We start from the raw sequence: 140,201 nt of genomic DNA, 5'->3' as shown, positions 1-140,201 counted from the left end.
CACTCATTGTGATACGAGTGACATTGGCCCCATCCCCGATCCCCGTATCACACAAAGCAAATCAGAGCAGGGTCGTGCTGCCCTCAGGTTGCAAAAACTTGCCTATTCTAAGTCTCTCGTCATAAGATGGCTACTTAGGCTGCATATCTATCCTTCCCTGTTAACGGTGTTCCAGAACGTCCGTGGTTAACTGTAACTATGTAGGCTTTAAGACATTTTGTTTGTTAAGTATGGATCCAGAGACGTTATCATAAAGTGGTATGACGTCACTGCTGCTAACCCTTAAAATAGCCTACTCCATGATGCCATTGAGCCTGAATGAAAATGCCGGCATCCAGAGATGGGACAAACATCTGGATGTACACAACTATCAGTTATGACTTATAGATACAAATTGTACCTGAGATGAACGCGGAAGGGTTTTGATGTTGATCGAGCGAAACTAAATGATCTCGAGCTGACTGTGAGCGACCGTCCACTGGTTCAGTCAACAGTGGAAAACTACCCCAGCGGAAAACTACTTGCCAGCCAATTTCGCTTCAAGACGAACTTTTCAGAAAGAAACCACCACTTCTTGACAATCAACTGTCACTCTTCATCAATCAGTCAAACAATAAAGCAGTTTTACCTGTCAAATACCCAAAGATGATGTAAAAACCCGGGGAAAGCGGACCAACCGTTGATATCCAATGCCCGATCCGGTCTCGCTCAGCTGACGAAAGGCGATGTCACATGACTGCATAAAAGAATATGTCAGATCATGTGACCTTCACTTGTGGCCAGGACTAACGGCCAATACAATCGCGTTAGACGAGGTGGAGATAAACTCAACTCTGTTAGATTAGTGGTTTGTAAATCTTTCAAGTGACCATTAAAAATCTGTAAAGACACAAATTTATCGCATCGAAGTACGTATTAGAAATTCCTAACCTAGCTGTTCATTCTGAGAGACAGGCGTACCGTATATATCATATGCCGGTACTGTGGGAAAACTCACATGTAAAAGACGGCCAGAGAGCTACTTTTGGGCAGGATTTGTGCAGGGCAGGGCTGCAAGAGCCACTTTTGAATCAGTGCCATAATGTATACCATAATTTTTTTCTAGAGCGGAGCATAAAAAATGGTACATTTTTTTTATCTCAAACGTAGTCAGCAGGATTGTTCCAAAACTGATCAGTTTTTATTTGAAAGCGGTTAATTAAAAAAAAAATACCGTCATGTTATTTCAAAAATGGTTCCTACAGTCCTCTGTAGACTTAATATTTTCTAATAATTTTTTACCACACATAAACATGTAAGAGGCATTAGATATCCCCGTGGCATGGTTTTCAACTGAACATATGAACAATAGCTTGCGGTTCCAGGGTAATGGAAGTGATCGAGTGAGTGGTTGCAGGAGGTGTTATGCCTCTTGTGCTGTCATTATCCCTGGTTCGACTCTCCTATTCCCCCCCCCCCCCCCCCCCCCATCCAAAACCTCTCACCCCAAAGACCAGCACAACGAAAGAATGACAGAAAAGGCAAGGTACAGGTCAAGGCTGATAAAGTGATTGACGCTCGAATAGGCGTGGCTTATACGTAGGCGTACAACGATTTAGTTCGTAAATTATTTGTTTTTGTTGGCGTTTCATAACCTATATGAACTGTGACTTGTTAATTACCTGGTAAGCCCACTTGCTTTCTTCATCACTCACGTACTCACTGCCCCCACCCTCAGTTACACATACACCCCACACATGCGCTCATCTCAAAGTTAGCCTCCGTCTGAAATGTCTGGAAAAGTTTAAGTATTGTAAATTTTATAAGTAGATATATAATTGGAGCTCTTCACAAACAATTACAGCTGACGGAACTCTGTAACGTGCCTCCTACGTTTGCCTTAGCATCCATCTCACACGAATATGCCAAGATGTGTCGGAGAAAGCCGTCAGACATTTCGGGATTGCCCAGGTCCTTTCGTTGTAAAAATAAGTAAATACAAATCAAAGCATGAATTATTTAAATAAATAATAATAATTGGAGTGCTATCTGTATAGTCTAAGTGGTTTTCTGCTGTTACTAACCATGGTACAACTATTTCTTGAATACCTGGCTTCATAGGTCTGCGTGTATATGGCACATTGCCTTTGTGTCGAGTGATTTATACATATCTTGAGGGCAGTTGACTATTACTTCTTCAGGTTGTTCACTTTTTAAAAATAAATCCGTTGCAGATTTGAAACAAAAACTACACTTGAAATGAGAATTGGTCATTTATGACGTGACGTCCACTTTTGAAATAAAAATCAGTTACTGACAACTTTCAATTTTTTTCTTACTTACGTGATATTGACTTTTTTCACAACTTGTAATTTTTGTTTTCAGAAGTGGAACTTATTTCCAAAAAAAAAAAGGATTTGTTTTTTAATTTATTTATTTAATTAATTGGTGTATTACGCCGTACTCAATAATATTTCACTTATACGACAGCAGCCAGCATCATGGTGGGAGGAAACCGGACAGAGCCCGGCGGAAACCTGCGACTATCCGCATAGTTCCTGGAAGACCGATTTGTTTTTTAAAATTTAAGAGTAGGCAGCAGGATATGTTTTCAAAAGTGGTCATTTTTTTTATAAAAGGTGGAACGTGTTTCATAACTAATCAAGTTTTATTTCCAAAGATGGTGTTTATTTCAAAACTGACATTTTATTTCAAAAAATGGTTCATATAAGATCCTGTATCTATATTGATCTTCACTAGTAGGGTAAATTGTTTTGTTGTTTGCTTCGGCTGACAGGTCGCTTTCAACGTTATGATAATCTTGGACTCTAGAGTTATTTCCCTTGAAATGCATCGAATGAATCAAAAACCACAAGTCTGTCTCCATAATGATCCGTAATCATTTTTTTGTTTCATCCTACATATGCTGAGGCGGAAATATGGATTTTGTCCCTATATCAGATGACAATTACATATTCACCTCTTTTTATAGTTGACCGCAGTCAATAACGTATCTAAATATAAATTATATATTATAGACACACTTAAAATTTAAGACCTTACACAAGAATTTTCAGTGGCTGTTACAATGTTACAGCTAACTGTCATATTGTGTATCGCGATGCACGTGATCTGTCAAAAAGGGTAAAGGACCTGGTGTGGTAAGGCAGGGAATCGGTCCCAGTGCGAGTCCCTGTGCCCCTCAAATAGCAAAGCTGACTATAGCTCTGTGTGACAACTCCTGACACACTCGTAAGGATACTGCTTTTTCAGTTCTGTTTTACTCTACTCTTCCTGTTATATGGCAAGCATGCATGCGACTTGTAAAACTTCAAACATGCACTGAAGCGATGCAAAGGTAGTAAAATCTAAAAATTGTTGGTATATTAGCATTCTCATGGTAGAATCGCTGCTGGATTGTTAAATCGGCAATCGAACTTCCGTGGACTGGAAGACTAAACAATGCTAATTAATCACAACGAATAGCGCTCTATAATATTCTACACTGTACACTGTTCGCACGTGTACATTTGCTGCAAACATACTACAGTACATATACAAACCAACCTTTGGTTGCCTATTCCAAAAGACCATGCAACTGCAGGTCTCTGGACAGTTGATCATGGCGCACATGTGCCCCTCATTTAGTTAAAAATTGTGATGTATTAATTTTAGTTGCGATAAATGCAAACAGTTGCATGAAGAAATCTGCTGTTGTGCTGGATAGGCATCCAGTCCTGCATTAAATCTACGTTTTATCCGAATTGCCAGGTCAAGTGTATGAATTCTTTAACTGTGGACGGCAATATGAGTTTGCCTTTCATTTTGTTTTTCATGTCCAACTTTCAACGATAGCAATTTTTGGACGCACTTAAATATCACACTGTGTTTTATTTGTTTGAAGACAAGTGGTCTTCAGCAAACGCCTTCAATCACTCGACCACGACTGCTCCCGGGACTTGTACATGTACATTTAGCCCCCCCCCCCCCCCCCCTCCAGTTCCCCCGCCACTATACACAGTAGGCCATGCTGACTGGCCGCCGTCGTATAAGTGAAATATTCTTGAATTCGGCGTTTAAAACCAATGAAATAAATATATAAATAAATATGCCGTAGGCCATATACAGGACTATACATGTATATTTGCGCGAGTTGGTGTCTGTATAGTAATATTTTAATACATATGCATAAACCATAAATTGTACAGTTGAATGGGATGATGTATACGAGGCGTGCACAGAAGATGCCGGTTCAGTCCCGGTCTTGGGCATGTGGAGGTTCGTAGATTATCCCCTCTATATTCCTACTCGTAAGGACATGTGGACAATAAGCGTTCGTTGGCGCTTGTGCGACCGTTTGCATTATCTCTCGTTTGTTGCAGACTTCTACTAGTATATAGGCCTATGGAATGCGTACCTGTGTCATACTGGGACATTCGTCAGTAACTTGCCAAAGGGCGGTGGTTTAGCCTCGACACACTAGTTTCTTCCAACCTTCAATGTACAAGTAAAAACTCTTGAGCAGACCTTTGCATTTGGTTGAGCTATAATCAAATAAGTAAATAAATATACGTGTAACTGGATATATATATATATATATATATATATATATATATATATATATATATATATATATATATATATATATATATATATATATATATATATATATATATATATATATATATATATATATAGGGGTTTCAGGGGACATAACTGTTCCCAGCAAGCGATCGGGTGGTTAAGCGCCTTTATGAACGTATACAACTTGAATACATATATACGCGTATATATCATAGCCATCATCATATATGTCAGGTAACTGGCAAGTTTCGTCCTAAATCTTCCTGGTTTCCTCTTCCCTATAGTCAATATATATATTGCGTCTTTCCTTGCAAATAAGATCCCCACGTATGAATGAAAAGTCACCGGTATCGAAGCCTTTTTATGTCAAAGCTCCAAGAACAGGTCATAAGATATTTTGTGATGTGGTCAGCCTCAGACTCAAAGTTCAGTTTTACACAGACTACTTGAAATTATATAACGAACTATATAATGAAACTGGCAAGTCGTCTGTATATATCCAGCTGTCTGTAAAATCAGTTACTCTCCACGCCCGTTGTCTGCAATGAGTTCTTGTTGCCGAAACTCAGCTTATGGAGTTTAACATAATAAATTAGAAAAAAGTATTGTAACTGCATTTTCTTTGCAATGATATAGACATTCAACATATCGATGTGCAGCGCTTGTGTTGTTACGTGTTTTTGGTAGCGACTATGACTGATTATATATATATATATATAGTCCGTTATATATATATATATATATATATATATATATATATATATATATATATATATATATATATATATATATATATATGCTACTGCATATGTGTAAATCCATATAAATGCGTTCTCTCAGAAGCGAATGTCGTCTTTGCATTAAATGCAACGTTTTGGGAACAAGAAAACACATCACATGCTACTTAAGTTACACAGTCGTAAGAGTATAGTTTTCTCACCAAAAATTGTGCCTTACAAGTATGGAACTGTATATGTATTTTGAGGTAAAACTGTCACTTCATGATACACCAGGTCATACAGCAACCTGCGGATGGTCGTGGGTTTCCCCCGGGCTTTCCTCCCACCATAATGCTGGCCGCCGTCGTATAAGTGAAATATTCTTGAGTATGGCGTAAAACACCAACCAAATAAATAAATAAATAAATCCTGTTACACCATGCAAGTGTCCAGATAACGTCCTTCAACCCGCTGGGTCGGGTTACACCTAAGACCTTAAAAGAGAAAGTAAGAGCGTCTAGCATGAAGTGGGTAGTGCAACGACTGGTTGACCCGTATCAGTATAATGGCTCGGACGGGGCGGCTTACTTGCCTTCGGTGAGTCGTCTCAGTGAAGCAGCACAAAAGAAAAGAACGGTGGAAATCCGTCCTGCAACAAGGAGGAGACTCACTCCTTCAACCTACATGGGTTTCATCTAAACTCAAACGCTAGATCTTATCAAGGAGCATCTCCTGTCAGATACGTTGAAAAGCTGCTTCCAGTTTCTTGTGGATTTTGTACAAATCCGGACTTTCAGAATTTCTGAACAAATCGGACTTATGACTGGAAGGATGAGGGGCAGAGTAACGTATGCACAACGTATGCGGTGGAATGAATGAATGAATGATTTTGACTTAACATAACATATATCTTATTACACAATAATGTACAGCCATATCGTGCAGTGAACATGTTAAACCTCGTCTTCAGCGAACGTTACACTGCGCAAACATCCATGGGGACGTTGTCGATTGGTTGTTGTCACCAGTGCGATCAGAGAAATCTACAAATTCCTTGCTCATGACTGTTCTTGAACCCGCACCCTGTGTATAATAGCGATTGAAAGGCAAGCGCTGTCACCACTTGGCCACATCTTGCAGCCCGCTCTCCTACTTACAAATACACCTATTTTGAACCATCAAAAGCAAGTGCATATATATTTCACACAGGTGCAGTTTTTGTTGTTACATTATAAACTCAACAGCCACCCAAAAAATATAGTGGTATGGTTTTTATGCACTTATTATAATATGTTTGTTATGTGCGTGTCCAAGTCACGGTGACTCCTAGAAAATCCCAATCAAGACGATATATTCAAATAAACATACTCAAGTCCCCCGAAAAACAATTCTTCTATTTTTGTATTCACGATTTAATTTACGTCGCAAAGCAACAGTGAACTCTGCAGTTACGTTATTTTTTTAAGACAAAGAAACGCTTTCTTTGGATTACATAAAATGCCCTCGAGGCCACGGCCTAGTAAAGTCTGATTAAGTTATGTATGTACAGACAGCTTGGCATCTGCATGCATGTACGAAAATATGTGCTATGCCATAAGTATGATGTGGTTTGTTTATAATATCATAGTTTTACATATTTATTTATTTATCTGATTGGTGTTTAGTCTGTATCAACATTTCATTTGAATTTGATTTATATTTAGATTCGATTAGGGTTGAACGCCGTACTCAAGAATTCTACGCAACGGCGGTCAATAGCATGGATGGAGAAAACCATGTAAAAAGGGACGGAGTATTTCAAGGCCCATTGGCAAGTAACTGACAAATTTCCAAAATTTACAAATGTGTGTCCCATTGGTGGAACTCAAGAAAATTCCCAACAAACTTCGAGTAACACGTATACTTCGTAGTACCACTTGAGGGGACGCCGGGGAATAACGATGCTCCTCTTTCCGAGCATTACCTTTCAAGAATGGGCATCAAAGTGGTTGAAGAAAACTAGCCTATCTTACCAAGTACTTGACAAATCATTAGACACAATCTAAACCTTAAAAATGCAACGAGAGCTGGATTCGGTCGCGCAGTCTCATTTGACATGAGCCCGTGGTATCAACGAGTACGACGTCCTATATACCTAATAAGACGGTATGCGTGCAGTATGTATACGATGCATATGAAATGTGAAGGGCAGACACAACCATTAAATGTCACAGAATATGTAACATATTGAATCGATCACTTCTATAGCACGCCCATTATCTCATTTTCAGCATGGTCAATATTATAGTGGACACATATCCTAGGGCAAACCAACTACATGGATGATCAGACACAAACTGAATTGGTTCACGATGCATGGATGGGTGAATGGATAGATACTCTTCTTGAAAGTATGTTTTTTCCGGTAATTCCTTGATTTCCTGTGTCAGTGGCAAAAATGCAACATCCCAGAATTGTAGATCGGATCTAATCGTGACGTTACACGAAAACATGGTATAATATTCCGTCGGAATAAAAACCAATTATATGATAAAGTAGGCTGTATGTCTTTGAGTGAGTAAATTTGTTTAAAAATAATTATTGTTTGCGTCACAAACAAGAATATAATAGTTCACTTACAAAACGAGATGATCAAACATATGCACGGTGGAGCTAGGCTACGTGTGTGTAGGATATGAGAAGAAGCTCCTCATGAGAAGGACTAAACATTACGAAGAAAAGTTGCCACTGAGACAGCGAAAGACGAAATCGAACTTGCGGCCTATTGGACAATGGACATTCGTCTCTGGCGCTGTATGACTGAGCATATCTTGCAGGGTTACCTACGTATGTATAGTATGCACAACAACATGCCAAAATATCACAAAATGATGAAATACGATTTTTGTTGCAGGTTGTAACTTATAACTTTTAATTTTACATAGCAAAAAGCTGAACATAGGAAAAAATAGCTTTCAGTCAGGTTAGACTAAGAAAAAAATAGCTTTCAATCAGGTTAGACTAAGAAAAAAAAGCTTTCAATCAGGTTAGACTAAGAAAAAATAACCTTCAATTTTGTTAGACTAAGAAAAAAATAGATTTCAATCAGGTTAGACTAAGAAAAAAAATAGCTTTCAATTATGTTAGACTAAGAAAAAATAGCTTTCAATTAGGATAGACCAAGAAAAAATAGCTTTCAGTTAGGTTAGACTAAGAAAAAAATAGCTTTCAATTATGTTAGACAAAGAAAAATAGCTTTCAATTAGGATAGACCAGGAAAAAATAGCTTTCAATTTTGTTAGACCAGGAAAAAAATAGATTTCAATCAGGTTAGACTAAAAAAAATAGCTTTCAATTATGTTAGACTAAGAAAAAATAGCTTTCATTTAGGATAGACCAAGAAAAAATAGCTTTCAGTTAGGTTAGACTACGAAAAAAATAGCTTTCAATTATGTTAGACTAAAAAAAATAGCTTTCAATTAGGATAGACCAAGAAAATATAGCTTTCAATTGAGATAGACTAAGAAAAAAATACCTTTCATTCAGGTTAGACTAAGAAATAGCTTTCTTTTTTTTTTTGTTTTTTTTTTTTCAGTTTGTGAAGGCTCAATTGAAATGTGCAAATAGTCGTAATTACGGATCACGGGTCTTGAATATAAATGAATGGTAATCATAACTGAACTGTTTCAGATTAGTCATATAAAACCCCACACTTTCAGGACCACTATTAGCATTGTGAATATTACCAACCAAACCAGGAAAACTGCTTGGTACACATTTATACCTATATATATATATATGACAAAACTACCAAATGACCCACGACCAACCCTCCCCTCTCCCCAATCCCAAAACAATGGTTCTGTTATGCATCACTCCTTTTCACAGATATTTCCCCGTTCATCTTATTAAATTGTACATCTACTATATATTGAAAACAAATTACGCTTCGAAGTGAAAGGGTATCGTACGCTGTGTCTATAATTACTTTGTCATGGTTACTTTCTATATATTACCAGCCCTTGTAGACAGTTTGTCAAGATCTTTTGACAGGCCTTTTCCGTCGCCCGGTCATTTACACAATGCGCTTTATACTAATACTAAAGAGCTAGCTAACTGGATTGCACTAGTTTGACATCTCCATCAACGATTCAGACGTCAGTGAGAATCAGGCTATATATATATAGATATAAATATGAAGAATTAACATCTTTTTATTGGTCATCGACCAATGCATGTACAGATGTAAAAATCGAGCAAGTTCTTCAGATGACAAAAATGGCACATTGTACTTTTTTTAAAGATAAACGAACCAAAATAACCAGGACAGAATTTTTGTTACATAGTTTCCTCTTTGATTGCACTGAACGACCAGTGTGTCGTTTTTATCAATGGCAGTTGTATCTGGTACGTTGGCATATAGCCGGGGGGAAACCAACTTATAGACCCTCAAGAAATTATTTGCCTCATTAAATTCAAGACCGGTATGTACGCCTCCAAGTGTTTAACTTGTGTTCAGGAGATCAAGAAGTAGACATCATTCTCTTGATTAAAATGAAATTGCTTTATCCATCATTATGCAAATCTATTTATGCTCAAGCAGACTGCACTGAGTTTACAAGTTTTTTGCTTATTGTCGATGAAATTACCTGAACATGTATATCCACCGAATTTACGTCACGATTACTTTCATACACTAAGCAGATGCATAATAGGTACGCAATATATATAGTCATTTAATTATATAATCATTCATTTGCTTGGTGCTTCACATCGTAGGACTATAGACCTATGACGCGACTGAGATGCCATACTTGTTTAGACAGGGATTTTATCGCACGGGCCATGAGTTTGAAAATTTGAACTGGATGTTATACCTAGTATATCGACTGTCCTCCATGCATCATTGAAACGTATAACTGTTTCATTTGCACGTGATTTCTTACATATTCTTTTGGACAACCTTCGGATGGTCGTGCGTTTCCCCCGCGTGCTCTGTTCGGTCCCCCCCCCCCCCCCTCCCATCCATCATAATGCTGACCGCCATCGTATACAGTATAAATGAATTATTGTTGAGTACAACGTGAAACACCAATCAAAGAAACAGATAAAATATTCTTTTGGAACTTGCGTTTTGGATCCTTTATGTAATGGTTTACGAGTAATATATAGATATCGGACGTTTAGATTCAAGAATATTTCGGAGTCGAGTTGGGGTTCGAAATTTAACTGATGTTTGATTTTAAACATGCGTCTGTTCTGTTTAATTGTGGATGTTTTCATCATCGCATCGAATGCCATTCAATATGGTAGCCGGATGAGGCCATCATCATACCATCGTACCATCGTTCCATCGCTCGGCGATGGTACAATGATGCGAAGCGATGGCACGATGGTACGAATCGACGACACGATAGTACGATCAAGGCCGTATTCAGCTTCCATAATTCACTGCTTCCTGGTTAAAACATATTCTCGCCACGAAAAGGGTGATGCTACGTGACGTTAAGCCATAATCATAGATTCACAATCATTTGTAACATTTATAGACTTATTTTCAGAACTAAGAAAACACTTTGATGTATTTATTTATGTGAGTGTGGTTTAACACCTTACTCGTTAAACTTTATGGCTAGAGAAAATCGGAGTGCCAGTAGTAAACCACCGGCTTTCGCATGGAGTATAAGAGCCACAGCCAAAGCTTGTAGAGTTAGATTCGAACCTCAAGAAATAAACCTTCGGACATAAGGGAACTATTCATCTCATCGCCAGTTCACTAAGTTATAGCTTTGACCTTTGAACAGTATTCAACTACAATAGAGTTTAGTGTAGGCTACATACCTAAACGGATGACTTACTGGTTTCACCAACACAGGTGTGAGACACGTATACTGCATGTTTAAATGCTTTTTCTAAGTCACGTTCTGTTGTACGATGTACACAAAACTGTTGTCGTCATTACCAATAACATGTTATTTCGGAGCTGAGGACGTCGGATTTTTGACCGTAATGAACGGCGCTTGTACGTCAGGTGTTCGTCTTGCCGACACTCCGCCATTATATCTTTGACTAGATTCATGACGTTTGTGGTAACCTTTAAGCATTTGTTCTCCAGTTTCAGCCTTTCTTATTCATTTCACCAATGACGCCACGGGCAACTTTCTTTCCGCGTATTTGTGAGGACACGACCTTTAAGTCTTTGTTCTCTAGTTGCAAAAGGGATTTGGGGAATGCAACTACGCTTATTGGATAAGAACGTGTATTTCAATCAAACTTCCTCAATTACCATTCAAGTTGCATTTAGAATAGACGTATCCATTGTTCATGCAAGTTTTGTTGCGTCATTATAATTACCTTATATGGAATCACAATTTACAACAAAGGCAACATGCATGAGAATACTTCAATATATGGCACGCCATTGTTTTCGTGAATTTAGGCAAACATGTCGCGGTGCAGCCCGTCGTCTGTCTATTCCACAATGGATTCAATGTGTACGACTTGATTCAGACGTTACTTCGTTACTTAATTTGCATTTACTGAGTCACATAGCCTGCGGTACTATTTGCCTGCAGTGGCAAACAACTGATATACCTTTGATCAATTAATAGCTGTACATATATAGAGGGTGATTTGTGTTGTGGCTGCCGTAGACCTACTGTCAAGCTATTAATACATTCTCAGGTACAACCCCGGCAAATGATTTCGAGCAACTTGCTCGCTATGTGACACCTCTTCATGGGTCGTGGAATCCGAACTATTCGTGTCATCTTTGAGGTGTCCAAAAAGAACTGTGACGACTGGTTAACACGGTGGCAAGTCATCTTAAGCTACATGCCGACTGAGAACCGTTTATGTAGTGCAGTCGAGTTGAGCACTCTTGTCCTTCTGCCAACTGACGCCTTCTTAACCTCGGTACGTCAACTGTCCTCTGTCTATTTACAGGCACGACTTTTTGTGGCTGAAACAATAAATATAGGTCTGTCCAGTTATATTCGGCTGCAATTAAGTGCTTTTACGTTTACGTGTCATTGCTTACAAGACATGTCCTCACAATTAACAAAATATATACTCAATGTTGCACAAGTTTTTACTTTGTAGGACTGTACAATGCCCTCAGACTATTGTGCTCATTTGAATCTAAACTTACACAAAGAAGCATAGCCACGAATATAATGTCTGGAATGAAAACTGATTTAGTGGAACGGTCAGGTATAAGATAATAAAAGTTCGACTGAATCCTACTGCTCTTGCAATGTCAACGAATCTTGAAAAATGAAAAGCTGGTATGGTTAAAGCGCTGACTTGCTGTAGGGCCAATGAGGTTTCGTGTTCCAATCCGACTCTTGTCGGACTATAATAAAACTTATAAAAATGCATATAACGAGTTCAAAATGTACGCGCGTTGTCTCAGTACTAAAACCGTGTCCTCCTCGCCTCGGGTTCAATCTGGCCCGTCACGTGACGCTTGTGAGACATTCGTCGTGTCTGGTGAGACATTGCATGTCCGTTTTATTGAGACATGTGCCGTGTTGGTTGGACATAGGTCGTGTTAGTGAGACATTGCATGTCCGTGTTGGCTAGACATACATGCCCATGTTGGCGAAATATTGATAATCTTGCATGATTATACATTACTATAACTGGAGATTCTTCTGCCATACGTAACAACAAGCGTAAATTCGCGACGCCTGCACTATCGTGCAAAAGGTAAATACCATTGTCCGACACACAGACAGAGCGACTTTTATATCTGTTTGTCCTCGCTAATCACGAAATGATCATTTGGCAATGAATATATAGTGTAAATACGGCTCATTGTGCTCTTCACAATCATGTAAAACGTCTGTGTATATATACAAAAAGATCATTAAGAATGTTTTATATATATGATATATGAGCCTATGTTTTCCATGACTAAATGCCAAACACACGATGTATATCAGAGTTTTTATACTGCTTTTATATTTATTTTTTAAACATAATCCTACCTTCATCGAAAGTGTCTTTTTCGGTAGAAAAAAGATAAACAAGTATAGAGATCATGAATTATGTGGACGCCACTCCATTTCCCCCTTTGAGGATTATGGAAGTGTGCTGAAAATTAGTCGTTATAACCTGCAATGTGAGGAGTATGGAAGTGTGCTGAAAATTAGTCGTTAAAACCTGCACCGTGAGGAGTATGGAAGTGTGCTGAAAATTAGTCGTTATAATCTGCAATGTGAGGAGTATGGAAGTGTGCTTAAAATTAGTCCTTAAAACCTGCACTGTGTGGAGTATGGAAGTGTGCTGAAAATTAGTCGTTAAAACCTGCACTGTGAGGACTATGGAAGCGTGCAGAAAAACTGTAGTCGTTAAAACCTGCATTGTGAAGGGTACGGAAGTGTTCGAAAAATTTACAGTCGTTAAAACCTTCACTGTGATGAGAATGGAAGCGTGCAGAAAAAACTGTAGTCGTTAAAACCTGCACTGTGAGGAGTATGGAATTGTGCTGAAAGTTAGTCGTTAAAACCTGCACTGTGAGAAGTATGGAAATGTGCTGAAAATTAGTCCTTAAAACCTGCACTGTGAGGAGTATGGAAGTGTGCTGAAAATTAAAGTCGTTAAAACCTGCAGTTTGAGGAGTATGGAAGTGTACTGAAAATTACAGTCGTTAAAGCCTGCAGAGTGAGGAGTATGGAAGCGTGCAGAAAAACTGTAGTCGTTAAAACCTGCACTGTGAGGAGTACGGAAGTGTGCGAAAAATTTACAGTCGTTAAAACCTGCACTGTGATGAGTGTGGAAGCGTGCAGAAAAAATGTAGTCGTTAAAACCTGCACTGTGAGGAGTATGGGAGTGTGCAGAAAAACTGTTGCTGAAGCCTGTACAGGCCAAAAAATAAAACAAAAGGGGAATCAAAATTTTAAAAAAGTGGTATAAGTCGTGTTGGTGTAACACTGTGCTGTGTACAAGAAGAAAATCTACACTTAAGTCATAATGATAATATATAACAGCTAAAAATAACAGTACTTATCAAAGCCGGCTATGAAAGTGAACATGTGTGCACTTAACGTTCCAGCCAAAAAAAAATCCCTGAAGATAATGCCCCCTGTTTTCAATGGACAGTTGTCTATAGTTGACTATATGACTAGTGGTCAGTTCTAAATTTGTTTAGCCGGTTATTCGTCTCCATTCCCCCGATTATCTGGTATGAATGGGCTAATTAAGGCATAGGTCTACATTTGTACAGTAATTATGGGGATAATGGCGTCCTACTCGCTAATGACACCATTCATGTCACACGGATGGTGTATGGAATAGAAGCGCCATGTCCGACATTCGTATACCATTCGTAGTCCGTAAAGGGCGTACCAAGTCGATAATCGCAAGACTGTTACGGCCATGTATCACTGATTACGAAACGCTCTTATGAAGGCATCTTTAGGAGAAGACTGGCATAAAACAAGTATGATTCGTTGTGGTTATTTGTTCATCTACACATGTACCGCATTGGTGAGAGGCACGTGGGTCAATGCCTTGCGCTGGTGTGCTAATATCTAGGGCACGGAGGCTACTCTTTGTGTATGTCATCCATGCATAATTATGTTCTAAATGAGGATGTAATGTATGTCTAACAAATTTCTTTGAATGTAAATCCCAGAGGAACACATTTGTTAGCTGAAAAGACCAAATTCTAGTGTAAATGTATTTATTTTATTATGTGTTACATACTCATTTATAACACTATTACATGAAGACTATGTATACAAAGAGGTGGTCCAACCATACAAAAATTATTTTCATGTGTCTTTTTAAAGAAAACTTGAAAAAAAGTGAAGTCCACATTTACAACTAACTTTTCGCACTTTTTCATTTGAACTTTTTGTAATTTTTATGTTTTCTTCACCTTGTAGAATTGCTTGAAGTTATGTGGTGAAATTATTATTAGCAACCCTCCTCACCAGCCTTCTGGAAAAGAAATGTTGCTCAAGTAATGAATAGTAACATATATACACTAATGAAAACCCTGGATTATAATAGTGTGAATGATATAGGCAAAGTACATCAAGTTTTTACAAACCGGGTCTTTATGACGCTATACACTAGCAATAAATTACATGTATATAAATAAGTGTACTGAAGAATAAAGGACTATTGTATTATATATTTTATCGATTTTTTTTTTATTTTGCGGTGTTCGATTCAAGATAACAGCTACACGGCAAAAGACGACGCGAAAACTCGCCATGCCCAAAGAGCTGTTGGAAAGTAGTTCGGACCTGTTTAAGGCCTACAGCGTGAATGGTCACGTTGATGGGCACGTGGATCAACAAGACTTCAGCCGACGATATATAACATCACCCGGTCCATCACATGGACATCGTCTTCACGTAGTTTAGTCCCATAGTACACTAAAAAACACTTAGTTGATCAGTCTATAAAGTTGAAGACAAATGTATCCTTGTGACGCTTTAGTGTGTTGGTTAACCCAGTCCCAAACACAGGTATTAATAGCTTTGGTTGATTGATTATGTTGTGATGCCGCCGGCGGGATATCGTCTGTCAGCCCGGTTCAGCAACATCCAAACTTTTCAAGGGGAAAGGTGGGGTGGGTGGAGCACAGGGATTTACCTGTTTGAACTGAAAAGTTTAAACTTGTGATATATCACAGGCGACTGGCAAAGTTTTACGTTGATTGTAAATTGAAAAATGCTATCCAAACAGTTTTATACCAAAGTTATCGTATAATCTGGAAGATCCTAGTGGCTACTGTATGTAATCAAAGCTTACATTATATTTTCATTTGACGTATTTTTCTTATACATACAAACATTATCGTTGTCAAAGTCTTTACTGAATATTGTGAATCTGTCGCAATAAGCTCACCAATACTTCGAAAGGGTTTTATTTATATTTCCTGTTTCTTTACAATGCCTTTCAGATGTACCGCGATTCAGGATGTTTGTGTCCAATTTAGTTGACACTTCACTGCCTGAAGCAATCGTATTTGAAGTCGTTTTCACGAAAACAAGGTAATATTCTTACGTACGGTGTAGAACACCAATCAAATGAACAAATAAATAATCAAAATAAAAACTAGGGCTAGCTTTAAGTTTCACTTTGCGGATCAACATATTATTCATTCTTTGAAAATCAAAACTACATATGTTCGAAATACGTATAGAGCCTAATTATACTATTTTGGTTTGCATTGATTGTCAAACTTTAAGCACTTGTCATTTCAAATAAGCATTTTTACATTTATTCACAATTAGAGATCCATATGTCTAAAGTACATGTGCATATGGACACTTATTTCGGTACATATATTTAAATATTCATTGTTGTGTGCATATACATGTATGTATGAAGGAAAATATAGGCCAAAGCAACTTCGATCTAACAGCGTGATATGTGAAGAAATGCTTTTACTCTGAAAATTTTGATTCACATATGTACGAAATTATTTTACACAAATATTTCGCACATTTGTGGACTTTATGAATAAATGTTTATGCAGACTGAAGCAGTTTAAAACGTAAATGCATGCTTGAGGTGACCATTACTCCGTGAAATTGCCCAGTGTTTTGTAATTTATTGTGTATCGTTCGTCGTCCTCGTTTATGGCCATGTACACAACAAATAATACAAGAAGCGGACGAAAGCATGTTTAGCACACAAATTCCTACAGGGGGAAATGCTGGGATCTGCCCGTCAATGTAGACGAGAGCTGTGTTGTAACAATAAGAATGAAAACGTCAAGGAGTCGTATCATGAAACAGCTGCTCCCCGTTATACAGCCAGCAGATAAAGATGTGTCCAAGTCGCATGTGTTTTCAGGTTCGGTTTCCTCCTGGTGATCGTCAAGAACTGTCTCAACTCGCCCGGTCAGGACAACAACGTCCTGCTAAGGTTCAGGACACTTCCTCTACACCTCCTCCCCTGCGTCACCTGTACACCCCCCGTCAACCCCTGTCACCCCTTACACCCCCCGCTCCCTCTACACCCCTATCAAGAACCTTATCCACACACATTATTAAGTTTTACTCATGCAGACTTTTTTTGCTTTTTATTGTTTTGCACGAAGAGGTACTGTATGCAGGGGGTGTCTTGAGCATAACTCCGGCTGCGTGGGAAGGGTTGGGTGGGGGGTGGGGTGGGGGTGATGACGGCAAGTCCGCACATCCCAGAACCCATTACCCATTTCAGAACGACGGGATTAGCCATGGGGCATAAACGATACACATTATTTCATATGTCTGACACACAGCATAATAACAATGTAACTGTCACGCGCCATGGGCAGTGTATGTAAACTGCATTGAGTAGTGCGAAAACTGGGGTAAATTTAACACCGCATGACATAAACAGTATTCGCGGTCCTAGCGCAATTTGCATATATGCATGTGGAAGATCCTCTTTTGCTGTGTTATACATGGAACACTGTAAATTGTGGCAACATAGCCACCTGGTATAATTAATGCTTTCAGTCAAATATACAGAACCGATTTAAAAAATACAAAAACAAAAACGGAAAGAAAAGGTATGAAAAATGCTTTGTCTGAAAAATGATTTAATTAAACGTTCCGATTTCTGTAACCTGAGCACTCTCATGTCTAACAGGGCTTCATAATGGAGTTTGAGCATTAAAACTGGTATAAATATCATTGTACATCTATTATTAAACTGCATACGATGTATGTATTTTGCCCTCAGATATCGTCATTTTCTCGATCTTTGTCCAGACTAATGTACAAAAAAAACATCATCTGTTTTATTGACAAAGTAATTGCCATTCCTAATTATACCCATACTATGCACGCATGATTTATTATGAACATCAAACACTTATAAACACACACCTGTGACACTATAAGGTGACATTTTGTCAGATAAATTACACTTACGTTCTTGTCCACATTTTGACATAATCACGTTTCTGTTATCCTATTATTTTTTCAGTCTGCACGTCCAGAAGGCCGCCTCGTTTTGGCGATCCATTGAATTAAGGCTCTTCCCGAATTAGCATAAATTTGATTGGTTGACCACTGGAACTTCATTAATATCCTTCGCTTATATCAATAAGCTTGATTGATTTTCATCTTCAGTTAACTTCCAAACTGCTTCGGTTAACAAGTCACTGCAAGCCAGGTACGTTGCAGCTTTTCAATTTCATTTTATATGTGAATGAACCTGGTTATGTGTTCAACGTGCTGATAATTGCCATATTGGTTGTTTCGTCTTAAATCACCAGTAAGTAATGTGCAATCGTTTTTCAAACACACAAATGTAGATCTCGCCAGGTACATGTTCATCTGTTTTCTATGCGATCTTGGACCTTATAATTGTATAGTATGTTCGTGTCTCTAGTTTTGTAACTTCGGCAACACTAACAAAAACGTGTATATATATATATATATATATATATATATATATATATATATATATATATATATATATATATATATATATATATATATATATATATATATATATGGAACGGTCACATGACCACACTTTTACCAGAATTTCATTCTATGCAACTGTAGAGTAATGCAGCTAAAGGTCATGATCAAATATATATATCTTTCCATGTAACAATGACTTCGATAAATTGGTTTCGTTCCTAACCGAATATTAAGGCATGGGCATAGTATCGATGTATATAAGTTCTGTCGCTTTTATAGTTAAGCAGTTTAGATAGCCACATGTACAGAATACGGCACATTTGAATACTTCTGGATATTGTGCTATTTGTAGATTTTTGTGCATTATTTATTTTTAGTCTTATCTAGATCTCTGCTTGCGTCCATATTTTACTACTTACTTATAGCCTACTTGAATGTATGAAAACTGAGGCCACTTAGTAAACAAATTACAGTTTTAGTGCAACAACGATACTGCTAGGTTTTGAATGCTCATTTCTGCATTATAAACGGTCAAAACTTCAGAAAAAAAAACGATCATTGTCAATTTATAATAATGTTTTGATTAGCCGTACAGATTGTTCCGCACCAATCCCGTAACATTCCGAAAACAGATCTATAAATATTCCCGCCCAGAAGTTTTGTACAAACATTAACAGAAAAGTTAATAGTATTCTGATCGCCAAAAAACACATTATACTTGATTTATTGCGTCATTTTTTCTCTTTAGTTTGCAAAAGAACTATACCAGGGTGTTCCGATTTTCTCCCTGACACATTTGATGCCTGTGAAACAAGTATATAAAGGCGAAACGTAATGATATCGTGTTATTTTTTGTCTAGTGAAAAACCAAGGGCTGTTTTGATTGTCTATGTATTTGCATGGGCAACGTATATATCGGGGTTGTTAGGGGATCTTGAAGATTAAAGAGCTACACTTATAACCCGCTCATTAGCTTCTAGTGTTGGCCTAATGGCGTCCCTGATTGGAAAAGATACAACCAATGAGCGACAAAGAAGCTATTGTCTGGCCTCATCGAATGAGTAATCAAAATAACGATAGACATTGCTAAAATACTCACTGCCTGACCGGATTACAACAGGTTCTGACACCGACCCAGAAAAAATATCATTCTTCTGTTTGGCTAAATTTAAAATATTTAATTTGCCCTATGGCTATCTATTACCCGAGGTAAATAAAGCCAGTGACTTTGTTTTCTACCGCAGAGCCTGTGAGCATATAAAGCCGTTGTTGGTCTGATTATTATCTCATTTTGATGACTCTACAATTACAGGAATCCAGGAATCCCGGAATCTCCATCATTTTCAAGTTTTCCAAGGGATTCATCTCTGTAGGGTTGTAAGCAAGGCATCTACCGTCTACTCCACCCAGCCTTATAAAAGTCTCTGTACGGACGTTCATCAGGTAAGACCATTTTCTTTGTAGAAATCAATTCTTTTTGGCCGTTTGGTTTCGGGAGTTTATTGACCTCGACATATGAAGTTTGAATGATAAACAATTTGTCAGTTATGAATTTAACAAAAATGGAAAATCACAAAACTGTTAAACAAATTGGCTTCCTGTTCAGTCGCAAAATTCGCGAAGAAACGAAAATAAATCTCTCGTCCAAGAAAATGGAAGGTGATACCACAAAGACAGCTTTGGCGTAAGTCAAATTTTGAAATGTGAATGAAACAATTTTAGTGTCCTGGCAAAGCATTAGGTATTATGTTACGTAATACATCAAACTTTGTTGTGAAGTTTTATCACTGAAATCAGTAAACAAAAAACCTTTCCTTGAACGGTTCCTGTGCAGGAAACTGACACAGGTTGTTCAGTTTCTGAGAACAGTGGAAGACCTAACCACAAATAATGTTGGCGCAGGTAATACATGTTTATGGTGTGAAATGTTAGGTATTTTAGACACGTATTCAGGTTTAGCTTGGGTTATAAACCCTGCTGTGTTTCCCCACCGGAAGCCCACTTTATTTGCTGCCATAGAAATTGTTCTCCCCTAGTGTCCGCATGTTTTGAATTAGATAAAGTTTTGTTTGAAGAATAGTACTCAGGTTGGCTTTGACATGATACTCACCGAATAATGCCCCAAAACCGCGGTTGGTTTTCAGCACAACACACCCCCTACTGGGAAAACTGGGGGTGGGGGTGGGGGTGGGGATGGAGGCATAGGGGCGGGGTTTGACACCAGCTGTGGATTAACGTGAAAATTTGCCCGTCTGTGTAAGATAAGCTCTGATTGGCTGACTGGTTATTTGATCTATAACTCGTCTCGGTATTTTAATCGTGTCCACAATGAGTTCATGTTAGTACAACAGAGTGAAGCAGACTTGACCGGTTTTAGCACAAATTCTACAACATCCCCAGTTCAAGTGAAATTATTATTTGACGTGTGCGAGTGTTCGGCGATTGCCTGGAAAACAGCACGGTAAGTTTAGTAGATTTTATCAGGGTGATGTGCAATGCAAGCTATGATGTGCATTTAGGCAGCGATGAGGGATGATGCTGTGATTAAGGGAAATTAAGCCAGATTGTCGGGATGTATTTTTAGTCGTAAGACGATGTTTCATAAATAGCACATTTTATGCACAAATACGATAACAGAAAAGACACATCCATTGAGTGTGGCGTTTATTTTACTTGAAGTGAATGCTTGAAGCATGCCTAAAACTTATAAAATTTATCCTTGTTCACGAGATGACTGCGGACTGTTGTTCCAAGACATGCGGTCATACTCTTGTTTTGGAATTCCTTCAGTGACCACACTATTCCCATTCCCGAAATCTTCATGTTGTCAAATGCTCGAGAAAATGTCCTTTCTTGATGTGTCCACTGCTAACCGTTTACACGAAATTCCACATTTTTTTTAGGAAATGAAATCGATCGTTGCCTTATTAATTTTAATGAATAGGTAAAACTTCTTAAACACAAGAAAGTTTTCTATGTGTATCTGTTGCCGTATTGCGGACGCCGTGTTTTGGAACGCGGCAGATCTCCAGTCCCATAACAGCCTTGAAAAATGTCTCCGGGGCTATGCAATGTACGTATATCACTGTATTTAGCACATTTAAATTCTACCGACACCTGCGGTTCTCGTGCATTATCAATGTCACTTGCACCACTACTGATGTAAACAATGCGGAAATTGACACTGGATAAAATAGCTTGTTTTCCCTTTGCATGCATAAAATCCGCCCAGAACTCGTATGATATTCTTTTGTTAACGGCTCTTTTGTTTGTCTAAATGGCAGGCGTGTTGTGTTACCCCAAATGAAAAATGAGCCACAATATATGCGAGGGATTTATATAATTACTTCAATGATGGAAATCTCGTCTGTGTCATTGCTATATTAAATGCGCATTATAAATTGATAGCTGCACCGATGCATATCAGCGGCGCGTTATTGTCACGAAGTATTTATATTTGTTCATAACTACATCGTAAGCTAGCAAAGAAATATTTAGTGCATTGGGGGCTGTATAAGTTGTAAAGGAGGTAAATCGCCCCTCTGGCTTAAACCGAATCAGGGATAAATGTCGAGCAAGGACATACGTTGAAAAACAAACTTTACACAAGTGAAAATTGAAATTCTGTTTTTACAGTTCTTTAAAAATTCCTTAATAAAATTCGAAGCTATGAGGAACGCATATCCTCTTCATTAACATAAATTACTTACCGATTTCATAATTCTTTAATCGAGTTACATTCAGAACGATATTTCCTGTCAGATGGAATATCTTGGTTTATCATACCTACCACTAGTTCTAATCTGTTACGGTACACAAACAGTAAATAAATAAATAAATAAATAAATAGGCAAATTTATATCCAATCAATACTCAGCACCCACAATCATCGGTAGGATTATTGAAACTTTCAGAAAATTTCTGAAAATATGACACATTAATAAGCTAATAACTGTGATAATAAAACCAAAGGTAACTCACCAAAACATTTCATCCAGGCTCGTTTCCATTTAAACAAAGGTTAAAAGGTGAGCGGCTCAGGCGGAGTGGTAAAGGTTCTTGCATTTGAGTCCAGAACACACGAGGTGCGGTTCAAAAGACGACATGGACAGGGGATTTTACATCGTCCCGTTCTCGCTGTTCATGGGTCATTGGTGGTGATAATCGATCAAAGATACTCGTGTGGCCGATTACACAGTTTAACGATCATTAAAGACCACTTGTCTTCCACAAATATGATGGGAATATCTCTACATCACATGGGAGAAAGTTCGTCAATAACTTGCCAAGATCGGCGATTTACCCACAGGGCCCTCCTATTTCCTTCTCCCATAATCCTATCTGTCATGGTGAAAGTTAAAAATTCTTGAATATGACGTTTACATTGATCAAATAAAAGATGATCCATGCCAAGGTTTAACAATTAAAGAGAACTATCTGGGGCGAAAACACGAAGCAAGTTGAGCTACTGAAGGCGGTTATCATGCTGTGATCACAAAAGCAACTGGACGTTATCAAGGACACAGTCCTTTGAGTCTCCATGCGTTAGAATGCCATTCAGGTCTCGTCTACAGGGTTCGTCTAGATCAGACCATCTTACGGCTAGAACCACTTTGTTCATTATTGTTCACACCACACACGTGAGTTACATTCACCCGTTCCTAACGGTCGTGCAAACTCTTCGATACCCGTTTATTAAATTTCAGCGATACTTGATTTTTTTCATTGATAGAATGGTCGGTAACTCTGGTTCATGTTTATAGTTTCAGACGACTATCACAATCAGACCAAGATGACTCTAACCGAGAAGCCCCTTCCTCTGAACCGACATCTCTATAGCCTTGAGGAGTTTAATAAGTATTACCCGGACAAACACGAAGAAAAGGTTGCATTTTCCAAAAAATGCGCCTCCCAGATCTACTGCTCTCGCCGTAGAGTTTGGAAAGGTGTGACCACTGTGTTACCAGTGACGGAGTTCTTGAGAAAATACAAGTGGAAGAAGTGGATCGCCAAAGACATTCTTGCCGGCATCACAGCAGGTATAATGCACATCCCGCAAGGACTGAGCTATGGATACCTAGCTGCATTGCAACCGGTATACGGACTCTACACCGCCTTCTTCTCAACTATTTTTTACGTCTTATTTGGAACTAGTCAGTACCTAAGCTTTGGGGTAGACGCCGTCACCAGCATACTCGCTGGTGGTATCATCCAAATGGAGCTGGAGAAGTTGCCGCTGTCCGTAGAGTTTTCCCAGAACGTTACCGAAAACGGAACGTCGTTGTTGTCAGAAAATGTGGTGGGACTGGAGCACAAGGCGTCCATAGCCACGGCTGCTAGCCTGACGGTAGGACTGATACTCATCCTCATGAGCATCCTTCGGCTCGGATTTATCACCTTGTACTTATCTGATTCCTTCATCAGTGGATTCACAACGGGAGCCGCGGTCCACATCGCCACAAGTCAAATCCCCAAAATGCTGGGCATCAAGGTAGGCTTTGTGGACGGTGTTGGGAAGGTTGTACGGACTTACATTATCCTTTTCCAGAAACTCGCCAGCACCAACATAGCTGAGTTAGTTGTATCTCTGGTGTGCGTGGCCGTCCTGTTTATAGTAAAGACATTCATAAACGAGAGGTATGCTTCCAAATTGAAGATCCCCCTCCCCATTGACCTGATCGTCGTCATTCTCGGCACTGTGGCTTCTCATTTCGGAAAATTCCATGATAATTACGATGTAAACATAGTGAAGGAGATCCCTGCAGGAATACCTGCACCAACCATGCCTGGACTCGACAAGATCACTCCTGTCACCTTCTTCATCGAGTGCTTCATCATAGCCGTTCTAGTATTTGCCGTCTCCATCAGTATGGCTAAGCTGTGTGCCAAGAAACACGGCACAGAAGTAGATGACAACCAGGAATTGATGGCTTACGGAATGTCAAACGCTCTCAGCAGTTTTTTCCACTGCTTTCCTTCCTGTTGCGGGTCTCCACGCACGATGCTTCTCAGCACCATGGGGTCCAAATCCACACTCAGTGGAGTGTCGGCCGCTGCTCTCATTTTACTTGTCCTCATGGTGATTGGTAAGCTGTTCTATGCACTTCCGGTCTGCGTGCTGGCAGCCATGATTGTCGTTGCCATGAAGAAACTATTCCTTCAGGTCAAAGATCTGAAACTCTACTGGCAAGTTAACGTATTCGATTTTGTGATTTGGATCGCCACTTTTTTGTCAGTGGTTTTGCTTGACATCGACATCGGCCTTGGAGTGGGAGTCGTGGTGTCCGCATTCACAGTTCTTTTCCAGAGTCAGACGGCGGGTGGACTGGCGTTGGGCAAGGCCAACTCAGAAGACGTGGCTGCCAGCTTGAAGAAAGACAACATTCATCCAATTCCCGGAGTGAGAGTCTTCAAGTTTCAAACATCCTTCTATTTCGCGAATGCTGAAATTTTGCGCAAAAGTCTTTATAAATGTACAGTAAATCCCAAAGTCCTTGCCAAGGAAATGGCTAAAGCCATGAAGAAAAACAGAGAGCCAAAGGCCCAAGCCAGCAAACTAAGTCTACCCAAGAAGAGCATGCTGACTAATTCTCTTGCTCAACCACACGGCTTGTCCTACACAGTACAAACTGATGACAGAACTGGTTACCTGGACGTTGGCAAGGTAAACGGAGGCTATCTGGACATGGAGCACGTAAACAATGGGTACCCGGACATTGAACCCATGGGCAGTTGTCTTAGTACCCTGGAGAACGGTGTCCCTGAATTAGGAGGTGACCACATTGTGTTCCAGAGAGACATTGATCGGATTCGCCACATAGTCCTCGACTGCTCTGCTGTCTCGTACATTGACATCGCCGGGATCAAGATGATGAAGCAGATTATAGAGGACTTTAAGTCAGCAAAGATAACGGTGCTATTAGCTGGATGCTCCACCAATATGATCAAAGCCTTGGAGGCTGCGGGGTTTTTCGAAACTGTGGAGAAATCGGTGTGTTTTTATGAAGTGACGGATGCCGTTCAGACTGCAATTATTGACAGGTGTGAGGCTGTGCAGTCCACGGTCACAAAACTTTAACCACTTTGAAACCCACTGAAATATCTGATGCCGTGTCCTCTGGGAAAAGTGGACAGGGACTGCTGAAAACACATTTCCGAAGAAGACACCGTTTTAGCTAGGTATATAAAACTTTTAGCTAAACTTTGAAGCCCTTTACATACATCGTGCGAGCGTTATTGCTCAGTTTTAAACAGTGTTTCGTTATTATGTTTTGCATTCCAACGTATCACGACCTCATTAAACTCAATCTTGCTGCCCAACGTATCATATCAGAAATGCTGCTGGATCGTAGAGATGCTGTTTTAACCTTATAAGAAAACCAACTGCAATCGTAGTGCTAAACAAACTAAATGAATGTAGTCAGATTATGTATTGTAAAGATACCTTTAGACAGAGTGACGTTTTCTACAGCGGTATTTCGCGGGGGTATTTAACCATATGAATACAACTGGCTTAGAAACATTAATGATATAATATGTGTATATATATATATTGAATATGGTTCATCCCTGTGTATTTGTCAGACTATGCAGAAAAACGTTCGTAGATATCTTTCACCAACATTTTGATAGTTGAACAGGAGTTTCTGTCTGTATATGGCCAAGCATTGAGTTTAAACAATTTATGATGTCACCTGAGTGTACTCTAGTTTTGCTTGTGCCCCTAAAGGACTCATCTTGGTAACAGCACGGCCATCTTTTCTGAATAATTTTTCATTCTGTAATTCAAAACAGTGTTTCAGCGAGCCGAAACAGTTTCGAAAGCGTAATAGATGGTATAGCAAATGCCATTATATACAGCTTTTAAACTGTTTTTTTAGCATAGGAGCCATTACCTTGTTGTCTACAAGGCTCTTGATTTTTTACTTGGTTTGTTGACTCCAACGCCGATGGAATATTTTTTGTTATTATGATTGCAAATGTAAATAAAATGATATTTTAATTACTGTGCTTATGTCCTCAGCCTTTATTGTTTTTATCGTGTTTGATTTATTATATGCACTCATTTGTCGAATGAAAATATAAGTTCCATAAGGCTTGTGCCATATACAAAATATATGCGGCGCAGTGACTCCGGAGTCCTTCACCAATGCTGTTGGTGTGAGCAAGTTCAGCTCACCCTGGCTTCCTCTCCGGTCGTAGGTGGAAAGGTCTCCCAGCAACCTGTGGATGGTCACGGGTTTCCCCAGGGCCCTTCCCGATTTCCTCCCATCATAATTCTGGCCTTTGTCGTATAAGTGAAATATTCTTGAGTGTACTTCATAAAACATGCACCAGTAAAATAAATAAATGTAAAGGTAAATCTCGCTTCACGGTTTGAATTTGAGGTCTTAAGAAAGATGGAGCAAGCCAAAAAGCATTTGATTAAGCAACAGTAGTTTATGCAACGATTGCTGTTTTGATTGTCATACACGGTACTGTTTGCTCACGGAATTCAAGATTGTGAATTTCACAAGATCTACAGACGGTCATAATTTAACCCAGATATCCCGTTTAGAGGAACTTTAAACACTATCCCCAAACATCCAAGCTTCCTAAGGAAGGTGTCACGGAGCTTTGTTGACTGTGTTTTCCTCAGTCTGTCTCAGACTTTTCCGAGGTCAAAAATACAGCTTTACGTCATTTCTCTCGATTAAGTAAGTAAGCCTGTTTGAGTGTGTGGGGTTCAAGGTCAGTTTCGCCATTATTTCATTCATTTCACAAGTGCGTATCCTGGGAGTAGATGGCTGTCTATCAACCGACACATCTATGCGCTGTCTCACTGCAAAGCCACAGCGATGCCATCAGATACGACACCCCAACCATGTTATGAAATCCAGAGGAATTTAGTGGGTGGTACAGTTGTCATGAATGCCTTCATTTACAGAGCTGGTGAAGTCACTGGTAGAGTTACGCCCCCTCTACCACACACGTCGCGTATATGTATCACGCTACAGAAATGTGTACATCCACGCTTGACATGTTATACGGGAAAAACAAGGTTACAGCTAGTCTTAATTCCGCTCAAATACACAAAGTCTATAAAAGAAATGTTTTTCTTTATATTACAGCTTGTTTGGAGTTTATTTTGATTTTTTATGAGCATCATTTCTAATATAGTTACGGATGAGCATTGCATAAATTCATTGAAGTTTTGCGTTGTATGCCCAGGAACATTTCGTTATCGACACCATACAATATGAACAAAGCCTAACTTATTGAATTCATTCAGTTCAAGTCAATTTTATTATATTAAACAACACTTTTAATAATAGCCGCAGTCGTATGAGTGAATTATTCCTGAGTACGGTGTAAAACACCAATCAAATAAATAAATAAACTCAAACATAAGTGGGTCAAAAAAAAAAAAAAGTAAAAATCACCCATAGTGTGTCAGATTTGATGACTTCGGTTATTCGTTTCCTTGCGATGTGACGTCAGTAATCTATGCAATTTGAATCGCACCGTCTTGTATGTGTTTGATTGATGCATTCGAATTTAACACCGGATATCCAACGAGATATAGGCGCACTATTTGTCTAGGGTTTCTTAGTGAATTTGTAAAGTTCTACAACATGCTTAAACAAATATGGCTGTTAGATTAAAACATATCTACCTGCATACGATATTTATTTCTTTATTTGATTGGTGTTTTACGCCGTACGCAAGAATATTTCGCTTATACGACGGCGGTCGGCATTATGGTGGGTGGAAACCGGAAACCCATGACCATCAGGAGGTTGCTGTCAGACGTTCCCAAGTACGACTGGAGAGGAGGCCAGCACGAGCTGGACTTGAGCTCACAGCGACCACATTGGTGAGAGGCTCCTGGGTCATTACGCTGCGCTAGCGCGCTAACCATCTGAGCCACAGAGGCTCCCCATGCATACGATAACTTGTGACAGTTAATTCCTCCATGCCAACAAAACGAATGAAAAAATGTTTCAAGATGACTATATATTTAGGATCGCGAGCCTATCGCTACCTGGATCTGACACCGGAAGCAAATTGCCAGTCACCAAAATCACTGAACCGGGCGGCAATACATAATCACTGTTCACTTTCCTAAACTCAGATGAAGCTATACTACCGTCATCTAGATACTATAAGACTGCTGATTAAACAGATACATGTCCATTAACACAAATAAGAAATATTCCTTTATTACCAAGGACGCCATTTCTGTATCCTGTCATTAATTGTTCATATAACCGGCTAATATTCCTTCATATTCTAAGGACGTATAAACGTCCTGTTCATTAAATCTGTAGGAAGCGAGGAAAACTGATAATTTTGAAACTATGTGAAGAAGTATCTGTGAGTTGTAATCAGGGATCGTTAAAATGACTTTCGTGTTAAACTCCACGTAGCAATGAAATCTATTCTATACCTATGGAAACCCATTGTGGCGGAGATACTTGGTTTTGCAATGGAGCATTGTATCATAAATTTGTGTGAACTGCTATGGTAACCTATTTGATGGTAATGATTTTTGGATAAGCCCCTTCTAAACCCTCCTTCCGCCTTCCTGTTGAATTTCTTCATCATTCTGAAATGCCCTAGCCCGAGCCAGTACTACGGCGGACAAACACATTGTTATAACTTGGCAACACCCGGGTTTTCATACCTGTTCAAATATTTCTGGCATTTCTCCACCAATAATTTAATAAGAACTATATGAAACAGTGACTTCGTATAAAACATGCGTTATGGTTTATTTAATTACACCGTGCACTTGTGCAATGTGCATGTTAAAGATTAATGATTTCTGTGATGGGTTGAGTTTTTGGTTGGAAGAATCCAGAAAAAAACGGTGGTGAAATGTGCAGCCATTCCTTTAGTGAAGGTCTATAACCATATTAGGGGAGGTGAGCTGACGTGAAGGTGAGGCAGTGTCGTACGCCTAACCAACCATTTGTGTGTTCTTAACATCACATTTGTGCCACACGCACAGCGCTTTTTGACGTCACGCCTTAAATTTAATTACAAATGTAGAGAAAAAAAACTCAACTCGTGGTCTACAAGAAAAGAGAATCGTATTCTTCATTTCTATTTATGACTACTTGATGATGCTCCCAAAGCCAGGACAGAATGTAGACCCATTTGTTTTCTTTTTTCGCTTTATTTTGGGTGTGTGTGTGTGGGTGGGTGGGTGGGTGGGGGGCGGGTATAATCACGCCTTCCTTGGGCCGCGGTCAACATCAGGAAACAGACCAACTACTGGTATTGTGTGTGTGAACATGGGATGAGTGTCATTTCTGGTGTATCCGACATGAACTTACAAATATATTTTTACATATTTCTGGAGACACCAAAAATGATACCCCCATCCATGCTCTCACACAGTATCAATAGTCGGTATGTTCAGACCAAGGAAGACATGATTATTCCCCCAGTTAAGCATACAACAGGCTACCAATCCTTTTTCTGTTGTTTTGTACACACACATATATTACATATATTATTTACTTGTTAAAGTATCCAATATATGTATATATATCCAATATATATATATATATATATATATATATATATATATATATATATATATATATATATATATATATATATATATAGACATTTTTTCAACTGGTACGCAACTGCATGAAATCTTAATCATGCATCAGCAAACAAAGGGAGACAAGTCTAAGACGTTTACAAAGACATGTCGTATCCACTCCGACGTGTAAAATGTGACCTTCGGCGAGAAAGTGGACACTAATTACACTAATATGGGGGACACAGGAATGAACAGACCTTCCAGGATGAAAGAGATTACCCTCTGTCCACAGGGAATTGCAACTTTGAAGTGAAAAATATTCCCCTGAATTTCGTGCTTTATGAAGACAGCAAAAAAACGAACACTATTTATACATATAAACGTTTGTTCATCGATCCCTTACGACAAAAACAAAACGCAACTCGCTAAATACAAATTTGCCTGACGCAACCTGTCATTTGTCAGTGTCTTAAGATGTAAACAACTTTTTGTTTCCGACGTTTCAGTTGTTAGACAAAAAATCATTCTGTGCATGGCCAATATTGATGTATAACAGAGAACTTAAAGCTTTCTTTCAACTACAGCAAACGTACCATTAACAATTCATTTACTGCCGTCACCAAGTATTTATTTATTTCTTTGATTGGTGATTTACGCCGTACTCAAGAATATTTCACTTATGAAGGCGGCCAGCATTATGGTGGGAAGAAACCAAACAGAGTCCGAGTGAACCGTCACCAAGTAGGGGTTTTTAATTTTAAATGAGCATTATATATATCCAGAATTAAACTTTGCCTATGCCTGCCATTACTTAGAGATCAAGCCTCTAATTATACATGGAATTACACATGGAGCTTCAAGAGGGCGTTATATGTACTTCCATGTACTAATTTTATGGATAGAGTTATAATATTATCAGTTTTTAACGCCATGTTCAGGAAATTTTCAGGTAGGCGATGTTTGTCAGGTTAAAGGGCCGAGGAAACCTGAGTGCCCGGAGTATTCACCGCCCTTCGCCAGGTAACCCGATAAGCCGTCTGACTTACGACCACAGCTGCATTTCAGTTTGCGACATTAATGGTAAGCTACGCTCTGAACAACTTTTGTCATTAGATTCTTTAAACTTTTGTTTAAACCCAGGGGGCTGTTTCTCAACGGAGTCATAACGTTACGCCAGTCTAATCACCATGACGTCGCATACTGACGGCATACGTCGCCTTGGCATTATTTGCGACCGGCGTAACGTTACGAACCCTTTGAGAAACAGCCCCCAGATGCTCAAACTAGACTGAAATTGTATAACAACAGCACAGAATCACCTTGTGAAACGGTATCCTGGGCAAGCAAGTTCAATTCCCTACTCGCGATGTAAGGATATCGGGCAGTCAGTTGTATTGGGTTTGATTACTTGCATGGCGAGGAAATCAAATGTGTAAACTAGTGACAAACAACGAAAGCTTGCATATACAATAAACATGAGAGAGAAATGCGCTACGTGGGTGGTTGACCGAGGGATATGGCCGTGGTGATTAGGCCAATTTTATATACAGCTGGCCAAGTGGATGTGTTAATCTGTGAACGATCTGACGTGGTCTGACATGACCGACTATATAATATATAGTGGATATAGATTTATTTCATTTTTCATGCTAAATAAACACGGTAGTGGTAAAGTTTTAGTTACTGTTTTGGTCACGTGATTGAGGATATGTCAATTGAAAGAAAAATCTGCTTTTCATAGTGGACACCTGAGAAGCTGACCAACAAAAAACAAACGCAACAACTTAAACTTTATCACTACATTCCAAATATACTTCATTTATTGAGGTCAGCTAGGGAAGCTGGAAAAGGGCATCTTGCCTCGCACCTCGCTGGGCATGATCTGCGACCAGAGGATAGTAGGCCTACCATTCGCCCGCGATTTTCAACGTCCATGCATGTGTCGTGCCGATGTCCTGATCCGGCTTCCACGGTCAACTGCTTATGCATGAGATCAAATTTATTGGCCGAGAAACAGAAACTGCGAAAAATCACAGCACTATACCACAGGTATTTCAGACAACTTCCTGACAGATAAAACAGGATACGTGAAACCTGGACATTGTAACTACTGTGTGTCAGACTAAAGAAATGTCGTATGTAATATTTATGGATCTGTCCTTTAAATATTACGCATAGCATAAAAGATATTTCCCAGATGACCAACCTGATCCCAATCACAGATGAAACAGTAAGCTCATTGAGACTAGCTACTACAAGCTATGTATATCAGCCACACTTGTTGTACAAACAATTCTTATTCGAATAGGCTACCAATATCTTTGAAGCAATATACAGGGAGGATTATGGAACACACACAAATGGATTTCTGCCAGGGCCCACCCGCTGTGCGTGAAAGTTGTTCTCATCTATATTTTATTTCCATAAAATTCAATATCATCTATACACTGACAGAACAAATGTTTAACATTTAAACATTTCTTTGCAACAGATAATAAACGTGCTTAATGTTTTTATTGTAACAGGTTTAATACCTAAACACTTAAACATGTTTATCCAACAGCTGATAATAAGACCACATTAAAATGTTGATCATATACATTGAAAACTTTAAATCACTCCGTTTAAGAAATAAACCCATTCAATTTAGTACATAAATTATTGCATTTATACTATAAATGTGAGTATTTATAAAGCACTGCATGTATTTATAAAATAAATCAATACATTTATGAAACATACGCGTCTATTTAAGAAATAAACACGCCTTGGACATGTTAAAAGTAAGCATTCATTATTGTGTGTGCACGTGTTACAGTTCAAAATAGTTTATGAATTTCCTAAAATGTACAAAACGGATGAAATTATAGATTTTTGAAACTCTGTTGCAGAGATATATTTAAATATTGAACATTTAATTTTTCAGTGTACCGATATATCTATACATGGAATCAATAGGCGCTTATGGAATAAAAGCATTTTTGAAACTGCTGTCGTCAGTTTTATTCAAGTATATTTGTATTTGCTGCTCGTATTGCTCGAGAAAGTATAATCAATCTATTTAACACACACATGCAGCAAGGGCTCATATCGGGCTATTGCCAACTTTTCATATATAAAACGATTAGTAATTTGTAGATTGACTTAATTATAAGCTGAGACTGCGACAATGTAGAAAATATACATTTAGATATCTATTTTGCATATACATTATGATGTACAACAATAATCATGTGTCTGTCTAGAGCGGATGTGCAAATCTGCACATTTTTTGACATATGTCACATATGGATATTCTTAAATCTGACCACAACGTCTATAGTTTCGGCCCCATTTCAAGGACTATTCCCACAAGGGCACATCCCACTGTGCTTAGAAGATAGTCATCCCACCGAGTTTAGAAGGCAGTTATCCCACCGTGCTTAGAAGATAGTCATCCCACCATACTTAGAAGATAGTCATCCCACCATACTTAGAAGATAGTCATCCCACCATACTTAGAAGATAGTCATCCCTCCATACTTAGAAGATAGTCTTCCCACCGAGTTTAGAAGGCAGTCATCCCACCGTGTTTAGAAGATAGTCTTCCCACCGTGCTTAGAAGATAGTCATCCCACCATACTTAGAAGATAGCCATCCTACCGTGCTTAGAAGATAGTCATCCCACCATACTTAGAAGATAGTCATCCCACCATACTTAGAAGATAGTCATCCCAAGGTGCTTAGAAGATAGTCATCCCACGATACTTAGAAGATAGTCATCATCCCACCATACTTAGAAGATAGTCATCCCACCATACTTAGAAGATAGTCTTCCCACCGAGTTTAGAAGATAGTCTTCCCACCGTGTTTTGAAGGTAGTCCTCAGCTTTCTCAGCTTTCACTTTAATTCCTGGTTAATAATTGTGTCAATATGCCGAGGACCAAACGCGCAGAATGTACAAAGAGCAGAAAATGATGGAAGCATATGACCGATTAAGTTGTCCGTTCAGTTCGGTATAGGTAAGGCAGCGAAGCCATGCAGCATCCAAAAATGTTTACACGGCCAAACAAGTCCCATATGAAAATATAAATGTAAGTCTTTAGCTGTTTGTATTTTGCCATTATCATTTATTTATTGTTAGTTTAAAATTTCATTAAAGAACATTTCTTAATAATATCGTGTTTCTGGAATCAATGAAACCTGTTGACTGGCTTCTCCTCGCAAATAACAGGACTTCTTACTATATTCTTTCTTAATCTTTCTTGGTTGTGTTGAACATTGTTATGAAAATTGGTCTTTCGAATGTATGGACGTGGAACATCGTGAATGGCGACTGGTGTACGAAATCTGTCACGAAGCCTTGACTGCGGCCAGGCCAACAAGCAATTCGCACTGGATATCCCGTCAAACTTCTAGCACCAACACGTGCATCAAAATTCATACTACAAGGTGGTTTGTTTTATACCAGACAGTTGTGTCACACTCAGACATAACGTCAAAATTAAATACATTCGGTAAATATTTATCATTCAACTGTAGCCTGCATCAAATTCATTTTTAGCATGCAGATCTTGCCATGCACCTGGCATTTAGTTGCAACACCACTCTGTACGAGTTTCTGTGGCTTTCCCTGTGGCGAGTTGAACTATATATTCTGAGGGAGTGTGTGAAAAGACGGCTGTAGGCGACATACCTCACCCTCAGATTGCACTTGAAGGACAAACTTCATTTTCGTGTCAGTGCTGTGGGACTAGGGTTGTACTCCGGAGGCCAAATACATAAATGTGAACATAATGCCAGCTACTAAAATTTAATTAATTAAATTTAATTTCACAAAAATGTTTTCGGATGTGTTTTAAAAATGTTCAACAAATTCTACAAAACTTATCAACAATAATTGATCCTCAGTACTTAACCATTCATTTGGTCATGTCATTTTGCCATGTTAGCCATTAAGCTCTCCTCTACAATCGGTAGGATTGTTAAACAATGTCGTATAGTTCCAATATAATGTGTGCTTGACCGGACGTGAAACTTTGACTAAAAAACAGAAACGGCACACATCTGCTCAAGAGTTTCAGCTCTGCTCCGTTTTGAAACACCAAAAGTTTCTTTCAGTTTGGCAGTTTGTCGAGGCGAACTTCGTGGGCACGTAGAGGTAGACTCTCTTTTACCTATCCTGAGAATCGTCGACTTGCATTGGTCCGTCCGTCTTCGTCTCCGTCCACATGGGTCTCCGCCTCCGTGGGTCTCAGTATTAGCTAGCTTTATAGGCCTACAGACATCGATGAAGTGTACCAAATGTAGCTGGGCATTCTCGTTTAGAACAGATTCTTTGCTATCGATATTGGGAAGACATTTCCTTAATAAACCTTGTTGCGCGAAGGAAAAACCTAAGCAACGAAATGCTCTCATTCCCAGGCGATGCATGGCTGATGTGGTTTTATTGTCAGCCTTCTGTCCAACTTGTAGGCATTGTGACAAGTGCAGCAGTTCTCATTGTATGACTGTCCAAGTGGACCACAATGTTTCCATTTAACACTTTAAAAAACCTCAAAATACCATTTATTGTACGGGCCGTGTCTGTCTATTTACCATGAGATTTATTTATTTGTTTCATTGGTGTTTTACACCGTACTCAAGAATAATGCCTTTATACCACGGCGGCCAGAATTATGGTAGTGGGAGGAGGGGATTCGAGCAGAGCCCGGGGGAAACCCACGACTATCCGCAGGATTCTGGCAGGCCTTCCCATGCAAGTAGAGGAAGCCTGTCTGAGCTGGACAGTGAACACACTAGTCCAAATGCGCGCCATACTGGTGAAAGATAAGTGGTTTTGAACGAAGATTAGACTTTACAAACGATCACACAAGCGTCGCCAACCGCTTGTTGTCACCAATTAAAACCTAATATGCAATAAAAATGGAGGAATGTACAAATTCCCTGCCAAAACCAAGGCCGGTTATTAACCCGCACCTCGCATGTCCTACTATCTAAAAAGTACTGTGTACTACTGGTACATAGTATTGTGGCCAAAATGCACATCCACATGATTCTGAGTACGAAGAGTACACAAATTCTGTAATTCAGGTAACACATCCACAGTGACTTGTGTTTACATGTGTGTAAAGCTGATACACGTCATTCAGGATGTGCAAATTTATACACAGTCGTTTTTAGAGAATAGGAATTGAAAGGCAAGCACCTTTTAATATGCACTACTTTTTAATTACTTATTTATTTGATGAATGTTTAGGCCGTTGTCGAGAATATTCAACTTATAAAACGGCGACAAGCGATATGGAGGGAGGAAAATGAACAGAGGCCGTAGCAAACCCGCAATCATCCACAGGTTGGCAGGTCTTTCCACGTATGGACAGAGAGGAAGCCAGCATTAGCTGGACTTGAACTCACATCGATCCGCAAAGGGTGAGAGACTCTTGCGTCATTGGTCTGCACTAGCAGTAACACTACCACTATAGGCCACAAGGACCAGTTTAACCACAAGACCACAGAGTTCCCACAATACGTTTGAGGTGGTGTCTAACAGATGGTGCAGAATTGTGTTTGTCAGGTAGGCCTGTTTACCTGACCAAGCGATGATGTTCCCATCAGGCGCAACCGGCTTTTACGACGCCAATAAACCCGATTAGCTTACCCGTCATTCTTATATGTGAAATGTATAGTGCAAATCAAAATAAATCAAATAAATATGAGATTTCCATGAACTACTTTTGGTAGCTATGTTGGCGTTCATGCTTAACATTAATCCAATGTAGTTGGTTTAATTGGTAGCGTCTGAAAGTTCAACGTGACATGTGGTAGACCCTATATAAACTGCCTTCGAAGTGACGGCGACTCTAACATTTTATTTAGTTACCTTAATTCCCCACATACGGAATCCTTATGACGTCAGAAACTTCACATTTTAATTTCGACTAGCATGACTCACAGGCAAGCTTAATCTTGCAGGAAAATGGGCCGCTTCTTTTAATTTCATCTTAGCTCACGTTCTACTTTTCTTTTAATGGAAGGCGAATCAAATATATCCAATCTGCCTATAGCCTCTACGGGGGCCGCGGGGTTTAGCATGCCAGCACAGCGCAATGACCCAGAAGCCTCACATCAATGCGTCACTGTAAGTTCGTCCAGCTAAAAGCTGGCTTCCTCTCCGACCGTAAGTGGGAAGGTCTGTCAGCAACCTGAATTTCACCCAACATAATGCTGGCCGCCGTCGTAAAAGTAAAATATTCTTAAGCACCAATCAAATAAATATTTATTAATAATAAAATAAATAAATAAATAATTATTTTAAATAAACGAATAAAGCCTTTACCGGTTTATGGGCTGGAAATTTCCTACCGCCAAAAAAAAAAAAAACGGGTGGCAAATAAGATCAATTGATGGCAACCTCTGTGCAACTACCCAAACCATAAGGTGTACATCAGTCGGGCACTGGATACTAGGCGCAGCAGTTAAAACTGTTTTTTTTTTCTTCAAATCAGATTACGATATGGATTACAAGGCTTTTGTATTTTATTTCACAAGCCCGTCTTCTATGATAGCGCATGGATTAATGTCTATTTATGATTTCTGTTTTGTCCCAATTTGCGTGTTTTCCTATCCAATAAACTATCAATCCAACGATCTGTCAATGAATCGATATTTATTTATTTATTTATCGGATGTTGTTTTTCACGCCATACTCTAGCAGTGCTTTCCACGTACAACTGGACATGAACTCACAGTGGTCGCACTGATGATGGGCTACTGAGTCTTTGTGCTGCCATAGTATGAGCCAAGCAATCGGCCACGGAGACCCCAATCAGTGTATGATCATTTTCCGTGTTTCCATCTAATCAGCTGCGATATGATACATATGTAGCTGAAACGAGAGCGTTTATGTGATCTAAGGCGTTCTCGCTAGAGAACACAAATCGTTGTCAAATGAAGTCGCGTGCTCGAATCTAGCTGCTACTCACAATGCATCTGCTCGACCCAAGCCCATGAACACGTGTATGCTCTATCACCGCAACACTCGATGAGCCCACTCACAGAAAAGCGGGAATGGAGCATGCGCTGAGGGGAGTTTGGCCACGGTTGTTGTTACACCAGACAGCTACCTGGCAAACTGATGGACATTTCATTCAGGTGCTATTTGTTTCTGTTCCATTAGACCGTCTAAATGAAACTATGTCATATTTGCATAAAACAACCGTCGAAGAAAAAAAAAATCTCATGGGACAAACTTCTATCTGAGTCTGTTCTTGTCATGTGTAGGTAATTTTATCCTAATCCCTGATTTAAAGTGATGTTTGGCAGAAAGCGAAACGAAAGATTAACACATTGTGCTTTAGTCTGATTAATGGATTCCCTAGCCTTTTGCTAGGTAAGGCATTTTATGTGTGTTTCGTTGTGTAATCGATATTTACAGTTGTAGTAACATAAAGCAGTCCCGGCAACAACTTTGTGTAAAACAGCTGATCGAGAGGATTATCTCCCTTCCACGGATTTCCGGCGCAGGCGCGCTAATAGTTTCGTGTGTTACGTCGCCATGTTGTCCCGACAGGTACTTACATTTCCTACCAAACTTGTTTGATTTGCCCAAAACCTTCAAGATCTAACGCCGTATTATATATTTTCAGAACATGACGGAAGATTCGCAGCGACGTACCCTGTAAGTATACCCCCGGCTGACGAGAAAACTTCACTTGGACTGACTTCGTTGACCGGTATCGTGTCGATTTTGTTTCACTTCCTGTCTGTTGACTGTTGTAGTTGGCTAAGATCTGTAGAACTTGGACATAATGGTATTGTGTTTGTGTCATGATCTAGGTACGTGGGGAACCTCGATCCAGTCGTCACAGAGGATCTTGTTTTAACCTTGTTCGGTAAACTAGGAGCGTGCAAAGGATGCAAAATCATCCATGAGGTAAGTGATATACTTCCAGTGTTGACCACCCCATGTGGACTGAGCACAGTGCAAACGCACTAAGAAGCACACAACCTAAGATGCTGTATATATGGTTGCAAACAATGGTGGCTGCTCAAAGAGGTTAGCAATTTACTGAATGTTTAAAGTTGTCTTAGTACAGAGAATAAGCTGTTCAGGTTGAATCACCACATGTGTTTGCTACATGATTTCACACTGGTACCAAGACAATGACAGTGCCCCCATACCAGGCCAAGCCTGTGTAGTGGCAAAGGTCATAATAAGGCCTACTGCATACTATATTGTTAGACATTGGACTCGCGTGGAAAACACTTGTGCTTGATCAAGGGCTGAAGTGGTTTCGTTGTGTTAGTTCATTCAACCATATGGTCAGTGATTAACAAAAAGTTATACTACATGATATTTATTAATGCAAGCACTGATTACTGCACTCCAAGTTAGTGTTTGTGTAATGGAGAATGTTTCAAACATTGAATAGTGACAGCAAACTGATGTTTTATTTGGGTGCTGACAAAGACTTGTCTACATGTGCCAAATTCCAGCAATATAGCTGCATATTTTGACCGGAAACCCTAAACACTGACAATTCCTGTTTTGTGTGTGTTTGTATGACATCACCATGCTATTAGTCTACCTTGTTTTGTTTATGAGTTTTATTCTTCACAATACAATTGTTTTCTATTTAAATCTCCTCTTGAGTATCATCGTCCAGGTGTGCAGCACCCTCGTGGTTCCTGAGCAAATGGTGACATGCAGATGTTATTGTTGTAGAGCCCTTTAACCAAGCTAGTGCATTGTTTTGTGTACATGTGCAACCTTGCAAATCCCTATGTCTTCACACAGTTGTACACATATCAGTGTTGGTAAAAGTCAAATATAAGGGCAAGACGTAATGCTGTTAAGCCACTGTAGCAGGGGCCAAATGGTTTTTGATTTTTCTCCTCACATGTGATTGGTAATGATTTTTGCTACCTGTCTTTCCCAGTTTTTTCCTGCACCACAAATTTATTGTGTGATTGTTTGGTTTAAATGCCTTGTGATAATCGCAATCATCACTTAGATTCAACCTGTCACAAGTGACTTTTACTTGTCTGCAACATATGGGCATTTTGCACCCTGTGTAGACATCGCAAATGTGATAGCAAATAGTTGAAGGAATTTTAATTCAACTGTCATCCAAACAGTTGTATTTTTGATATTTTGTTCAGCTATTGCTGGCAGCATACACACTTTGAGTCAGCGTTAAGAAGCTAATAGGAATGTCTTATAGTAATGAAGATGGGGCCAGTGTGTTGTGTCTTCATGGCTATAGCTTGCAGAGCTAACCTGAATATTAATAATGAAAATTTTCGTTATTGTAAATGGGACTGACTTTTCAAAAGGACAGGTTTGGTCGAACTGAAGCACTATTTTGTGTGACTGTCTTTTCACATTTTCAGTCATGTCAACATTGAAATAGTCAGGTTTAATTTCTAAAACTTTAATCAAAATCTTGACATGTCCCTCTCTCTACAAAATTTCATTTTGAAAGTAGCTTATAATTTCAGCATGTCTTAAGGCATATTGTGACCATTCTCACTGAACATGATTTCAGAAAGTGATTTACCAGAATCTCTCGGATAACCAGATTTGTCCCTCAGCTTGTTTAATCTTTTTACTGTATTGTGGCATTTATATTAAAAAATTATGTTTACTTTAGAGCAGCAACACCCCATAAGCTGATTTACAGGTCTTATTTTACGCTTTCTGGTTCAGCAGATTTCAATGTCAATTTATTTATCTATTATGGTCTTCATCCAGGTTACAGTTGCCATTTCTCATTGAGAGTTTCAACAGGGGGTATAACTAACATACATACATTTAGCCCTGTTATAAATGTTAAGGACAGTATGCTTATTTGTAATTTCCCATGAACTTGATTGAAAGGAATGTGACTTGAACTTTTGAATTGCTAAAAAAATACGTCGTTAAATTTTGTGATGTTCAGATTTTGTTGGCAAATGTTAATAGGCAGTAGGTATGCATTTCTGAATTGCATTATTTCTATAAATAATGAGTTTAAATTCTATGTTATTTTAGCATTATATAGAAGCTTACTTGTAAAGATAATTTTTGTGCTTGCTTTTTAGAGCAACTGATCATCTTTAAAGAATCTTCAAGGTGAAAAGTGTAAGAAAGGTCAATGGTGTGCAGCGTAAGCTTCTTAAAATCGTTTGAAAATAACTGGCACAGACCGTAATGATGAGAAGGTTATGTTGCATCTTGTGCTAAAAAATAGTAAACCCTTCGCCATAATATACAGAGATATTACATGTGAGGAAGGTAAATTTTAACTGATATGTTGCCATTTGCACTCCTTCATATCACTCAGTGCATCGATTGATTTTTAGCCAGTGACATCATTGTGCTACATGGGTATAACCTGAGAGGCTTTACTAGAGGTATAAGAAGTGACCTACATGTATGAATATATCGCTTTGACTTGAGTAGGTTGTATGCATGTGAAAGTGAAACTTTATTTCACAGGTTAGTGAGTAAGGGTCAAATGCAGACTAATTTTTATTACCTTGCTTGTACAAAGTACAAGCATAGCTTATGTCATATCCTGAGCATTGACGTTGGCGCCCTATAACAAGCAAAGCAATGTTGAACTAAAAGTTAGGGGTTGTATCTTAAAAAGTACAAATGGTAATGGGATCAAGTTTTGGACACATGTAGAGCACAATAACAGGAGGGGAATATTCCATTGTTGATTGGGTGTGGACATATTAAATACTGTAAATGACTGAATTCCTGATTTGGCATATCTTGTATTAGAATCAATGTTAAATAAAATGTTATGTGGCAGGGTGGCTCTCTCAAAAAGTTTGGCATGTATTGAGATCACAGTGTCCACATATATAGAGTACAGTAGTACGAGGGGGATATTCCATCGTTGATTCCGTGTGCACATATTGAATGCCATAAATTATTTAATTCCTGGCTTAGTGTATTGTGTATTAAAATCGGTGTTTAGCAAAATGTTAGTGGTGATATCTAAAAAATTATTGAGCCCAGGGTTTGCACAAATGTAGAGCTCAGTAACATGAGGGGGATATTTCATCGTTGATATGGTGTGTGCATATTAAATACCGTAAATTACCAAATTCCGTACTTAGTGTATTGTGTTTTAGAAGCAATGTTAGGAGTGGTATCTCAAGAAGTACTGCCTGTATTGACATGAAGTTTGGCATTCATATAAAGTACAGTGACACGGGGAAATGCTCCATCGCTGATGCTCTGTGTGTATACTAATTACAATAAGTTACCCTATTCACGATTTCAATACTTTATGTTTTGAACTGAAGTTTTTCATTTATGTGCTTCCTACAGGTGAGCTCTTTGGTAGCGTTGCTACCAAATCTAAGTTATACCCATGACATATGCCCAAAAGCTGCCAAAGGTTGAAGCGGGCCAAGTTTTGACATGATTAAAATTATAAATTGTGAAATGTTTAATTTGTTTGATTGATGGCGAAAGTGTGTGATTTGATATTTGTAATCCCTTGTTGGAAAGTTGCATGCGTACCTGTGGCCTAATGATTCTACATTTTCATGCATTACCTCTAAGTGAACAGTAATGATTCACTCCTTCAGGAAAGGGTTATATTGTAGCCAGTTGATTTATAGCAATTAAATTCAAATGAATGCAGTTTCTCATTAACAGTTTTGAGTAATTATTTGTTTAGAATAAGCTCACATCCACGTACTGATTGTGGGATCCTAGTAAGAAACAAGCAGCTAACTTTAGTTTAAATATTCAGGTGATATTTTCTCATTCTCAGTTTGATTTGATTGATCAGCTGAAGCTTATGTATATTCACAGTACATGACCTGTGTTGTGTGCAGATAATTAACATAAATATGATAGGCAGCACTTTATATGTGCTTGTACATTGTTACAGTATCTATTTGCCCTGTCTAAAAAGTCTGTGACAAAATTACGTGCCTCAACAAATGGTGTACTATCCCAGTACATGTAGGCTTCAGAAGGAAAAGCGTGTCAACATGGCACATGTAGAGACCCTTTGCTGGCCAGACTAGCTACATGTACGAGGCCAGGTGTTGCAATCTGGCTCAGCTGGCTCAGTACTAAGTGGCCTTGTGTGAAGAGGTTTATCAGATTCCTTGTAATCACACTGTGAGCTTATGTAAAGTTGAAAGCAAGTGATAGGGGTATTTTTACTGTACTGATTTATCCTTGCCATTATTGTAACAATGTCTAGGATTCTGAGATGGAAATATTGAAAGATCACTCGCTTATGTCCATACATGTACTATTAGGCAATCTTGCAGGGTGCACACAGTCCTTGAAACTTCTTGAAAAATACAATTTTATTTTCAAGTACTTGAAACACAAATACTCCTGGAAACTCCTTGAAAATCTGTGTTTGTCTCGAACTTAAATATTGTCTGCTGACCGCCGAATCTGTATATTGGGAGCTCACTGATAATTCTCTTGTAATCAGGGCTTCAGCTGGCACTCGCCATTGTCGCAAATTTAGAACAATTTTTGAAATGGCGATAAAATTATAAAAAATGCAAATGTTTTTGTGGACAAATTTATTTCCTTAAGAAAAAAAAAAAACGAACGTTATACAAAATCTACCATAAGAGTTTTCTGGGGGTTTTATGAAAATAATCCACTTACTTTCATTTCAAACGGCCACAGCTCAGCGAAACAACAACAACACAGTTGTATGGCGATAACTTGATAGAAATCTACAAAGGAGGTTCAGCATTGTTGCAAGTTGACATATATTAACGCTTGAAATCATTTTTGTTAAATAACAAATAAGAATCATGGCATTTTGGGGGATGTCTTTCATTGCCAAATGTGAAAAAAAAGGGAAAAAAAAGTAATCAAGGGAAATAAATTAAGGTAGAGTTACGTTAAGTTACATAAATGTGTACGCAGTCTGGTTTTCTCCTGTCAGACTGTGTTACTCCAATGTACTGATCGTAATGTTGCATTTAAATTATCAGAATTTACAAATTAATTTTGTAACAGATTTTTCTCATAGAGGATATTACAGTTTACTAGGATCGTACAAAGAGGTTGAAAAAAGGATTGATTTTTCTCTTCAAAAAACAAAAACATGCTGCCAAGCATTGGTCCATTATTTTGAGGGCAGTTGTTCAAAATGTAACATTTGATAAACTCCAGATATAGCTGGAAGAAACCAAACTGATTCTAGCAGCTACACCAAGGCAGATAAAAACAAATTACAGAAGGAGACTTACAAGAGTCATGGCCCTAAGGAAGTATGGCTAAAGAAAAATAGTATTTACCACGAAATCTGATGAGTGGCTAAAGTGATTAGCTAAAAAAATACTGACCCAGAGGAAGCCCTGCATAATGATATATGGTGTAATTTTTTTTACTGAGGCAAGGCCGGACCAAAGAATGTGTCGCATTACAGTGGTGAAGGGCAGATATTTCTTGCAAGAACAAGCGTACTGTTCAATGTACATACATGTAAATTAAAGCATCTATAATTCAGACTTAAAATATAGTCTATAATTTGCACCAAGGTATGTTTAAAGTAGCCTTGAAAATGACAAAAAACTCCTGGAAAACTCCTTGAAATTCATTTTCATATACTTGTACGAACCCTGTCTTGGTAGCTTAATGTTCTCATTCGGATTATTTTTTTTCACACTTTCCTCTTTTTTTTTCTTTCACTAACCAAATGCATTGGGCTACAACAATTCCAGCCATCATTCAGGGTGAAACTGATCTGTACTGAAACACAAGTAAAACATGGGGTGTGAACGCTTTGTGGAACTTTCACATGAAAGTGTGTGCAGTTCTAGTTAGGCTGATTATTTACTCTAGACCAAATGTGTACACCGGTATATGCATTGATAAAGGATCCCATCAAGTTTAAAAGCATACGTTTTTGTTTATTGCGGTTCAAAGTGAGCTACAGGTAAAACTTGCAAATTAGAGAGAAAAGAAAGCTCCTGTAAGCTATCATTTTTAACCAATCAAGTGCAGATTATTTCTGTAATCTGAGAACGCGCCTGTTTCCTCTGAAGTCACACTAACCCAGTTTTATCTGTTAACCATGTGTGTGTAGGGTATGAATGATGCAACATCATATTTATGGTTTCTCTATAAACATGGCATATCCCATGGCCTTCCCAAGAGACTACTTCTAGAGTTATCCAGTACATCAGAAAAAAAATGACCATGGCATTAAAGTCTGTTGCCACACCTCTTCCACAATAACCTCTAAAGTGATTTACGTTTGTTTGATTGAGATTCAGCATGGCTTTCAGCATGTTTATGGTCATATCATAACCGCGTCTCCCTTTACCAGACTGGAGCCCAGTGCAGACGTATTTATAATGCTGCCTCACTGGAATGCCATGTTGAAGACATACCGTATAGAATGAGCCCCTGTTTTGCATACATGTAGAGCACCATAACACTATGGGTGTGTTTCATTGTTGATGCCATGTGCAGATGTTAATTATCGTAAATTGTCAAACCGATGGCTGAATCTTAAGATCATGGTGTGAAGCCAGTATAAACTGTCTATGGTTCTGAGGCAGTGGTGCTACCATTTCAATCACATAACAAGGGTCCAAGGGCCACCTAGATGCCAGAAGTTCTGTTTTGTCTTTCAAAATGCTAATTTTTCACCAATTTTCAGCATTTGCACAATTTTATTACACAAGTGCATAATAACTGATTGACCAATATGTTTAAAATGAGGAAAGATATTGCAGATTTGTGACACTGTGTCAAGCTTGACCAAGGCTGCAGGATTTAACATGGAAACCCTGTTTCCACTGTCAACCATTCATCATTGATTCTGTATCCCATGAAGTGTTCAGCTACACTGTGCCAAATGTCCAAGCATCATGTTGCAAGATAAGACTCAAAAACAGGATGAGAGGAAGTGACCAAAATGTCTTGATGAGGCTAATGACAAAATTAATCATTCAATTTTTTGCAAATTAATCTTAAACAACAATTATTCAACCTCCAGTGAAAATGTGAATGCTGTGAACCTTCAACCTTTTTGATCTCTGTTGCACATTTTAAGCGGGATTTATGGGTTCAGTCATTATGAAAATGATGTAAACATGATTCATTTGTGTCACTAAAGATGCAGGCTTCATAAACCTGTGCAAATGAAGTTCTCTTATAATGTTTAAATACATTGGTATCAGAAGCGGTTGAAAAAGTTGAAGAATTAGTTTAGATACTATTGCACAATTCTAAAAATTATTTTGCTCCATGAAAGTGTAAATTAGTGTTTTATATTGAGAGTTATGAGCAACACAAGATGGGTTTTGTTTATTAACTCCTCGCCCAGTGACCCGCCTGGTTAGATTATTGAGGCTGTTGTTTTTGTAGTATGACCAATAAGGTCATGGTAGTTAAGGGCAAACTTAGTTAAGTGAACTTCATCAAACCGGCACCAGATTACTATCTGCATGGGTGAACTTTCCCAAGTAAACATTACTCTTGGTATATGAATTAAAATGTGAACTGAACTTCATCTTACCATCCTTTTCCATATTTATGTTCATGTAGATTTATGCTTATTATTATTCCCTTTTGTACTTTCAACCATCCTCTAATCTCCCAAGTTAAAGGATTTACAATTCCATTTGAAATGTCGTACTTGTTTTTTCCATAATGCCTGCAATTTGGAGTTATCTCCCCCCACCACTTTTCAATGTTGACCATTGGTGTAAATTGTAAAATTCTCCAACTCGAAAAACTCTAACTTTATCCAGTCCACGATTGTGTTCTAGTGAATAAAGTGTACATTGTGTAAACTGTGGAGGAAAGAGCAGTACATTAAAAAGCTTGTTCGAACATGTGTATGCCCTAAGATTATGTAGATTTGAACTTAACACTAAATGTGTCTCTGCTTGCCACATGGTTAGAACCTTTCATTCAGAGCTGGACTCTTTGCACGGATCTCGTTGTTGATACCAGAAATGCTCTTCAATCTGTTTACAATAGCTGCGTCATCTGCGAAAGGTCAATGTCGTCGTGCACCCAGACAATTCATTAAGAGAATGGCACAGATTAAAGGATGTCAGAAATTTCCCTGACCGACAAATATTTTGAAGACATAATCTGCCCATACTTGTAGATACTGTTTTACATGTTTTCTTTGCTGGTGCATAGGATAAATAACTCTGGTCAAGTCATTGCTTATAATATAAGAGGCCCAATAGGACCCCAACCCCTTGAACTTACCCTTCCATATTAGAGGAGCAAGCAGTTGCTGTGGGTAGACAGGACCTGTGAAAGTGAATAATGGTGAGTTTCAAAGTTAAAACAATCGAGAACTTTGTCAGGAACAAGCCAAAGATGGGAGGTTTATTTCAGGCACTCAGGTTTCCTCTCTCCCTAAACTTGGCGCTTGTCATATGAGTGAAAAATTAAACTTTGAACACCAATCAGATGAAATTAGAATTTAAAACAGATCAAGGTTATGGCAATAGTAGCTGAGAACCTTTCTTTAAAACAAAAATATGTGCTTGTTTGTACCCTGTGAAAGAGTGGAGCAGTGAATTTGATTTTGTCATTGTCTTTCTTGAAGATGGATAAGTATGTATAGGAAAATCCTGTTCATTGCATGCAAGTGGCTTTATATTAAAACCATTTTGGTGATCTTCAAACTGTGTTTTAAAGACAGCAGGATGTATGCTGAACAAATTTTAGCCCTGTGGACTGATTTAGAAAGCCAGACCCTATAACCTTTTTTTCCCTTTCATACGAAATGTAAAATTGGTTGAACCAACTAATGAAATGTTGTGAACGTTCAGATAGCCTGGATGATTGGACTGCATCAAATGGTCACATTCTATTTATTTATTTGATTGGTGTTTTATGCCGTACTCAAGAATATTTCACTTATACGACGGCGGCCAGCATTATGGTGGGTGGAAACCGGGCAGAGCCCGGCGGAAACCCACGACCATCCGCAGGTTGCTGACAGACCTTCCCACGTACGCCCGGAGAGGAAGCCAGCATGAGCTGGACTTGAACTCACAGCAACTGCATTGGTGAGAGACTCCTGGGTCATTACACTGCGCTAGTGCGCTAGGTGACATTCTTCCTGAGATGTAAAACTTTGATGTTAACAAAGACATTATTTGCCAAGAAAATAGTTTTTACTGTTCCTCATGACCAATGACTTACATGCTTCTCTGACACCTCATAACTGATGTGGTGCGACAAGGGAGGCAATTCAGTGCCTACACTCTGTTCAAGATGTTGCTACCTGGGAGACTACTGGTCTTAGGCTTTGACCAGTGAGGCTGTGTTTTTGAATTGTGCTCCCATGGTCTTGGCCATGACTGTATATCAGATGTCTGTCAAAGTGTTATTTTTTCCTACATGATGAACACATGTACACATATTTAGGTTCAGCTGTAATGTTCTTCAGTGTAACGGCTTAAAACTTAGTATAAATAAGTTACTCGTGTAGGAAGTGTGGATATAATACACAGATAGAACTTCATATACCGATGAATCTGCCCAAGGCAGCTGTAGCAACATGTTACATTTGTAAACTCTCTTATTGGTCAATTTCTTGTTTTATTAATATTGCCTAACATAATTTAAATGTAATATTTTTGGCATTTAAGAAAGGAAGCATTTGGAAAGACTACTGTACACATAGATATAGTTTATCTATAAAAAAATTATTGACGCATAAATCACGCTTGAGCAAATCTGCATACCAGAAATCATAAAACATGCAATTGATTTCGATATATAGACAGTCAGTGTTACAGTGTGTAAACAACACGGACAAATCCTGCGTGACTCCGGATATGCCAGACTCGTAGGCAGTGCTACTGAAAAGGGGTCAAAGGTAGTCATACTTTTTGAAAACCTTGTTTTGAATATATTATCAGTGTTTATTGGGAGATTCTTGATTTCAAAACCCGGGAATGGAAAGGTAAGCCTTTGGTAGTAGGAGGACAATCACGATTGTAATGAAACAAAATGTGCATGTTGAGAGAGATACTTCATTTATATTATACGGGAGGTTGGTGACAGATATTTCTCAGTGAAATCAATTTGTATCTGAAATACATGTGTACAAATATTTGTTGCATAACGAGGGCACTGAATAGACAACCGTTTGCAAGATAATGCTGCTACGTGAATTCCATGTTACCCAAACAATCGTACGTTCGCCATTTCGAGGCCTGCAGTATACATTGTAGCATTTGTACATAGCTTGTGTGGCAGATAGTGTTTGCAATTTATAGGTTTGTAATAATCATCATCTGACTTGATACTTTCTTTGGTTTAATTGATGACTTCAATTATAAATGCACATGGGCTGGCCAGGAGACCTGTACGCGCTGTCAGTGACTTGACCCCCAGTGGGTCGGTTTAGAGACCATAAATCCCTAGTAGAGTAATGGAACAAGCGAGGGGCTAATCACCCACTTCTGTCATCTTGATGCTATCTCAGCCCATGCGAAAGTTTCCGACAGAAACCGACTGGTGAAACTTTGTCATTTACAGTACCATATATATAGTCCATATACGCCTTTGTTGTTACAGAGGTCAGAATTGTTGTTTTATTTCAAAGACAAGGTAAAGAGCCAAGATATAAAGTAAGATTCAGTGTGACTGGCTGAGAGTGTTTCTTAAACTCTGATTAGTAACGAGCCAGAATAGGCAGTGGCAGGCCCTTGATTTGAATTTAGTGAGATTGCTTTTATTGATTATCTAACTGAAAAATGTCCTGTACATTTTCCATGCGTGGTTTAAAGACGTTGGGAATTTTGTAATTTTTTCATGATTGTTACATTGCTAGTCAATGATTTACTATGTTCCTGCACATCACATGTTTGCGCTGCTTCAGGTAGTGTCAGTAATTTTCGACACAAGGTACTGTTGATTGGGAATGTATTTTTAAGCTGGAGAAAAGACTAAAATATTTACACAAAATACACAAAAAAAATCAATTTATTGGCAGAATTTTATTGTTTTAGTAGCTTAGGGATAACATCTAAATGATGGGTATAGTGACATGATGTCTAAAATTATTATTTGTCTAGAATCATTTCAGAAATGTGCAGCTTGCATCTCCAGCTGTAAACAATCCTTTTTCTGGAGATGTATCCTTGAAGGAATGTGCAGCAATAGTAGTCTCCCTTAGTATAATCAGTTATCCTAGATCAACCAGTTTACCACTTGGACGCCGTTTTATAGCCAGTTTTGAAGCTCAGCTTTTTTGGTCGAAAGTTGTGTTGTTATTTCCTGTTTCTGTTTGGATGATTGCTTTTTTATGTAGACAAAATTACTGTGCTGAATTTTAAACATTTTCTTCTATAAATAAAAAACTTCATCGCCTCTTGGCAGTTAAGTGAAGGAATTATTGGTAGACATGTTTTCATTCCAAAACCTTTCCTCTTGTTGGTTAGCATATGTCACACTCTGCAGTGATTATATGCACATATTCACATGTATGCTGTTTGTAATGTTTCACTCCGTGTTCAGATAAAAGTAAAGTAAACATTTCTCCCCAATCCTCAAATTAGACTTTGACGAACTCTGTACAAAGCTGAGTATGTTCCTTGTTAATGTCTCATGATACTGTTTTGAACATAGATTGGTAAGCTTCACGTATTCTCAAAACACACATAAACTTTATAGACTTCATGATAAACAATAAATGTCAAATAAACATGCATTAATATTTTCTTGCCTTTTATTGATTCCTGTCATTGTCTTGAATTTAGCAAGTTTGAGTAGGACGAAAGCCCACTGCTGCTTATCCTTGGGGTTTCATAAACCATGTATGCACGTCATAAACTCCCTTCCATTGTACATCACAGTGTGAATAGCCCATTCTGCATTTGTATTCATTGATTGTATTGAGTTTATGGTCTAAACAGAAAAAGGGATTTCTCTTGACATCTTACTTGCTTGTATTTGGAGAATGTCGTCTGTACTGATCAGTTCATTTTTCTTTTAGAAGAAATCACTGCTGCAGACATCAAGGCAACTGTTTTCTTGTCACATGCCGTTGCTTGCCAGCGACCATTGCTGTTCCCTTGCTATGGTTTATCATCAGATGATCTTGTTTTTGTTGTAAAGGGCTGCTATAACCTTGTCTCTGATTCTGCCATTACTCAAAGCAGTGTTCAGCCCATGAAATTTTGAGCGGCATGTTCCAGATGGAGCCTTGTTATCATGAATGAGAGGACAAATGATCTAAAGACCTATGTTAAAGACTTATGTTACTATGTACAATAAACATCAAATTATTAAATAAATAAATAAATAAAGAAAAAAAATAAATGGAAAAAACTTTTTCCATAAATTTAAGTACATGTAGTATGATGTTCTCAATTTTTAATTCATCTACTAAAAAAAAAATTTCAGGTAAATTTTTCTTTTTTTGCTTTTCGTATATCATCTTGAGTGCAATAAAGGATTTAGCTGGGTGATTTATATGTGCCTCACACCTTTAGCAATATGGCACTCAAATGTGGTGCTTAATTTTCAAATTGATCCTCCAAATGTTGATTTATTTATTTATTTATCTGTTTGATTGTTTTATGCCATACTCAAGAATATTTCACTTATACAAGGGCGGACAGCATATGGTTCCAAATGTTGATCCTACTTAGTCCATGTACTGATTGCTATAACCATTTATTTCTAGTTTATGATTGCAGTATCTGCTTTATTTTAATTTGTTAATCATTCATCATGATTCTGAAGATTACTCTGTGCATCCGATTTGGCATCTCTTTTTGTGTCTGACAAATAAGGACTTGTTGCCTACCTTATATGTATTCACATGTTTGAAGTGCAACCATTTGTAACCCTTGTCAAAAAACATGTTTTTGTGTTTCTTGGTGGAAATATATTTAGCAAGTGTATGTGTTCTGAGATAAATGATTATTGTTTCTCTGTCATGGGTTATTGTTGTCCTGTCAGAAATTGCAGTTTCTATGACATAGGCTAACATTTCATTTAGTGAAGTGGTGTTTGTTTTGCTGGAACTTGCTTGGTTGTAAGAAGTTATTGTCAGTTGGTTATGAACCTGTTGTTCTTAACTGCTTTCTTTAAATAGCGTTTCCTGTTGTCAGTATTGCTGTGACTGGCCTTCCTGATTTTCTAATTGTTAATATCTTCCATCTCGTGATTAGTGTTTCTTTGCTAATGCATAATGTCTCAGAGATTTCCCAAGGTATTGTTTGTGCTGAATAATCCCTGCAGTCAGCACTGGCCATGAATTCTGATGGAATTGTTCTAGGTGCTAAAAAGAGCTAGTTTTAGATTGTTAAAATGAAAATCGCTGAATTGCAGCATTTTTACTTGTTGTTGTCGACATCCAGTCTTAAAGGCCAATTCTTTAGCAGTGGTAATAGTGCTGTCCAATCATGTTGACTAATATGAGCCTTCTGGTACACAGAATTCGTCCAGTCAGGAAGTGCGGTTGAATGGTTGGGTTAACGGGATTCGTCTCATCAGGTACTTTTATTCCAGCCAGGTGCTTAATGGACCACCATAATGCACATTTGCATGCATCTAATTGCTGCTGAGAACAAACAGATTTCCATAGTCCACATGTATATACATTCAGCAAAACACATGTGCTAGGAAACAAGCCAACAAGCCATTGACAAACATTAACTTTCTATGCAATGTTTAATGAAGCCATGAGTGATGGAAGGATAATTCATTGTCACACAGCACACGCAACCCGTGCTCCACCAAATCTTATCCATTAGCGATTAAACACACAGGTTCCACCAGCTACGATTGTTTGTGCTGGGTTTTTGCTGAACACATACGGTCTACCTTGTTGGGCTGTGTGCTGGTTATGGGATGTTTCCACGGGAAGGTGGGTGTGTGCAGGAACATGAGGAAAGGGTAGAGGGATGGTGGCTATGCAGAGGCATGTATTACAGGGAAATATTGACGTGTTTGAAAGCCTTGGCAGAGGGTCTCATTTAAATATGGTGATAGATTATTGATGGCCTAATGAGGCATTGAGAGAGAGGGCTGACACAAGTGGAAGAATTGACTGCTGTTGTATCAGAGGCTTAATTGATTGTAGAGATGGAGCCTCTCTCTCAGACCTGCTCCAATTGAGATTTATTCTTAACACTTCATCTCTTGTTTCACTTCAAATGTCTTGGTTAAAAGCCCTGTAAGAAAGGTGAACTGGCAGAGTAAAGAGTGTGTGCTGGTGCTTGTGTCTGGGGTCCAGTGCCTCCCCCCTCACTGGCCTGTCTGTATTATCAGCAATCAAAGTGAGTTACTTGTGCTGTTCTGCCCCTTTCTTTTACATAAAATCAATGGAGCTTAATGCTTCTCTTCTACCCCCCTTTCCCGCATCTAAGGATTGGTATCACGATGCAAAAAGTGTTGGATTGATTAATTTTCTCTGCTGTAACAGGCTTTCTGCCATGTTATAATAGTGAAATGAAATGAATTCGTGTCATGTTCCTTGTGGTTCGGGAGAGAAGGGTCTGCTTCTCTCTGGGAGAGTTTAGGATTGGAAGGGCTGGATAAACCAGGCTTGTCTAGGCCTCCAACAACTCATTCCTACAGATCTGCAGCTCAAGGCAGAAAGCCAGTCTTCTGTCTGAAGCCTAGTTGACAAGGGCTCTCAGTTGTCTCTAACCATCAGGCTGCTAATCCCCAAGGCTAACTTGTGGTCATCCCAAACCTTGTGGGGTCATAAGTCATTTGACCAGGGCGCTGGTCTGTGACTTATATGTTACATTCCTCTGGCTGCTTCTCAACCTTCCTGAACTCAGATAAACCGTTTCTTGGTAGCCTAAAACATTTGGTGTTTTCTGGCTTGTCTTATGACTGTCAGATAATGAGGTGTTTATTGATGTTTGGTAATCGTGACACCATCACTACTATCATGGCTAAAACTATCAAAGCGTACAGACTTGTCCAATATTTATCACATTTCTATCCCCTTTGCCAGTAATGCTGGGTCAAGGGTCTGTCCATCACAAACGCTTGCACATAATTTCTGGCAATAGGTAGCATGAAGTGCTTGGATCATTGGGATATTGGGGCAATCAAACAAGTAGGCAATCAAGCGATCATAATATCACTTGACTGAGCACCCATTATATGTATACAAGGGCTAAATACAGACAAAAGCACACAATTGAAGGCAGTGAGGTTGAGTCCATGAAGGTTGCCTGTGTGTATTATATTACGATGTAATAAATCTGTATAAATACATGTGCAGGATTTCTACAGAAAACAATAGTACTCAAATACCTTTACACGGCTAATCATAAATAAATACTCAAATACCTTTGTAAAGCACACGTGGGACTCTTGCTGGCTGAGTGGTATAATGGCTTCTGATGGACATCTTATCTACCAATTCTTGGCAAATTAGTTGCCGCAAAAATTGTGCACCTGACAGAGTGCATTTTTAAGAGTCTTTAAAATACATGTATTACTTGTGTAGCTGAAACTTATTCTAGTAGGACGTCATCGTACATTTCAAAAAACCACAACACACTTTTCTGAAATGAATAAAACTCTGGGAATTAGGCCAAATCAGTAGCTTATTCATGGACAGTGCTTTTGGTAGAAATACAGGTCATGTGTTTGAATCTCGGTTTTTACCAGACTTTTATTGTCTTCACCCATGTACCAAACTCAGTTATATACATGAAATAGTTATAAGTAAGGCCAATAATGAGTTGCATATAAATCGTGTGACTGGATTATATGCATTGAAAGCAAATGGGCTGAAATATAAGTGATTTTGACTGTAATATACTTACATGGAATGTAAGATAGTATCTCAAATCTGGCTGAAATGCGTGTCCTGTAGTTAAAGTGAAGCTTTACACCAGGTGTCGGTTTCATATGCACACAGCTGGGAGGCGACTTATTTGACTAATTAGCAAATCATAAATACCTATGCAGCATTATGGCCAATTATTTAGCTCAGTTTCATGTACTTGACTGTGTTGCAAAGGTCAGTTTGTTAGATATCTTGTGGTTCAATTCAGGAATTGGGTCAGGTTTTTAAAAGTCTTAAATTGTGGTATGTCCTGGCTTGACCCTCTACATGTAAAGATGATAAACCTGTCATCAGTATGGTTGGAGTTTGCTTGTAGTCTGCTTGGAGTCATGTCTGGTGTTCTAGACAGAAAATTCCATCAGTCCATCTGATAGCATGTCCTGATGGAGGGTTGGTTAATGTACATCCACTTACCAAGCCATGCTCTTCATTTGAAGAGCAAAACTATATACATGTACATTTAAGGGTAACTGTTAAAATGTAACTGTATATTTACTTTGGACAAACACATTTGATTCTAACAAAACTTAATAATCTCAAAGACTTTGCTTACTCTTGTGCTTTAATCTTTTCGCATATAAAAGAGCAACTTTCAGTGCAATTTATGCACATTTTCGTTGATTTTGAAGACTTCAACTACATTGGTTTGATTGGCCAATTTCAGGACTTCACAAAAAGTATAATTGTATCAATCTACACAAACTAAGGCTTGAATAAACACACTGGGAGCATGCGAGAAGGTTGAAGAATTACAGTAATACAAATTTTTCTATCGTTGGAAGTTCCTGTCATGTTGGGAATACATTTGTATATTAATTATAGTTTATAACAACACTAATGTCTGATCATGTGCAGATTACTCACCATTGTATCAGTTTTGTGAAGATGATGGCAGTGAGCAGCATGTGTAGCCTTAGTTTTGCCTTGGCAAATAGAGAATATTGTGCCTTAGTTAGGCAATGTTCGAGCTTAGCCTAAGGCTTTGATCTGCTTGCACTTCATTGACTTCAATATGGAAGCAGATTATGACTTCTGGTGAATTTGATAGGCGTCCGTGTCCAAAAGGATTCTGTGGAGTTATTAATAAACAGGACCACATATTTGTAGAACCATAAATATGTCCCTTCTTACATGAAGCTACAGCGTCACAACCAACCTCACCCCCCCCCCCCCCCCCGAAAAAAAAGAAAATTAGTATATAAATAATAAAATAAAATAAAGGGAATGTAACATTTATTTATACGTATAAATGTATTTTAATTTATTTATATAATTGGTGTTTTATGCTATACTCCAGAACATTCACTCATATAACGGCGACCAGCATTAAGGTGGAAGGAAACTGCTCAGGGAAACGCACGACCGTCCGCATACTGCTGTCAAACCTTCCTGTGTATGTCTGGAGATGAGTCAAACGGGATAAATATATGATATAAACTTCATCTTTATAGACATGTGATGACACACTACGCTTTGTTTTCTTTTTTTCAGCCTAAAAGTGATCCATACTGCTTCATAGAATTTGCCGACTCCAGTTCAGCAGCTGCAGCCCTTCAGACAATGCATGGCAGGATATTATTTGGGAAGGTAAGTCTGGGAGCTGCCTAGAGTGATGTATGTGTAATTCATTCTTTTTCATTGTGTTACCTTGGTGCACCCCCCTGAGAGGATGTGTGTGTGTTTTTTTTTGGTTTTTTTTCTTTTTTTTTTTTGGTTCTTTTCTCCTGTTGTTTGTCTCCTGTTGTATCTGTCCTCCATCGATTTCTGTTCTTGTTGCTTGTCATCAAGGATAACAATATTTTCTGTTCTTGTTGCTTGTCATCTAGGATAACAATATTTTCTGTTCTTGTTTCTTGTCATCTAGGATAACAATATTTTCTGTTCCTGTTGCTTGTCACTTAGGATATCAGTATTTTCTGTTTATCTCAAATTTACTTGTTGTACATTCACTGTGAAAGCTTTACAGCCGGTTTTCCCCCGTAAACCGGATGACAGAATTAAGAAAGAAATAGATGTAACATGTACATGGCGAATACTGGGGTATGTGAATGGTAATGGTACCATTTTTAAAGAGATCATTCCAAACTGTTTCAGCGTAATGGCGTGTAATTTACATAGCCAAGATGCATTCAGCTTCATTAACAGATTTCCTACATGTACTTCAAGGCTGTTGAATACCCGGTGATTTGGACAAGCTCTATTCTTGTGCAGCGCTCGAGCTAAATTTAACATTTGTCTTGGACAGCAGATTTTTAGATCCCTCCAGTCTTGCTTGGTAGCAAAAACTGGTAAAAAGCCTCTTTTTGCCAGTTTCGGCTCTGTAGTATTTGTTAAAGACCAGACCAGTGCATTATCTACACATAAGTCATGAATGGGAAAGCAGCATGTCTGTAGTGTGCCAAAGCTCAGTGGGTACTACTGGCCCTCTGGTTTTATCCATTCCATTGTATACATGTATGTGTAGGTTAGAAATTTTTCAGTATGGAGTTGAACAAGATGAATAAATAAATCAGTATTTTGGTAATGTCTTTACTGAATGTGTTGAACTGAACTAAATGAATTGCTGTGGGTTAAAAGAAATGCCCAAGCATGCAGAAAATTCAGATTATGTAACACCAAATTGTGTGCCACCCACAAACTTGGCCACATTTGTTAAATGCTATTTAGTAGGTATATATGCATCAAAAAAACGAAAATGTTCTTTTATGTTTTCTCTGTGAAGTTGGATGTGCATCCCACGGTTGTTGGTGAGGAAAATTGAAATCACATATGCTCATTGTTCCATGACTGATATTTCATCCATATTTTGGGCAGCTGGTGTATGTACAAGTGAATATTTCATATACTGCATGTAGGTGTTCATAATGGTTTGAAAACATTACGCAGCTGCTGCTTTGAAACCCATGGGCTTCATCTAGTTATGTACGGCAAAAGACCCGGGCAGATTTGCTACAACGTAATAGAGTTTATTCACCATTGTTGACAGTGTCCATACCTTGTAACCAGGACGCATTTAGTAAATCTGGCGTTAACAGGTTCTACATGTGTTGTTGTCTGATGTTAATACATGTACATCAAGACATGTGATTTCCCCTTGACAGAGAAGTCCACACGTACTTTATTGAACCAGAGATGTTATTAATTTGAGTTGTGTGTTTTATTGATATGCTGTTCTACTCAAGTGATTAGTTTTTCTGTTGTAGTTCTTTGTTATTTGTGCGTATCAGTGTTAGTTGATAAGTATCAGGCTTTGGTCGGATTCAATATTGGGATTGCAGCCAGGGGTGGAGATTGGCCTTGGGGTATTCAGTAAATATTGCTGTGTCTGTAGGTCTGTGAAAAGCTTGGCTGTTCTCGCCACCTCCCCTCAGGATCTCCTCATACAATTTTCTTTGTAAATTGGCATGGCCCTGCGGGTGTGATATTTCAGTGGTTAGGGTGTACTTGAGCACATCAGAATTCTCTGCGTTTGAATATCAGTGCAATATTGATGACAAATCCTCTTGCTTTCTGATAAATCCATTGATGTGAGAACTGACAGGCTTTTTTACTGTAGGGTCTTTGTGAGGTTTCTACTGTGAAGCTTCATATAAGTGGACAGATTAAACCACATGCTGTTTAGAGATTACACTGGATTGCTGTGAGCTATTTGCCAGTTTTCCTCGCTGCTCTTTCATATTTAATTCGTTTGTTTATTGCTATTGAGGCGCTGCATGGATTAACACTGCGGAGATCTGCGGGAGATCAAAATTCGCCATACATCAGTGATTGCAGTAGTTGATCATACACATGCATACATGTATGTATGAGCTGACTTTGACGCCAGTCCTTCATGCCCTTGTAATTTGCAACAAATAAGCAGACTGAATAACACAGGGATATAGTTGCTTTTGTCTATTCATTCACATGTTTGTTTATGTCACTGTTACCTGATGCACCTACCTCTGTCTTGAGGTGATAAATGTAGTTTCATTTTCTGAGGGGTGGGGGGTGGGGTGGGTTGGGGTTGGGGATAGAATGTTGTGTGGGATGAATTCTCATTTTCATCTTTTACACCCAACAGGGAAATATATTAAAAACTATCCATCTGAAGATAGAGTTTTATTGCTTTTTGAATAATGGCTTTTCTTTAGATCAGATTGGAAGACTTAAATATTTATAACTGTTCAATGTTTTGCACAATATAATGGAAAATGCCTATAGAGCAAGTCATTTGGTCTTGCAAAACTTTGAGTTTTAAGCAGATGATAAAAGTCATTGTTTATCATTCAGTTAAGTTAACCAATACATGTGGTTAGAGGTGTGTGTGTTGATTAAATCTACTTGCTTATTAGTCTCATATAATACCTATTGCTTTGGAAAATACTATCATATTTTGGTCTTGTGGTTGAAAGGAGTTAATATTGTTGTTGTAATAGAAATCAATCAAAATAGTGAAAGTCAGAGTTACCTAGTTTTCAGACTCTTTTAATTTCAGAAGTGAACATTTTAGTTCCAGACTGAAGACAGACTGACATTATGTTCTGTGATGTAGCAGGATATGATGTTAGATGTTATGGATATATACATGTATGTTATAGATGTTGTGGTACCATTTGGTTCTAATTTTAGTATCCCATACCAAGTCTATCCTGTAGAGTTATCCCCCTTTTTGTGTAACACTCTAGCTGCAGTAGCCTTGTGTATACATTACATCTACATGTACACATTCTTATACATTTAATATGTTCTTATAGGCCTCCTTGTTGTGTGTGCCCGAATTGCTGGAATGGTTGGTGCCACGTACATGCTACGTGTTGGCATATGTTCATGTAAATCGGGGCATATCTGTGGAATTGTCCATGTGACTCGGCAGGTCTACCTCTTGAGTGTTTGCGTATGCGTGTGGTGTGGGGACATAGAGGGGATGAGTTGCCTGTGCGCATGGAGCTGGCTGCAGGTACTGCCTGAGTAGACATCCACCAGTGATAGCTTCTCAATGAGAGGCCTGGCAATTACCACTGCTAATTTACAGATTGTAAACCCCCCTGGCTAGAGATTGACCTTCAGCCTCTGGGGAATGCTGATCTTTTACCAGCAGCGTTTATTGAGGAAATTGAACAGTAGATAACCACTATACGCACTGAATTCTGCCTCTGTTGGCTGTCTGTGGAGTGGTCTCTACTTTCCCCGTAATGTCTATCTTGTCTTTACCTTCCCTGTACCTCCTCTCTTCACTGGTTTATACACCAGCTGCGTGAAGACCAACAGCATCCACGCGTAATATCTATTAAGGGTTCACCAGTAATCATAAGCACTTGGCAAATTTATCGGCTCATTTATAATTAAATTTTTATGTGTTGATAAAGTTATGGACGCCATGGAGGTTTGTTTCCGGTGTTCAGTTCCCAATAAAAGAGGCAACGGAGATATAAATGCATTTTTACTTAGATAAGCACTCCTTATTATCGATAGCATATAGTATCATTTTGCCTTCAAGGCTTCTTGCTAAGTGCATCAGTTTTGGTGTGAGCATGAAGAGTAAAACACATACACAAGCGTGTAGGGCTGTTGATGGAGCTCTTGGTGCAAAACTAGGTGATACACTTATTGAAAGAAGTTTACCCTACCTTGGACATGTGCATGTATGTTCGATGTGACAGATGGCTTATGCGGGTCATGAAGCTAATTTACATTCGTGAAGGGACCCATACTTACATCCCCTCTGGCACTGTGTCCTCTTCCCTCTTTGTCCACTAATGAATCAACTTGTTCTTGCCATGTAGCCCCTACCAGCATCTTTGACTGACACCCTATTCATTATGGTCAGGAAACATACATGTAGATTGTCCTTGGCCTTATGAACACACCAAAGCTGTAGAGCAAAAATTGCACTAGTAGTGTAGGTATTTCCTTATCTTTATTGTGTATAACGGTTATGGTTGTAGTAGTATTCCAGAACATGTTAACATTATTCAGTGAAGTATAAAAAATTGTGGAGTTTGTCAATGTATAAATCTCTTCACAATGATTCACTACATGCATGATGAGATACAGCCAAATAAATTCTATTCTAAGCAGAGATTGTAAACATGTCGAGACTCTTTTGTCCAGCTGACTAAACCTCTATGTCTTCCATAATACCACTTTCTCCAGCTTTAAAGTTTTCAGAAGTTGAAACATGCCATGTTGGAATTTGCATTGTAGTATTTGTGCCATTTGAGTTTGGATTTGAGTGACGTATTAAAGTCATTACTATGTATAGGGCACAAATAATCTTTTTCCCTATTTTCTCAACCTCTTCGCATTTGAAAGAGCATCTTTGAGCACCATTTATGCACATTTTTAACTTGTTTTGTTAGAAGTATAATTTGATTATTCTACATAGAATAGTGCCCTCAGAGTATGCTTAAACATTGTGCAAACATGCGAAAAGGTTGACGAATTACAGTAGGTCCTAGTAAAAATAAGCACATGTATGTGTCCAGAATCACTAATGTAGTATAATAATGGTCAAATTTTGTTTTGTAAGTTTATCTGCACTCTTTCATTGAATTAGATACATGGTGGCACATTTTGTTTTCTGAAATAAGATGACTTTGGGAGACATTTATCTTACAAGATGTAAAAAGAAGTCAGGAAAGTGCTGTGTACATGTCATGGGTTTAACTTTGCACATAACATCCTTTCAGTCATTAGATCATAATTGTTACGAATTTTGCTTGCATAATCAGAAAATCGTATTTTTGGATTCCTTGCCTCTTACCTTTCTTGTGCATAGATGTAACAGGTTGTAGTGGCATTCACTACGATCATGAACATCATCTGTTTGGATTAATGGGTTGTTTCTCAGGGGGAATTTTTTTGACAGGAAATAGAAAAGTAGTAAAAATGAACCTACACATGAATAAAACTATAACATTGGCCTATTTAAATAAGATGTCATAAATTGACGTTAAATTCATGTTGAGAATTTTTGTGCGTATGTATGCAGAATTCTGGGTAAGGAGAAAATTGTTTTGTTACCCTGAATTCCTCAACCTATTTGCATGTCAACAACATTCAGTGCAATTTATGCACATTTTTTAATTTGATTTTGGAGACAAAACTACATTGGTTGGATTGGCCAATTCCAGGACTTCTGAAAAACTATAATTTTGTGAGTGTACATGGAATAATACCTTCAAAATATGTTAAAGAAGAACAATAATGACTATTTTCCTACAGCAGTTTATTTTCCTCATTGTTCAATTTTGATGTATGTGATAAGCACTCTTATTCTAGTATCAGCATATGTAGTGTATAGATCAGAAAAGGTCGATTTGGTAACTGTGGATATGTTACCTGTACATCATCCATTTGTGGTATCATTTGTGGTATCATTTGTTTCTAATTGGAAACAACGTTCAGTGTTTGAAGTTGGTACATACAGTACTAATAGGCAGAATCAGCAAAATTGTTGTCTGGTGTATTGGCCTATACATTTGGTTCCTGGTTTACAAGCTGTAGGTTTGGTGTCTGGTTTATAAACCGTGTAAAGTTGGTTTGTATTAAACTATAGATGTGGGGACATGATAATAATACAGTGTACATGTGGGTTCACACATGGAAGTCAGGATTGTCCTCAGGGTACTGAGTATTTGACAGTGTTGGTTGGGCTTGTCCTAAGACCTCCATGGATTACGTGAACAGGGCTAGTAAAGGCACCTGTTAAGCCCATGTGGGCTAAAGCAGGACTCTATTTGGGTTTAGCCCCACATTAAAATGAAGGGTTAAGGTTTTGGCTGAAAGTGGACTGAAAGCCTGGAAATGGCTGTTGGGGTTGTGTGAGCAGACTGGCAGACCAAGGTAACTGCCCTCGTGAATGGACTAAGCTGGAAGCTGGTGGAGAATGCCAACATCAATCATGAATTCTATTACAAGTTCTATATCCTCTTAGTTACTGGATCATGCAGCCGGCCATATTCAGCAGAGGAAACTAGCGATTTAGCGCTTCATGGAATTGTGGGGAACTGCTGGTAATAGACCATTGATTTTGCCGAGTGAATCATCAATAATCACTTCACTGTTATTAATCAATTAATAAATTGATCGGTTGATTGATTACGACAGGTTCCCATTTGAGCCATAAAGATACAGCCCAAAATACCCCACTCCATCCAAAGGCAGGGTGCCGTGTCTGGTGCTCCTGAACAGGGCCTTGGAGAAGGTTGCCAACCTCGGGGCCGGAACAAGGCGTGCTGAATATGATTTGACTTGGCTCACTAACAGTTTCTGCCTTAATGAAAACTTGCGCTTTGAAAGTCCCTCGTTGTAAAGTTTGTTTTCTGGTGGTGTTGTAACGCAGTCTAATCCCAGGGATAGAGCGCCTGCAATATTGCTGGTGTGACGAGGCCATTAGCAGGCACTGAACACACTTATCAAATAGATGGCATGGGATTTAAGCAGATGATTGCTCTTAATGGATGAAATCCGCTTAGCTCTTGTATTGACACAAAGAATGAAGTTAATTGACAAGAGACATCCCAAGAAAAATAAACCCTTGTGTGATTTGAGAGAACGAGAAAATAGTGTAATTAGAATAAGGGGAAGAGTTTCCAGGAGCGTTTGTCTTATGGATTGGTACATGTGTAACACTTGATTTTACTCATGTGGCCAGGCAACAATTACATATAACTGCTCTATGTTGTGAATCCTTGATGGGTTTTGCCATTGTGATTTAATATTTGAAACATTTATCAAAAGAAAAAAAACAAAACAAAAAAACAAAGTAATAACAGGTAAAAGTTTTATTGTGAAATGTCATAAAATCATGCAGGTCTGTGTGTTCAGGTAGGCCTGGCACTGATCCCCTTGCATTCTGTAATTGCAAAGCAAAGCCGGTCTTGGTCCAGCACTGATGGCCTAAAGCAGCTTTACAGAATGCACGGGGATTCCAAGTCTTTTAGGGCGTACTGAAACTGCTACAGCATTCAATGGTTTCAACAAGGCGCTACATGTACCTTTAACAGGCTTGTATATCCATTAATAGGACGCTGAACACGATCAGAGGTTTAACACACATGAGGGAATAACCCTACAAGTACTGGTCACTGAACATAGGCATGGTATAAGTGGACCAAAGCAGCACATGCTTATAATAGACTTGTTCTAGAGAGGTGATAGAAGTGTAGTCCTTAGACAATAATCCAAGGGTAGTGACCTGCTGTATGGTGTTAGCATGAGTGCTCTAGTGGAGATGCCCGTGGGGAGTTAGGTGTGAAACAAACTGGAGTACATTGTGTACACATGCTACTTCTAGTTTGATATGAGACTTCTGCATCATGTATGTGTGTGACTGAGAAGCTCACAATGCACCTCAATGGCCAACTAATGCTTTCCTCTTGGCTGTCCCAACGGGGTATTCACACAAGCCCGGAGTCCGAAGACTGTGATGTGACTAGCCAGAAGACTGGACCGGTCAGGCGGTGACCAAGTAGTGGCTTTGGCCCTAAGCTTTGGTATAGTCCGGGTCTGGCAATAGCTTTTCGAGGGCTTGGTAGCCTAAGCATGCAGGTTGAACTGGTGAGCTATGATTGTTAAGTTTGAGCTAAAGGTTGCGTTTTGGGACGATCAGGGAAAATCAGGCAGCTCATCCCCTCCTTGGAGCCTTTATTCCATTAGGTGATATGAATTTCTGATGTATCCATGGTCATCAACTCGTTTTCATAGTTTTCACGGCTCCCATGGGACTTGATGTCTCCATGACAACTAAAACAATATCGGTTTGGTGGCAGTGGAAACTATAGATACATATTGAAAGCTGATAGTGTGAGGAACTAATGCATTCAGGTCTGGAGTAGAGAAGTGCAGACAAACATTGGTGTGTCTATTTACCAACCAGTTATGGTTGCACATTGATAGAGGACATTTTTCTTCAGTTAAGCCAGCTAACAAAAGTTATTAATGAGTTTTGGGAAAAGGCCATTTCAGGGATGAACTGATAACCTGGAACACTGACCTAGTTTATGATGTCATGGACAGATCAAAAGAAAACAAAAAAAGTAACTAATGATTATGTTGTGTATCCGAAATGTGGTCTATGGCACATTGTATGTGTTTATTCATACTGTTCGTCGACAGTTTTGATCTACTCTTTTGTCCTTGGTTATCAGGTACCTGTAGTCTGATCCCTCGCATACAAAAACAAATGCTGTATACCATACACCATACTGCCATAGGATTTGTTAAAACTATTCAAGTGCCTGGAAAAAGTAGTTAGGGAAAAAAAAGAATATTAATAATAATAATAAAAATAAGTGATTTGGTTAAGAGAAATATTGATGGATAGGCTTGTCAAAATAAGTGGCTATTAGAGAACTGTGATGGTGGGTTTTAATGCCTCCTGCATTGAATGGAGTAGTGCTTCTCTGTCACATTAAGTGGCTAAGTTAATGGAGAATTCCTCAGCATCAAACGCTCAGTGTATAATACCAGGTGATACATGTTTGTCATTGTCAGTTCTGTAATACATGTACACAGAATGTGATAATGGCTGATCTGACAGACTGGGTTGGGCACATCTTTTGAAAAGTTAGTTCCTTTGTGGCAAGTGGATGACAATTAGGCAATATTGGGTGACACTTTTATAAGTTTGCTGAGTTCTGTACAACAGGAACATGTTGTAGAACAATGGCTGATTATGCTGCTTTACCGACATTTACCAGGTGATAGTTCACCAGTGTCTAGTGGACAACTAGCCAGTTATACCTGGTGATTCATGTTTGCTCTGGTCAGTTCCTTATTACATGTAATAAAATGTAATGGTTGAATTTGCTGGTTTAGGCACATTTATCAGGAGTTGGTTCACTAGTGCAATGTGATACAAGGTAATACATGTACATGTTCGTTCTTGTCAGTTCCTCAATACTGCATGCATGTGTCGTAAAATGCAGTTATGGCTCAATGTGCACCTGCATCAGGAATTAGTTCTCTGAGGATGGTGTGTCCTGTTTGTCCTCTTGCGACCCATCATTCGATATGCGCGATTATCGTACAGGTACGACATCTTTGCGAAACTGAGCCCTGTTCTGTACTATATGTACACTTCATAGCATGTAATGATGGCTGAATATGCTAGGTAGTACACATGTATCAGGGGTTAGTAGGCTGTCTGTAGTGTTGGGTGGACAAGGGATAATAGCTGGCGATACGTGTTAGTCATTGACAGTTCCTTACTACATGTACATATACACAAAATGTGGTGCCAGCTTGTTCTCATGCAGCTGGAGTAACAATGCACTGCCACCATCAGTGGGATTCTCAATGAAAAGAAATAAATGAATGAACTTTGGTAATATCCCAAGGTCCTGAAATGCATGTGCCCTAGCAGCAGTTATACATACGTATATATGGGATGTCTAGCAACCTCAGCCGCTGGATATGTCTGCGTAAAGGTGTAGCCATGGTCTTTCCAAGCAGTGGTTTTCTTCAGATCTTTGCCATTTAAAATGGTTTAGAATTTGCAAAGCGTACAAATTGTCTTGAAATTTTGCATGTTTGCGGGCAGAAGAAATGGCTGGTCAATCTTCCTTTGATCTGAGCATGCAGGCAAACATATTCACGGCAGTTTTTATTAAAAGCGATTCCCTAGTTGGCTTGGCAGAGGCACAAAGCCATGAAGCAAACGTGGAATCATTCTAGCATGGTGTTCAATAATTCACAGCTTATTGTGAGCAGACAGAGTCTGTTGGTTTGATGTTCAGCCACAGGCCGGATGAAAACCTCTGGCCACACAGTGGACTACTTCAGCATTTTATACATTTCTTCACTCACGGCTTCTGGTTATTAGCTGGCAATTTTCTGGTCCAAGAGAGATAGTCTTGAACAGTCACTGGGCTGAAGGATTGTGAGATGGGATTTGTGCCTGCAATGTGCAGTATCACTTCAAACATTTAACAAGTCACAGGTTCAGAAGTATATTTATCCAATAAAGCACTAAAACATTTGGTATTTTTATGACACAATTTGACTAGTGCATATGCAGTTATAATTCAGGGGTGTTTTACAGTTGATTTATTCACAACTTTCCACAGCTGGGACATGGGCAAAAACTCCATCCTAGAAAACATGGGTATGTGTGTAGATTAGCATGCATAATTGATACTGCCCTAGGGCAGTGTTTCTTTGAGCCTACAGTTAGTATCAAGGAAGACTGAGCATGATTGCACCTATACATTTATACCACAACAGATTTCAGGCTTTCTTTCATTTTTGTTTTAATCCAGTATATGTACCAATAAACAATATGTACAGAACAACTTACGCTGGCAGTTCGCCATGTTGCATAAAACCAGGCAAAGCACAACCACTAGCTGTAGCTGATCAAACTGAAAACCCAATACAGGAAACCGAAATCCTTGTGGACCAACTCAAGAATTAACTCTCAGCAAACACAGGAAACAGCGCTGTTGATGATCAATACAGGAAATAACAATTATCAAATATCAATATAGGAAAACTTACTGGTAACAGATGGAGTGTGTATTACATGAATAGAATGTATTAGAAAAAAAACAAACCAAAACCCCGCAAAAAACTCAAAACCCCCCAAGAAATATAAAAAAATAAGTAACAAATAAAAAAATGGATGAAAACATTGTCACTATAGTGATGACAATGAACTGAATGTGTGCACTTATAAACAGATACAAACGGGAGGAAAATCCTAGTTAAGTTTGATGTACTGTAATGAATTACACTGTAAAGAACACCAAAAGTAAAATCAAACTTTTGAGGAACTTCCATAGAATTTTTTTTTTTTTTTAGGTCGAAGGGGTGCGTATAGCAATTTAACTGAACACCAGCGTATAAAACACTGAAACTGGTTAACACAATCAACATTATTCACTGAATTCTGGCCTTATTATTCCTGTAAGTCAACATGTCTAATAAAATCTGTAAATGTTCTAACCAAATCTTCTAGGCAAAATACAGAAAATAACAACTACACTTTGCATCAGCTACGTGTGTAATGTGCTGCAAAAAGTCTATGCCATCTTGAACTTGTTAAGTCAGTGGCCTATGTTAAGCGATAGGATGTGGAAATATTTGACCCACTGACAGACAGAACTGATTACAGATGCTTGTTGTCCCCCCAACCCCCCAACCCCCCCCAACCCCCTCTTTTTAGAGTATAAAAGAAATACTTTTCTGAGGTGGCTGTAGATATGATAAATATATAAAAACAATCATGCTATACAAACTCAGAGGTAATTGAGGGTTTCTGAAAGAAGTACACTTTGATCAGCAGTGTTAAGTGGTAGTGTGATGAAATTTAGCTTACGGAAATACCATATCAGAAACCAGCTTAAGGAAAGAAACCTCACAAGCGAGTCAAGAAAAAGGATTATTCAGGAGTTTTATAAGCATGTACATGTAAGGTACATAAGAATGGATGGAAAAGTGGTCATGTATCAGTTTTGGAAAATGTTTATGGGAAGATTTTGATACGAGATAGTGTTTAGATAAACCTTAGTCATTGACTATTGTAATTATGCTGCATAATGATGCATTGTGGGATTTGCAGAGTGGTCTCATGTAATTTGAGTAAGATTTGGACCAGTGTGACAAAAAGGATGTGCGGTGAAACTTCTTCTGCAAATAGCACAATCTCAGCAACAAGTGCCACATTTGTATACCAGCTGTCAACCTTTTTTCATTGAAGGCAAAAAGTTACTATGGAAATCATGCTCAGTGGACTTCATGAACATTAGAGTGTAAAATCAAGTGGTCAAGCAAATTAAAGATGCATTTTTGAGTTCAGAGACAATGATGCAAAGAGTGAAACAAAGCTTTTGATTGCCCAGTGGAATTCTAATAGGATAGATGTCCATAGTTCAGTTTTTTCCATCTCATTTTCCCTACAATTTTAGAGTCTTGGTACAGTGATCTTCCTCTCTTTTAGAATATTCTTCAGTTTTGCCATTTTGTAGTTAAGTCCTATCATCTGGGTCCTATCAACCCAGTGTTACATACTACTACACAGATGATGTCATCAGTCTGTTCTAGCTAATGGACATTTAGGTAAAACTGGTTTTGTTAGGTGTCCTTGGAACACGTTATGTCTCTGTGTATTTCAATGGGAATCTTGCCTTGGTGGCAGAACATAAAATATTGGCATTGAAGTGAACAATGCCAGGTGCTCCCTGAGCAGGCACTGGCTCCAGTCATTCTGCAGGGCTGTACACCCGCTGGGAGAATAGCCAATTTGGAAAGTCAATCAATCCAAGAAATGGCCCAAGCTGCAAACTGAGGAAGTGTTTGAGGGATTATCACTAATGTTAACTCTGACTGCCATCAGGGCCATCCATCAAAAGCATACATCTATGGAAAGCTCTTGCCATCTTGCCCACCTGAGGGAATTCATATTTGGTAGAATTAAAAGCGTACACATCTGACTGGACTGCATAAATTCTGCCTGGAGCATTCATTAACAGCCCTTAATGACCTGAAGCAGTCAGCAGCATGCACACCTCGGGCATATCAGGGAAATATACATTGAAAACCTTTTTGTATATGTTTTATCTCATGTTAAATTTTTTTCTTTTTTGTTATTTTTTTTTTTTTAATTAGGAATGTATACTGTGGTGTTCAGCAGATTGAGCAACTCATCTGAGAAATGGATTGGGTGCACATACATTGGGAAAATACATGTGATGTTAGCTACATATTGATGTGCTGTGGTAGGTTGTGTTAGTGGAAATATCAGGTCATTGAGTGTTTGTCTGATATTTCGGGATTTCGCTTTTATATGAACTTGTATGAAACAAAGTCAGTGTTGTCAAAAAACTGAGAAGAGACTTACACATGTTTGTTGTCTGCAGGATTTGCTATAGTGTTTTAATGGGACATAATGAGGTATCTTCATAACTAGATAGGTGACGCCAACATGGTGCAATGTCTTATCATGAGCCGCTCATCAGTGCAATGGATGTGGGTTCAAGTCTAGCTCATGCTGGCCTCCTCTCCGGCCATACTTGGAAAGGTCTCCCAGCAACCTGCGGATGGTCGTGGGTTTCCCCTGGGCTCTGCTTGGTTTCCTCCCACCATAATGCTGGCCACTGCCTTGTAAGTGACAAATTCTTAAGTACGGCGTAAAACACGAATCAAATAAATCAATAAATCAAGATATTTTGACTTTCATAATTTGTTGGATATATAATGAACATGGCAGGGTATTTGGAAAAGAATAACATGTCTTTTTGAGGGATTCTAAGAATATTGTTTAAAGTAACAGAAGTTTAGTTGCAAGAAGTCATAATGTAGCATAAAATATCATCAACTAGCTAATGAGATTCCTTGCATGTACTGGAATGTGTGAGCATAGATTTGAAGCTGCTTGTGCAGAAAGTACTTAGAATAACCTGTAATGGACTGATTTTGTGAGATAGTTACACATGTGTACATGTACACTGGGTGTTTATCATCAGAAGCTTTGAATGCATTATTATGATTGTAGTAGAGTGTAATAAAGTTATGTCCAGCATCTGTTTAGTTAAATATTTAATTAGGCAGAGTGAAAAGGGGTAAGGGTGTGTTGACTGGGTGGGGGGGGGGGGTGTTTAGGCAATGGTGGTTACCTGACCTTGGGGACCTCTTTATGGAGGTACCACCTGTGCAGCCTTTACCTACAACCCTACACAACTACATGGACAAATCCATATTACCAGGGCCCTCATCTCCACAAATGGCTTATTGTCCTCCTCACAATCACTCTGTTATTCCACCTTGGGCCAGCTTAAATTGATTTTTGTTTCCAACTCCAGGTTAGGTTGATTCTAGCAGCAAAGCCATAAACATTTTAATGACTTATGCACTACTATGTGAAAGTATATATATATATATTGATAGGTATGTGAATTGAGACACTGTAATACCATTTTGAACAGTGACATTTCCTGTATAGCATTTGACTGTTTATGACCTTGTCAAGCTTGTTACAATGTGCTTCTTTAAAGTTACCTAAATTGCCTTTATTTAGTTAACACACAACCACATCATCATCATCTGTTGTTAACGCCTGTAGGTTGGTTAAGTCCATAATCCTGAATGGCACGTGTGCCGGTTGTATTAGGTGGTAATGTAGTGGTTGACTATTGTCAGTGACCATTAGGGTATGACCACTCTAGCAGATCTACACCAGTGTTGAGGGACAGATGCCATTGTTCTATGAAAGTGACTAGCAGCTGTACACAAGTCCTTACTCCTTTGCTGTCCGTATCAGATGGGATCAAGGTGTTCCAGAGAGTGATCTCTAATGTATTGATAGGTCTGTCCCAGAGCTGATGTCATGTTGCAGCAGGCCAGCTAGTTCTGTGCATCGCTTCACGAGTCACTCTCAGGGGAGGGCACCCTTGTATGATTGGCAGGACAGACTGTTGCCGGCAGGACAAGTGCAGTTACCACCAGCTGCCCCACTCTAGGATATGTGGGCGAGAGGTAGCCACTAGCACATTCTCACAGCTGACAATTTGCTTAATTCAAAAACAGCTTGAATGCACAGTGAACGTATGATAATTACGTCTGGCTTTTGTGCTCGTATCTGCCCCTGCGATAAAGGGAAATATTGGCTGCGGTGAGATCGACTCTACCCTACCTCCGTATAGCACAGTGGTATGCACTGCTGGTAGGACGGGGGAATTTATGGTTGGCTTGGGAACAAATCAGCAAGGACGACACCCGGAGTTAGGCCTGCTCATCGAGGACTACCCTAGGACAGGCGGCATGCACCCACAATGTTACTATGTCCAGTATGTGCCCCTGGCTCTCAAGCCAGATCCGGTAGGAACTCAGCCTTTTTCATCCTATTCTCTCGAACTGGTCGCTATGTCTGGTTTTGTCAAATATCAACCTTCACTCTTTATGTGTGTTGTTCTGTAGTCATTTTATTGGTGCTATTATACTCTGAAACATCTCTCTATCAGTTTTTTGCTCTATTACAGGGATAAAATTCTGATCTCATTTAGACCGCTATTGTCTAATTCTATTATATGGAACAAATGGAAAATTCTAGTGTTGGCAGTGCTAGCCTCTGGCAGAGTGTCACCCAGCCAGTGTTTCTTTGTCCTTGCATATTCCGCATCATTTGAACATCACTAAAATAGGTTCTATCTGCGACGTACAATGCGAATTGGTGGAGAGTGAATAATTTGGCCATGTGTAAGAGGTAGAGGAAGTCGTTGGCATGTATCAGCATAGCGTATGTTACTGATGACGCTGGTTTGTGGCAACTCTGGCACTAGTTGCTGGTGCCACTGATCAATGTGTATAATTTCACAGATCTTGATGCGGGTCTGCCCTGGCCCTTTGTTATGTGCACGTACCTGTAGAATTAGACAGTAAATTTACACAGCCACCATATTGATCTTGCCATTTCTCTTAATTGGATGGAAGTGGTTTACTAGGGATTCAGAACCATGTTGTGTAAGGAGGTGATCAGCTTCTCCTTCCATTTCTCATGTCCAGATAGAAGTAGAAAATTGAAAAGCTGAAAACGAGTGTAGAAAAGCCATTGCGTGGTAATACATTTTCTTCCATGGTTATGATGGCTAGTTGAGCGTGTCTGGCATTGACCAAGTAACACCTTGGCAATAACAAGACAGAAGATCTTGAATGTAATGCCAAGTCATGGTGACATTCATGCAACACTCCATGCTGCTTGTGGCTGCATGCTTTGGCCTGTTGTCTTTCTTTTCAGAATTATTTGTCCTCAAGCTCTGCTTCTCCATAGAACATCCTGGGGGTGGAAGATAACTACCATGTCCTTCTCCTTAACTCGGGGACATAGCACTAGTTGACAGTGCTCCAAGGCGCCCCTCCTCCCCACCCCACCCCACTTCTGTTGATCATTAAGCAGTATAAATTCTGCTTCAGCATATGCCTGCATTGGGTTATCATCACAATAGCCTGATGACTGGACTCGAGTCAGCTTTGACTACCCACACAGGCTTAAATGCAATACTGTCAGGCATTACTGAACACAGGGCTAAAGTTAACCTGCTTTTCAACGCTATTTTTTGTGTCTCTCTGACATTGACCTCTTTTATTTAGAACCATTGTATGGTTTGACATGTACATGTAAGTAATTAGTAATACATGTGAGAAGACTTTTAGATTTTCGTGAAGGTTTTGAATGAGAAATAGTGTAGAGAGCATGTTATTGATAGCATGAGTATGGGTCTCACCAGACCTTCATTTGATGCAGATATTGGTAACAGGTGTTATGGTGTAGACTGGATAGAACTACACTTATAGTGACCTGTGTTAGGCAAGGGCAGGATAGAAACTTGTGGCTTATTGATAAAGAAAAAAGGATTGGGATAAAACTGCCTGACAGGTAGCAAAAGGAACTTAAACAGTTATTTAAACTGTGAAAACATTTTTAATTTAAACAAGGAAATTTGGCCAGTTTGATATGCCAGCTGAGCAGTGACGACCTTGATTCCTGGGTGAGATGGCCATGGCACCACCCTCAGGCACTATGTTTACCGTAAGCAAGAGCTCTAACTGTTTTGACTGGAGCTGTATGTAAGGAAAATGTGACAACTGTCATAAGTATGCGTAAACAATATATGTGTGTTATGCAGTGGACAGACACCGGATGGTGTGTGTGTGTGTGTATATATATATATATATATATATATATATATATATATATTGATTTCGTTTATACATACATTAAACCCATGCATCTGTGATAATAAGTGCAAAACCTGCAAAACACGACACCTGATTAACTCAACCTCTGCTGGTGCAGATAGTGTGAGTGGGACCAGGGCACTGCTTGTGTCACTGGTAATGTTAGTACAGTTTGTGTGGGATGGGACCACAGCACTGTGTGACTGATAATATTAGTACAGGTTATGTAGCATGGGACCACAGCACTGTGTTTGACTCTGATAAGGATGCTACAGGTGATATGGGACTTTGGCTACAGGAGTGCAGTTTTGTAGGAAGGCACCACTGACCACAGGGCTGTTTGATAATGACACACCGGGTTTTGCAGGATGGCACCATGAAACTGAAGGCTTTCCTTCCCCAATCCTGCAGGTATCACAGGGGTGACAGACTGCTAATCTCATTATCATTAGTAACAGTGTTACATGGCTGTGTAATGCCTGGCTTGTGTTTATCCCCCACACGCAGGTTATACCTCTGGCCCTCATTTTTTCATTGTCACTGAAATTATTGTGTGGCATTTTCTGTGTACTGTGTGCAGCCTGTATGAAAGGTCAGTCAATTTTTGTTAATTGCTCTAGCTGTGCCGTCTCGTTAGGTGTGGAGACTAGGGCACACATGTTATCCAGGGGCAATTTGTCCCTTTGCTTCTCTTTGTCAATATTGGCTGATGGCATTAATGCTGCCAGATCATTTGAGCCAGTCATAGTTGGCTTGGTACAATTACTTAGGCTTCTTCAAGATGTGTACCCATCAGACAACTGGTAAAGACTGTTTCCCAATACCTACCTGTGCTTCAGACTAAGACAATCAAGCCTTTTCTACCAAATTCGAAGAAAGTGAGACATAGTCACTTTTTTTTTGTATAGAGGGATTATGGGAAGGGTGGGATTCCTGAGTTATCATGACAGGGATTTGTGCACATCAATCTGTAGCAAACAAGATGGTGTAAAAACAAAAGGGACTGGGCCCCAAGAGTTAAGAGTTAAATCCAACGCAGTGATGTTGATCACGAATCTGTGGGTAAATTGGATCAATGTGGATTGCAATCTGGTCGAACACTATTGATAACTCCAAAGCCTGGCTTCCATACACAGCTAATTAATTGTAGCCCACAGGCTTGACCAGCTTAGGCAGAAAACCATTGTTTATAGTAAACCCACTCACTGGCAACATCCCCTGTCTGCACTAAGTCCTCAGGTAAGCTCAGATTACAAACTTTATTAACTGTTAAATTGCTATCAAACCTGGATTGATACACAACAGCATCAGCCTGTCTGGACAAGGCAAGGTAATGAGAGGACTAGAGCTGGAGACAGCAGAGGTTTTGTGGAGGAAAAACAAGCGGCCTACCTTGGCTCTGAGTGGCAGTGTAATAAAGACTTCATTGACTGGGAAGAAAGCTTCAGTCTATTGATTCGACATGAGAATGAGAAGGTAGATAAAGACAATTTCCTCCTGCACTCAGCCGGTCAGAGGTGTGTTAGAAAGGCAGGTTAAGTGAGAGGATGGGCGTTTGATTAGTCTGATCAAGTGCTGAAGGATGCAGTCATAGATTCGTCCTAAAAGGCTGGCTGATGCAAAGTGTAATACATGTATGTGATCACAGTCCACTCATTATGATGACTATTGCTCATCACCCAGTAACTGATGGCAATAACTGATCAACCAGTAACTGATGGCAATAGCTGATCAACCAGTAACTGATGGCAATGGCTGATCAACCAGTAACGCATGACTGTAGCAGATTACCCAGTAACTCATGACTATAGCTGATCACCTGGTTACTCATGACTATAGCAGATTACCCAATAACTTATGACTGTAGCTGATCACCCAGTGACCCATAACTGTAGCTGACCACCTGGTAACTCATGACTATAGTAGATTACCCAGTAACTCATGACTGTAGCGGATCACCCAGTAACTCATGACAATAGCTGATCAACCAGTAACTGATGGCAATAGCTGATCAACCAGTAACTCATGACTGTAGCTGATCACCCAGTAACTCATGACTGTAGCGGATCACCCAGTGACTCATGACAATAGCTGATAACCCAGTAACTCCTGACTGTAGCTGATTACCCAGTAACTCATGACTATAGCTGTTCACCTGGTAACTCATGGCTATAGCAGATTACTGAGTAACTCATGACTATAGCGGATCACCCAGTAAATCATTACTATAGCTGATCAGCCAGTAACTCATGACTGTAGCTGATCACCCAGTAACTCATGGCTATAGCAGATAACCCAGTAACTTATGGCTATAGCAGATTACCCAGTAACTCATGGCTATAGCAGATTACCCAGTAACTCATGACTATAGCAGATCACCCATTAACTCATGACTATAGCTGGTCACCCAGGAACTGATGACCATAGCTCGTCACCCAGTACCATTATTTGGGATGGCACATTTTAAGCTGTATTTAGAGTTTTACATTAATGGCATCAGAATCTGACACTACTGACATGTCCCCTTAAAAAGTAGACCTACTTGCAAAGGTAAATATTGCTGGCAAATTATACCAGTTTCCCTGGGGCTCTGCTCGGTTTCCTCTCACCATAATGCTGGCCATGCTTATATAAGTGAAATATTCCTGAGTGTTGCGTAAAACACCAGTCAAATAAGTAAATAAATAAATTATACAGGTTTTGTGCAGTGGTTGCTTGTTTGAAATGTGAAGCAGTTTGCTACTAGTAGTAGGATGTTCCAAGCATGTGATGGTCTTCTGCCTTGTTTCCTGTATTCTTCAGTAAGGCATAAAAACTACACTCAAATAAATAAATACTGTTTACCTATTATGGCAACCGAAGGACACATTGATTGTTTCTGGAGAGGTAGCGATTTACCTCTGAGAGAATCATTGGGTTAATAACACAAGACAGAAATTACATCAAACAGGTGGTCAGTGATTGTGATAAAAATACTCACTTGGTGTAGTCACATTTGGAAATAAGCGCCTTGTTTACGTGAATAATGAAATTCTTTACATTTTTTTTATGTTACGCAGGAGAAAACATGTCCATTGGTAAGATCTTCCTATCAGCACTTCTTATTATTGTCCACAAAGCAAAAAGTCTTTGTAAAACATGGTGGTCTGAAACATGCAGTTGTTAACCTGTTAAATCAGGTGATAGCATAAATGTGATTGCAGCTAAGCACAAAAATGGTCTCCAGTGATAGTGTACTTTTTGCTTTATCGGCATATTAAATGAACAAGAAACTCACTTCAGGACATGTTTGTTCAGAATCTGACAGATTTTTCAAGCCCAAACAATAATCAATATCTGTCATCTTCTGTGGTGGCAATAGCTGGTTTCTTTTCACCATTCTGGTTACCATGGTGACATTTTGATCAGGTGTCCCAGGAGTTAAGTGTTAATTGACAGGTAATTTCAGATTATCCCAGCTATATTGATATCCAATGATCTTATTTGCTAATTTATAGTCTATGAATATTATCTATGAATACAATGGTGCAATATATCCAGCTGTGAAAATATTTTGTAGGTTTGGGTATGTATTGATATTAAAATGTGTAGTGTTATCTTTGGAAACTTCTTGTACGATTCAAGGACAACTCAGTAATCTTTACATGCATATACGTGACTCCGAACAGCCTTAACATGGGCATGTTAAGGAAATGAAGACAGGCTCACAGATTTTTTTTTGTCACTTTTATCAGACAAATTGGATATGGTTGTAACACCAGCCATAAAAAATAGTGTTATTGGGCATCAGATAGGGATTTATTGGAGACAGAAGGTAGTGTGTTATTGGATGCATTGAATATTTGATGTTCTCCTGAACCTTCAATCTTTAGACTTGTACTCTTATACCCATGGCAAGCTGTCAGCTATTGGCGAGCCGCATGGAAAATCAGCACATAATAAGGCATTCGTGAGCTCAGCTCACCAATTGAGTCTACCAGCCAATTATGTAAACCACAAGATCAGGCAGTTATCAAATCATACACTCCTGTGCTGCTAGGACAATGCTGTAAAATAGAATTCTGTCAACTGTAGACCATTTGATTTGTAAAAGTGGAACTTTTTCCTTGTTCTTTATATTTTTGTCCTGCATATAATTAGACCTGTGTAAAATAGCAGACTTGGGCCTGTTCGAGTGTGAAGTGCATGCATATGTGCATGTGTGGGCTGAGAGGTGCCCTGGCCTTCTGCCTATCCTGACTGCCTGTGGAGAACTCACACATTTCTCTACACTCACATCATTTATGTTGTATGAACTCTCTCGCTTGCCACAAGTGCCTGTTTGTGTCCGTTTGAAAATTTAATGGAACCCTGTTGGAATTCTGTCAGTTCTGGATGACTGGCTGTGATGGAGAGTTTGCAAGCTTTGCGTGAATTATGTAGCAATATTTTGCCTGTATTTGTTAATTATGCAGGTCGGAGATCCGGGTGTTTCAAACCTGCAGTTGCCGCTACTGGAGAGAGCTCCATGTGAGGGATCATTTAACCAATAAACCTGCCGACTGTTCATTGTTTACTGCTGGCTTGTTAATATCCAGAATGACCTAATCTGCTTTAAATTCATAACAAGTCAGCTGTGGCTGCGAAACGCCTGTTTATAAGGCATCATGCTGAGGCTTGCTTGATCACCTACAAAAGGCAGAGTTGTTATACCAGAGCTGTTTCTTAATGGTGCGACAGGAGTGCCAAAAGCTGTTGATGGAAATTGGCATAGGCTGAGAAGACGAAGATCTGAAATTGTCTATTGTGGCCATTGTGTAAGAGAAGAGAGTGGAAGGTGCCTAGTTAGAGGCAAGTAAGGTGACCATGGAGGGCCATGCTGGGAAGGAAACCCTGAATTATTGGCTGGTTGTAGACTGGCCAGGCTATAGGCACTCCATCAGCAAGCTAGCCTTGTCAAGCCAGTAACGATTGTTCCAGCCAGATAGTTCCACTGGCATTAGTTAATTCTGTGTGACTGGTTAGCAGTTGGCCCAATCATATCCTTCTAAGCATGTCTGTGACAGATCTCAGGAAAGACTACATGATGGTTTCTGTTTAATAATTTATCTATGTTTCTCTGAAGATTTTCCCCCTGATACTCTGTGGTTCAGACCAATGGAATTCCCTCCCCCCCCCCCCACCCACTCCTCCATCTTCTTTTGGGGCTGATCTTCTGGCAGAAGGTTATAAGATAGGAGTCATGATGATGATGGAGACAGCCACCCAAGTACCTGTGGTAAGGCATTAACTATTTTCTACCTGCTGACTTTGAAGATCTCCTCTGTCCCCTGAAATCTGAAGCTACTAGCTGTAAGATGGCCTTGGAGGTGGGTGGGGCTTGCTGATTCCATGATTTACAGGAAACCATTGGCTTGGTCAACATTTGAGTTGAGCAGAAGGAAGTTGGTGCAATTTCAGTCACAAGTATAGTGTTTCTACGAGCAGCAGTGTGTTGGCTTGACAGTTTTTTTTTTTTTTTTTTTAATGGTTGATGAATCTTAGACATCAGGTGGAAGAAGAAATAAATTACTCAGAAATTTTCCATTAGTAACAGGTTTACCTTGCCTTTTTGTCACAAATCAGTTACTATTATGACAATAGTGGAATGGCATTTTAATTTTTGTCCAAACTGACCTTTATTCTAAATTTGGTCCCTTTATTTTGCATTTTAAATAGCATCTTTTGTGAGTTGTTACAGTGAGATTCTGCTCTACACCTGTGCTTCTGGTGGTCTGCTTAGTCCTTTTCTGGTGGAGATACTTTCCACTTGTCCGGTTCCATTTGATTATGAGTGCTTTTTATTGGTGGTGTGTTGCATGTAAAATTGGGAAGTAGGTTGCGTGTGTAGCAAGGCACTGTCTTTACTGGGGGAAAGAGGTTCTTATTGAGTTGGGTCATATGTTAGTGCCATGAGGGCATAAATCCATATGCTATTGCTGCTCCATTGCCCAGTTTCATACACGCTGTGCCCACTGAAATACATCACAATTTTTCTGCATCTGGGTGATATCTGAAATTGAACTGAAAATGAATCAGGCTTGGGCCCAGCTTTAATCTAGCAGAAAAATGCTGTTCATTGAGCCATTGGCATGGTTTGGCTGAATAGCTCAGGGCCCATGCCTCTATCTAAGCTAATCATATTTCCCCTGTCCTTCTGATGCCAAGCCCTGCCAGCCACAGCAGTCCACCCAAATTCCATTGCTTATACGGAATTGTAGTGTAACCAGGCTTGACTTTGAGAAAACACAATTGTCATGTAGAAAATGACATTATTTTACTGGATGGTGGGTGTCCTTCTGATGTTGCCTGGCAAGGAGGGGAGCCTCGCTTGTTCTTGTCCAGGAGGGACAAAGTGACAGCTGGGGTGAGTTATGAGTACATGTTTAAATGTGGCCGTGTAGGTGAGTTGTTCAAAAAGTAAGTTGTGTTGATGAAACATATGGGACTTTAACCAGCCGGACTAGCATTCCCGGGAGTAAAATTTGTTCTCACCTTCTTTCTAAAGCTATGCTGCATGTGAGACCAAATTTGCCAATGAGCAAAGAGGATGTGGTGGTGAAATTGGAAATAAACTTGTGTCATTTGTTTAAATTAGTTGGTATGAAAAAAAGGAGCTCTCAGTTTTGAATGATTTAGGTGGGTCACTTCTTTTGTTGTGTCCCTATGGTGTTTATTAAGGTACTCTTTGGAAATAGGCTTTCCCATGATGGCTTAACATATATATGATGCATGTCTAGGGTATCATAGTTGTTGAGATTAGTGCTTCTTGTATTCTCTAGTAGTAATTCTACTATCTTGTCCTGTATAGAGAAGAATATGTTCGGAGCTACAGCTGCCCTCACTTGTTGGTCCAAATAGTGGTCGAAACAAACTGCATGGTTCTGTTTGTAGTTTGTTCACAGCACATTAATGGTGTCTGTATTAGTAAGAGATGATAAATTAGAGAAGGAATACAGTGCAACATTATTGCTTTATTCATTTTGCTTTGATTGGCATACATTTAGCTTCGTGTTATTTTTTCCAGGGTTTTCTTTTTTTGAAAAGGCAAAGGCAACAACACTTGGTCAGTTTTTATCTCTCATGACAGACTAATTTTGAGAATGTCCCAAATGGCTTTGTGCATATTTTTCTGAAGCGGCAGTGTAGCATTAATTCCAAACTTAGCATGTGTCTTTACAACTCATTGCCTCTCCAGCATGTGAACTACTTAACAAACATGCTCGAGGTGGAGAAAAATCCGGAGCAAATTTTTTTCTCTATTGTTTTCTCAAGGCAATATGTAGATTATAAATCCACACATGAAGGCATGGGCAGACTTTTTGGCAGCATTTTCAACATTGGAAGATGTGCAATTCATTAAAGGAGAAGAATCATTAAATATCAATCAAATACCATTGAAATGAGTATGCTTTTCCTCGCAGGTGCATGCCATAAAAAAAATTCTCATGTACGTCAAGTTGATAAATTATAAATAAAAAAAATTAATAAAAAAAATAAAAAACTCATCGCCAAAATCTGCTGTTGGTGACTCCACTTTGCCTGAGAACTAGTCCTGAAGTCATCTGTATTAGGAGGAGAATTGCCATAGGAAACCGCCGAAGTGCAGTTCGTACATTTCCGGTAGGACTCTTCTTCCAAGAAGGTAGCGAACAGTACAGTTCGTTTTTGCGCTTGCAGTTTGGGAAACTGGAATGTTGGACGAAAGTTCCGAGTTTACATGAACAAGCCGGCAGTTTTAACCACTCTCAATGGCTGAGGAGCAACACACCCCCAGCATAAATTACAGGATACGTTAGACTCAACGATTTATGCCAGTTTTGCCGTTTTCAGACTTCAGGTGTATGGCGAGGAAAAATCGCAAATTTATGCAGCAGGCACCACCAGATAGATAAAAATGTGCTCTTTTCAGCCTATAGTTTTATGTTTTTAAGTTCTCTTCTCCTTTAAATAACTGTTTCAGTGGAAGCATTGCTAATTGCAGAAGTATAAACCTGTTTTTTCTTCAACAGTCTCTTTAATACATACCACTACCACCACCACACACACTTCACATGTCAGTTACATTTATAATGCATAATGGTTTGATTACAGCAGGGCCATCTCTAGATATAATGTTTACCTGGAATACGAGAACCTTCAATACAGCATGGAGTAACCTTTCTGGACGTGTACCAAAACATCCTGTTAGTCAGGAGAAATGTAAACTGAATTTTCAGCTAGAGAAACATTTGTCTTCCTCACCTAGATATAGTGATGGATGATTTGCTTTATCCAGGCTTTACCAAGTGTTACCCCTTATGAGTGATACCGATGTAATTCGAGACATTTCACTCATAAATAGATTACCTGATATGCCAATCAGAGTGTTCGCTGAAATCTGTCATTGCCATGTCTTCTAACAGATGGGAAAAAAAAAAAAATCAGCCAGAAAATTGTTTATTATAGGAAATATATTCATTTACTTATTTCTGAACATGGAGGTACTAAGGTGTAAGGAGTACAGAAATAATGTACCTAGCCATCAGAAGTTCACTTTCTGACAGTTTAACCACATGTACCTTCAATGTAAGCACTAGCCATGACGGATTGGATGAAAGCTTATTTAATGGTTGTAACATAGGCAGTGTCAGACCTTGATTTTTTTTTATCAAACAGGTGTGTGCTTGTCTCACAGCTTGATGATGACCAGCAGTGCCGTCTGCTCACCTACATTCAACAAATGATTTAAACTTGAGTATGCCAGGTGTGGCAGTGTGATAGCTCATGTTAAACAAGTATTACAACGATATATAGTGCTGGTGTTGTAAAACTTTATTGTCTGTGACCCATTCTGAAGTTCGGCCCCCCTAAATCAGAGTGTTCTCAGTCCATCTGAGTTTAAGTTTGATGGAATCATGTGGGATTGGTTGACAAGGTTGTATTACCAGGGTGAGATTTTATACTTTCAACATCTTACTCTTTGACAACAACAATTGAGCACAACTCAGTGCATTAATTTCAAATTGTGTGAATAGTCATTGGTAGGCAGATATTGCTGTTAATTGTCATCTCTAGCACATATTCTTACTACCTGTGGAATGGACTTAGGTTTAGCACAAAGGTGTTGCTGTAATATGCATGAAGTTAAGGTGGATAATCCGTATTTTGATACACCTTTCCTGTATATGTATCGTGCATGTACCTATAATTGCAATTCCCAGCAAGGCCATGTGTCTTATTTCTCACACTTACCATGTTATTGACATGCATATGGGTGTAATGCACGGAGGGTACATGTATGTGTACAAGTAGTTGTTATATTGACACCTTGGCTGATTTAGTGTCCCAGGAGTGAGGCTTTGAGCAGATTATCAGATGTAATGAAGTCTGGCCAGAGTGGGATTAGCTCATATAGGGTTTGTCTTCAGCCACTTGTTGGACCTGGTTTTTCAACATCTTAGTTTGAATTCCTCATTCAGTACAGGACTCAATTACAGCTTCTGTTTTCAAATGCAATTAGATGAGATAATGATATTGGCTGGAGGTTCAGGAAAAAAGGCTAATCTTCTTAACTCGTCTATTGAAGCTTACAGCAGTTTGGTGTGTCCACAAATGGCCATGGTGGCCTGTGGGTAAGACAGTGTTTGCAGTATAGAGCCATGGCTCTGGCTCATCAAAGTTGAGGCGAGGAAGAAATAATCCCCATCACCCAGCCTCCCCACCCCACTGTGCATTAGTGACAGATTTCATACTACACGTACATACAGCAAAGTGCCAGGGAGGCTGCACTGCCAAGTAGGATCAGATCTAATGGCGCTTTTGGATGCAAAGGTCTTGCCAGCCATTGAGGCATTAGTTTCTGTGGATGATTAGTATAATAATTTGTCTAATGAATGCAGTGACTGGCTGCAAATGATTTCCTCTGTCCTACTCTTCACCTGCTTCTAGTAACTGGTCACAGGGGAAGTAATTAGGCTTGACTGGTGATAATGAGACACTCTACTGCCACCTTGAGCGGGACGCTTTTTACCAGGACTTTGGTCTCCACTGGGAACACTCCAGCACTTGTGCTACACTGCTCTACATACGTAACAACCCTCTGAGAGAGCATCTCTGTGTAGGTGCTCTGCCAGTGCCCGACAGCTGTGAAGGAACATGGCTGTGGCTGTTTGGTATCATTAATGTTTATCCTAGATTCAGGAAGTGTGACAGAAAATATTCCAGGTCTCCTTTGTGGCATCGGTAACTTTCTTCACCTGGAGGGCATAATTGTCTTTCAAATTTGGTCTGCACAGAAATTACCATGCATGCCTGTTAAGAGAGATGTTAATGTAATCCAGCATACATGTCACGTTGTCATAATTCTATGTTTTATGTATGTAATATTGTCAGATCATCATGGGAGAAGTTGAATTTATTAACAACCATGATTAATTTCATCACTTTATTTTAATTTCCTTTGAAGGTTTGTAATTGTTCTTTGCATGATAGTGTGCAAATTGACTTTAAATTTCCAGAAAAAGAACAGCAATATTGAAATTCAGATTATCATTGTGTTAAAAATTTCAGCATACCTAGTGAACTATTTTGAGTCAAAACTTATAGAGCAAACGATGTACCTACCTTTTAACCAATTGATACAGAAATATAATAGTCAATTTTTATCTTGCAAGCTCCTATATACTGGAGATATAGACTCAATATAGTAATGGAAGACTACTTTAAAGCACCACAATATCACAATAGACCCCTTCTTTTTACGAATGAAGCAAAGTTGATTGTTGGTCTTCGCATAGATCAGTCTGTAACTTATTGTGCTGTGAAGTGCTGCCCACTTTTGTACTAAGTAATTAACTAATAGATTGTTTCCTTGTAGTGAATTCACAATGAACAACATGTATAACAGAGTTTATTGGCAGGTAGTGAAGTGGAATTGATCTCTACAGTCCTTTAGACATCACAGAATCATTTCCTGTTAGTATATGGTCAGGGGAAACAGGAAACCTCCAGTGTTATTAGGTGTACAGGAACTTGTTTAACCTGTTACATTGTAGTTGGCTTTATGCTTTGATGAGAGAATGACCTTTGAACTGGCATGGAGTAAGATTGGGCCAGTAGAAGAGGAGTCAAACTGGCCCGGTATGGGTTCTCTAGAGACTCACAGGTATGATGGCAGCAAACTCATTGCCTCAGTAGAGTTCCTTACAAAAAGGCCTGTGTCAAAGCGTTGTCTTTGCGAGCAGTGGAAAACCAGGGATCAATAGACTCTGAGGAGCTAAGATTGATAAGGTAATTAAACTTAGCCAGGTTTTCCCCAAGTGTTTTAGGAGTCGCGGGAGGATTGTTTTATCGCTGGATTACCGGTTCTGATCCAACTCACCTGCGACTAAGCTAGAGGGACGCAGGGCTCTGCCCCAGCAGGGTGGACAGATAAAGCCCCGATCTTTCAGGCTCATCCGGCTGACCACAGCTGATACCCTAAATACTAAACCATGACACAAGCATCTACAGCTAGTAAAATCATGCAAAAGATACATCATACAACATCAATTCGTTTTGATTCAACAAAAATTTTGCTCTTATTTAGGTCTGTGATTCTGTTTTGCTACCATTCTATGTCGCCACCTTACAAACCTCAGCTAGTATGGTTGTTCACTAATTGCTGTGCTCACTAAAGTCCCTACAAGAAACACATACAAAACCAGATACTATCCATGGATGTTACTGAGACTAATGATATCAAATGTTCTAGATTATACTGACAGGCTGGCTGGCTCGCACTTTGGGGACATGTTGTTATTAGGATATATGGTAATCGTTGTACAGTATTTGCTAGCAGGATCTGTGTTGACATTTACAGTAGGCTGGTGTGTGTAAGTTGATCAGAATAAGTGGACAATCACAACTGCAGCCTATAGACAGGGATTCTACAACCAAACTCACCTCCCTTTGAGCTCTAATAAACCCCAAGCCGACAGACTATAAAATGGCCGGACATTGGATACTACATACAGTATATATTTGGAAAGTGCTGTGACATTTGTCCATTTCATCATATCTATGCATGATGATAATATGTGTGTGTTGTATATGATGTAGAAGAATGCCATCAGAACCATATCTAGAACCATTTTAATTCCAGAAATCTTCTGTTTGAAAATATGATGATTTGCCAATAGAAAATTAAGTGTTCGGACACATTTCTTTGATTCATAGACTTAATAGACAGTTTTTTCTTTTTGTTCTTGGATGTTTAAAATGTGTACAGTGATTCTTCGCTGCAGAACAGTGTACTATATACCACAATTTGATTTTTTTCCTTGCCTGAGTTTGTCTTTTCAAGCAGTTGCAATCTATGACTTCAGTCTTAAGTTGCTTGATATGGAAGTCATGACTATGAAGTCCAAATTGAATCATACATCAAAATAAAACCGCAAAGACTGCTAAAACAGCTCTTACATGTGTGTGAATATTGCTTTCGGTAAATAGAGTATGCATATTATCTCCTAATGTTTTGAGGATCTTGGAGGCTTTTTGTTTTTTTTTTTTTGTGTTTCTTTTTTGTGTTTTTTTTTAGTAAAGACATGGCTCACTGTATGAAGAGGTAGATCGGCCTCCCCCAACACCTCACTGTTAAACATCAACCTCCAGTGCTGTTTAGTTTTTGGTTATGGCCACTTCTTGTGTGAACGCCTGATTCTGGGACTCATTTTCGCAAAGATTCCCTCCCTCCTGGTTTTCATGTGTCTGTGCCTTCAGCAATACTTTTTGTTTGCACAGTGTTCATGTTGTGATGGCTGTTTTGTCCATTTCTGGCAGTATTGTTGTAAATTATGCATGATGGACAGTATGGAGGTATATCCGCGCTGTCTACCCCAGCCTCATCCGCAGACTCATTTTCTCCCCAAGCTTTTCTCACTCTCCTGCCTCAGACAGAAGTCATTTTTAGCCTTAGCAACATCATTGTAAAGGAAATATGGTGCTATTTTCCCTGGCAACAAGTGAGTTTATTGTCAAGGGCTGTTGCGGGTGTCCTGATCGGAGTGCTGGATATTGGTGGCTCTTTGTGTACACCCCTAATTTGTATTCTGTCAGTGAGGTGGATTGTGCGAAGGCCTGGTGGCAGATAAGGTGTGGTGTGCTCCTGCATGTGGACTGCCACATCTACCCAACGGATGCATCCTGTCCAGCTACAACACAAGTATTGATACAGGACTGCTCCGTGTTTGTCCTTCATGATATCCCCCTGCTGCGAACAATCGCTACACGACTCGGCAAACTCATTTTCCTCTCCACTTTTATAACAATAATTTAGACCACAGATCTCAGTCAGGCAGTTAGTGCCAGACCTTTTAGCTTTGTCCGCCAGTGAAGAAGGGTCTGCTGTAGTGGACAGTAGGGGAAACTTTGTTCAATTCCCACATCAGTTTACCAGAGAGCTGGCCTTTGTGGCCCTCCCCTTAGGTTACAATGTGTGAAGGAGTCGCCTATTAGAATATGGCAGGTCTGGTATCAACAGTCCTTAGCTAGGGCAGTCTGCATACATGGCGAACATGAAGGCTGTCACCCTGGTGCCATAGCCTGCCTCTCTGTTAGTGTTAGATTCACATTGTCAGTCACCTCATAGCCAGCATACACCTGACTAGGTTACATGGGAAGTTCACTTCCTGTATCAAATATCATTGTCTTGTATGGAGTTTAAACTTTTGAGAGAATACAAGAACTCATGCTGTTTAATTTGTGCATTGATTTTTCCAAATGCCAATACATGTGAACTCGAGTGACATATTATATGTCGTTTCTTATCTGTGCAAAAGGCTGATAATCTGTTTGTGAAAGTAAACCCTGAAACTTTCATCTTGTCATTTTCCAATTACTTCAGCATGCATGGGAATATGTATATATCAAGAAGTTGTAGTTTTTCAGACTGGATGAGGTTTTCATAAAGAGCACAGATGGTGGATTATCGCTTTCTGCCAGTCTGAATTTATGATAACGAACAGTAAAAGACACAACCAAATGATGAAGTCAGTCTTTCTCAAGATAATCTGGATAAAGCATACATGCATGTTATTGTCTCTCAGATAATAGTAAATGTCATCTATCCAGTTTGCTTCTTTGTATATGAAGAGCTGAAGTCTTCAATGTCTTGAAAGCAAATGATACAGTTGAGTCTGTCAGATGGAATGGCATTTATACATGTACATGTATGTCAGTAACACTTGTAATGCCACGTTTAATTATGATGTCATGATAACAAAATGTTTTCAACAATTACCATAGTGTCCAACGTGTGGTGGTATTTATTTGTTCGAGGATTGTTATCATGGTCTGTGTTATAAAAAAATTCCTCTTTGCATCGTAAGTAAATATTTTAATGTTAATTGGTTAATATTTTGCTGGCCCAGAATTCTGCAAGGTGTTTCAGTTCAATGCAAGTTTGTCCAGAGTGGTTGTGAAGTGAAAGTATCTCCCTGTGTCACAAACTATTATCAGTGTGCTATATGAGGTTTTATCATCTTCAATGTCCAGGAATGTTGAAGGTCGTTCTATTTAGTTTATTCCATCCAAATTTGTGTTCAGTTATTTGTGCGTAATTAGGCTCTAGAACTTGTGTTGAAGGAATGATTTCAGTTCTGCTTAATTGTATTAATAACATAGCAATTGCACATTACCCTCTAAGGAATGAATATTCATTTGTTAGAAGTGAGTTAGTTACTCAGTGCACGTCGTCCATACAGTTTTGCCTTTTGACATAGAGCAATTCTAGCGGTCACTTTGTTAGGAGGGTTAATTTGGAAATTGCTTTTTATGGATTTAGTAAATCTATACAGTGTAGAATTATGACTGCCTCTTGTAGCCCATTTGAATATGATATTTGAGTGTGTAGCCGTGGTAACGAGAGCAAAGGCCAATGATTTACGGTGACCAGGGGACGACGGTACAACTGGCTTTGTTTCTCTGATTCTATTTAGTAGGCGGGTGTCAGAGTCAATTTCCTGTAAAACTGTTAAAGGTATCCAGCAGTAGCGCAAGGTGAAGACCTAGGCTTAGACGGAATTCTAAGAAGCAGTTTTAGAATCAATTACCAATGGAGATTAGGCAGGGGAAAAGTCACAGGTTGGCCGTTAACAACACTTGACAAATTTCCACCAGTGGATCACAACCATCTTTTGAGCTCTATTTTGGGGGGATTGGTGCAGCCTACAGTATCCAAGATTTGGCCAGAAGACCAGGGTTTTTAAGAATGATAAGATTCCGGGCAAGGAGTGAAAGTTGTGTGTTGAATTCCAGTCCTCAGCTGTACCTCCTCCTTCTGGATCCAGGGCCTGTGGTTACCACATATACCTCCCAAGGCCGTCAATAATGGTAAATGCTAAGTCAATAGGGTGGCCTGGAAACAGCCTTTAATTTAGCAGCTAACCTTATTAACAGAATAAACAGAAGAGCCATTCCCAGTCAACTAGAAGGATAAGCAGCCCACCTATTGTTTGCTTTCTGTGTCGCCATGTTGGATAGATGATAATTTTGCCGATATTGTTACAGGTTGACTTCTAGACTGAAAGTGTGATGAAGCAGAAGTTGACGAGTTTGCTGAAAGTGTTTGTGGGTACTGTGGTGAAGTCCATTTCCCCATTGCATGCAGCACTATCTGAATTCAGCCTTCCTCTTTAGTTAAAAATAAGCAGAAATAAATACACTTTTTAGCGGGATGATTTTATGACTGGTTCATGCATATGATTCAGCTGTCAAATGAGATTTCATTTTTCTGCAAGTAAATGGAATGGGCAGGAAAGGGCCCTGCAGATTTTCTGAGTTAAAAACATTGTCATTCGCAAAATGTGCTAGTTTAAAAATATCCTGATATTTAACGCCAAGTTGATCAACGCTAAAGTGAATGTTTTTTTGGTCAGCAGAGACAGAATTCCCAGGAGTATTATGATGGCCGACTCATTATATAATGTTCTTCAGTTTTTTCAAACGTTTTTGTAAAAAATATTCAAAAATATGATGGGAAAATTCTGCTTTAATTCAGCAGTTTGTTAATGTCTGTGTTTTTGCTTTTCACATATTTTACTGGTTCACTTGAAATGCACATCTAGAGAATGGTTTTCATGTTTTTTAGTGATCTGTAGGATATTTTTTTGCTCGTCCAGATGTGTATATCTCACTTGATTCATAAATATCTTTGTATTCCCTCTATAGCTGGTCATCAACTGTTGTTATTGAAAATCCACCAAGATTTTAACAGTTGACTGGTAATGTTCAAAGTAATCAAATTCCCATGACATTTGCAATTAGACCATCTAGGAGCGGTTGACGGTTTCTGCTTTGTGCAGAGCCAATTCCTGACGGTTGGCTGTTATCAAACTTGACCCTCAGCTTTCATCTTTATCCCAAGTGTGGTTAATTTTTGTGTGGTTGTCTCATCCCTGGTTGTATATTTGAGGCTGGATGGGTGTCTTGTAGGGATTACCATCCAGGGAGCACTGAGGGAAGAGTATTATGGCAAGCCTGGGATGATGTGCTGAGAGTTCCGTCTGGACAGTATTCATGAAAACATAATTGATATTGATTGGACAAGAGACTGGCTCCGTTTTCAATATTTCGCCCCTCCTGGCCTGTGTTGCCAGTTGTCAGTTGTTGAGAGGGCTGTCCACCAGTTGAAGCACTTTGTTCCGCTTTATGGCACACATTCTACTTAGTTTTAGCAGGGTCATTGGGTTGATATTCTGCAGCGTGTTGTGGTGAGGTGATTCGCATGCCTATCTTTGGGCTTTGTGTTCATGGCATTGGCCTCAGTGGTGATAAAGGCCTTCCATTTCTTGGATGTGTAAATCGCTGGTTAGCCGTGGAGTAGTTTGTAATATTTGATTTTATGTGTTTGTTGGAAGAAATGTTCATAAGTCTGAGGTTAATATCTGCTTGCCATTTACTGTTCTTGATAGGTGCATATAGTTATGATGTTCTGATCAGTGCCTAAGGGTACGTGGAGAGGCACTTTAATCATGTCAATTTTGATGTCAAAACAAGCTGCTTACCCTGTGCGTGGCAATGATGGATGACCAGAAGAGCTTCTGTGACGGGTCATTTAGTCAATACTGAAGATGGTCATTGTCCAGGTAGGGGACAAACTTGAAGGCAGCCCAAATTAGCATATATTCACCATTGTCGTCTGGTCTGTCTCTCTTTGGAGGCTGACCTGTGAAGTGACCACACTGAGCCAGTTGAAAGGTGTTTGGTTATGCATAGGTCAGTTCATGGGAGGACGTTTCAATGATAGAACTTAACGGGGACTTCACGTGTCAGGTTGGGGCTGATGTGTGATAATTCTACCAGTCCAGACATGCCCTGTGTACCTGTCATTGCTAGTAACTGGCAAACAAGTTAACTTCGAACATATCCTATCTGTTAATTGTCTACCAAGGGACTGTGACTGAGAATGAAGAAATGTTGAGCAGAAATCTCCATATAGTATTACCTTTTGAGTTATGACTCCCCAATCTACTTAGAAACTCTGACATGGTTCACTGCCAGCAAGGGAAATCAGCTAGAGCTTTGATCGTTTCCCACACAGTATGATCAGACATTTTGATCTGTTATCACTAGGCTTGCAGTTAAGCCCTAATACAGAGAAATCTTCTGCAGTGCAGTAACATTATTGTAACATTATTCAAGTTGGAAAAAAATAAATAAAAAGGGTGCTGTTCTGTGCCATTTCCTGTAAGGCTTAAACTCTTTTTCTCTTTTATTTAGTACTGCCTTCACTCTAAAAAGTTACACATTCTGCCAAAGAATAGTTTCTCCATTTTACACGAAGGTAATTCGGATTAGACTGTGTTAGTGATGCTGTTTAACTGTTGATGGTGTGAGTGTTGAGAGCCTTGCAAAGGGGGAAATGGTGAATGTTAGAGGAAGTACACTGGCTGGCTATGATTGATGGGATAAGCTAACAATGTGAGTGTGTAGTCCAAACCTGTGTTGTGTCAGAATGGGCCCCAAATCGATCTAGCAGGCTTTGTTACGAGATATATGGCATTGATCGTTAGAAAATTGTTTATATCTCCGTATCAGTGACTGTCAGGTACTTCACTTTTCAAATGGACACAGTTTCATCCAGCTGTTTGTTTGATCTCTTTGAAGCCCTTTGTTTTGAACTCATTACACATTATTTCCTTACTTCCTTGTTAAATTGGTGGGAAAGGTGAGAGACTCCAGGGGATATGCTCAAACTTGTTATGGCTGACTGTGAATGAGTCGTGCCCCAACCTTGGTAACCCGCTTCTCTGCAATTGATCCTAGTTTTAGTAACGACCTGCTGGCAAAAAGACAGAGCTCTGGACACATACATTGTTGTCTGCCAGACGTGTCCATTATGGTGACGCCACTGTTATGATTATGTTTCTATTGTCCTGCATCACTTCAAACTAGTTGGACAGGAAAGACCACCAATCAGCAGATCTCTGGCACAGCATGTTAACAACTGTGTGGCGTGTCAACCAACTAGCTGCCTATAGCACCATGTACTCCAGTATTGGCAGACGTAGCTACTCGCAGATAAATGCAACAGTTATATATGGCAAATCAATGTAAGAATCGGGTCTCAGGAAGACTTATACCCTACATATTCAATACTTTCTCTGTCCCAAGCTCCAATATGGCTCCTATGTTCTGGCTGAAATTCTTTTACTGACTATATTCTCCATGTTTCTTTTTTTTTCAACAATTACATACATCTACATGTATATATATTTTTAAATGTCAGTTTATCAAACAAATATGGTCAAATAAGATGTTTTCACAAAAGTACAATTTTATGTGTAGAGCCAAAGTGGTAAAATTTAGTCTAAATTCCAACCATTGGACATTTTTTCTTCTTCTTAGAATTCAAGAAGTTGAAAAACCATCTGATTTTGTTTAAGATTTTGCCAAAGGGCCTTGCAGGATTTATAGTTTGGTCTAGAATTTCAGACTTACAATGTCTTTTATGATTTGATGAAATGTTTCACCAGTTGATCAATGTTTTGTACAAAGTTGGTTAAAAATCGTGTGGAAGTTATAGTTAAAACTGTATAATGTGCATGGTGATTTTTCACTATAATCGCCTTTCTGCAATACTGTTTGCTCAGCAGAGCCTTGTTTTCTGCCTTAATATACATGTACATAATGGCTATAAAATTCAAATTGTCGTAGATGTTATGAGAACAGGAATTAAACAGTCTGTAAATTTCATGTTCATAGGAAAAATGTTTTTATATCCAGTAACACAGTATTAAATGAATAAGTTGGCCATCTTAAACGCTTTTTATCCTACTGTGTGTGTCCTCTGCAAGAGCCAAAGCCAAAATGTTGAGGGCATATGGATTGCAAATTTGTGCATGTCACGTTTGTCCTGAAATTCAATCAATTTGTTTTGAATTTTAAGAGACAAGTTACAGTTTTTTTTATACATCTACTGCAATATTAGTATTGTGTTTCATGTTTGTTAAAAGATGTTCATAGTATGTGTTGTATTAGAATGGATAATTTGCCGAAGGAGTTTGCTTTACTGTAACTTCTATAGTGGGAAATGATAAACATTATAAATATCAACACCTCAACATTCCCATTTTGGAAATATCAACACCTCAACATTCCCATTGTGGAAATATCAACACCTCAACATTCCCATGGTGGAAATATCAAAACCTCAACATTCCCATTGTGGAAATATCAAAACCTCAACATTCCCATGGTGGGAATATCAACCTTGCAACATTCTATGTTAGTGCATGGGGGTAAGTGAAATACCTACAGCTTATATTCACCATGCTGGAAGATAAAGCTTCTGAGCGATTCCGTTGAAATTATTCCGACATTTCCCCATAACCACAAGCATAGGAAAACAACATTCATTTCTTGTTGGCTTCAAGGGCCTTTTAGATTGTGCATAAAAAATGTTTAAGACACTTGGCCCGTTGTTTGCCCGAGTTCTACGGAGGTGTGGAGATTCCAGGCCTCTATAAAACCTTCATGGCCACCTTAGGGCTGCAGGGTTTTAAAAAGGGCTGTTTGAATGGCCCCAATCAATCAATTATGCCCAGATTTTGCTCTAAAAAGGCTGTTAACTCAGATGCAGTCCATAAAGACATCTGCATTCAAAAACACTAACCCATCACAGTTAAAATATTGCAGACTGATGCGCTCAGGACTAAGTGGTCTGCGATTTCAGAGTGTTAGTGTTGAAGTCGTATCTCAGAACATCGCCAAATACACCTTGAGTTTTGTTGCTAATCATTTATGTATGAGAAACAAAGGGCAGCTGTTAACTAGAAGTGGTTGGGAGATAGGGCTGTTGTTGAGTATGGGCATAGATCAGTTCTTACAGCCCTGGTTCTCGTACACTGTACCGACTCTCTCCTCTAAACAACTTGGTACCGACTCCCAGAAGTTGATATTCATCTCACAAACGAACGTATGAAAGGCCAGGGTGTTAATATGTCCCTGGTAAAAGGTGTTGGTGATCTTTCATTAGTGGTATCAGCCACCTCACAGCCCTTTAGAGGACGGATCAATTATTAATCTCTCTATACTGTGTTAAAGAAAGACTATCAATTATTCAGTAGTATTTGCCACAGCACATCAGAAGCATGGGAATGTCGATGTAATCCTGCTTCCTGCCCCCAGCTTCAGCAACGCTGCTTTAACCAAACGCCAAAGTCACCAAATGCATAAGTCATGGCTAGGATTTCCCCTGAAGGCCTTCCACAGACATCTCTCTTGTCCTCGACTTAAAGCACATCAAATATTCAAACGGACCTCTCTAAAATAATGAACACCTTTTAGGCCGTTGTTTCAGATAAAACCCAGATTTAATCTGTATCTGTCTCTACTTTGCCTATGACATTCAAAACTTAAATTCAATTTAAACAGAGCCATTACATAAAAAAGAAAATCAAATATTTAGAATCTTAAATGTTGTTTGCCAAAGTTTCAGTCAAGCAGTTTTGTACAGTGGAACATTTTTTTTTTTTCACAGTAGCTGGCTTATATTGTCAAAAATGCTGCTCGCGCATAGTTGGCGTCTATTTGGTAATATTAGCTGTGTTCAAATACGATGGGTCTAAAAACAGTGAAAATGTCCATGTTAATGGTGAGATATTTTGAATGGCTAGTGCGTGTAATGTGTAAATGGTGTTTGGAGGTTAATTGTTTTGTGTGGCACTATAACCGTTAACGGAAGATGGCCATTGTGGTGAGGACAAGTGGGGCTGGAGGCTGTGTTGGTTGTCACGAAGTTCATATGGCTTTCTCTGTATCTCCTGGCCACTGACATACTAGAGAACCTGTCGTCTTCAGTCTGCTTTGTCAGATTGTCATTAGGTGTCAGTATAAAAGTGAGGTAAGAGACCTGGTCAGTGGTTGAGTTTCTCCACAACGAGAGATAGTTGTAGCCACTTGTAGACCCTTACCAGACCCATGCCGTTCTAGAGGCTGCCTTCTGTGTGGGCCTGCGTGCTGTGATGAAGAGCTCTTCTTGATAGTCACCGTTTGTTTTTTGTCGGTTATTGATTGATGGCAGAACAGTCGTAAACTGGAGTCGCTGGGTGAAATTATTAAATGAGACTTCTCGGAGATATCGTGTCAAAAAGCATGGAACTTTCTATGAAAACATCTGCATGTTTTTGTATGCCTTCAGGGTGCCCTAGTCTGATTTTCTGAAATGCTATTGATTTGGCAAAGTGTGATGGTGTATAGTTTAACTGTTTACTGTGGTGTGCATATGGCCGTGGTTTGTGACAGTGTTCTTAAAGGTGGGATGTGGCAATTGTATTGTGACCGGACAGGGTTAATGTGTTGGAGTGGCTCTGTCTATTCACAAGTTCTACTGCCATTGATTCCCACTCTGTAACCATCACCAACACATGTCAATAATCAACTCAGCCAGTGGACCCCTAATTGTAACATTCGATTTCCAGTTAAAGGAAGCACAAGGCTTGGGGTATTTGGCTGTGACAGGTGTCCGTGCATAGCAAGGACAACTCTGTCAGTTCCCTATAATGGCCCACCTCAGTCCCTCTAATGGCCCTTCTCTACCTGCCTACACAGCTCTACACAGCACCCCAGCTAATCGTAATTGCTCAATTTCTCAGCTGTTCTTGTGCCTCAAGACTTAGCCAGCTTCGCTTGATGTCTGATCAGAATTATGGAGGGAAATAATTGGCCTTAAGTGTGCGATTAATTTACCTTAATTCTCTTATTGCTTTGATGACAGCCCGGAGTATGAGTTAATGAAGCTCTCTCTTCCTGTCAACATCGAGCCAGTAAATGCGGCTGTAATGTTAGGCTGTGGTCTGACATCTAATACAGGTGTGTCTCTTAGCCGCCAGGTAGATCTGTCTGAACGTCACTCAGCACTCTGACTCTCGCCACATAAACCATAGCTGCGTGAAGACAAACCATCAGACAAGCCGTAAATGAGACAAATACATCTCACTGATGACACATAAGTGCTTTGTATCTAGACATTATATATGATCAGCACCTGGAGTTAACTTTGAGATATATGGAACCCATATGGGACATTCAGATGTCGTATACCTATGGATAGCAACAGATTGATGTAATATGTATGATATGATTTCCTGGGGTTTATCATTAGTGTGTTTTATGACTTCTATTTATATTCCTCTGTATGTTTATAATAATCTTGGATAAAGAAGGCGTGTGTATGAACATGTTTTAATTCATGTTTTCGTAATAAAAATTCAACACGAGGTAGAATGTAGTAATTACGTGTTTATATGAGCCAAAAGAATATGTATAACTGTGATGGGGATAAATGGGGAGTATTTATGTCTAAACGATGATTTGTAGATGTAAATGCATAGATCTGTCATTTGGGGTTCATGAACATTGAATTGTTTGCTTCCCAGAATTAACAAATTCTGCAAGAATTTTAATGAACATTGTATGTATTTAAGAATGTGTTAATGTGCCTGTTTTTTTTTTTTAAGTATGTTACTCTACATTAATTGTGCAGACATTAATTTGCATTTTCACATGTGTAACTGTTTCGTCTATACCTTGTTTGTTTTGCTTAATTAAATTGTGGTGAGCTTGTAGTTTGACATGTGTCATTAAACTTCCATGTTATCTTGTGTCTTTTCAGCGCATGAAGGTGAACTGGGCAACGTCACCGAGTAATCAACCAAAACAAGACACAAGTAGTGAGTACAAGTCTACTGTTTTTTTGTGTGTTTGAGTTCTCATTTGTAATCCTACCTTTCTGATCTCACCAAATCCTGACCATACCCAGTCTGCCCCTCTCATGGTTCTGACCATAACCTATTTTGTACATGTACATAATGGTTGCGTCATTGACCTCATCCAGTTATACCTCATCTTTAATACCCCTTGCCCACAATAGAACCAACCCACAGTGGGAGGTGTAAGACATTAGCTATTTTCAGTGCCAGTAAACCTGCTTAACAGCAGCAGTATATCTGGAAAATGTTCAAAGTGCTGCTCGTCAATATGGAGAAGGTTTTATTAGCTGGCATTGGGAGCCCTAGTCTTGAGCAGATACAGGTCAACTGCCTCTTGCCTTTATGGTTCTGTCTGGGTTTTACTGCCTCTTCTTTCAAAGTAGCTGAACATGCCCCTGGTGGCCAGAACACCACTTGATGATCTCCTTTTGGGCTGCTTACCCGTATTTAAAGCCACTAAATTGTTGCAGGTTTTTCATGCCTGCCATGTGGACCCACATGTTTGTATTCCATGTCCCTCAAGTCCAGTCATGCAGAGCAGAAATATGATTTGTCTCTGAGATCTAGTTTTCTTATTCTAAACATGTTCGTTTAAGGCAAGTTTAGGATTGGATGAAGATAAATTTGTCCATTTGGAGTATTAGCATTAAACATACATGTAGTTTGGTAGCTACATACATGTATACTCCGAGTTAGAGATAGTATATATCTTACCAGTTAAATAAATAACAGAATGCTAACTGTCTCACACATATGTGATCTTTATTTAATATGCTGATAGACAGATTGTCTGGCCAATGTACAGGTCATGCGGTTTCACAATTACACATATAGTCTGGTTGAAAGGTGTTTTCTTTTTCTCCTGGAATAGAGATAGCCAGATTGTTCTTTCATGGTTCCCTCAATCTTCATGTTACCAGATAGCTAGGTTGTCTTTTTCACCTCAGTTTTCAGATGGTCAGATTGACATTTCACAGTTTCATCAGTCATCAGATAGCCAGATTGTCTTTTGATGGTTTTGTGAGTGTGAAGATTACCAGATCGTCTTCTGATGGTTTCCATAGTTTTAAGATTTAGATTTCTATCGTCTGTTCTTGGTTTCCTAGGTGTAAAGTTTGCCTTCTGATGGTTTCCTTGTAAGTATGTAAGTAATCAGACTGGCTCTAGATCATTTCCCATGTGTAAGGTAGCTAAATTTGTCTTCTGATAGTTCCCTTAGGGTACTGATAATACGATTTCCCCCTGATTATTTACTTGTTTCACAGAACCTAATTACCTTTTGATGGTTTCTAAAGTATAAAGATAGCCAAATAGTCTCTTCCTGGTCACTTGATACCATGTATTGTTGCTAGACAAGTTAGCCGTGGTCAGACACCTTGTAGCCCACAGAGAATTTCTGCAAAATACTGAACTCATAGTAGATGCCTGTAATCAATAGCCAATCCATCTGAACGATAGCTCTTCTGCACCCAAGGTGTTTTCCTTGTGGAAAAGGAGACACGAACCCATCATAAACAGATCAGTTTACAATATTATAAAGAAAAGTTTGCAGTGCAGCTGGAATGTGAACACTGGCTTTTTCAAAATTGATTACTTTTGAATATTCCAATCAGAAAAAGACTTGTACAGTAATTGGATGCAATTGTAAAATAAAGGTTTTAATCTCTGTGCATCTTACTTGTTTATCTTCATGGTGGTACTATAGTTGAGGTCAAGGGAAAAAAGGGCAATATTTTTAATTTTCTAGGATGCATCTGTCCTTCTTCATCAAGCATTATTCTGGTTCAGTGTTTTTTTAACCATCTCAAGTGAAGTCTGGATTTTTTTGTATAAGACTAAGTTTAGACTAGTAAAGAAGCATGGTACTGGAGATAACAAAATAAGTAACACCCGATTTTTTGTGGTGGTTGAGCAGAATGGTGCATGTATTTCACCTTCATGGAGACCTAGATGACCTGATGTTTCCTGTGACTGCTGAGGCCTTGCAGCCAGACAGTAGATTCCTTTTAGGCCTGATGTCAAAACAGCCTTGTGTGAGTCAAGACAATGGTTGTGGTGGTGGTGTTAGCTTGAAGCAGTGGACCCTCTGTGGTTGGATGGGCCCCTGGTGTAATGAGAAGGGGGCTGAAGACAAACGAGCCCGTCGATGAGATCTAAGTGGCCTAACAAATAACTACAATTCTGTTAGCTGCAGAGAAGCTTCAGTACATAGCCTGCACAACTCCCCCACTCTCTACAACAGTTCTATCTGCAAATGTAATTTGTAGTGGAAAGACGGGCTGGATTACAAGTACACTAGAAGACACAGAGAAAAACCATTTGCCAGAATGAAACAACTGATGATGGTAGATGATGATGAATTGAAGCAGGCAGCGTTTTTTACCCAGTTTTGGACAGACAAGGGCTTGACTTCACCATACATCAATCCATGCCCGCCATGGCTAACAAGGCATTCTGGGTAAAACTGCTCCTTCATAGGCAGATTGAAAATTAAGTGTCTGTCCTTTGCCAAGAAGGATGCGCATCTGTGCAGTTTTTCTGACTGTTTCATGTTTTTCGTTCACTAATAAGACAAGGGGTGTTCCTAATTCCAACTGTTTTTATGTGGTTCTGATTTTAAGTAATCTGGAGCTTTTGACTTGTTGGACATTTTATCTGACTGGCTAGTCCCTAGATGAACCAGCTGTTAAAATGTCAGTGATACTGTCTGTTACTAGGCACTTTGTTAGCAATATCATAGATCTCTTATACATTTTATACCACAGATTTTATGAATGTGGCTCCAAAACAAACAATTAGGAGTGTCCAGGCCTCATATATAGCATATAGCCTCCTTGAAATAATGCACACAACAGTTGCTGAGCTATCGTAAGATGAACTTGATGCAGGGTTAATTCTTAATAACGGTCATTACTTGCTGTCAAGATGCTGGATTTCCTTTACCTGTAAAGAGAGGGGAGTTAATTAAGTTGGATACTAATATGGTTCAGGTGTTACCTGAGATAGCACTAGTAATGGTTTCAGCAGAACAGCAATAGGCCATCGGCTCCTTGGTCTGCAGTTTTATCAACACAACCCAAGTGCACCAAGGATATTATGATCTGCTGACAATAAGTTTGGGGAAGCCAAAGATAAGGCCTGACTCTAATCTAATAAAGAAAGTATCTGATTGCTGGGCCTGACAATGGTGGTAATCTGGTGGTGGTTTGAATGGCCACAAAGTTACAATAAGTTCAGATCAGCTGTAGGCCAGCTCCACGACTTCAAATCCTTGTTAACAGCTGTTTAGCAGAAGCCTGTCTCATCAGGCAGAACATCATTACATTGCATTCTGTCCACAGACTTCCGATCCGTGAAATATGAGTGAGTCAGAAAACATCAAGACAGAAAAATTACTTCTCTACTAATGTATATGCATAATGCTATTCTGTATTGTTTGATGTCTGTCTTTCTGGTCTGTCCAAGTAATTCATATGTCAGGATTCCATGCATGCGTATCAGTTGACAAGGTTGTATATGCTCCATTAAAATTCGCTGGTTTCATATACATGTACCTCAGGAATACTTACCACCTGATATTTCATCTGTAGCTTAGACTTATACATTGTAACTCATGCTATACCTGGCCACTGACATTTTCTTGAATATGGACTGTGGAATGGATAAAGAAGCATCTGTCAAATAGATAAATAAGCCATTCCTCAAAATTTGGATTTGTCTGTGTCCTTTTTTTCTTGAGGGTGCGGCCATTTATCAGTATTACCTTGTAGCGATTGGAGTGGTTTGCAGAATGAAAAACCGTGCGACACATGGGCATTACGGCCACAATTCTATACTAGACCACCATCATCATCAGGAATGATTTGACAAAATTATCTTCTCATTATTTCTTACATTGATGTAGCTGTTACCATGGAAGCACAAATGGGACATGGGAGATGTAAAGCGATTGTCCACGTTTGATGGTTTTGTCACATATTGATGATAAGAGAATAGATTTTATGGCTATTTACCTGTGATTGGAACAGTGTTTGTCTGGATGTCATTAAATCTTGTGTGATGAGTTTGCACATGTGAAGTGTGATCAATGGCATGTAATCATAAAGGTACCAAGTACATGTATATAAAGGTGTTAGAGAGTAGAAGTTCAGAAAGTGTAGGGTAATAATATCAATGCCTGTTGGGTAGCATGTACATTTACTTTCATTCAGAGCTGTAATATGTGGATGCTATTTTTATTTCACTATTTTCATGAAATAAAAATGAACATTAAATGGTTTCTTCAAGTTATGAAGTCTACTAACTTATTTTTGAAAACTTGAATCTAAGAATCCAGTTTTATAGATGTAGGATAAGAGGAAAATAAATGACATGATATGTCATCCAGTGATAATGACACTCAAGGTGTTGATGTCTAGGTCTGAAAAGTGCAAGCATAATTAAGAACTATAATTTAATAATTAGTAAGTTTACATCCTCTGTTCTCTAGAGTATGCAGTTGTAGGCCCTATAGAATAGACATCATGCTTATTATTATTGAATGAAGTATTGACTTCAGCGAGTGAAATCTTTAAAATTATTTATTACAAATATATTTGACAGATTATTTTTCTATGCGCAAGGCTATTACAATATTACACTGATAATATAAATGTACGTGTGCCTTAAGGCTTATACAGTCAGACAAAATGATATAAATTATACACATGACAGCAGGGTGGCATATTTTATATTGGCCTATTTTGCATTAAAGGGCCGTGCTCTGGAGATCCTTGATGCATAGAAGAAATCTGACTAAATAAATGCTGTTTTTATTTAACATTTTCACATCATTACTATTTTACTTGTATATATGAAGCATAGTTAGCAAATGATTTTTGAATGTCAGCCCAAACTTAGGTGTCTGTGCCAAGCCAGTGTGGTGACATCTGCAACCACATGGGGAAAGAACATACATGTATTTACATGTCTGCATGTTGTGTTGTGAAAAGATGTTATGTTTTCAGGGCCTAGTTACAACAAATGTATTGTGATAAAAAAGGGACCTTTAATATGTGATGTTTATGTTAATATACATCAATTTTAAATCGCAGATTGCATAAGATTTTTTTGGGGGCTTATATAAATTGAATGCTTCAGAATGGTATTGACGTTATTCAAGTGTTACCCCACTTCTCATGTACTATTAGCAATATGAAAATGTTCAGTTACTCTGTGTGAAGCTTGATAAGATTTGCAGTGGGCAATCTTACATAGATATGTTGTTAGAGGTCATCTGTGTTCATGGGAGAAAGTCAGTTTTCTATATTGACAGTCTATATTAAAAAAATGCATTTTAAGGTACATGTAATTGCTGGCTAGATTTGTTGCTCAGGCCATGCTGGAATATACCATGTATTAAAATGTTTTGGTCACAAACATCTGTGGTTTTGACAGTAAATGTTTCATTTACACACATTCCAGGTTGTGCTTTCTGGCATTATTATGTCTACCAGCAACCTTCAGATGGTCGTGGGTTTCCCAGGGCTTATTTTAATAAGGTTGTGACTGTGAATAGTTTGGTTACATACATCTAAGGTTGTGACAGCTAATGTTTTGGTTACACATATCTATCAAGGTTGTGACACCAAATGCATTGGTTACACACACCTAAGATTGTGACAGCAAATGTTTTGGTTGCACATATCTATTAAGGTTGTGACACCAAATGCATTGGTTACACACATCTAAGGTTGTAGCAGTAAACACATTTGCTACACACATTTTAATAAGGTTGTGACTGTAAATTGTCAGGGATGAGGATTAAGGATTTTTCACGATTATCAAAGGTTGGTAGTTGACTTTGTGTCCACGTGGCCCCAGTGAAACTAAATATACGTTAGTTTTTATTATATATATGTAAATCCAGATCTTTGCTAACTTTTGATGTACTGGCTTCCTAGGAACTGCAATCAGCATGCAAGTAACAAGGAATGGCTAAATGTGGACTACCAAGGTACATGTAGATGTCATAAGTAGGGAGATCATTGAGCCGGCTGTTTTTGTTGATGTTGTCAAACTTATCCGACCTATCATGGTTGCACCAGCAATAAAGGGCTAAACAAGACTGCTGAATATTGACCAATCATATTGCACTGTAGATAATACCATGCAATACACTAACGGAAACCACCTGTATATCCTAACAACCCCAAAATCATGTTTTTGTTAAGTATTAAAGCCAACTTTCTACCCTAAACCCTCAACAAATTTGAATCAAATAAAACCAGAATTTGTAATGAAAATTGATGACATTTTATGGTAAAATAGGGGCACATGGAGTCTTCACAGAAATCCTAAAATCACCTTCCCAAATTGCAGACCAGTCTTCTAAATGTGTAGGTGGTTGATATTGTTGAGGGTTTGGGGGTATACATGAACATTTGAATTCTGTTAATACGGACAAAAACTAACATGTAATTAGTTGTGATGAAATCCATCATCTTTAGTGCAGTTCACAGTAGCTTGACCATTTAAAACAGTGCCTGTTGCTGCAGTATTATTGGCCTCATTCAGCTGGAACGTTATGGTATGCGCAATGTGTCACCTGAATGCAAATATTTGAAATAGTTACATGTAACTGCTATAGTCAATTGTTACAATTGTATGATATGTTAACAGCTGGTAACTGGCTCTCCAATTCTTATATACTGCCATTCATATGGAAATGTGCAACTGTACCCTGTATAAACGTGTATAAGACCTGTTAGATTTATGATATTGTTCAGCCCAATTTCCCATCCCCCTCCCCCTCCCCACCCCCCCAGCCTCCGGCTCCATTGTCAGAAGTCAATTTACTTAATTTTAGTTTGGCTCAGCCCTGGATTAGACAAGCTGGAATGGGCGCAGCACACAGCATCTACTATCGATATTTGGATCATCTCAAATCACTTCCATAATTGCTGAATATAATGCCTCAGTTCATACCACTTGCTATATTATTGAAAATAATGCATATAAAAGACATAATATTTGACCATGCTCCTAGACACGCAGGGTTTATGGCTGCCAGCAGTACCTAGGCCTTCCTGGGTATAGAGGAATTATCTCCCTTAGCAAGTGTTTTTGAGGTTGTTCAGAATTGGCCTACATGTGTACTAACCCATATTGTGTTATTTTGGACTATACTAAGGTTTGTGATCAGTCGCTTGTACATGGAGTTAGCCCACTATGCCATCATTACCATATAAGCTTCAAAACGTTGGTCTCTAGTAGTCTATTCATTATTTAGATCAAGCCTATTATGCTGAAGCAATTAACTAGATAAGACCATATAGAGGGGCATGTGTGTGGTGCTGGGTGTTCTCATGGTCCAGAGGTTTTTACTGCTGTGGCCTCACATGGAACCCGTACTATAATTAACTGATGAGCTCTGATGTGTGCTTTATTGAGGGAACAATGGCGTGTTAATGGACTTGTGCAATCAGCTTGTCTCTGTGACAGTTTTACTGGTCAGAACAAGCTGAAGGTTTATGACAGAGTTGTTGAGCTGTACGGGGACAAGCTTGGCATTTCAAACTCTTCAGTTTATTATCTGACACAACAAAAGCAATTGATTTCAGCGCCAACATTTGATTTTATGGCCAAATTGTGTGGCTGTTGTGTTATTTTAGCTGGCCTTTTCCAGTGATATGATCACTGTGCATGTTACTAGTCTGTGTAATTAATTGTGTTTAGTGGGACGCACCATTGCCAACAGTGAGGAGACAGAAAGACGAGAGGAAGGGTGGAGGTCTTCTACAGGATGCAGAGGATTCACCTTTTTAACAATATGATACGAACAGTGAGACTGAAAGGGATATCAGGAGCTTTTGGGGTTAGAGGGGGGAACTTGACGACTGTAGTTAATGGTAGAATTGATGGTGTTAACAGTTAGACTGATAGATGGCAGGAAGGGAGTGGCACTTCTGATGGATACCTAGGGTTCAACCTTTGTTGCAGTGTTACGACTCAGTTCTAGGCATGAAGACTTACACTAAAAACTCTAAAGCCAAATGTATGATGTAAATACTATGTGTCCAACGCGAGACCTAAAAACCCATTGCACACACTCCAGAATTACATCTAAATGTCCATGTATGTTTGTAATTGTCATCAGGAGCAAAGTTTGACAGGTTAACAAAACTCACCTATAATATAAATAGATTTATGTGTACAGGTACTGATTTGTAATCACTTTTAATCAGGTGAAAAGGATCTGTTGTGATTGCACAGAAGCGTGTCCATTTTACCTCTACATGAGATTCTGAAATAGGCATCATTTTCATGCTTTTGTTTTGGACTCTTAATCAGACACTGGAAAAGTACACAAAACTAGTGGTCAGTAACCGTATTCATCAGAGAAATACATTTAAAACCTGACTGGTTTAAGTATTAAAGTACACTGAACTCTACTGAGGAACTGCTGCAGTTTACGCTGAAGACTGCTGGCTGCTGATAATGCACATGATAGGGGCACCTGTCTCAGTGTGGGCTACTGTCTGCAGGGACTAGATCGTTCGTTGATCAGACGCCTCAAAGCCCCAGTGAGAAAATAAGCCATTGTTTTAGCGATGCTGTTGGTGTTCAAGATCAGTAGTCACCAGAGAGGTGTCAACATTTGCTGCTTTTCTTGCAGGTTTCCACAAACTTTGGCTGATCATTATGTGGCTGTCTCACGCCATTGGCTGCATACTGATGTAGATCTGATGCTTGCCAGGCCGGCTGGCCATTGGTGTTTGTGGGCTCTAATTGTGTTTGAGGCACAATGTCAGAGATTAATTGAGCGCAGAGGTTGCTGATGAATTACAGCTGCAGTGTGGAGTTTTTGTTTTCCTCCCCTCTCTTGAGACCCTGCATTCAGACCTGCTTGTTACAAGCAGGTGGCTCTTAACAAATAACTTGCTGTTTAAAAATGTAATGGCGCCTTCACTTTCACACATTGAGAACGTGGCCTCCTGTTTTTAGCCTAATTCTTGCTGGACAGGACTTGAAGAAAGAATTTCTGGAGGTATAATACCACTAATTACTTCACATTTCCTGCTTACGTTTTTGCTGTGAGGCATTTATGTGTTAAAGTTTTGCATATTTTGTTTATGCTGTGTTTCAGTATGCTGTTTATTATACTGCTCACCATTTAGGAGTAGTTTTAATGATGGAAACTGGGGGCAAGCAACATGGTTAAAAATACTACACAAGTGACAAAGCTATTACCATTCACTCATTAAAACTAATGCATTTGTGAGCAGTGACATGTATGTGTGTCATATTTTGTGAATTATAAGATGACCTTTTCATCAGATCCTAGCTTTGTACATCCAAGTAATAGTACTAAGACTGGATTCTTTCATGATATATTACCAAGTAAGGTGGTAAGCCCAAATCAATTTATCGTTTTCTATACTGACCTATCAGGCAGGACCGTTAGCCCTATCAGCTCGCCCTTTTGTCACTGTTTGCTGAACATGGTTGTCTGATCAATTCTTTTAACAAAGCTTGATAATACGAGTACACACTGCAATGATTCCTGAACCATTTCCATGTGTACCTGCACCTGGCCAGGACAACCTTATCTTCATACATACAAGCCCAAGGGCAAATATATGGCAAGGAGATGTGATTTGCTGGTGGCAGAAAAATTCCCAGGAAAACCCAGAAAATATCTAAAGTTGTGGGATTTTTTTTAATAATATTGATTGAGACCCAGATTAACTACCTATTATAGATACCCCGTGAGTTGTCATTAGATTACTATTTCAGTTTGTAAATCACACTTTTTTGTTGTTGAAGGATGATTTGAAAGCTGTAAGGTTTTAAGGACTTAACATCCTAACAGCCAAGGTCTGACTAAAATCTGTTTAATCCCATCTAGTTTTGAATCTTGACCGTCATGTTACAGCAAACTCAATTTTTTTTTTTCACACCTGAACCTGTCCACGTACAGCAGCTGTTTCTAGCTTGTTTCATGTACAAACTGTTTTAGCTTCACCTTAAATAGATACAGAATAAATGTCCATGGGCTAACAATGTAGATAGGATTTCCAGGGTTAAATGTGCAAATCTCTTACAACAGCCACTCAGCAAATATTCTGAATTCCTTTGTAAACTGAAGATAGTGTGACTGTTAATTAGCTTGTCAGCCTTATTCAACCCAGTGTGCCATACATATATCTGAATATTCATTTGGTTTTCTGTTTCTTTTCAGAACATTTCCATATATTTGTTGGTGATTTGAGTCCAGATGTGGAGACACATCAACTTAAAGAAGTATTTGGGGCATTCGGGGAAGTGTCGTAAGTAGATTTTGGCTGAGTTCATCATAAATTGCCACTGAACATAACAATATTGCTGTCATACTATCACTAATGTATATGTTATGTCAGAAAATCACAACACTTGACACGATTAAAATTTAAAGGTACTCTGCCAAACATCTAATGCTTGACTCCATAGTACACCTTAACTCTTCAACCTTTTCGACCACCTGTGCAATACCTGTTTTCATTTATTTCATCAATCATGAATTTGTTTCTCAAACTGTGTTTACAAGAAAGCAAGAGATGCCGTGGAGAATTTCTTCCTTATGGGCTTGACATGGACTTATCAAGGGTTCTTAGTTCAGGAATTCATGGGATAATACTCAAATCTGTATTTTCAAATAAATCACTACGGATTTAGGACACCATTCCATTGGCTTATGGCTTATTTGATTCTCGTCAAACTAGACTCACCGCACATGTTTATTTTGGGGTAAATACTCAAGATACATGTAACTGAACGTTTACCTTAAGTTGAGAGCTCACAACGAGGTCACTGTATAATGTAATGGGTGTAGTTACATTTTGGTGGTAATAGCTACATGTAGGTCACAATTGATTCACCTGTGACCTCTTGCCAATGGCAGTCCAAACGCTGTGTTAGCCAGTCAAAGAGATGAAATTATGTCAGGCGTTATTAGAGCCACTGTAAAGAGTCGGTTGACTTGGAATACGAAGTTTTGTGTCACATACATGCATGTTATCAAACCTAGCTCGGATAGTTGAAAAGCTCTGTACGATGGACTGATTGCAAAGATGGTCAAGTTTTGTTATCAAGCTGATTGACCATGTCCAGTGTCATTACGTCATTTCAGTTGACTTATTGTCTACAGTGTTATAGGTAGGTTCGTCTCCCCTTGACGCCTTTTATGAGAACTTTCTGCTATTGACGATGCCAAATTTTGTAGCTTATCACTTGAGATTATAGTTGATAATTGTAAGGTTACTCTGCCATTGGTTGCATGAAGATTCAAGTCTCTCTTAAATTGAGTCATTCTTAACTTTCGAACTTAAAAAGACTAAGTAATTATTAGGAGTCTGTATGTTGGGTGGATTATCAGTTTGCACCAAAAATCGCACAAAACCAGATCTGCGTCTGTTCTTCCGCCTTATTTTGGTCTGTATAACCACATGTGTAAGTGGGCTCTTATCCCATTCTCTCAGTCACAGCTCGCATTATGTTTTTCCTTTCCTTTTTTTTTGGTGAATCAGAGGCTCTTCAAGGAGTCTTGTGTATTCTTTGTATTCACTGAACATCAGAGCTGGCACCACAGTAAATCTAGCAATGCAGCCTTTTCTTGGATAAGAGTCACGAGAGTTGTATAATGATAAAGTCTTTTGGCAGACAGACAGGAGTTGGCTAGATTTGTCTATTTATCAAGATGCATGTAACATCATTGGGTATAAATTTAATAAGTTGGTGTGCTCGGTTTAGCTCTGAATGTAGAATCTGTGGTAGAAGAACGGAGAGAAGGCGTTAAAGCATGGCTAATGTGACATATCCCTTTGGTGGAAGTAGGCAGGGAGTGGGGTCACTCTGTACAGCTAAGAATGGGGCTATCTCAGTCCAGTAGACACCGGTTCTACCAGAGATCGAGGTTTGTCCACAGAGACGTGGACACTAGGACCTTCCTAAACGTACACCACTCACTCACAGGGAAACTGCTTTTGTTTTGCCTCTATGCATGTTACTGCTTCTCCAAAGTAATCAATTTCCCAACAACTAATGGCATAATTTTTGATATTGTGCTGGGACAGAAATACCAAGGGGAATGAAAATTTTATGAGGCAGGAATGCATTTTGCATGTTTAACAATGCCCCATGTGGCATTGCCGGCACGATGCCAGAAATCAAACAAATTCCTACTCATACTAATATTGTCCCCCAAGCCATTTCCATGGCAACAACAAATTCTGGCACACACAACTTTAGAGTATGGTAAAGGTCCAACCAATTACCTGCTCATCCATCAGAGGTCATGTGACCAGAGTGGGCGGGGCTTAGAGCTTCATGTCTGTTCCCATGATGTAGTTAGCAAACTATCTCTCTCTTAATCCATTACAGACAGACAGACATTGAGCTTACCATTTGCTCACAATCACATTTTGTACTCCACTCTTCAGACCATATATGTCACAAACTTGTTAATCCAAAATAGAAATGCTTAGTTCTCTTTTACGTGAAATAAATAAATAAATATATATATGAACACATTTTCTGACAATTTCGTATCATGAGGTAATTTATTTCTTTTTGTTTTTTTTGTTGTTTTTTTTTTTTGTTCTGAATGTGGCCAAATCCATTGGGGAAGGGAATCTGTGTTTGAAGTGTAAACGTGAAATGTTCAGTGACACTAATGATTTGGCTTGTCAATAACTAATGATATTGGAGAATTATGGTAGAGATAGTGGTGCAGGGGTCTGAAGAGAGAGATCACACATCAGGGGGAAGACAAGGACAGATAGAAGCAGCCACAGCTCTGTCAACATGCATTTCAATTTCTCTGATTAATGCCAGCCTACTCAGCAGAGATTATCATGTAACAATATTTAATGACTTCATTTCCAACCCTGGCACCTTTTGCTGGGGCCTTGCTTGGCGTCGGGGTGATGCAGTGGGTAGAGGGTCTGATTGTCACATTCCAGGCTCGTAATTCTTGCCCTACCTCGTCAAACTTTCATGGATATTTCTCATTATCAGGGATTTGTTTTCTAAATGAGTAGCTATGATTAATGGACCATTTTTAGTGTGATTTCTCATTCAATTCTGTTTGTACAGCAAATTGAAATTTGATAAAAATGGTTATTGTAATTTTCTTGAATGGCATATACCTGAGCGACTAGTGATTTAAGAGAGCTATAATGCTGATTGAATGTATTGGTTGGTTTTAAGGTTGTTTGAATCATAACAGTAATCAGACTGGAGTTGTCTGTCAGCTGAGGAAAGCACCTCTGTTCGTGGCTGTTACCTTAATGTAACTACATTGGTTCTCCACTCCCTAGAGGCTGTCCCAGGACTGAACAATCCTAGTAGCAGTCTGCATGAACACTGAGGCGATAAGCAACTGTCACAGAACATGCAACTGTTCATGCTCTTGATCTGATAGCTGGTGCTCTTGGCAGTAGAATTACTGAATTTACAGCTACCTTTGTACACAGGACCGACTGAATTGCAGCTTGTCTTTGCTGCTAACTGACCACATCACAGCGGCTTTCTGAAAGTGCCCAATTATTTGATGTGGCCATCACGGATGATAGAGTTGATTGTATGCTTAGCCGCACAGGAAGAAATGTCTGTCTATCCAGCAATACTGTTGCCCTGTGGTATTTTTTTTTGTGTTACGGGTGACAACATACTACATGTATTTGCATATTACTTGTCCAGTGAATATGAATTAACACACAAAATGAATACAACCATGCATACAAATATAGAACTGTTGACATTCCAGTTAATTAATTCAGAATCAGTTTAATTATTTTATTGGCGTATTTCGCCAAATATTTCACTCATACGTCCACCGTGACCATGGTGATAATTCAGATTCAGTGTATATGTAACCAAGTAAGAACCACTGAACGACCATAACCATTGGACAGTTATCATTGGTTAAACAGGTCTTGAGGCGCTCGAGTACATTGCATCACAGGTTATCCCAGTACTCACTAGAGCACAATTGTGTTACCCAAGAATTGACAGGCGTAAAATGTTAGCAAGATAACTAATTGCCAAAAGCAGTATAATCTATGTTTCAAGTACAAACCACATAAAGTGTAAATCAAGTGTGGACAATCCTAAATGTATTTGTTCCCTGTAAATGTAGGTGTAAATGTAGGACTCCTGTCTCCAGTTGTTTCTCATTGTTTAGGTTAATTACTGGTGCACAGAACTAAGTTGAAGGGTTCTTCAGATGTGAATTCAACATCCATAATTCCATTCACTGGTACATGTAATTGTGTCCAGCTAATATATGAAGGTTAGTCTCTCTCAAGCTAGTAATTAAATCACTCACCACTTTTGCTGTCTTAGATGAGTTTTAACACATTTCGTTTCACATCCAGATTAACAGATGCTCCATTGCTATGTTGTAAATGATGTAACTAACATGTAGTGGTTTTTTGTTGACACAAAAGGTCTCCATTGGTGGAATTATCTTGATCGTACACCAATTAATTCAATTGGCAGAAAGTACATGGTAATAAAAGGTTTATGTGTTTTAAGTAATTCACTCTAACAGTATGTAGTAAATAAGTTTTCTCACATACTTTAGCATAGAAAATCTGTTTGTTCTTTTGAGATATGTTAAAAAGAACATGGCTCTTGTTTTGTTTCGTGGTTAATTTCTGATCTCATTTGATCTCTTCTTAAGGAGAGTTGTAAAATCTAGGCACATTTCCAGACGTTTTCACAATTTACCATACATGCAGGTATATATCTTTCCTTATCAGCTGATAAACCAAACGATTGTACAGAACACTAACACTTAGTTTCCTGGATTTCAACAGATTGGTGGGCCCAGCCAAGTCTACTACCATCCTATAAAGGCCAAACCCACAGGCTATGTATGCCTTTTCCTATTTTCTTTCTTTTTCTCACAAATATTACATTGGATATTTATATTTCTAAAAGTGTTTTGCAGTAATGCTGTTTGATATTTACATTATCTGTTCAGTACCATCCATGCTCCGTTTTTTTTTAATATTCTCCAATGTTGTCAAGAGAATTGAGACCTCTTTTGTTGACAACTGCATGGCCCCATGTCAGCCAAACCTCCCTGTATGTAGACTGTGTCCAGCCCATGTCTCTCTCTTGCTGTTTTTGGAAAGCTCTTTTGTAAAACCTATAAATAGACCCAGACTGTAGGTCGTACTTTTTTATATCATACCATTTATCTTACACTGTTTGATAACAAATGGGATCACATTTTTTTCTCACTAATTGGTTTCTCCAGCCTGCCTTCTCCATTGGCTCCATGTTGTTTATTGTTAGCTAGTAGAGGGAGAGAACTTAGGTAGGTCTGCCCTGTAATAGTGTAAAGACAAATGAAGTGAATTAGCACCTCCTTAATTTATTTATTTATTTCATTGGTGTTTTACGCCGTACTCTAGAATACTTCACTTATAGGACAACGGCCAGCATTATAGTCGAAGGAAACCGGGCAGAGCCCGGGAGAAACCCACGATCATCCGCAGGTTGTTGGCAGACCTTCCCACTTATGGTTGGAGAGGAAGCCAGCATTAGCTGGACTTGAACTCACAGAGACTGCATTGGTGAGAGGCCCTTGGGTCATTACGCTGCCCTAGTGCGCTTACCAACTGAGCCACAACGCCTCCTTAAAAGAATCAAGCTGTTAGATGTACATGGTCATGAAGATTTAATTGCACAGGATTAAAATTGTCTACTTGCGGCCTTACATTTTTATATAAAGAGAAAAGAATTTGCGAAAAAAAAAATAATGAAACACTGGGCTGTCATTCATGGGTGGGAAAAGAGGAAAGTACATATAGTGCAGTTATAGACAGGTGGAATATGGAATCAATTTCTTTGAGATGGTAATCATAATGATAAACAAACATGTCCATGTAGCTGTACTTACAGGCGTCTCGTCTCATCACCATGGAGACCATGCAGACATTTACTTCAGGAAGCAGAACACATATTTACATAGGGATAATTCTTTACCCGGTTTTTATTTCGCAAAAGAATGTTTGTTTTTGTTTTGTTTTGTTTTGTTTTTTAAGCACCGTGAAAGCTGAACTTGATCTTCTTAAAGAGTGTATTGATTAGAGTTGAATTTTAGTGTAATATTTAAAAAGAAGAAAGATTGTGGACAACCTGTGGATAGAAAATGGCAGGCAAGTGTGTACCTATATACCATACATGAGGTTTATAGTGTGTAGAGCCCTGTTGTTGCCTTGAATTTTCACTGCTTTGATCATGTTACACAATACAGAAGGGTTTGAGATGGGGTTTTGATTAATGACTGTCTTTATTAAATTACCTAAGGCTCAGACACCAGTGACAGGCTGTGAAAATGACTTTTCCTATCCTTTCACGGCAGCACATTGTAGACCAATGGACAAAATTAACACTTTCTCTATTATGAGAAGTAGATGAAGCTCAGCTCATATTATCCCCCGAAGAATTTAAGAAGCACATATTGTTGATGAATCAAGTCTTAAATGCTGCTGCTGCTGCAAAAATTAAAAAAGTGTCCTGCATTTAATTTTTTTTCTCCAGTGTGCTGTTCTGGAAATTTGTGCATGGAAATTCAAAATCTGATTTTCTTTGGTGGAATTGTAGTGGGCTATCAGATAAACAGGTGTAAGGGCCCGCTCCAGGGATCGATTACTAGGCTAGTGATCTGGCCATTTACTGGGCGGATGTTCTGCTGAGTGGCCCGGGCTAACTACATTACACACCTGCTTCATACACCTGTATACTGAGCTTTACCATTTGTCTAAAGGCCCATGCATATTTCTCCCAGATGGAAGTTTCATTGAATTTTCTTTTCTTTTTCAGAGACTGTAAAATTATCAAGGATCCTCAAACACAAAAGTCCAAGGGTTATGGCTTTGTTTCCTACATCAATAAGCCTGTAAGTTGGATTGAAGCTGAACAAGAACAAAAAAAGGCTGTCTCAAACTAATTTTGTCAAGCTGTGGGACAAGTGCTTTAAACCTTTCTTTTATCGGTTGTGATGGTGAAGAGGTGTCCTGTAAGAAGTGTATGGATGAGGCTTAAAGTGGGGTATGTAGTGTGTAAGTCCAGCTCCCGCTGTGCCCTCTGTCTTTAAACTACTTGGCGAACTTTGATGAGGTCGGAGAATGTCGGGGATGTCATTGTAATTCTCATTTGTATGTATTGCAGGATGCAGAAGAGGCCATTCGAGAGATGAATGGCCAGTGGCTGGGTAATAAAGCAATTCGGACAAATTGGGCGACACGGAAACCCCCTGCCCCTACTCCCAAAGAAGGTATGCCCCTTTCTGTGCCCAGTCTGAAGGTTACCAGCAGGCTGTTGTTAAGGCCGCAATGGATGCAACGCCACTGCCACTTTAGGGCAATAGTCTTATTACATTCCCTCTAAGAACAAGAATTGGGGGGAGATGGCGACTGCTTATAGGTAACAGGGGAATTATAACATTCCAAGTTTGGTAATGGTCAGTTTGATTGGTCTGTGTAATCGTTGGTGTATCGCGTGTCGGCACTTGCCTCATATGACTGTCTGTAGCTGAACTATAGTAAGCACAACTGTTACCGTCTCCTCAGACACATGACACAGCTCACCTTAAGTATGGAGTAATCTAAAATGAAAGTCCTGACAGTTTACCACACAGGATGCCCCTGAGTTATACTTCATTACAAGTATATGTGCCCTTATGACTTCTAACCTCAGCAGAACTGATCTCTGCAATAGCCTAATGTGTTTGATTCTGACAGTTTAAGTGCATTGCTTCCTCTCTGTCAGCAAATACAGTCAAACTTCTGAGGAATCTAGGAAACACCAGTCAGCCAACAAGCCATCTTACACATGACAGATCAACCTATTGGGCTTTATCTTATCTTTTTTTTTTAAGTACTTATGTAAGATAAATTTCATGTCTCCTTTTTTGTGGCCTAATGATAAGATATTTCTATTCCGCATAATTTGTCACAAATGTGATTATTGAGTTCAAATCCATCACCTGCCAGTTTGTCTTAGAGATGACTATCAAATACATGTTTGGAGTACCTCTGTGCATAGTCATAGTCCCTCCAGTGCCGATGTCAATCATTTGCTGGGTGCAATTAACACTTGTGTCTTTTTCTTGTTTGTTAAATTTACAAATTTGAATATGGTTGTCCTGAGTGCATTTGTCTTTTGAGTAGGCAGTTTGATGGTTAAACTTTGATCTTTCACTTCAATTTTTGGCAGGGGCCTCCGTGGCTCAGTCGGTTAAAGCGCTAGCGCAGCGTAATGACCCAGGAGTCTCTCACCAATGCGGTCGCTGTGAGTTCAAGTCCAGCTCATGCTGGCTTCCTCTCCGGCCGTACGTGAGAAGGTCTGTCAGCAACTTGCGGATGGTCGTGGGTTTCCCCCGGGCTCTGCCCGGTTTCCACCCACCATAATGCTGGCCGCCGTCGTATAAGTGAAATATTCTTGAGTACGGCGTAAAACACCAATCAAAAAAAAAAAAAAAAAAATCAATTTTTGGCTTCTGGTCTCATTTTTAAATAAATACTGTGAAGACATTACTCAGTCCAAAGTCAATAGGTGTACAGATAATTTGAATTAGGTATTTTGAACTGTTGGTTTGTGACATTTTCGTGGGCATTATTCTGTGTACACAATTGCAAGGTCACACTCTTTTTGAATCCAAACTGGTTGACCAAGCAAGCTTCTGTCTGGGTAATTTATCTCCATAATCAAAGTCTAAAGATTTGAAAATAAAATTACTGTCCAGTTCATCCTGCCATAAGAAATGTTGAAGATTAGTTTCTGCCCTTGTATCCTGCAGTGCTCAATCTGGTAGATAATAATGTTAATTGTAGCTTATTTGTTACCTGAGCGATGTTCATAAGGTTGTATCGTGTCCTTTTTAATGTGTCTTATGAATTTATATGTTAAACGAATCAAACAGCAGTTTTAAAATTTGTGATATTTTCAGGCACCCACAAACAGATGTCCTTTGACGAGGTATACAACATGTCCAGTGTGACTAACACTACAGTATACTGTGGCAACATTTCCAGCGGGCTCACACGTGAGTATTTACCAGGACGCCAATTAAAAAAGCAGAATATACACTCCCACAATTAAAAAAATAAACACTTCGGGGAACTCATATGTTCTCTTAAATGAGGCTTTGAAAATGTTTTAACAACGTCGTGGAAAGATTTTCATGAAATAGTTCGTTGTGAAACGTATCATTGAGTAAAGCATGTAAAATGTAGGTTAAATGCATGTAAGCATATAAATTCAAACTGAAATATCTGATGGCCAAAGTGCCACACTCCTTTAACAAATCCATATGTGCAAATGCAGCATGTTAAAAATATAGGTGATAAATTCTCACAGTAGTGTATGGACTACACTGTGTCATTGTGCCTACAGAAACCCACTTGACTGAATCCTGATTATTTCAGTAATGTCCATATATAAGTGATACTAATAATTATTGAGACCATGTGTAAAATAGGCATGAGGAGTTTATGGACATGTGTGAAGACATCCAAATGTCACTAGAAGAGTTAGCGTTTTGTCTTGTTTTGACTGTGTCAAGCAGTAACTGTCCAAAAACTACACTCTCTCCCCCCCCCCACCCCCCAAGCCACTGTGCTAAAACACTGGCAAGGTGATATTGATTTTGATGTCTTGAGCTGATGTAGCCATGTAATTCCTCAATTGATCTTACATCAGTTATATCTGTCACTTCGTGAAGCCGGAATGACAAAGTTGATCTGATAATATCTTTGTGATATCGACCATATTCTGTATAAAACATACGTGAATTGTTGTAGTAGGTTTTATTCTATGATTTTAGTCCATACATGTAGCTCTATGGTGTTAGTGATGTAAGAGTTACCTCCCCCTGCCCTTGCTTTCTATACCGCTTTGGAGGTGAACACCTGTAAGATGTGTCAGGTCTACAGCCAGACCAGACACTGACCTCCCATTGAACAATTAGGTTAGCTGTTGCCGTCTGACTGCTCAAAGGCTAACAGCCACACCTCGGTCGTCGCTGTACCTGAGATGTGAACTCCCAAGAGAACTGTACACCACTCTCTCCATGTACCCCTCACATGAATAGCCTTTCACCCATGTAATTACAGAAGGTCACTGTATGCTAAGCTGTGTCACATGCTAATAAAATACGTGTAAACAGGGGTACTTTAGGCCTCAGTGACACATGCTGAATTATGTAGGAATGTACCACAAGTTGTTTCTTACAGAAAGAACTATTTACTTTTATGTTTCAGCTGAGTTGATGACAAAAACGTTTTCCAAATTTGGTAAAATAGTAGAAGTTCGAGCATTTCCAGAAAAGGGTTATGCTTTTATAAGGTAAGACTGGTGGTCTTCTCTGGGAGAGTTAATTCTGGTTACTCATTTCAGCTTGCATATATGTTCTTATAACATTCAGAATTCATGTGAATGTGGAAGAAAGAAAGCATAGAATACACAGAAAGTGATGATTAAAGAAAAGAAATGAAAAAACAAAAAGTGTCTGGTTTGAATTCCATAGCATTCATTGAAGTTTTCCATGTGTTGTGTTTTGTACCCAAAGCTGACATGTATATTAGCTGGGATAACATCACTTGTTTGCAGATTCCATACAAAGAATGATGCCACAAATGCTATAATCGCCATGAATGGGGAGACAGTTAATGGTTGTGTTGTGCGATGTTTTTGGGGCCGCGAATCTGCTGATCCGTCAACTCAGAGTGTTCCTCAAGCAGTGAGCTCGGTGAGCAAAGTAACCAAACCTAAATACACCTGCCTCTGTATTTCTCAAAGAAAATAAACTCTTTAAAACAAGTAATATTTTTGCAATATAAAATATAATTCTTGATTGAAAGGTTGTATGTTCAGTACATTGTTAAACAGACCTAATGCTCCTATGTTTATGTCCATTTACCACCCCAAACAGTGGCAAAAAAGAGATTGGGAAATAAAATATAAAGGAATGTCCAGGATAGTGCATGCAATCCTGCCATATTTACATGAATCTTTCTAAATCAGAGTTACAGAAATTTACTCGTAATTGGTAAATCACATCGCCAGGTTGCATTTTAATCCAGGCCAGCCTGTGTAGCAAAAAGTTAGGAGACATAAGAAGTATTTGTAGGTATTGCCAGTTTAGAGATGTTTACCCAGTTGTGTATGATGAGCATTGTGGTGTTCTATGTTTACAGCAGCAGCAGTTGAGTCAGGCTAATTACCCGTATTACAGTCAGGTGGGCTATTGGGGCTACCCTACAGCTGCCACACCCAACCAGTACCAAAACGTGTCCCAAAGTACAAACGCTGCGGCGTTCATCCCTCAATGGCCTCCTGCTAGTTATAACTACCCGGCAGCAAACTGGTGAGTACAAACCGCAGATTTCTGTACTGTGTTTATGTCACAAAGTGTTAACCCCTTTGTGTCTTTAGCTTACAACAAAAAGTTGTAACCACTACATACAGTATTTGTCAACATTTCACAGTAAAAGCTTTAACCATTGTGTGCATATACTGTTTGTCAACATTTCACAGTAAAAGATTTAACCATTGTGTGCATACACTGTTTGTCAACATTTCACAGTAAAAGCTTTAACCATTGTGTGCATGCACTGTTTGTCAACATTTCACAGTAAAAGCTTTAACCACTTTGTACGTATACTGTTTGTCAACATTTCACAGTAAAAGCTTTAACCATTGTGTGCATACACTGTTTGTCAACATTTCACAGTAATAGCTTTAACCAATGTGCGCATACACTGTTTGTCAACATTTCACAGTAAAAGCTTTAACCGTTGTGTGCATACACTGTTTGTCAACATTTCACAGTAATAGCTTTAACCATTGTGTGCATACACTGTTTGTCAACATTTCACAGTAAAAGCTTTAACCACTTTGTACATATACTGTTTGTCAACATTTCACAGTAAAAGCTTTAACCATTGTGTGGATACACTGTTTGTCAACATTTCACAGTTACAGTCTTAGCCACTGTGTACAAATATTGTTTGACAACATTGCACACTGAAACAGGGTTTGCATGGGTCCTTGAAAACCTTGAAAGAACTTTGTTTTGGTAATTCAAGGAATGAAAAGTGCTTGAAATTCACCATTTTTATGTGGAGATCCTTGAAAGTACTTGATTTTGTTTGTGTCACATGAAGAAAGTTTTGGGTGGTAAGAATCTGTGAATCAACTGGCAACAGGCATGCACCTGAAGTGGCTGCCAGTGGTATGTACACATTCATAGTTTTGCTCCACTAAGGACTTCTTTTTCTTGGCCAGAGGGTGCTAAGATGGCCATTTTTTGGTTTGGTGGTGAGAACCTACGCTGTAGTCTTTGAGAGTGATTTGGTGCATGAAATCAAGCATTAGAGATTCCAGGCAACTGTCGTTTTAGCAATGAATGGCTTCAGTTCCCAGATTTCATGGACTGGCTTGTGCGCGACACCAGCAGTGTCAGTCAGGCATACTGCCGATTGTGTCTCTCCGAAATATAGATGTCTCCAGCATGGGCAAGCCTGGATTGGACTACTCGTGACTGACAGTGGCACTGTTTACAAACATGTGCGTTGAGCAGAAATATTTTAAGCTGCGCTTCTTATTCTGACGGACAGTGGAAAATTTATAAGAATCAGTGATGGGTTTTCTGATTATTAGGGATGTCTGCACCGACTGAAGGTTATGGCACCAAAACAAGGGTGCATACTGGTTGAATTCTAAAGCATGACTGTACCTCGCTTACGAAATGACCTAAAAAAGTATTCAAGATGTGCCTGTTATACACGAAAGCAGAGATTGTGTCTGACGTTTGAGGTACTTGAATTTGTATTTTAAGTACTTGAAAGTACTTGAAAAGTCCTTGAATTTTTTGGGCCGTCAGGCATGCGAACCCTGGTAAAAGTTTTAGCCCCTGTGTACAAATATTGTTTGACAACACTGCACGGTGAAAGCTTTAGCCACTGTGTACATATATAGTTTTACAACATTGCACAGTTGAAGTCTTAACTGCTGTGTATATACACTGTTTGTCAACATTTGACTATAAAATCTCTATCCATTGTATACCTACACTGTCAACATTACACATTGAAAGTTTTAGCCACTGTGTACATGTATTCTTTGTTACAGTAAGGTATTCCCAACCTATGTCTTTACATGACATTATATCTTATAACATTTGTTCCTGTGGTGTGTTGTATATGCTTCATTAAAATGACTTTTACTGTTGTTGTTTTTGGTTGGGGATTTAAGATTTTGATATACCTAAATAATGAAAGAACAGTTTTAATTTCTTATTCTTACATGTAAATGAAAGACTTGTAGAAAGATCGTATGACCTCACCATATTTTACTTCTCACAAGACTAAAGCGTTAAATGCCAAATGTTTCCACGATGTTGCGCTTCACTGATATCATGCTTATCCTTTCTTGTGCTCTGATATTGTTAGACTGGTTGATTGCCCAGCTGAGTTGACTTTGTGACTTGTGTTTAGGGTGAATGTTCCGACGGGGATACAGCAGTGGGGACAGCTCCCTATGCAACCCACACAACAACAACAGTTCAACAACGGCCAGCAGCAGGGAGTGCTGGGATATCCCATGCAGCAAGGTAGGACAGCCATGATGGGAATCCAGAGTATAGAAGATCTTCCTCTTGATTTCAGTGGCTTATGAGCATGACCTCGTGCACATGGTAAGGGCGCTAGGGCATCTGCTAGGACATGTCATTACCTTTATCATGCCTCTGTGCTACATGTAGAGTGAGGGGTAGGTCTGGTTCCCCAGTGACGGAGGTCTTAGGCTCTGCCTTAATGTCAATGACATTACATTTAAAAAAGGCAAGTGTAAAGGCTGTGTACAAGTACTTGCCAGATTTGATTAGACATATTACATATTTGGCATATTAAAAGAATGTTTTTAAGTGTATCTGATTTGGACAGGTTATTTTGGGATTTCTGTGAAGTTTGCAAGTATCTGAGACTGAACAATGCATTTTAGTCTTTAAAGTCTTTTTCAAATTACATCCGAGACATCCAGAAAAATTACAAACTTCCTTTGCTTGTAACATTTGATTGTGCTGATGACAATAGACAAATGCAGTAGTGAAAGACAGCAGGCCTCTCAGTCAAAGTATTCAGAGGTTTCCCCTTTCACTCTTGGGGGGGGAAATACCAGATCTACCCTTACACTCCCATATCATTCTCTCTTCGGGTGTTGATGTATCGCTCCATGTATGTATACAGTTGTGCTCTTGTGCTAATACATTAACAGTGGATAGAGTTTGCAACTGCCATGTTATATTTTTGTTGTTATAAATTCCATGCTCCTCTTGAGAATATATTAAATGTACATGTATGTATTCTTAGTTTTTTATGTTTTGTCAGAGCTCTGTGTTTTTGTTCCATGTTTGCTTTAGTAGTAAACTTAACATGCAGCCAATGCATTACAGAAATAGCTCAAGCTAACTTAAGCTTTCATTTCCTTCCAATCAATTTATGCTTTCTGCTCCGCCTCAGAAAGAGATGATGCCCCCAGTGAATGTTTTTTATTGTAAACCAAACTTCTAATATGTTGAGCAATTTCATCATTAGCTGTCAGTGAATGCCATATAGTCTGTCACATTAAAGCGTACTATATTGACTTACTTAAACATCAAGATGTATCCATAACATCTTACTTGGTATGGCTGCTGGGACTTCAGTTTACATGTATATTAAGACTCCTCACTTATTTGTGTAGCCTAATATAGATTAATGCTTCTGTCCTGTATTATGATTTCAGCACTGTGTTACATTAATCTCTTACGTGTACTGCTCCCTCAGGCAAACATTCACCAATCACTCTTGTACCTGACGCTTAAATGTGTATTAGTATGGCTCTCGGCTGGTTTAGATGGGTCTTATTCACATTTCACTGTCTATATTATAACAGCATATTCACTGTTTCCTCCCTCATCTCCTCAGCTTATTCATGGCCTTTCACCATCACCCACATTGCAGCATAAATCTGCTTTCTTCCAGAAAAAATGTAGAAAACAAAATCGAAAATGTAATAGATTCCTGACCCTAATTAGCGCCTGCTCTGCCTAGCTGGTCACAACTACACATATACACATAGCTCACGTGACCAGACAATGGCGTGACCATCAGATGTAGTAGTTTTCCTGTTTTTCCCCCCATCTGAAGGTTTTACTTCATTCAGATTCTCTGGTTTGGTTTGATTTTATGATTATCAACCAAATGTAGATCAAAATTGTGTTTTCTGTATCATTTACAACTGAAGTACTTCAAGTGAAAGCCTCACAGACTATTGTTCATTTGTGCCTGTTCATTTGAAGTGTAGAGTTATGGTGATAAGAAGTTTGACTGCACAGTGATGAGATTTGGTCTTGATTTGGTCTTAGTATACTTTTGAACAACATGCCCCTGATGCCGTAGTGTGTCACTGTGTTGTTACTGTATTTGACTAAAAATTTGATCTGTGAAAATGCACTTTCAGAAGCACATAAAGACCTTAAAATGGTACCTTTAATGCCAACACTTCAGTTTTTCTCTTAAGAAATTAATCAAAAAAATCTTAAGTGACCCATAAGGTGGATGAATCAATTAGAATGAAGCAAAATATGTCCTTTGAAAAAAAAAAACTAAAGTTGAGGTGAAGTACAGTATTTCTTTCTAGGAAATTACTTGAATTTTCTCTCTTTTTTTCAGCTTTTTTGCTTTGTTTAACCTCCAGTTTATACTCAAATGTTGTTTTCTCGTTTTGCAGGCTATCAACAAGCTCAGTGACTGTTACCCTGACTAGGCTCAATTGTTCTACCTGTGACTTAGAGGTCTGTGTACAGAACTATAGCGATACACAGAGCGAACATGGGTCATACTGACCACATTCATACACATGCAGACAGACACTCAGACAGACAGACAAACTCTTTTCTCTAGCCCTGATATCCTCAACTGCCGGACCCTGTGGCTGCATGGCTAGGCAGTGAAGCTGTGTGGGGAAGGAGCCGAGGGGTAGGGCCACGGCGTCATGAGGGTAAGATGTGGAGAGATGGGTAGCCTCAGCATGGCCTGGACCTCCTCTCCCACACTGGCTTATCCCACATCAGGATCCATGCAACTCTGTACAAAGACTTGTTGACTAGGAAACATGTCATACGACAGTGTTTTATTTTATAGTTGCAAATTTTCTGTTGCATATACAAATTAATCTGTCACTTTGATACTAAACTTATATCGTTATTAAGGAACTAATTGGCTTTTTTCATCTTATTGCCTGTTTTATACGAAATCAATATTTTTGTTCAATAAGTTTCTTGTAATATTTCCTACCATTAAGTTAAGGGAAATATAAGCAAGCTCTGTATTTTGAACCAAAGTGAGATTTCAACATCCTTGCTTTTTATTTAATTTTTTTTTTTTAAATGTGATTTGTTAAGAATAAAATTGTTTGAAATAGATGACTATGATAGGAAAAAGCTGGAAGCAAGTATCTATTTTCATACAAGCTGTTAACATTATCATGATGATAACCATTTCCACAGCAGGGGATTTCCCTTTTCTCAGTGTACATAGTCAAACGGTGGAGTTACATGCTACAGTGAAGAGTATCATGATGGGCTAGTAGGAGGGGTTACTTAGGGGCTTTCCCAGCCTCTGACCAGGAACTTCACACAGCTGAGGAGCTTGCAGTAGAGTGTAAGGTGGAGCCGAGGGCTGCACCAGTCTCTGTGAACCAACTTGCCACAGTGCAGGCCTACAGTGCAGGTCTACTGCAGGCTGGACCCCAGCATGGAGTACCTCCTAACTTGTATATAGATATACATATGTAGTATTAGGATCAGGTGACTGGGTTAGCTACTAGATAAATGTATCTGATAAAAATATAAAAAATATCTGTATACATAAATATATATGTATAAATAAAGTATATGTATATTATATTGTACCTGTAGTGTACTGACAGTTGTTCAGTGAGTTCTGATATAAATGCAGATATAAATCGTAAGAGAGGGCTCTGCTAGTGGTATTTCGTTTATGTACTGTGACCACTGGAGTTATTACAACAAATGTTTTTGTAAATAAGAGCATAGCTAGATAAATGAAATATTATTGTGTATTGTGAATGTAAGACACACCTTCCTGGAGGCATGCAGGCCATCTGAGTGTCAGGGGTCAGAGGTCACCTTTACAGGAGTTAATACAGGATACATGTAATTTCCTTGTCATTCATATGCTCATAGTTTGAACTAAAGTTGGAGTAAAGATTTTAATCTGAGACAGTGGAATATCCCACACATTATTGCTGCGTGGGGTAAAGATCTCAAGATGGAATTGCATCAAGTTTTAGGTAGTCTTTAGCAGAAATAAGGGATTATTCTGTTGTTTTATAAATCTGAGGTTCATGTTCCACTTCAATTTGTTTTCTGTGTAGTTTTCAGAAATGTGAAGTTAAATGTGACCCTAGGTTGAAAAGGTTTGTTCATTGTCCCTGACATCTGAAGGTACATTCTGGTGATACCTGTAAAAATCATACATTCCTAGTGATCTTTTCTGACCATTTATGTGGCCCATTGCCATTGATGAGAGTCATCTTGATTTTTGAGAAGTAGTGGGAAATTAGGTTGATAGCATGAGACTCTGATGGGACTCTGAAGAATGAGAACAGTCCCCCGAGAAATCCAAGACTCCATACAAATTATCATTTAGTTAGAGCTTCTCACCAAGAACCAGTTATTGATGCAATGGGATAAACTGGCAATGCTATGGATGCTGACTGTTGTTCTTCCTGGGATGATGATTAGTACCACAGGTATTGGGTATTGCTCTTTGATCTTTAATGGGATTCACTTTTGGTCTTCATTCGGGTTGATGTGCAGTTCCAGGAGGAATCATCAAGTGAACCCAGGGGTGATTCCCTGGATGTCCCAGTAGGAATTGATCATGTTTCTGTGGTTCCAGTTAGGAAGTTCCCTCTTCATGGTTGATGACTGACCCAGCTCGACACCTTCACATCCATCTCATATTTATGTCTAACTTACATGCATGTGTGATGTGTACATTAACATGCCATTTGTCATCCATTATTCATCATGTTGGTATGGATCGGCCCGGCAATGGCTGAGGGTCAGGGTGCCGTCGGTTGTGCGTAGAGTTAACGCCCATCCCGTGCCCTCAAGCGATCTCCAGGTGGGTGTGTCACTATAACTTGTTAGCTGATCAGTATGTGGACGAGAGTGTGATACACTTCTCGTAAATCCCTGATCTAGTGGGTTCGTGTCATGTGTAGCGAATAACATTGTCTTATTGAAATCAATTTTTATTTGAAGATAACTGTCCCAGTGGGGAGACTTGTACAGAAGAGAAGAAATCATTGTGACCTGTACAGAACAGTGGTGGGTCCATTTTCATACTGACAAATGTCTTGGTTGATGTTGTGAACATACGAATACCTGTGTTACTGTAATTATCATTGTGAAATAGAACTGTTGTTTTTGTTGTTCCCGGTATTATGACGTTGTACAGCAATCCAACCCATTTATAAGACCCGTATCCTTGTAAAAAAAAAAAAGTTATCAAACTGTTGGTGAATGAACCATTATCTTTCAAAGGAGACAGTACATGTATAAGTTATTACATAATGTTTTTTTTTTTATTATCATTATTATTATTGAAAACCAGCTATGTAAATTACTGTATCGAGGCTCAAAAACGGTTGACTTTCCCTGTTCTATGAATCACAATGTAGTGTTGCTATATTAGGAGCTAGTCGGAGCTGAGACCATCGGGCTTGTACATTTATCAAACAGTTGTGTGACTGCATGAAGTTCCTGACTGTGCGGGGTCATTGTGTGGCTCAGGCATCTTGTTTCACATGGGTTGTTCAAGTAACCTCATCTTTATTTACTCATTCTACCCTGGACCCTTTCAAGATAACCCCTCTTGGGAACCATGACTAAAGACATTGGTCACCTTCCGTGGTCACCGGAGGGTGGGGTTGGGGGGCATTCGCAGCGTCTCCTGGCCCTCACTATCATTTTCCTTACCCCATATATTATATGTTGATGTATGAGAACAGCGTTGTTTTGACAAATTCATGCGTTTTCAGGATGTTCCTAGTCGTTAGTTATAATTCCATAGGAATGCCGGCCTGGTTGACCTCTGGTGACCCGGAAATGGTATATCCCCCAATTGTCTGTCTCTGTCAAAGTTCAGCACGGCTCGCCGATCTCTGAAGAAATCATGTTTACATAGAAAAAGATATGATCAAGCCGACAAGGGCTGGGCCGTAGAGAAGACTGTAGGGTGTTGAATGAACAGCGAATAAAATGTATAATTTGTACAGGTGTTTCTTGTCACTTTCTTTTATCCTGAGCGATTGAATGTTAATACTATTCTGATTGGTGTTGCAGAGCGTCTTCATTAAAGCAGAGGAAATGATGGCTTCTGCAAAGCTTCTGTTGATTGATGTTTAATTTGAAACTTTGGGTTTGCTGGTTTTTGTCAATTGAAAAGTCAGAAATATTTCATGTCTTCCGGTATTGTGGAGTCCATGGCCCAGAAGTCTGTAGCCAAGATGCTTGAATAAAGCTTAACCTACAAGACTGGAATCCAAGGTATTTTTGGTGATGGTACCAAGACTACATGTCAACGACTTGCCTACCAATAATACATCTACTCTGCCTGGGCACAATGTTAAACTGCTATCAATCAATCTCGTCCCATCACGGGCATCTACAGCTGAGTAGTCAACCTTCAGAGCAAACACACTTTCAGTAGTAATTGTGACAGACAATACTGTCTGGCCGTACGACTGGCTGGCAGTTTTGTATGGTCAGTAGGCTTAGGTGAGCTAACAAGGTTGACAGGTGAGTCTGCTGTAGTGATTTAGGAGGACCGTTCCACTAGCTCACCTCAAAAGAAGTACATGCATGCCTGTCTTCCTTAATATTTTATTTGTTTAATTTCCCGTACTAATAGATCAGCATATTTATTTTTCTGAAACACAATCAAGCGAAATGACAGATAGTAGAAAGCATCAGTCAAAACATTACTTCTTTAATGGCATTTAGAAGCTGAGTTGGATATAAAAAAAAGCGAATATATGGATAACAACTTCTATTTATTCAGTGAGCGACGTTTGGGTATATGTACTAATATCGTTATCAAGCATCATGAATAAGTGGTTACAGCAATGGGTGTTCAGAGACAGGGCTAAAATGTTGACTTCAAGATCTGGACAAAGGAAAAACATACAACGAATTGATAAGATTGATAAGAGAGCGTGGCATTGTTGATAACGCAGTTTAACAATAGACGAAACATAGATCAGTTAAAACAATAGCCTTTGACATCTATGGGCAAAGGTGTCAGTCAGGATCGGGTGGTAGTCTGGGGTCTTTCTGCTGAGATGAGATCAGTGCAGGCAGAGGGAATTAGGAATCCATTGTCTCGGTTAATATGTGTCTGATCGGTGAATTTTAATGGCTTCCATCAGCTTTCTGGTGTGGTGATGATTACATTAGTTTTCAAGGGTCTGACCCTTGACCAGTCAATCGTATGGCGGGTATTTAACTTTATATGGTCTGATATAGCAGATTCAGAATCCTGGAATTTTATTGAGTTCTTCTGCTCCTTGGTTTTAAGTGGTAACGGCTGAGAGATTTCTCCAATGAAATGCTGGTTACTTGAACATTTAATTTCATAAAAACAACTTTGGAGGGTTGGCAGGTGATTGAAGGTCGTTTTCCTGAAGCATTCAAAAGGTCTTTGAGGGTGTTACTTTGAGGGTGTTACAAAAAATGGTGTCAATGTTGGCCTGTTTTAAGGGGCGTCTTATCTGGTAGCTGACTTTGCCGATGAAAGGGAGTGTGACAGTAATAGGTGATGAATCTTTAGCTGGCAGTTTCTCTGGGTAAGATGGTATGATGATGTGAGAAATTGTGTTTGTAATTGCCGAAGGGCATTTCTTCAGTTCAATAAACACTGTCTTCAGGTGGGCTCCCCGAGTCTAGGGCGTATTGATTGGATGATAAATTAACGGCTGTCTTAGTTAGTGTTGATATGATGCCAGTTTTTATTTTGGTCGGGTGATTGGACTTACAGTTGACATACTGGTCGCAGTGCGTTCGTTAGCGATGAACACTGGTTTGTAGCTTGTCCTTTCTTCTAATAGGGACATCTAGGAAAGGTAACTGCTGGTTGACTTCTGTCTCCATGGTAAACTTGGTGCGGGAGTGTTGGTTGTTGAGGTGGTTTAGAAGCTGTTTAGGGCCCTGATTTGGTCGTAATGTTGCAAAGGTGTCGTCGACTTTCCTGATCCAGCACAAAAGGGAAAGTGCACATGTTTTCAGCGGACTGTTTTCCAAGTAGATCACGAAGATTTCTGTTATTACTGGTGATAAATCTGTAATTCTGATGAATGAATCTGTTCATAGAGCTTGTCTTAAGTCCAGCTCGTGCTGGCTTCCTCTCCTGACGTACGTGGGAAGGTCTGACAGCAACCTGTGGATGATCGTGGGTTCTCCCGTGCTGTGCCCGGTTTCCTCCCACCACAATGCTGGCTGCCGTCGTATAAGTGAAATATTCCTGAGTACGGCGTAAAACACCAATCAAAAAATAAATAAATCAATAGGGCTTGTCACCCCACGTGAAGTAGGTAGCGGTCAAACAGGCGGAGGTCAGGGCGATGATGCTGTCAGTCGAAATGGTGGTGTTCAGTGTTGCATGTCTCACAGTTAAGTATTCAATTCCAGATTATGTCGAAGGCATCTAAGACTTGGATATTGGTGAAGAGGTCCAATACGTCGTTACTCACGATTTTGCTGGAACTGTCGATATCTTTTATCTCGTTATATGATGTAATCTGCACAATCTAACGTACCTTCATGGATTCAGCATTGTCTTGAGCTCTACAGTTTACCGCATAATAACATGGTTAAGCCGTGTCGGCTTGATCGGGCACAGGTATTCCCAGTGACATATATATTCGTTTTGTTATCAGCCAGGACATATGGAAGAGAGTGGCTCGTTCTCTTTAAAATATTGCTCTCGTCGTAACTCATGTACCTTGCCAATGGCGGCTACTCGGCCGTGAAGAAGTCTTCAGTACGCAGTTAATTAGGGTAGATAAGAATATAGGTAGCCCCAGTTTCAGCCACCTGTGACTGATCGGTGTCCTCTCGTGGAAATCTTGTACCTTGAGTCCGACAGGAATCCGGATTGAGAAATTCCTGGCATAAATAGACATTGTTGTCAGTGTGCTTGGGCAATCCGGTTACCTTCACCCATGAACCTTGTTGCCATCTCAGTGAAAAGTTCTTGAACACAGCGTCAAAAAAATGAATAAATGTATTCAATGGATCAGAAAGTGATGAAATCTGGCGTGTCAGTGTGTTATACTTTACAAGTGTGTGTAAAGGTGAGTATCATGTCTCGATCCTCGTCTCACTGGTCACACTTTTTGAACAAAAAATCCTGCATTCTGAATAGGCCAGATTAGAACAGATAGAACCGATTAAATTGAGAACTAGTAAATCAAAGCGTTTTGTTTGGATTATCATTAACATAATCTCTGTCCACTCTCCAATGGTCGAGTCCGACTCACTGTTCTGGTGTCCATGTAGAACGTTTTCAAGGTACTTGTTTCTAAGTTCCTCTTCAGTCAGTCCAAAAACAAACAAAAAATCGCCTTTGTTAGAGTGGGACTGTGTCAAATAATATGTTAAAATAATATTTTTTCATTTAGTTGATCAGTGTTTTACGCCTTATTCAAGAATATTTCACTTATATGACGGCCGGGCAGTGTCCGGGGGAAACCCACGACCATCCGCAGGTTGCTGTAGGACCTTCCCACGTACGACTGGAGAGGAAGCCAGCTTGAGCTGGACTTGAACTCACAGAGACCGCATTGATGAGAGGCTCCTGGGTCATTACGCTCCGCTAGCGCACTAATCAACTGAGCCACGGATGCCCCCTAATATATATGTACTTGTAGGTCTATAAACATATAGGAAATGTAAAGGCATCCAATGAGAGGAATATTAAGTGGTCTTTGCTTGAGTAGAGCTAGAATACCGATGAAATAGATGTAAGTGATGTGATCTTATTATATCAGTGAGCAGTATATGTGTAGTAAGTGTTTCCAGATTTTGGTATCGTTTACAGAAAGGACGAACTCTGTCCTAGCTACAAATTTGCAGTGATAGAAAGTGTCGCAATGACTGGTGCTTAAAAGTGAAAGCAATGCTGGTAGGAGTTTAGCCGTGTCGGTTTGATCGGGCACAGGTATTCCCAGTGACACACTTCATCTTGGTGCTTGTGGGAACACTGGGACTAATCCTTTATATTATGTCTAATGTATCTCCATGGATTCAACGTTGTCTTCAGCTCTGCCGTTTACACCACAAAATAATGGTCATGTCCGATAGCTCTGCGGACGGCCAGTGAATTCTTGTGGGACTACGCCACAGGCAGGCACGTCAATCTCATTAAGCTAGGGTAACTGCAGGGACCAGGTACACCGCGAATGGAGGCAGCAAAATTGATATAGCCGCTACCAATAACGTTATTATATTTCTAATAGGTAAGTCCTAATACTGAAACATTAGCCGGCACGCAACCTAACCACAGCACAATAATTGATCTCTCTCTTCTGTTTTGTTTCCTTGGGTATGAGTTATGTCCGTATGACGATGATAAATGAGAGCAGGATTGGATGAGTGTTTCCCACAAGCGATGAAGAGGCGCGTTTGGCCGGCCCTACCCTATAAATCAGCAGGGCAGCACGATTGACGCGGACAGAGGCCTGATCGGGCCGAGTCATCAGCCAGCAAATCTACTGTATATAACACGAGGGTATTGATTTACCTTCCATTGAATAAAAATGGAAAATTGTTATGGAAATGCACCTGCCACTAGGGGATATAGTTTCCTGGACAAAACTTATAATTCTCTGGCTCATTGCCAGATTATATTAACCCATTCACACTTGAGGGATATCAGAGAATGTGGACCACAGTAGAGGACAGGTGTGGGGTTAAGTGATGTAGGTATGGGATTAAATAGTGCTCCTCTGAGCGGTAACGGGTTTGGGTGTGCGATATTAGGGGTGAAAGAAGAAGATGAACAGAATATTTAAAAACAGAAAACGTTGATTTTTGTCGAGAATATGATGGGACAGGTATATAGTACAGCGACAAGAGGCGGAGATGCAGGAAAGGAAAGGGAATGGTACTTAATAATACTTAATAGCGAAAAAATGATGACAGGTTCAGGATAAGTGGTCACTGAGATAATTGTATGATATGGGTTCATCACGGAAAGCTGATGGGATATGATGAATATTGAACACTAAATCTCCATCTATAAAACTATGATGAAATGAGAATAGGCAGGAGGCAAAAATGCACAAAATTGATGTCAAGATCATAAGGAAGAATAGGCACACATAGAAATGAGAGAAGGAATTGTGCAGTATGAAGAACAGATCCACAGAGAAGTCAGAGATGGGACTGCAATATGAAGAATAGATACACATAGAAATGAGAGAAGGAATTGTGCAGTATGAAGAACAGATCCACAGAGAAGTCAGAGATGGGACTGCAATATGAAGAATAGACACACATAGAAATGAGAGAAGGAATTGTGCAGTATGAAGAACAGATCCACAGAGAAGTCAGAGATGGGACTGCAATATGAAGAATAGACACACATAGAAATGAGAGAAGGAATTGTGCATAAAGAACAGATCCACAGAGAAGTCAGAGATGGGACTGTAATATGAAGAACAGACACACATAGAAATGAGAGAAGAAATTGAGCAGTATGAAGAACAGATCCACAGAGAAGTCAGAGAAGGGACTGCAATATGAAGAATACATACACATAGAAATGAGAGAAGAAATTGTGCAGTATGAAGAACAGATCCACAGAGAAGTCAGAGATGGGACTGCAATATGAAGAATAGACACACATAGAAATGAGAGAAGGAATTGTGCAGTATGAAGAACAGATCCACAGAGAAGTCAGAGATGGGACTGTAATATGAAGAATAGACACACATAGAAATGAGAGAAGGAATTGTGCAGTATGAAGAACAGATCCACAGAGAAGTCAGAGATGGGACTGTAATATGAAGAATAGACACACATAGAAATGAGAGAAGGAATTGTGCAGTATGAAGAACAGATCCACAGAGAAGTCAGAGAAGGGACTGCAATATGAAGAATAGATACACATAGAAATGAGAGAAGAAATTGTGCAGTATGAAGAACAGATCCACAGAGAAGTCAGAGATGGGACTGCAATATGAAGAATAGACACACATAGAAATGAGAGAAGGAATTGTGCAGTATGAAGAACAGATCCACAGAGAAGTCAGAGATGGGACTGTAATATGAAGAATAGACACACATAGAAATGAGAGAAGGAATTGTGCAGTATGAAGAACAGATCCACAGAGAAGTCAGAGATGGGACTGTAATATGAAGAATAGATACACATAGAAATGAGAGAAGGAATTGTGCAGTATGAAGAACAGATCCACAGAGAAGTCAGAGATATGACTGCAGTATGAAGAATAGACACACACAGAAATGAGAGAAGGAATTGTGCAGTATGAAGAACAGATCCACAGAGAAGTCAGAGATGGGACTGCAATATGAAGAATAGGCACACATAGAAATGAGAGAAGAAATTGTGCAGTATGAAGAACAGATCCACAGAGAAGTCAGAGATGGGACTGCAATATGAAGAATAGACACACATAGAGATGAGAGAAGGAATTGTGCAGTATGAAGAACAGATCCACAGAGAAGTCAGAGATATGACTGCAATATGAAGAATAGGCACACATAGAAATGAGAGAAGAAATTGTGCAGTATGAAGAACAGATCCACAGAGAAGTCAGAGATGGGACTGCAATATGAAGAATAGACACACATAAAAATGAGAGATGGAATTGTGCAGTATGAATGTAATGCCACGGTTTACTCCTTGGTATATTCCGTATCTGGAATGTTGCCACGGCAAGCAGTTTATAGCCGGTTCGGATGTTCAGCCCTAAACACAAACGACGCAACGCTCGTGTCACGGAATGGATTCCCCTTGCATGTGTAGCTGCCCACAGTGTGAGTTGACTATGAACGAAATAGAACAAACTTCCGTGATTTTCATATCATGAAACTGTCTAGATTAGTGTGAGAGAGACATATCCTTGTGCGCGGTGCATGTTGTTGTTGATATCGAAAGCGAAAGTTTCCAAATTTAAAAGTATCCTGGTGGTTTACTGTATTACCACACATGTTCGCCTAAATAACATTCTAAGGGTGCCTGTAATTGTGATCTCTAAATATCTTATCACGATATACCTTCTTTGTTAGCGTCATTTCGTTAAAAGTGCTGTCAGCTCTATAAGCACGTGTTCGGGTCTACTTTCATCTAATTATACCCCTTCCAGCCACTAGTGAAAGGCCCTTATGTTGTAACACAGATGAACATAAAAGTAGTCCGTCATTGCGTGGCAGGGATAATTTTGTCATCTCTTAAGTTTGGTAAATTGTAATTAATTTTACATGTTGTTATAACGTTTTGAGATGTACTGCCGACCGCAATGCATTTAATTCATTTGTCATACTTGAACTCATAATATGTGGATGCATATCCTTTAACTGTATGACGAAAATACCTAACGAACGTTGTTTCTCCTCTATTGTAGCTTTTTATCTTCTCATTACCTCAACACCTTGTGATCATCATGTGACTTAATATCTCCATTTCATTAATAAAACATCTACTCTTTCACAAGGAACGAGTTGTTGGTTAACAAAACTGATAACTTCCTCGCATGTAGGAAGTGAGGCAGTACAATGAAGAATAGATGCACAAAGAAGTCAGAGATCGGGCTGCAATATGAAGAATAGACTCACATAGAAATGAGAGAAGGGAATGTGAAGTATGAAGAAGAGACGCACAGAGCAGTAGGAGATGAGACTACAATATGAGGAATAGACACAGAAATGAGGAAAGGGGTTGTGCAGAATGAAGAATAGATGCCTAGAGCAATAAGAGATGGGACTGTGCAGTATGAAGAATCAGTACACAAAGGGGTAAGAAATGAGACTGTGCAGCATATAGGACAGATGCACAAAGAAGTAAGAGGCGAGATTGCGCAGTATGAAGAATAGACGCACAAAAAAGTAAGAGATGGGATTGTGCAGTATGAGAAATAGGCGTACAGAGAAGTAAGAGATGAGATTGTGCAGAATGAAGTTTAGACACACTTAAAATTGGGAGATGAGATTGTGCAATATGAAGAATAGACGCACAGAGAATTAAAAGATGGGATTGTACAGCATGAAGAATAGACACACATACAAATGGGAGATGTCATTGTCCAGTATGAAGAATAGCACACAGAGAAGTAAGACATGAGATTGTGCAGTATGAAGAATAGATGTACAGAGCAGTAAAAGATGAGATTGTGCAGTATGAAGAGTAGACGCACGTACAAATCGGAGATGGGATTGTCCAGTATGAAGAATAGACGCACAGATAAGCTAGACATGGGATTGTGCAGTATGAAGAATAGATGTACAGAGCAGTAAAAGATGAGATTGTGCAGCATAAATAATAGACGCACGTACAAATGGGAGATGGCATTGTGCAGTATGAAGAATAGATGTACAGAGAAGTTAGAGATGGGATTGTGCAGTAGGAAGAATAGACATACATAGAAATGCGAGATGAGATTGTACAGTATGAAGAATGGGTGCACAGAGAAGTAAGACATGAGATTGTTGCAGTACGAAGAATATACGCAGATAGCAGTAAGATAAGGGATTGTGTGGTGACATACATAAAAATTAGGCACAAAACAGTTGGGAGTGATCTTGTACGGTTTAAAGACATGACACACGGATATTAAGTAAGGTATTACTTAATTGTGTAGTACCGAAACGAAAGCAAAGAGAGGGAGGGGATGGATTTGTGCAGCGTGAAGAACTGAAGCACTAAAACGTTAAATAGTGCAATGTGAAAGAAGCGAAGAACCTGAGCAGTGTGGCGATCAGGCGTAAGACAAGTAATTATTTTATTTAGTTGATTGGTGTTTTACGCCGTACTCAAGAATGTTTCACTTATACGACGGCGGTCAGTATTATGCTGTGAGGATAGCAGGATCACATAGGTGAGTTCTGAATGGAATTGTGTAATGAGAAGAATATTGCATAGATTACGCAGAGATGGAAGATTACTGCGAGAAATACAGAAGCTCAAGAAGTATAGGGATATGTATATATGTACATGTACGCTTTGGGGGTTTACGTCGTACTAACCACAAGAAATAAGGGATGGAAATGGTACAGAGAAAGGCAGGGTTATAGCTGGAACCGTGCGATGTGAAGAACAGGGAAACAGAGAAGAAAGCAAAGAAATTGTGCAATGTGAAGAACAGACCAACAAAGAAGTGTCCAAAGTGCAGAACAGGTAAAATGGAAGAAAAATAAAAAATGAATTGCATTGTGAAGAAAAAATGCAGAAGGAAGTAGGAGAACTGTGCAATCTGAACATGCGCACAAAAAGTTGGGGATGGACCTGTGCAATCTGAAAACATGCGCACAAAAAGGTTAGGGATGGAAATGTATAATCTGAACAGGTGTACCAAAAGGTTAGGGATGGAACTATGCAATTTGAAGAACAAATAGCTTAGTTGGTAGACCGTCCGCGTTGGGGCGGTAGATTCAGGGTCAATCCCGGTTGGGGTCACACCTAATACCTTAACAGAGGAAGTTGTAACTTCCTCGCTTCGTTTTTAGCGTTAAGGGGATAGTACTCGTATCAGTATAATGACTCGGGCGGGGGCGGCTAAAAAACCGATGGAAATCCGTCCAGCAACAAGGAGGTACATTACATGTACTCTAAGGAAGACGTTAAACAGCAAGCACTCACTCACTGCAGTGTGGAGAACAGGTGAAAGAGAATTAAAGGGAAGAAATGCAATTTGCACAGAGAGGTTAGGGGGTGGATCTAGGTAAGGTTAAGAACATGCGCACAAAAGCTTACAATCGACACCCTCTTGCATGAAGGAGTTGTAAGCCACGATAGTTGTAACTTACAATCACAAATTACAATCGGATCCACCTTGCTGTAAATATTTACACTTGCCCCAAAATTAACAAAACGTACAAAAACTAGCATTAGGTAGTGCTTTTCGACTCGATTTGCAAAGATGTACAATGTAATTGTCTAAAATAGATGTTACGAGCGTTTTGATGTAGATCTCTTTTGAAAATGAAGGCAAGCTATTTTGACCTGTACATGTTACCTGTACATGCCACCTTTATGCACGAGTCAAATTTGGCCTACGCACGATTGTAACTTTACACTTGTCGTATAATTTCATGTCCATGCGGCGCAACTTATTTTTTCAGTCTATTGTAAACTGAATTGTAGGGTCTAATATCGATTGTTGGTACACGTGTACAATCTATTTGTGCAAGCGGGCCCAGGGAAGAATGATGCTGTTAAAAATGTAACATCAAACAACATCATAACGAAAGAGGATCAGTTGATGAATTTTGTAATTTGTTTCATGTGTAAAACAGTATATAATAGAAAGGAGTACAGCATAGAGGGTAAAACCAGAGCAGTGACGACAGTGTTGTATTTCGACTATTCATATTTATACATTGAAGCTAGCCAAGGACATGTCCGCTGGCACCATGGCTTAAGCAGAATTACGTAAAAAATGCAGTCATGTTATGATTACAATTTATTACATTTATTTATTTATTTATTTGATTGGTGTTTTACTCCGTACACACAATTTATTATTCATTATACGCCACTGGTCTAGAACTCCTCGTGGGAATAACCAAAGTAGAAGTGCATTACAGTAAGCCTAGGTTTTGAGATGTGATATTTGATGACGGAAGGAAATACTTGGTTCTTGTGCAGGTAAGCACAGGTGCACGTGGGTAGAGATGATGAAGTGAGAGTGAACAGTCTGCACGTACATGGGAATGTATGGACACCAGTATCGTCGGTTTGTGATGGATAGTACTTGATTCACGTCAGCCGCTGACCAGGACTCCTAGGGCCATCTCACACCCAGACCTCTTGTCCTGAATCTGGAAACAGAGCCGTAAATGTTTGATCTGTAGACAGAAGGGAAGGAAAGTTTGATGTTATTTGCGCGCCCCTCGAGCGGCTCGCCTTTAGTTTATATGAGGCAGGTGTATCCATAAGCGCAGGACCATATCGTGCTGACCTGTACTCAAGGGAACCAGTGGCGATTAATCTGCCAGCGGCGCAAGGATGAGACCCGCTGACAGAAGATCGGAGGTCAGCTAGAGCCCTCACCAACAATCTGAGACATTTAAAATAAAACCCTTTTGGTGCTGATAAATATTTCATGTTGAAATGAAAATAATGGATTGACCCAAGGCGAATTTTATCGCATCTCCCAGTTGATAGAAATTCTCCGGCTATCGTGGTTTTGTCGGAACTGAGGCTGGAGACATAAACCTACATCATGTTAGACACGCTCGTATCCATGCACAGACTTAATATAAGTAATTAACATTAAGTGAAAATGTCCCAAGCTATTTCATAAAGAAAGGACTTATTTCACAAACAAATTTGTTAGAACCTATTTATAAAACGTTGGATATTGTTTTGTTGTTTTAACACCATACTCGGGAATTTTTCACTTTATAATGGCAGAGAATTTTATGATTACAGCAAATGGGGGTACTCCACCAGCCTTTGGAAAGTTATTGGCTAACTTCCCCATGTGTGGCGTGTATATTAGTAGAAACCAAATGGCCACCAGCGAGCTTCATTCAAGGCCTGAGAGCACTTTCAACCAATTATTGTCGCAAAGGACGGAGAACAATAGACGCAACTGAGGGAATGGAACTGAACACAGTCAAATGCTCTACAGGTAACGCCTGAAAGACAAGCGCTTTAATCACTCGACCACGTTCCCTCTCCCTTTACCTCTATCACAAGTACTTCTATGTGCACTCATGTGTTGCTTCAGGCTCAATTTGGCCTTGAATAAATTTTGTTGTCATTCTGTTGTCATTTAAACGGAGAAAAGGTCTATTCAATATATTCTGTTATTATGTTTGTACGTCTTGAAATTTATGGGGATAACAACTGAATATCTCGGTGACTTTTACTTGTAAAGTGGACAAAGGCGCTCCGCTGAAGTGCATTGTGAACGGTTTTCTTACACATACACTATACACCTTAGTCCGTTACGCGCAAACCAACAAAGCTTGGCCGCCAGAAAGCTGGACAGCCATGTGATAAATGATACAAGTTTGTGTATTTCACAAAACTGCAGTCACAAAAAAAGAATAATTTTTCAGCGCCATGGCGTTTCGGATTCAAGCCGAGTTGGCCATTGTTTTACAGTAATACATGAGTACTCTAGTCAGTTTGCAACAAATCATCTCAATACTAAAACTTTCATCTTTATACTGCCAAACAAGTGCAAGATTAGTCCTGACTGTGTACATGTTAAACACTGGGATGTTGAAGATTTCACAATGTCCGACGGTTTCATCTTTATACTGCCAAACAAGTGCAAGATTAGTCCTGATTTAGTATATATTAAACACTGGGACGTTGAAGATTCACAATGTCCGAGGGTTGTTCAATTTAAATATTGACCATTAACTGAGCAACAACCTATCGTTTTTGTTGAGCATCCTGGAGAGATTCCATTTAAGTTTTCTCACATATTTGCAATTTACTGTAATTTATAGCTTGGAGAAGGTTTTAAACTTGATCTTTCCGCACGCAACATTGTTAAATGCGCATTCATTTTTTTTATCAACTCGGTGGAAATAAGTTTTGATTTCACAATACTGTTGTCAGTGTTTAAAGCCTTTCCATTTTCCGATCCGGACACGGGAGACAAATTTCTGCAGATGTCCTGACTGTTCATTTTGACTTAGACGCAATCTTTGCTTAAATGTTGGGATCACTTTTTAAGATTCGTCATGGGAACATCTGGTAAAGCTGTTCGTTGTCGGTAAGTGCATGACGTTAACATGACTCTTTTAGCGTAAGTCAGGAATGGTTATTGTTTGCTTTGATCCACCGTAAATAAGCGTTCACAGATAGTCGAGCAAACTGTTTGGATTACGGACAAAAGCGACAAACCAAACAAGAAAAGACCTTTGGACAAAGCTTTGCCACAAAGTCGCCGTAGAACGAACAGGAAAGTGATCTGAACTTACGATTTCCTTAGATTCCTAGCTTCAGCAGATAGGGACACTGATTTTTCCGCAAAGCGAAAGAAGTTCACTTTGACAATTACCCTATAATCTTCACCCAATCACGAGATTTAATTATACTTGTAATTTTCCGATATACTGGATGTAAAACTTTATTGACTTTTAGGGGTCCATATTCAAGACTCGCGAGTCAGATAATTTTCAGTTGTGGATGATAAGTACAGAGTTATTCACATCAGTATAGTGTACTTATTTAAGCCTATTAAGGCACTGTTTTGCTCTGTACACGGCAGGAAAGGTAAGCAGGAACATAGGGTGTGAACGAGTTGACAAAAATGATAACGTCACACATTCTTACATTGACGTGTCATTGAGACTAGACAGCCGGCGTGACAAATGGCCGCTTAAATCGCGTTTTTGGAGCTCCCAGGAAACCCACAAGTGATGACGTTGAGATCACACCATAGCTAAAGCAAATTGTGTAAATTTCACTGTGAATTTCAATGTTTCTTTTAAATAAATCGTAACCCACACGAGAATTTCTGTTGTTTCTCTATGAACTAGTTCCCAGCAGGAAGGCAGAGAGCATCGCCGCGAGCTGCTTACTGATGCCACTCTCTAATGAATCACCATGCTCCGGCATTCCACCGGGTTTTTACTCATTTCCCTAGTCACTTGTCCCATTTGTAATCGAGATGCACGAAAACGTTTTTAGGCTCCAAGACAGTTTGCTGATTCGACTGACAAAAACAAGAGAATGTTTGAATTTAATTTTTCATCATTCAAGTTTATAGGATTGTAACGTGTTTTTTCGCCACGTGCTCTAGCTGTACAAGCTGTACAGCATCCCTTCTCTGTTCAAAGTTCCACTTGTCTCACAGATTAATGTTGGTCCGGGGAATGAGGATATAGTTGTGTATAAGTGCCATAGTGTGTAGGCTAATGTGTGTGGCGTCCCCCTTCACTCTCCCTTCATATTGAAAATGTAAACAGTGATCATTTGTAATTCTGTAATTTGGTGAATTTTGAGAT

The 140,201-nt window shown here is 39.2% G+C and overlaps 3 protein-coding genes across 5 annotated transcripts in view; 2 read left to right on the top strand and 1 right to left on the bottom strand.

Moving 5' to 3' along the window:
* Nucleotides 1-726, bottom strand: part of LOC135466652 (uncharacterized) — a 15,559-nt gene extending 14,833 nt beyond the window's left edge. The window contains exon 1 of the mRNA XM_064744262.1: nt 629-726. The gene's annotated coding sequence lies outside the window, so the exon portion shown is untranslated. The remainder of the gene's footprint in view (nt 1-628) is intronic.
* A 22,715-nt stretch (nt 727-23,441) lies between these two features.
* LOC135467383 (sulfate transporter-like) lies at nt 23,442-25,727 on the top strand. The gene has a single exon (XM_064745158.1). The coding sequence runs from the start codon at nt 23,442-23,444 to the stop codon at nt 25,725-25,727; it is 2,286 nt and encodes a 761-aa protein (XP_064601228.1).
* A 13,000-nt stretch (nt 25,728-38,727) lies between these two features.
* LOC135469218 (nucleolysin TIAR-like) lies at nt 38,728-126,239 on the top strand. Of its 3 annotated transcripts, none has more exons than XM_064747798.1 (13): nt 38,728-38,848; nt 39,007-39,103; nt 56,463-56,558; nt 96,781-96,838; nt 107,100-107,187; nt 113,735-113,810; nt 114,083-114,188; nt 115,863-115,958; nt 117,175-117,259; nt 117,524-117,662; nt 118,111-118,280; nt 120,412-120,527; nt 122,687-126,239. In XM_064747798.1, the coding sequence occupies exons 1-13, from the start codon at nt 38,820-38,822 to the stop codon at nt 122,704-122,706; spliced, it is 1,176 nt and encodes a 391-aa protein (XP_064603868.1). In that variant the 5' UTR covers nt 38,728-38,819; the 3' UTR covers nt 122,707-126,239. The 3 variants fall into 3 exon arrangements, with proteins under 3 accessions (XP_064603868.1, XP_064603867.1, XP_064603869.1); XM_064747797.1 differs by having other exon boundaries at nt 120,412-120,611; XM_064747799.1 differs by lacking the exons at nt 38,728-38,848; nt 39,007-39,103; nt 56,463-56,558 and adding an exon at nt 71,537-71,771 and having other exon boundaries at nt 120,412-120,611.
* Nucleotides 126,240-140,201: the final 13,962 nt, after the last annotated feature.

Source organism: Liolophura sinensis, chromosome 6, assembly GCF_032854445.1.
Source record: "Liolophura sinensis isolate JHLJ2023 chromosome 6, CUHK_Ljap_v2, whole genome shotgun sequence".
Classification (NCBI taxonomy): Eukaryota; Metazoa; Mollusca; class Polyplacophora; order Chitonida; family Chitonidae; genus Liolophura; species Liolophura sinensis.
The sequence above is the reverse complement of the archived record's forward strand: the minus strand, read 5'-3'. Positions and strand labels throughout refer to the sequence as shown.

Coding starts and splice junctions, on each gene's coding strand:
- LOC135467383 (XM_064745158.1), top strand. CDS start 23,442: ATGACTCTAACCGAGAAGCCCCTTCCTCTGAACCGACATCTCTATAGC.
- LOC135469218 (XM_064747797.1), top strand. CDS start 38,820: ATGACGGAAGATTCGCAGCGACGTACCCT. Junction 117,663..118,110: donor TTCCTCAAGCAGTGAGCTCG/GTGAGCAAAGTA, acceptor CTATGTTTACAG/CAGCAGCAGTTGAGTCAGGC. Junction 118,281..120,411: donor AACTACCCGGCAGCAAACTG/GTGAGTACAAAC, acceptor ACTTGTGTTTAG/GGTGAATGTTCCGACGGGGA.